Source organism: Cebus imitator, unplaced genomic scaffold, assembly GCF_001604975.1.
Source record: "Cebus imitator isolate Cc_AM_T3 unplaced genomic scaffold, Cebus_imitator-1.0 Scaffold84, whole genome shotgun sequence".
In the NCBI taxonomy this organism is placed as follows: domain Eukaryota; kingdom Metazoa; phylum Chordata; class Mammalia; order Primates; family Cebidae; genus Cebus; species Cebus imitator.
In genome coordinates, this window is record NW_016107399.1 from 4,864,064 (window position 1) to 5,008,242 (window position 144,179).

A 144,179-nucleotide genomic window follows, 5' to 3' on the forward strand; every position below is an offset into this window, starting at 1 on the left:
ATCAAATAGATGCAATAAAAAATGATAAAGGGGTTATCAACACCGATTCCACAGAAATGCAAACTACCACCAGAAATTACTACAGATGACTCCACGCACATAAACCAGTAAATCTGGAAGCAATGGATAAATTCCTGGACACTTGCACCCTACCAAGACTAAACCAGGAAGAAGTTGAAACCCTGAATAGACCAATAATAACGTCTGAAGTTGAGGCAGCAATGAATAGCCTACCGACTAAAAAAAGTCCAGGTCCAGGTGGGTTCACAGCAGAATTCTACCAGACGTACAAAGAGGAGCTGGTACCATCCCTTCTGAAACTATTTCAAACACAACAAAAAGAGGGAATCCAAACTCATTTTACAAGACCAACATCATCCTGATACCAAAAACTGACAGAGAGACTACTAAAAAAGAAAACTTCAGGCCAATATCCATGATGAAGATCAGTGCAAAAATCTTCAATAAAATACTGGCAAACCGAATGCAACAGCACATCAAAAACTTATCCATCACAATCAAGTAGGCCTTATCCCAGGGATGCAAGGCTGGTTCAACACACACAAATCTATAAACGTAATCCATCACATAAATAGAACCAAAGACAAAACCACATGATTATCTCAATAGATGCAAAGAAGGCCTTCGACAAAATTCAGCAGCCTTTTATGCTAAAAACCCTCTATAAACAAGGTATTGATGGAACATATCTCAAAATAATAAAAGCTATTTATGACAAACCCACAGTCAATATCATACTGAATGTTCAAAAACTGGAAGCATTCCCTTTGAAATCTGTCACTCGACAAGGATGCCCTTTCTCTCCACTCCTGTTCAATATAGTGTTGGAAGTTCTAGCCAGAGCAATCAGGCAAGAAAAAGAAAGAGTATTCAATTAGGAAAACAGGAAGTCAAATTGTCTCTATTTGCAGATGACATGATTGCAGAAGACCCCATCATCTCAGCTCAAAATCTCCTTAAGCTGATAAGCAACTTCAGCAAAGTCTCAGGATACAAAATTAATGTGCAGAAATCACAAGCATTCCTACACATCAAAAACAGATAAACAGAGAGCCAAATCATGAGCGAACTCCCATTCACAATTTCTACAAAGAAAATAAAATACCTAGGAATACAACTAAAAAAGGATGTAAAGGACGTCTTCAAGGGGAACTACACACCACTGCTCAAGGAAATAAGAGGGGACAGAAACAGATGGAAAAACACTCCATGCTCATGGTTAGGAAGAATCAATATCGTGAAAATGGCCATACTGTTCAAAGTAATTTATTGATTCAATGCTATCCTTATCAAGCTACCATCGATCTTCACAGAACTGGAAAAAGCACTTTAAACTTCACCTTAAACCAAAAGAGAGCCCGCATAGCCAAGACAATCCTAAGCAAAAAACAAAAACAAAGCTGGAGACATCACGCTACCTGACTTCAAACTATTCTTCAGGGCTACAGTAATCAAAAGAGCATGGTACTGGCACCAAAAGAGAGATATAGACCAATGGAACAGAACAGAGGCATCGGAAGCAATGCCACACATCTACAACCATCTGATTTTTGACAAACCTGACAAAAACGAGCAAGGGGGAAAGGATTCCCTGTTTAATAAATGGTGTTGCGAACACTGGCTAGCCATGTGCAGAAAGCTGAAACTGGACTCCTTCCTTACACTGTACCCTAAAATTAACTCCAGATGGATTAAAGATTTAAACATAAGACCTAACACCATAAAAACTCTAGAAGAAAGCCTAGGCAATACCATTCAGGACATAGGCATAGGCAGGGACTTCATGACTAAAACACCAAAAGCAATGGCAACAAAAGCCAAAATAGACAAATAGGATCTAATTAAACTCCAGAGCTTTTGTACAGCAGAAAAAAAAATCATTACAGTGAACTGGCAACCAACAGAATGGGAAAAAATTTTTGCAATCTACTCATCTGGCAAAGGGCTAATATCCAGAATCTACAAAGAACTAAAGCAGATTTATAAGAAAAAAACAAACAAACCCATTCAAAAGTGGGCGAAGGATATGAACAGACGTTTTTCAAAAGAAGACATTTATGTGGCCAACAAATATATGAAAAAAATGCTCATCATCACTGATTATTAGATAAATGCAAATCAAAACCACATTGAGATACCATGTCTCACCAGTTAGAATGGTGATCATTAAAAAATATGGAGACAACAGATGCTGGAGAGGATGGAACACTTTTACACTGTTGGTGGGAGTGTACATTAGTTCAACCATTGTGGAAGATAGTGTGGTGTTTCCTCAAGGATCTAGAAATACCAATTCCATTTGACCTAGCAATCCCATTACTGGGTATATATCCAAAGGATAATAAATCATTCTATTATAAAGACACATGCACACATATGTTCATTGCGGCACTGTTTGCAGTAGCAAAGTCCTGGAACCAACCCAAATGCCCATCAATTATAGACTGGATAAAGAAAATGTGGCGTATATACACCATGGAATACTATGCAGCCATAAAAAACGATGAGTTCATGTCCTTTGTAGGGACATGGATGAATCTGGAAGCCATCATTCTCAGCAAACTGACACAAGAACAGAAAGCCAAATACCACATGTTCTCACTCATAGGCAGGTACTGAACAATGAGAACACATGGGCACAGGGAGGGGAACATCACACACTGGGGTCTGTTTTGGGGGGCCTAGGAGAGGGACAGCAGGAGGCGGGGAGGTTGGAGAGGGATAACACTGGGAGAAATGCCTGATGTAGGTGACGGGGGGATGGAGACAGCAAACCATCATGGTATGTATGTACCTATGCAACAATCCTGCAAGATCTGCACATGTACCCCAGCTCTTAAAGTACAATAAAAAAATAAGTGGGATTCTAGGTAATTTTTGATAGGAGGAGAAGTAATGGCTAGAAGATGTAGGTGAAGCCTGGCTGCAGGAGTAGAGGTCTGAGTGAAACATCTTGGGAATCCTGGGCAACTAGAGGTTAGCTTGAAGGTGAAACATTGGGAGGGGGATTGGTATTTGTGAGGGAGGAGAGGGTCATCTGTGAGGGAGGTGATGAGGAAGTGTCAAAAATTGTTTTACTTGGATCCAAGTTATCTTGAGAATTTGTCCTGGCACTTAAGGTTCTATTGTTATCATACATGCACATATAATTTTTTAGTGTTTAGAAAGTCCATTCCATGTAGCATTGCTGTTGGGTGACTCTTTAACATTCTTTTCTTCCACTCTTACTTCCTGGCAGACTTGGTTTTGTTAGTCTAAACAATCACCTCTGGAGAGCCATGTGTCTAGGGAAGGCTAGTACCAGGGCCAGCCCAGAAGTGGAGGTTGAGAGAGTTGACATTGATATTCCAAGCCAATCAAAGTGATTCTACCCACTTTAGTTGTCTTTGGTTCAGGGCAAATGATAATCCTGGCCACTAAACCATGAAGAAAAACCTGTTGGGGGCTGCTAGGAAAAGTTAACTTGGGTGTAACAAGGATACAGACGGAAAATAGTTGCTGCTTCTTCTACACGTTTTCATGTCTGGATAATGTCACATCTGGAATTACTGTAGAATCTTGAAACCAAGAGAAAAACTAGTCTGAGGGCAAAATGACCCATCCAAAATGGCAGAACGGAGAGAGAGAGAAAGAAACTGGATTCTAATGCTGTTAAATCAGCTGACTCTGAAGTCATCCTATCTCGAGAGTTCTTGCTTTGTGGCATAATGAACTTTCTTTTTGCCCCAACGTCATTAAGGCACAATGAACATAAAAGTATATCTATATATAAGGTTTATTTATATTTAACTTGATGTTTTGATAAATGTATACATTGTGAAATGATCACCACGTTCAAGTTAAGCTAATTAACATGTCCATCACCCACATAGTTATCTTTCTTTCTCTCTTTCTTTTTTTCTTTCTCTCTTTCTTTCTTTTTCTTTCTTTCTTTTTCTTTCTTTCTCTCTCTCTCTCCCTCCCTCCTTCCTTCCTTTCTTCCCAGAGTATTTAAAATGCACCCTTTCAGCAAATTTCAAGTGTGTAATACAGTATTAGGTATTTTTTAAGTTTATTGAGATAAATTTACATACATGAAAATGCATTCTTTTTTGCAGGAAAGTCTGAGTTTAAACAAAAACATTGGAGTTGTTTATCTGTTGTGCATTCCTTCCTTCCTTCATTTATATAGGGACATGTCAAGGAGCAAATTAAAGTGTCTTTCCTGATTAATTAAGTCATTTTATTCAGAAAATATTTATTTAGAATTAACTGTGCCAACCAGGTTCTATATAGAATTTGCAATGAGACATGACATGGCCCTTTGCTTCAAGAAAACAATTTTTTCTAAAAAAAATATACAAGTGAAAGCTGATTCTATAGTAGCATTATTTTGAAAAGTAAATTTTTAGTTTTATTCATTCAATCATTCACTCTTTTATTAAATATTTGTTGAAAGCTTATAACATCTGTCTCTGCAAAAATATAATAAATAAAAGCCACCCATTCTTCAGAGGGAAAGAGAATTGTAAATTAAGAGTTACAGTACAATAAAATGTGTTTCACTTGAAGCTTGTATAACTTTATCAGCACATTAGTTGTGGCACATATAAAATTTCTTTGTAATCTAGTCAATCTGTGCCTGCTCTTGCTATTCACTTAGTTTATAAGACCCCTGAGGGCTTTAATAACTCATGTCTGACTCATCTTTGGATCCCCAGAACAACTAGCATATTGTCTTGTCTGGTAAATGTTCCAAATAAATATTTGTAGAATACATTAATTATTTGTCAAGTAAATGAGACAAGTTTAGTAGGCCTTAAAGGATGTGTCACATTTGTGTGTAATGCCTAGATCCTCTGACTAATGTACATGATTAAACAAAAGTTTAATCAAAGGCACACTATTTATGATAAAAAAAAAAGATTTTACAAAAGAAAGTTGTCATTACCACTATCTTTATTCTGGCCTTCCTAACCAACATTTAAGATAAATCAAGGGGTCTATCTTTAACTTTTGATAAAGACAAATCAAGTGTTCTCATTAACATTTGACCAAATAATGATGTAATGATGTCCCATTGACCTTTATCTAGGCATAATTTGTCATATCAGCTGAATCTAGCCTTGTCAAACACTGATATATAATTTTCCATCATTCAGCATATTTTTAGAGCTCTTTCATGCTATTCGTAATATCCAACTTTACGCTTTACAAATCTACTTGGTTTTAACATCTGTAGGCCTAAAATGTACTGGAACATACATAATCTGATTTAGTTCTCACAACACTTTATAAAATTTTCAATACCCACAAACACCTATTGCAAATGTTAATAATGTAAACACTATATCCCTTTCTAAATGTTACATGTACTCTTGTGTGGGCTGCATTTTTACATAGATATTTGGAGGGAAACAAAGAGATGCGGTTCAGTTAAATAGGTGGTTAATTTAAACCCCATTGTTCGTACAGTGCCTGTCGTGGTTTGTTTGTATATGAAGAGTGGGACATCACGAAGGCTGGCAGATCCAAGTGAGCACTGCATGAAGGGAGAGGGCAGGTAAACTGGAGATGAAGGAGTTGGTCTTAGTGCTGTGCTACCGACAATTATTTACTCAATTTTTCTCCAAATGTATACGTTCAGAAGCTATATAGAGAAACATGATCTCATGCACAAAAGCATTTGAGAGATGACCTGTATTGTATCATAATGTGAAGGTTCAAAGCACTCCTGCAGCAGAGGACTTTTGCTCAACCAAGCTTTTTCCAAACTTTACCAAAAGTATCGGTAGATATATTTACATGTGGAACATGTATTCATTTGTTTATTCACACAATAGGTATTTTTGAGCACTTACTTTGTGGCAGGTCTAGACACGGGAAGTTCCAGCAGATAAAGCTTTATCCTCAGGGAGCTTGCTGAACAGGGACATATCAAGGAGCAGACTTTGGGAAACACTAGTCAAGGAGTTCTTGTGGCCACTGCTATAAGAAGGAAAAATTCAAGGATATATGATTTTTTTTCTTTAGATGTGTAAATATGCAAGGCAATTACTAGTCATCAGAGCAATGGGCTCTCATCCTGATTTGGCTCTTACAAATATTCTTTAGGGATAAAGTTATAAGAACTACAGGACTTGAGGGCTTAGAGAGATGTTTTTCACATTCTATAAGCTAATTTGATACCCCAACACACAACTAGGAGTACTGTTTGTGGCCAGCTGGCCCTACAGACACCTTCTTCTCTGGAACGTTTGGGGTTTCTTCCCGACCTGTATTTGCTCTCATTCCCACCTTTACTTACATTAGAATATTTGTTTACATATCCCCAACCTCAACCCCACCTTTCACCTATCTAGTCTTTATATTTATACCAATTTTTCTTAGTCATATCCTACAGAATGAGGAAAAATGACTTTTGTAGTTATGTCATACAATCTAGAGAAAAGTTTCAGGATAGTGACAGAATCTAAGGTGAAATTCTTTTCAATTTAAGGACCTGAAAAGGATTGGGTGGTGAGTAGAACTGGAAGTGAAGAAAGTGATGAACTTGACAATTTGGGGTGAAAGGAAGGAAAGATATAGAAAGTTTACTTAGTTTAGCAGAAAAGTTTTAATGAGCATTTACTGCCGTAGGGAACACTTGGGTGTACCTTTAGGGTGAGGTAAAGAATCCTGAGAAAGGAGATTCATTTCCTAGGTGGAGAAGTCAGGTTGGCAGGAAGGATTAACTATGAAAAAAAAAAAAAAGGAGATCATTTTATACTTGATTTAGATGGGAATGAAGAAAGGCTGGATACAGGAACACAGAAGCTTTGAAATGGACATAAGCTCTGATTACCTGTTCCATTCAGAGCCACATGCCTTGTCTACTATTCCTTTATGAAATATGTGACTAGACATTGAGTCAGCTTTTCCTGTAGCTCCTGAGGGGGAGCTAAAGCCCAAAGATGAAGACAAATGTCTGTAAATGTCCAACATTCTAAGTTAAAGGACCTACCAGATCCCTTCCTAAATGCACTTATTAGAAAGGCTCTCCTACCAATCCCTGTTCTCTCCTTTGCCAATATAAGAGGCCCAGAGAAGAGGAGGTCACCTCAGGATGCAAAGTGAATAGAGAGAAACCCTGTCCTTCCTGCCCATGGGAGAGGCTTCCCTTCCTGAAGCCCAGGCAAGTGAAGAAGGCTGTCCAAAGACTGTAAAGATTGGGGATTTTAGTATGAAGGGAAATAATTGGCATTTCATTCTTCAGTTGGTTTCTGCTTTCAAAGCTGATTCTCTGGCCTGTCCTCTACCACACTAATAAGAAAAACAGAATTGGAAAACAAAATGGTATGTGGGACAGTCTGCCCAAGAAGGATGCCAAAATGGGTTCGTCAAGTTCTCAGTTCCAAGAAAGCATGGAGATGTGTACTGAACATGCTCATACTCCTGGCCACCACTGTGGCAGACAGACTGAGGGACCTAAATACGTTGATAGGCTTTGGGGTGTGTATTAGTGCATTTTAATGCTACTGATAAAGATGTACCCAAGTCTGGGAAGAAAAATAGGCTTAATGAACTTACAGTTCCACGTGGCTGGGGAGGCCTCACAGTCATGTTGGAAGGCAAAAGGTACTTCTCACATGGCTGCAGCAAGATAGAACGAGAGAGAACCAAACGTGGAAACCCCTTATAAAACCATCAGATCTCATGAGTCTTACTCACTACCATGAGAACAGTATGGGGGAAACTGCCCCCATGAGTCAGTTACCTCTCACTGGGTCCCTCCTGCAACATGTGGGAATTATGGAAGCTACAAGATGAGATTTGAGCGGGGACACAGAGCCCAGCCATATCAGGGTAAAACTGAAGCAAAGATGTATGCCCATCAGAAGGTTGGGTCATAAAGCTGGTGGTCAGATTGCTAAGAAGGCCAAGTCTCATGGCAGATCGCTAACACTTAGGAGATCTGCGCATGAGTAAGACTTGTCAGTGGGGCCAGCTGCAGTGACTGCACATCATGACGTGCTCTGTGGACAATGAGCTAGCACAGTTAACCCACAAGTGGGCAGCAACCTTATCCTGTTAGGGAAGATGTCTACCCAAACCCACTGGAGCCACAGGCATCTGCAGCCAGCATTGAGGTTTGTGAAGGGAAGAGAGGATCTTTGAATTAAATTCCATGAAAAGATTTATAAATAAAAAGGATTAAGATTTAAGTACTAAACTGAGGCAGTTTTTATAACCATAATATTTAGGAAAGTTAAAAAATTAAGCCATGATGTGGTTAAGGGACCCCCAGCTGAGTTAGAGAAGAACAACACAGCACAGTTGGTGACCCATCACTGGATGAAACAAGTTTCAAGTTTATATTCCCAATAAATTGACACTCCTCAGCCAACCATGGAGAAATAAATCAGGCTTGGATTCAAAGCCCATATGCTGTAATGTGAGCTTCTTGAGAGCAAGGACCACATTTCTATTAATACTTTCTCCACAAGCCCTTACACTTAAATCACTGTGGAATGCCTAATCAATGATAAATACCTATTGATCCAAGTTAATTAATCAAATTGCTTTTCCCCAGAAATTGGTAGAATAAGTTTTACCTCTGCAGGCTTATGTGGAACTGCAGAGAGCCTGATATCCTTGTTGGATTGGTGGATACCATAGAAAGTCGTTAAAACAAGGGAACACCATGGGAATGTGTGATTGAGTCATGTTCAAGACCAATCCTTAGTTTCTGTCCTCAGGACCTCACTGCAGACTTCTATTTTTCCCTGAGTCATATAGTTCACTCCCTTTCCTATTACTACTCAAGGCCTCTTTTGAAAAGAGACTCCTCTTTTAGCAATCTGGTTTCATTCACTTATTAAACAAATACTTTTGAGTGTGTCCTATGTATTAGGCACTATGCCAGGGAATCAGGAGTAAGTAAAGCAGTCTGTTGTTGTGGTATAGTGGCAAACACTGGATTAATGACAGACTCTCACAAACAAGGGCATAAACACAAAGTGAGGCAAGTATTACGGGGGAAAAGAGCGTTACCCCATGAAGCACATGTGGAGGGTGTCACTTAGCCTAGGCTGAGGACATCTTGGGCTGAGAGTTGGTAGATGGAAAGCAGTTAACTGGTAAAGGGAAGTTAGATGGGATTTGTAGAAGAGTATTGCTCCTAACACAGGGAGCCTCATGTGTAAATATCCCTCAGTGGGAGAGAACATAGCATCTTTGAGGAACTTATCACTTAGTTCAGGAATAAATCAGAAGCTAATTAATTCTTGCCTAATTTGACGTAATGGGGAAAGTACTTGTCCTACAAAATGGAAAGTGTTTTTTACCTATCTTCTCTTTGAAAACTGGCACTAGTAAGGGTTCTACAGAGTATCAGAACCAATAGGGCAGATAGATAGACAGACAGACAGACTTATAGATAGATAGATGGACAGGTAGGCAGAGAAGCAGGCAAATAGTTAAGAGGAGAATGCCCATTTATATGGGCATTGGCTTATGCCAATGTGGAGGCTGAGAAGTCCTATCATGTGATCTGGAAGCTGGAGAACTAGGAAAGTTGTTGGTGTGATTTAGCCTGAGTCCAAAGGCCTGAGAACCAGGAAAATGGATGGCATAAATCCCAGTCTGTGGCTGAAGGTCAGAGAATGGGGAGTGAGAGAGGTGCTGGTGGTATACATCCTGAAGTCTGAAAGTCTGAGAACCAGTACATTTGATGTCTGACAGCAGGAAAGAATGGAGGTCCTAGCTCAAGAAGGTGGGAATATTCACTCTTCTTCTACTTTTTTGTTCTTGCTGGGTCCTCAAGAGATTGGACAATGCCCATCCACATTGGTGATGATGGGGCTTCTTTACTCAGTCTGATTCGAATGCTAATCTCTTCTACAAACACCCTTACAGACATCCCCCCAAAATATTTCATCAGCTACCTGGGTATTCCACAGTCTAGTCAAATTGACACATAAAATTAACCATCACAAAACCTCTCACAGGTATCCCAAGACATGTTAAAGGGTCTGAACAATGTCAGCAAAACCGTGCCAATTGACTTCAGCTGGACGAGAGATCAGGGATGGAGGGGGCAAGAAGAATGGAGGAGAAACATCATCCTTGGCCACGTCATGCCCATTTATGGGCTACAAACACATTTGATTTTGTTGCCAGCATCGATACCGTGAGTTTGAGGGAAGTGTTTTGTAGCACAGTATTCAGAAACTAATGTTAAATAGCCTCTTAACCTGGATCCGGGTTCCTGAGATGCATTAAGAACTAAGGCACTAAGAAGGCATAACTGTCTAGGGAGAGCAAGCAGGTGATCTGGTTCTTAACCGAAGTAAGCAAAGTTTCCTTATTAAATACTCATGGAGGAGAAGGAGACGCAGGATGAGAGGAAAATCAATAGAGCACCTACAGGCATTGTCTCCCTGTCAGAATAGCCCAAACTGATTTATCATGTCCTGCTCCATGGAACCTGGCTATTGAAAGTGCTGCCTTTAGAGAGTATAGCTAATTTCCTTGTGAAACAGAGAATGGACTTTGCTCAATAGAAATACTGTAATTAAGGGGCAATGGTGGTTTTGTTGCAAAATAAAATAAAAGATCATATAAAGCTTCAAAAGGGTCATTTACAAGACTGAAATTAAAGCTTGTAGATTTAGCTTTTGTGGGATCCTGAGTTTCTCCCACCACTGAAGCCACGTTAGATGCCGTGGTTTGGGCTTTCCCCACTCGGGGTCTCTTGCCTTTCCCTTGCATTTATCTCACCAAAAGATTCACAGGGCCAGACAGACCTGCAGGCAAACCCTGGACAGTTCTTAACTACTCTGCACCTCAGTTTCTTTGTAAAGTGAAATAATGTGATAGTCCACATCATCGGGCTATGGTGAGCGTAAATTAATCAATATCTCTAAAGTGCCTGGTATCTGATGCTCAAATGTAAGCTCTATGACTATAGGCACCTTTGGTCACTGCTGCCTCCTCAGGACTTGGAACAGTGCCAGGCACAAAGTAGGTGCTCAATGAATACCTGAAAATGAAGGAATGGCACATAGTTCTCAACAAGCATTACCAATTGTTACATCCCCTCTTTAGAGTCCAAGTCCTTTGACAGAAATGTCTTCTCTTTTACCTGTGCCTTTATGAAATATCTAAAGCAGATCATGGCTCCTTATATCCACTCTTGCCCCACTCCAAGTGTAAATCTGATCTTGTCCCTAGAGCCTTTAGATGTTTTCCCTATGTCACTAGAAAATCCAATACCCTTCAGTTGGTTCACATGCACATCATGACTTGGTCCTTGACTACCTCTCATTCTCCATCTATGGCCCCCTTGACAGCAAGTACCCCCTCACCCAACTGCCCATAACAAAGCAGTTCGGTGCTCCAGTTTTGTTGGGCCACATAGTTTTTCCAATGGGCCATATCTTTTGGCTTTTAGGCCTTCAAACATGCTATCACTTTCCCCCAGTATCCCTGTATTCTCCTACATCTGTCTGTCTCTTACTCATTCTTCTGACTTCAAATTAAATGTTTCTTTCATGTTTTCATTGATTCTCCAAGCTAAGTTAGATATCCATGTTATAAGGTTGCATAACACTCCATATACCCCATTTATATTTTTTAGCATATGGATATATTTGTCCTATTGGTATTCCTACTTGATCAAATAATTCATGAAAGCTAGGACTCTGTTTTGCACATCACGGTGTCCCTACAGCCCAGCCAAGTATGTGGTGCTAAATAGGTGTTCACAATATGTTAGTAAATAAATGCAAAATGAAGAACATATAAAGAGAAAAGGCTTTAGCCTCAGGCACACCTGGGTACTGATTCTACCTTCACTACCTGCCAGTCCTATGATCTTGGTCAAAGTGCCTATCTTCACTATCTTTTCTGAGTCCTAATTTTTACCTGTGTACATAGGAGTAATACGACCAATCTCATAAGGTTTTTATAAAGATTAAATTAAATACAGAATGTAGAATACTTCAAACAGTAGCTGGCTCAGAAGACATGCTTAATAAAATTAATGATAATCATTATAATTGTTACTATTGATAATTTGACTAAAGCTGACCTTGAAGATAAGCTACTCATCTACCTATCCAGAACAAGTCATTCTCAACAAATAATTAAGAACATCTATTTTATTTACTGTATCCCTTAGTTAATCCCCAGTGTTAGGGTGGGCTAAAGATATTAGCTTAAGCTTGGAAAATGGAAAAAAGAGGAAAATTATGTACAGAAACAATACAATCATAAGAGAAATGGTGCACAAAGGCAGCAGAAATGTTCCATGGTTGTTTGCAGCCATTCAAAAGTGGGTTTTCAGAAAAAAAGCATTTGAAAGACCTAGAGCTCCATCTTCCTTGCTCTCCCCATCTCCCTTAGCTATAGATGCTTCTAAAATGTCCTTGCCATGTTCTTTTGCAAGGAGGCCCTCACCTTTGACTAGTGCTATTTCCAGACTGGGTGTTCCAGTGCAGTGAATGGCTGAGTATTTCTGTCTTGACATTGCCTGTGATCACACATCAAAACCCAATGTTTATTTTTATTGATCAGCTTTCAGAAAGCCCCAAAGGTGAGCAAACACTTTAAACTGGATAATAGGCACTCAATATTTAACAAGCTTTTGGTTATTACTAGCAACCTGACATTTATTTGAACAACTATTTTTTTTTTTAAGAGAAGTGATTCAGACAAATTGTTCCTTCATGAAGGAATGTGAGTGAATCTGTTGTTGAAAGTTCTCAACATTGAGGCCAGGTGCAGCGGCTCATGTCTGTAATCCCAGCACTTAGAGGCTGAGGCGGGCAGATCACTTGAGGTCAGGAGTTCAAGACCTGCCTGGCTAATATGGTGTAACCTCATCTCTACTGAAAAAATACAAAAATTAGCGGGGTGTGGTGATGTGTGCCTGTAATCCCAGCTACTTGGGAGGCTGAGGTATAAGAATTGCTTGAACTTGGGAGGCAGAGGTTGCAGTGAGACGAGATCATGCCACTGCACTCCCGCCTGCGTGATAGAGCGAGACTTTGACTCAAAAAAAAAAAAAAAGTTCTCAACATTGAGTGGCCTCTGTTGCCACTGTACATGCTGGAAATCACTGTGGCTTAAGTTACTAGATTTTTAAAATCCTGTTTGATACACGTGGAATTAAGGTGGTGGTATTGCATGTTACAATGATTAACACCTTACACTGACAGTGGGCATTTCTTTACTGGCCTCCTTTTTGTACTTCCTTTTTTTGTGGAATCCTTTAAGGTACGTAAGTTTTAGCCATTTTACAGATGAAGAAAATTGTGTCTCAGCAGTGTTAAGAAATTTCCACTGCATTACATCTCTGTAGTTTGATAGAAAACACATGAAAGAGATTGGTGCAGCTCAGCATCAATGAATGGCCATTTTGCTGAAGGCCTGTATATGTCTGCACTGCTCATTGTTAACTAATGTAACATACACACATAGCTCAGGGAGACTTTGGCTAATTCCACATAATTGAAAGAAATGTAGAAAAGTCCATTTGCAACTCATTTTTAGTCCATACAAGGCCAGAAATGATGTATCTTTAAAATGACTAGTATCCACCAGAATATTAACACCATATAGCACCTGAGACACAGGAGAGAAATGTTGACTATAATTTAAAAACAAGAAATAACTTGGGTGCTTTCAATGGGAGAAAATGTAGAAAGAAGGTATAGTGGATGCAGTAGTGTTTCATCCAAATTAATTCCTCCTTGCCCCGCTTAAGGACTGAAGCCCTCGTTTCCCAAACTGTTGGGAGGGTTACAAGCCAGCCACTCTGACTTGAGTCTCTGGGCCTTGTCTCCAGCTGGAGAGACTCCCTTACCCGAGGTAACAGTTCCTTTCCCAGGTCAGCCTACATTCAGTCAATGATAAATGTGGAAGCATAAAAGCTTGACTAAGCAAGCCCCAACTGGGGGCAGCACTGAAGGGTCATCCAGCTCCAGAGCTCTTACAAGTAAAACTGAGTGAGTGTGTCACCCTCACTGTCATGAGAGGGGCCCATGGACCCACCACCAACAATGGTAATGCTGTATGGCCTCTGGGGCCAGTTCAGATTTCATTGCATCCTCCTCCCTGTTATGAACTCATATGAGGTTGGCATAGGCAGCCCTTACTCTGTCTTTGGAAGAGTTATTTTAGGATGTAGCTCATTCGATGCTTTCTATGGCATGCCTGGTGGTTTTTAATTCTATTCAGTATACGTACAATTAGAAATTAATCAGGAGGAACAGTTAAGCTCCTTTTGGAAGAAAGAGCACAGAGAAACAAAGAGAGTGCTCTCAACTAGAAATTAATTCCACCACTCATCAGCAGTCTCCAGCTGAATTAAAACAATCCTCTGAGCAAATCTGGAATACCAGTTCTGGTGCAAAAACATTTAACTTTCCCTGCAGTGCTTATGCCTCAATGAACATTTTCCTACCCCACATATTCAGGGAGGATTCAGCCTGAATGGGGCCTAAAGTTTGATAACCTCCTTTCTTGCTCCAGAGATGGGTGTAAGTCCATGTTTTTAAACATTTATGACTGTCCTTGAGCATCCAGCCCATACCTCTCCTTCCCCACAAACCTCAATCCTCACATCATCATGCAGTGTACTATGGCCCTCAGGCCAGGACACCTTCGACTTTGGGCAATCTTGGCCCTAGCAGGCCCAGGTGATCTTCACCTCCTGCGCCTGCCTCCCTCCTGCCCACCCACAGCAGTGGAAGAATATTCCTTTTCCTACTAAACGTATTGAATTCTGACTCCTTAGGGCCCTTTTTTCATCAATTACAATGAAAACAAAAAAAAGCAATAACTGTCAGACAAAAAAGAAAAAAAGGTACCAACGACACCCTCCATCTCCACATATCCCCTTATCTCCTTTTTATTTCTTGTTCCTTTTTAGCCAAGCTACTTAAAATGGTCATTTAAACACCCTCTCCACTGACATTCATCACCAATGCTGTTCTCAATCTTTGGCAACGTCAGCTACTGGATACTGACAGCTTAGACATCCCTGGCATTACAGAAAGTTTATCACACTTATTATTGTCTTTGAATCCTGACAACATTGTGAAGGAGTTATTATTATCTTCATATTGGAAATAAAGAAACTGAGTCTGAATTTAATTTGCCCATTGTCACTTCTAGCACGTGGAGGAGCTTCACTTCTTCTCAATGGCTTTCATGCCTCCCCTCAGCAAACCAAGGCTCATTTGCTGACATAGTCAAGAAATAGTTTTGAAATTTGTATCCACATTTTCATTTGGCTTTTAATTCTATGAGATTGTTTGCTTGTTTATTTGTTTTTACTATATCAAGCTGCATTTTCCTTATTCTATCTAGAGTGGGTTGCATAGAATTTAGAATTTTGTCTTTTTAAGAAAACAAGTCTTTTGTGGTAGTTCTTTATATTTGTGTAAACCCTCATGCTTTCTCTTAATACTGATCTCTCTTCTGTTTTCCAGCAGAACAGATAGACATATCTGAAATAAAAGATTAATGATTCACACTTCAACCAAGTTCCTCTGGCAAATTAAATTCAGACTCAGTTTCTTTATTTCTAATATAAAGATAATAATAACTCCTTCACAATGTTGTCAGGATTCAAAGACAATAAGTGCGATAAACTTTCTGTAATGCCAGGGATATCTAAGCTGTCAGTATCCAGTAGCTGGCATTGCCAAAGACGTTGCCTGGGAAGTGACAGCTAAATATACACTTATTTATAATGCAGCTTACAAATATCTGCAAAGCAGAGGACACGGTATCAATATTCTCCAGTCACACATATGAGAATACCCAGTCCCTGTTTACCTAATACCTATTGGGCCAGAGAAACATAGTCTGGGGCATGGATGTGTGCATATGTCCAGGTATCTCAGTCCCGATTATGCTAATTACTTGAATGCAGAGTCCCAGACATCAGAGCCAGGAATAACTTTAAAGGCTCTTATTTCACCATTTCACAGGTAGGAAGGTTGAAAAGTTCAAAGTGACCTCTAAACCAGTTTTAGAACAGCCGGGACTTAAGTCAGATACTCTGACAGCAACTGCAGCACTCTTTCATCTTCAGAAAGTCACTTGGTGTAGCTGAGTCCTGTGTCAAGGGACACATGGCAATTTGGGAGTTCAGAGATTCAAGCAGTTCCTTCATTGGCATGCACCATGTTACTCTTGAGCCAAGCTGATGATTTCCTATTTTCTCAGACTCCCCTGGGGATAGGAAGGTCTGAATTCCAATAAAACGCTCCTCTTTGATTCTGAGTTTTTAATGGAATGTATGCTACCATCCTTGTGAATTGGAAAGAACAAGTAACTTTCTGCAGAGTTGATGACTTGATGCAGATTACCTTGATATGGGTGTCCTCAGTGAGCCTTGGATCTACAAACCGTAACTCTTAGCCGCATTCATCATGTTGGTCAATTAATTAAGCTTCAGCTTAAAAGGGCCATTAATATCTATAGATGTTGCTTGCCAAACTCCAGAATCTTTCTTCACTTGAAAAATATGCTGATCCACCTACAAACTTGGAGTAGAAAAAAAAGAAAAGACCTGAAGAGCTGGCTCATCCTGCAGTCTTGGCCAGCAATGCTCACTGCTGTGAGTTGACTCATGTTCTTGGCTGGGGAGGTGGATGCCAGTTCAGCACCCTAGAAATCCTGCTCTCCTACTGTGAAATTGGGGTCCTGAAAGCCACCCAATGTTTATGCCAGAAGGCTAGGAAATACTGGGATAAAATTTTCCAACATGCTCATCTATTATCCCCATTTCTAACTCTGGCCTTGAATATCTAATAAAAATCCCTGCAGTATCAATGTTGTAGTAAAAAGAGGCCTACAAAAAGAAAGGCATTTTAATTTTCTTTCTACTCTCAATTATCTGTGAGTCCTTAGTCACATCACGTAACCTCCTTGGACTTTGTATTCATTTTTTATGGCTACTATAAGAAATCACAAATTTAGTAGCTTACAACACATAAATGCATTCTCTCAGAGTTCTTGAGGACACAGTCTGAAAGTAGCATCACAGTGCTGAAATAAAGATGCTGGCAGGGTTATGCCACCTTTGGAGACTCTAGGGGGAATCTATACTCTGCCTCTTCCAGCTTCTGGTGGCTGCCGGCATTCCTTAGCTGTGGCAGCATCATTCAAATTTTTAAGACCAGTGTCTTCAAGTCTCTCTCTGCTTCATCTTCACATCACATCATTCTTTGTGTATCTGTGTGAAAAATCTCCTTCTGCCTCTCTCTTATAGAAAGACATGTGATTTTATTTGGGGGTCCACTTGGATGACCCAAGGTCATCTTCCTATCTCAAGATTTTGAATTTAATCACACTAACAAAGACTCCTTTAAGGACTCCTCTTTTCCCCCCTTACGAAGGTTGCATTTGCCAATTCCAGGGATTGGAATGTATTAATAGTATTTTTTTGGGGGGAGGCATTTTTTTTTTTAGCATACATAGACTTCAAATGACTCATTAATTGAATAACAATAACACTCTAAGCACTGGAACTATCTCACTTTGAGTTCCCTTCCAGCTATGAGATTGAAGGTGCTATGAATCATATATCAATTGCAAAGTATTCCACATTTCAACATGGCCTAAAAGAAAGCTAATGTGATAGCCTTGGATGTAACCTGTAGCCATAAAGCTATTCCTGGATAAATTGACAATTAGTAAATGTTTGTCCCTGAGACCAATTTTTCACTTTGGGTCCTTACCTTTGCCTCAGTGTTGTCCCATTCATCGTGTTCAAAGCCTGGCCATTATTCTCCTGTATAGATGCTTATAATTAATAGATACAACTAGCTACCTACCAATAATTTGGACTCCCTTCTCCATAGCAAAGAATCTTTGCTGGGAAGCAGCTACCCAACCAGGGGGCTGTATTTCTCAGCCCCTTTAAATCTGGGTGCAGCTATGTGCCTAATGGAATGTGGGTGGAAGCAAAGTCTGTCATTTGTAGGCCTGGCCCACCCAAAGCTTCCATGTAATCCTTCATACTGTCTTTCCTTGATGGTCCATTCCCCGGATGCGTGCTCTTGCAGCAAGCTTAAAAACCATATTTTGAAGATGTAGGAGGTGCCAATAGCACCAGTTCCTCAGTGGGTGTTTTCAGTAAGTCCACAACCCATTCTCCTACGGATGAATGGACTTTGGTGCTTTAGAAATAATTAATGTTATGTCAAACCATGAGTACTTTAGAGTTTATCTATTATAAGCAACTGCCAATCATTTTCAATACCAGGACTGCCAATTTATTCTCATTAGCATTAATAAATGGTTAAGATGGCAGCAGAAAAGAACTTACCACCTTCCTCAAGTCATAATAGCTAGATTACCTGCATAAGAATCCTTTGGGTTTCTGAAAATTCCTATATCTCATTCTAAATAGATGAAATTATGATTGTGGGAGTGGTGGTTGGGTGAGTTTTTGTGGTAGTGGTGATGGTGTAGGCTATATTCCTGCATTTTAAATCATCTTCCTAGGTAATTCTTAAGCATCCTAAATTTTGAGGAAACCAATTTATAGTGCTACCCATCATGTTTTAATAGAGTTCACTTCGTGTTTCAGGGGCCAGCAATCCTGGGGCAGAGAGAAATGACAGAGGTTATCCATATACTTTGCCTGTTTTTAAGAACGGATCTTGTTTTGAGGTTGCATGGGATAACTCATGAGTGGTTTACAAGGAATGTAAATAGACAACCACTTTCACATTAATATTGTCCTGCATGTTTCCAGCCTTCATTGGATATTGGAGGTTTGGTTAAAACAAAGTAAAAATATATGTAAATTGTAGCTATACCAGGACTAGGACTAGGGTGAGGTGGGTGAGACACTTGCCTTGGGTGTAAAAGTTAAGGGAACACCAAAAACCTCAAATAAGAAAATTGTAATGATATATTTTTAAAAATTAAGATTAATGCAAAAATCTATAATGAAAAAAAGTCAAAATTTTAAATAAAGACAGGCACCGCAGTTACCAATTGAAATGGAAAAACTCAAATTAGTGTTTCTATTTTTATAAAGTTGAATTTTGTGCAGTTACTGCGATTCTCTACCCCAAACTACAAGGTTAGTCAAAAGGAGAAACTTGACGAAGAACATGTCAGTAAAGGTCAATGACACTTGGCAAATATCAGTGCAATGAAAGTTTACTAAACACAACTTCTTTTGTTACAGGTGCTGAGGATACAACAATGAATGAAACAGATTAAGCCTCTACTTTCATGGAGTGCCCTACAGTTAAATGACAGATGTCACTTTTGCTCTCACCTAATTGGCCAGAACTATTTAAATGGCTCAATTCAACTAGAAGGGAGAAAAGTAATGAAATCCTGCCATGTGCCGGAAGATTGGGGCACAAGAAATACTTGGTAAACAGCACAAATGCACTCTTTTCACCATCAAACCTTTGGCCATTCTCTCTCTCACAGGTAAGGTACTCTCCCGTGGGAGACAAACCAAACATTCTACTTAGTCATATCAGGAAGCTGAAATTCTAGAGGCTCTGGATGGTGCCAGGCAGTCTCTATATTAGATGGCATTTATATCAAGTTTGGATGTGACTTATCTTCACGCAAAGCTCTATGAAATAAAAAAGTAACTTTTACACCCTGTATAGATTTCCCAGGCCTGACATAACAAATAATCACAAATTTGAAGGTTTGAAACAACAGAAATTTATTTTCTCATGGTTCTGAAGCTCGGATGTCTGATATTGAGGCTGTGCTTCCTCTGAAGGCTCTAAGGGAAAATCCTCTCTTGTAGGTAAGGATACAAGAAAGGTATAGTGTAGGTACCTCTAAGCATTCCTTGACTTATGGCTGCATGACCCCAATACCTGCTTCCACATTCACATATCCTTCTTCCCTCTTATCTGTGTCTGTATCCTTCTGTGTGTCTCTTTTAAGAATACTTATCTTTGGATCAAGGAGCCACACAGGTAATCTGGATGATCTCACTTAAAGATGCATAATTAATTTCACCTGCAAAGGTGTTTTTTCCATAATAAGGTCAAAATCACAGGTTCAGGTTCAGGGATAAAGATGTGCGCTGACTCTGTGCTTATGTGGGGAGTGTGATGACCTAGTTTTGTGGGGAGTGAGATGACCCTGTGCTGATATGGGGGCTGTGCCGACCCTATGCTTATGCGGGGAGTGTGATGACCTAGTGCTGATGTGGGGAGTGAGATGACCCTGTGCTTCTGTGATGACTTCCTCTATACTCATATGAATGAGGTAAGGGCTTTGGAAAGGCAATTCCTGCATAATATCATACTTTGCTCTCTGTTCAGGTGATTTTTGTATTGCTCCATTACTAAGTTTGCTAGTTAGTTTAATGGGTTGTAGAAAAGAAAACATTTCCTTTAAAATACAAGGGCAACAGAATAAACAATTCATGCAAATAAGGTCAAATGTTTTCTAGTTGACTGAATATAGTTTTACAATGTCTTCTATAGTTGATCTACCAGTGGAAAGATTATTAGAGAGTCATTTATTTACTTCTTAGGGCACTAAGTTCCCAAAGCCATCTGTTCCTATAAAGAATCCTGGGGTCTGTAATATTTTATGTCATAGCCAAGGAATAATTTTCCACTCTTCCTCCTGGGTTTATACAATATCACAGCAATCGGTGACATTAAGGCTATTATTTACAGACGAATTGAGTGACTCATAACTTATTATTGATTTCAGAAGCTTTAGCTGACTTCTGCCTTGAGAGTTTGCATTTATCCAATCTATATTTCCAAACAGCAGATGCTAACATCATGAAAAACAATTGCCGTACTTCATAAATGAAGTTAACCATGCTGGTTCACTATGCATTGCACATGCATCATGTGTTATGGGGAAAAACTATGGCCTCCATATTTATTTCTTAAAACTGAGATGACAACACTGACTCAGTATCAAAAGAATATATTCCTTGAATATAGTTTTCTAGTTTGTGAATGATTTTCCTGAACTGAGCTATTTATTATGGCTTATTATCATTTGATACATGCATTTGAGAAAGAGTTGTCTCTAGTGAGGGATAACAAGTGTTTTAAAACAACAGAGTAAAGTCCTCTGACTCTTGGAGGGACCTCAGACATCACATGCTTGAATGGAGAAATTTCAGTGTCTTCTTATCTTTACCATTGTTTATTGCCCTCCACAAAGAAGGACCCAAATCTGAATTTTTAAAAACATATTTTCATAAAAGCATTTTGGCAGTTATGAGATTCAAATATAATAAATATTCTTTAAAAATGTAAGTGAAGGTTATATTTACTCAGAGTAAGGCTTGGTTTCTTGAAGCAAATCACATGTCATGCTCATCAGCAAAATGCAAATAAAAACCACAGTGAGATGTGACCTCACCCAGTTAAAGTCCCTATTATCAAAATGACAAAAAATAACAAATTCTGGCGAGGATGTGGAAAAAGGGGAACTCTTATACACTGGTGTTGGTAATATGAATTAATGCTGCCATTATGGAAAAAAGTGTGACATTTCCTCAAAACATTGAAAATAGAACTGTCATATGATACAGCAGTCCCACCGTGGAGTGTATATCCAAAGAAAAAGAAGTTAGTACAGGCATATTTCATTTTATTGCGCTTCACTCTATTGCACTTCACAAATATTGTGTGTTTTTATTTCATTTATTCATTTTTTGAGATGCAGTCTCTCTGTCTCACCCAGGCTGGAGTGCTGTGGCATGACCTCAGCTCACTGCAAACTCTGCCTCCCAGGTTCAAGTGATTCTTCTGCCTCAGACTCCCCGAGCAGTTAGGATTACAGGCATGTGCCACTATGCCCAGCTAATTTTGTATTTTTAGTAGAGACAGGGTTCCACCATGTTGGCCAGGCTGGTCTTGAACTCCTGACCTCAGGTAATCCACTCGCCTTGGCCTCCCAAAGTTCTGGGATTACAGGCATGAGCCACCATACCCAGCCAGATACTGTATTTTTTACAAATTGAATGAAGGTTTGTGGCAACCCTGCATCAAGCAAGTCTATCAGGGCCATTTTTCCAACAGCATGTACTCACTTTATGTCTCTGAGTCACATTTTCATAATATTTCATAATAATATTTTTAATTTTTTCATTATTATTCTATCTGTTATGGTGATCTGTGATCAGTGGTCTTCGATGTTACTATTGCAATTGTTTTGGGGTGCCATGAACTACCTCCATAGAAGATCGTGAAATTAATCCTTAATTGTTGTGTGTATTCTGACTGCTCCATTGACTAGCTCTTCCCCTGACTGTCCCCTGCTCCTCAGGCCTCATCCCCTAAGACACAACAATATGAGAATTATGTCAATTAATAACCTTACAATGACCTCTAAGTGTTGCAATGAAAGGAGGAGATTCATGTCTTTCGCTTTAAATTGAAGGCTAGAAATGATTAAGCTTAGTGAGGAAGCCATATTGGAAGCTGAGCTAGGCCAAAAGCTAGGCCTCTGGCACCAAAGTTAGCCAAGTTGTGAATAACCAGGTAAAGTTCTTGAAGGAAATTAACAGTGCTACCCCAGTGAACACATGAATAATGAGAAAGCAAAACAGTCTAACTGCTGACATGGAGAAAGTTTTAGAGACCTGGCTAGAAGGTTAAACCAGCCACAACATTCCTTCATGCCAAAGCCTAATCAAGAGCAAGGCCCTAACTTTCTTCAATTCTATGAAGGCTGAGAGAGGTGAGAAAGCCGCAGAAGAAGTTTCAACCTAGCAGAGATTGATTCACGAGGTTGAAGAAAAGCAGCCATCTCTATAGCATAAAAGTGCAAAATGAAGCAGCAAGTGCTGATGTAGAAGCTGCAGCAAGTTATCCAGAAGATCTGGCTAAGATCACTGATGAAGGTGCTCATACTAGACAACACAATTTCAATGTAGATGAAATACTGGATCCTTATTTTACAAGAAGACGCCATCTAAGACTTTCGTAGCTAGAGGAAAGTCAATTCCTGGCTTCAAAGCTTCAAAGGACAGCGGGGCACTCTTGTTAAGGGCTAATGCTACTTGTGACTTTTAAGTTGAAGACAGTACTACTCATTTACCATTCTGAAAATTTCAGGGCCCTTAAGAATTATGCTAAATGTGCTTTGTCTGTGCTCTATCACTGGAACAATAAAGCTTGGATGACAGCATATCATGTATTCAGCATGTTTTACTGAATAGTCAAAGCCCACTGTTGAGACCTACTGCTAAGAAAAAAAGATTTTTTTCAACATATTACTGCTTATAGAAAATGCAACTAGTTGCATTTTGAAAGAAGTTTTACTGTGGGTAAAATGCTATCAAACAGCATCACATGTTACAGAGAAATCTGTTTGAAAGGAAGAGTCAACTGATGAGGCAAATTGTTGTCTTATTTTAAGAAATTACCACAGCCATTTTAACCTTCAGCAATCACCACCCTGATCAGTCAGCAGCCATCAGCATCAAGGCAAGATGCTTTACCAGCAAAAAGATGACAACTTTCTGAAGGCTCAGGTGATTGTTTGCATTTTTTAGCAATAAAGTATTTTTCAATTAGGTATATACATTTTTAAAAGATATAATGCAATTGCACAGTTAGACTGCATTATAGCACAAATATAACTTTTATATGCACTGGGAATTAAAAAATCCATGTGACTCACTTTATTGTGACATTTGCTTTATTGTAGCAGTCGGGAACTGAACTCACATTGTCTCTGAGGTATGCCTGTACGTCAAAGAGATACCTGCACTCCCAGCGCTATTTGCAATAGCCAAGATATGAAATTGAGCTAAGTGTTCATCAATGTATAAATGGAAAAATAAAATGTGATATATTTACACAGTTGAATATTTAGCCATAAAAAAATGAAATCCCATTATTTGCAGCAATATAGATTAGCCTGGAGAATATTATGTTAAGTGAAATAAGCCAGGTGCAAAAAGACAAATACTGCCTAATCTCACTTGCGTGTGGAATCATAAAAAGTTGATCCCACGAAACTTAAAAGTAGACTAGTGGTTACCAGAGGCTAGGGAGAAAGTGGGAGTAGGGAGGATAAAGAGAGGTTGTTGAACAGGTACAGAGCACAGTTAGGTAAAAGGAATTAGTTCTGGCATTCTGTTGCACAGTAGAGTGGCAATATTAACAATAATGTATTGTATATTTTAAAATAGCAAGGAGAGGATTTTGATGTTTTTACCATAAAGAAGTAGAAATGTCTAAGGTGGAAGATACGCTAATTGCCCTAATTTGATCATTACACATGGTGTACATGTATAGAAGCATCACTTTTTACCCCATAAATATTTACAATAATTATGTGTCAATTAAGTTAATAAAAATAAGACAATTGAAGAACAATAGAGAACGAAATGGCCACTCTTTGAATCATTTGTCAACTAACTATATTTTAATGTATATCTCATTTAGGTATCTGCCAGGTATTGACTTTACAAAGATGAGCAAAATTGATAAGATACAGTTCCTATCCTAAAAAGCACAGAATCTTCTTTAAGGATAAATATATCAGGTATTTCTATTTACATCAGGTAGGGGAATGAGTTTAAAGGGAAATAAGGCATAAGAATTATCAAAATAAATTATATATGTTTCAGTTATATTTCCCTTTAATTATTGTTAAACTCCAATCTTAAGATTTTGTGAAAATCTTCTTTTCCTTTCTTTTTCTTTTGTCTTTTTTTTTTTTTTTTNTTTTTTGAGACAGCATCTCCCTATGTTGCCCAAACTGGTCTCGAACTCCTGGGTTCGAGCAATCCACCTGTCTCTGCCTCCCCAAGGCTGAGATTACAGGTGTGAGCCACCACAGTGCTGGGATTACAGGTGTGAGCCACCACGCCTGTCCTCTGAGAATCTTATTTTCTATTTCATTTATTATTTAGACTTTGATATACTGCTTTCATTCTGTTTCTTCTCCCTTTTGACAGTAGGACTTTCTCTGACTTTTTATAAACTCTTATTTCTATGCTATTAAAACCGTCTTCTTAAAAGGCTCATTATGTCACCCCCCACTTCATAATCTTTAATGGTTACCTGTTAGAAGCATTATAAATTAGAAATCTACATGAAATTTGAAAAATGAAATTGGGAAAATGCCAGAGTTAGTTTCAAGTATTCTGAGATATCTGTTAAGTTACTTAGTGCTTCTAATCCTCAAGGCCCTTATTTGTAAAACAGAGAAACTAAACTTACTTTTCTCATAGGATTTTGATGAGGACACATTCCCTGGTTTATAATAAGTACTCAGTAATTGACAGCCATCACAGCAATTAAATACTGTGTATAAGACCTCATTCCTTTAACATGTCTCTTGTCAGGGATACCATGGAACAGATTTCTCTTTGGCTAAGAGACTAATAATTGTAAAGATCACTTGTAAGATTTTCTGGATTCTCAGCCCATTCTAACACTATATGTGTATTACAGTCATGAAACAGCAGCGTTCAGTACATAAATCCCTTGTAAAAGTTTTAAATAACTCTCAACACATCTCTTAAAGCCCACAAGATGGTAATAGGACAAAGGAGGGGATGCTCTTCTTGCATGCTGCTAATATTGGCTAGATGCTAACCAAAGACACCGAGGGGAAGGACTTGGTGACATGGTGGCAACATTCCCAATGCCTTAAGCTGAGTAGTGCTCTCTTCTGCAGTGACTGATTGCTATTTATAGCCTTAATTTTTGGAGCTTCTAAGTAAGTGTCCTCAAAGGAACTTATCAAAGAAAAGCAAGAAGCTAGAAGAAGCAGCCAGTTCCTTTTCTATAATTGTGATTTTGAATACAATCAATCACACTGAAGATTATGCATTGAAGATAATGTATATCTTGATTATATTTATGGACTTAAGAATTTCCAGTCTCTAAAAATGAGATATAATGTGTCTACAGTACCTACAGGTCTCAAGTACTTTATCCAAAATGTCTGCATGTCCTGCCTTTGTATGTTCATGAAGGCTGACTCAATCCCAGCAAGTCAGAGTCTTTGACATGAAAGTTCCTTTCAAAGTGTCTTCCCAATTCCATTTTCTTCCACAAACAGAGACAGAAGAGAACAAAAAGGTGTTGCTGATCTTCCAGTAGAGAAAGAGGAAGGGAAAAAGAGATTCAAGTTATCTTTTTTATCTCCAAGCACATAGGGTTTTCCTTCATAGGAAGCTGAATCTTGATATAATCAGATGTGGGATAGCTTCTGTAATGTTAAAGGGCCTGGGATGATGGACAAGTCTGAGGACTAGAGGGGAAGGAGAACGATGTCATGTATGAAATAGGAAGAACTAATCTAAACCCTTTGTAGAGTTCTGCAACAACAACAACAACAAAAAAAAACAGACAAACAAAACACTCTTGGGTACAATCCCAGCCCATTCTTAGGTCTTTGATAGAAGAATATGATAAATAAAGCTCTGTATGAAATTTTCAAAATATTTAGCAATGATTATTAGATGGAAGTGTTTGAAGTAATGGGTCTTTTGTAGCCATTCAGGGTATATATGCAGAGCTAGGGTTAACTAGGTAAGTATCATTTAGCTTAATAAATATGAAGCTTTATTCTATATGTATAGAATTTGTTTATTTATGACTTCATGGGTCATTGTGTTGGAAATAAGCAACAGTAAAGTGTTTGCCAAAAACTTTGAAAAATTAAATAAATTACTGTGAGACATACGTAAATATCACAAGTAAAATATGTAATGTCATTTTACTAGTTAGGATAGGCAAAGTTTCATTATAGATAAAATCAACTACCAAATCTCCATGGATTACTCATCATGGTTTGTTTCTTGTTTATAGTATGTGTCCTTCACATATTATAGCAAATATCTTATCTGAAGCCCTGTGTTCCATATTTTCTTTCCTTTGGGACCCAGAGCAGACCTCAAGCAACCTCTTGAAAATTCAGTTTCCTAGAGGGTTTTCTACAAAGAGAGAGAGAGGGAGAGAGAGGGAGATAAAGAGAGAGAGAGAGAGAGAGAGAGAGATGGTCAGGAGGATAGCAGCATCTAGTTCACTTAGTATAGTTCTATTTTAAATTAACACATCAATATCTGGTTTTATAAACTGATTTCTTGTAAGCTTAGTTGACTTGAATTAGCTTCCTCATTCAAAGGGGTTTACTATATACTTTTATAAACAAAATCACAAAATGTGCACTTCATGCATGATTCGATGTATTTTTTTCTATTAGATTTGACAGTAAAATAAGTCAATTTTGTGAGTCAATACCTTTACGTTGTCATATAGAGGACTGTACAAGACGTTGCAAAAGAGATTAGCATTTGAATCAGTAGACAAGTGAAGAAGGTTGCCTTCACCAATATGGGTAAACATCACCCTCTTTTTTGAGCATCTGAATAGAACAACAAGGTGAGGGAAGAGTAAATTTGCTCTCTCTGCTTGAGCTGAGATACCCATTTTCTCCTGCCCTTGGACATTGGCCCTCCTAGTTCTTGGGCTTTTGGACTTGGACTGGGGCTTACACATCAGCCCCCTGCCAATTCTCAGGCTTTCAGACTTGGGTTGAATGACACCACTCACTTTCCTAGACAGCAGATTATGGAACTTTTCAGCCTCTGTAACTACATAAGAAAATCCCTGTAATAAATGTTCTCTTACATATCTCTATACATCCTATTAGTTTGGTTTCTCTGGAGAACACTGACATATAGTAATGGTACCAAGTTATTTACCTAAATATTTATGTAAGTGTTTTTATAAAGTCATTTTGAAGCTGTGGTTAATATCTACAATCAATTGACTTTAAGTAAAGATTGTCCTTGGCCAGGGATAGTGGCTCATGCCTGTAATCCAAGCACTTTGGGAGGCCAAGGAAAGTGGAACACTTGAGGCCAGGAGTTTGAGACCAGCCTGGCCAACATGGTGAAATTCAGTTTCCACTAAAAATACAAAAATTAGCTGGGCATGGTGGTGCATGCCTATAATCCCAGCTACTTGGGAGGCTGAAACGCGAGAATCGCTCAAGGCTGGGAGGCAGAGATTGCAGTGAGCTGAAATCACACTACTGTACTCCAGCATAGGTGACAGAGGAAATCTCTGTTTCAAAAAAAAATTAAAGATGTCTTTGATAATCCAGATAGGTCTTATTCAATTAGGTGAAAGGCCTTTAAGAGAAAAACTAAGATTTTCCTGAAGTAGAATGAACTCTTTCTGTGGATTCCTCCCTGCTGGGCTGCCCTACAGATTTTGAACCAGCCAGTCCCTATGACCACATAAGCCAATTTTTTGGTGTAAATCTCTCTCTCTTTCTCTCTCCAATATAATATCTGGGTTTTTGTTGTTGTTGTCATTTGTAGATATCTGATTGGTTTCTACAAAGAAAGCAAACAGCATCTTACTTCCCGGTAAGAAAAGAAATCTATACCCGTCACATACTGGTAAGTGAGGTGCTGCTGTAACAAATATATACAAACAAGGAAGTGACTTTGGAACTGGGTATGGGGTAGAGGCTAGATGAATTTTGATAAGCATGAAAGAAAAAGCCTACATTGCTTTGAAGAGACTATTGGTAGAAATATGAAGGCTTTTCTAAGGAGGTGTCAGAAGGAAACCAGAACGTATTATATGGAACTAAAGGAAAGAATCTTTTTTTACAAACTGGCAGAAAACTTGCCTGAATTGTGTTCTATTATTGAATGGAAAGCAGAACTTGTAAACAATGAAGTTGGATATTTAGCTCGTTTTCTTTTCTGCTTGTATTAAGGGGAAAAATAAAAGATATAAATTGAGGGAAAAAATAAGTAATTGAAAAACATATTCAAAAATGAAAAAAAGAAAATTTTAAGCAAAAATAATAAACATCTGATAGCTTGGGAAGTTCCCAATCTATCAGATTACAAAGAATGCTAAAATTAGAGAATTCACTGTTCAGAAAATGTGCTCTGTAGAGAAGGCCAAGGGTATAGCTGGACAACCTTTTATTGAAGAGATTAGCCCTGCCACTCATGGAGCCACTCAATCATTTCAGAAGAAGCCAGGAATAGAGATGAACTTACTCAAGAAGAATCAGTGGAGAACTCTATTGTTTAATTCAGGGAATACTCTTGACATACATGGGAGACCATGATGGGTTTGGAACTGTTGCCACAGTAGAAACACTTTCAGCTTGGACTGAAAGGGACAAAAGCTAGATAAAATAAAAAACATTGAATAGATTCCCAAAATTCTATAGGCAAACAATGAACTGATATAGCTACTCAGCTTCAAATATGTACTACCCTTCGAGGAAAAGAAAGAATGATGCGGAGGGTGGAACTGTGGACCCAGAAGCTGATGATGGCAGAGCAGCTGTTAAGGAAGTAGGAAGAGGGCTGCTCTAAAAACACAGGTGCAGGAGTGACAAAGCTGTGGGCCCAGAGGGTGAAGCTGTGAGCCACAGAGGACTATTCTTAGGCCTTAAAACCATAAGCCAAGGAGTGTCAAGAGCCACCAGATGCTGGAAAAATCAATGAAAGATGCTCGTTTAGGGTCTTCGGAGTAAAAATGGCCCTGATGACACCTTGAGTTCAGACCTACAGAACTGTGAGAGAGAAATTTCTATTGTTTTAAGCCACTAAGTTTGAGGTAATTTGTTAGGGCAGCCCTAATAAGTCAGTGCATAACCTTATATTACTTATTTGTACACATTTGTATTTAATTTTGTATTCATAAATACAAAAATAAACATTTGTTATGTGCTTGCTCTTTGTGAAAGGCACTGGTCCTAGATGCTGAGAATATAGCAATGAATAAAATACATTCCAAAATGTACCAGGCATGCAAAACAAAATACTTGCCACACTGTGTAATAAGTTCTGTGATAAGGATAAACCAGAAGCTATGGGAATGCAGAGCCATGCACCCAACCCAGTCTAGGTTGCTTAGGGAAGGCCTCTTCAAATGTTAGGAGTTAACTGTGGAAGGGGATAGAGTGAAGAAAAGAGCAGGTACAAAACCCCAGATACAAGAGAAGATGGAGAGTTTGTTCAAGGGACTGTAAATAGCTCCATCTGGCTGGAGTCTTGGGGGTGATAGAGGTATCGGATAGTAAGGAGGTGGACAGGGCTTAGGTTGGTGATCGTCTGAGTGGGCACAGGATGGCAGAAACAGAGAATGACAACAGGCTTCAGACACTGTAAGTGATGGGGCCATTCCTGAGACAAAAACAAGAGAAATATCAGATTTGTGAGGGAGAATGATTCAGTTTTTAATATTTTGAGAGTGAGGTAAATGTAGGACATTCAGTAGAGGATGGACAATAGGCCACTGGAGTTAAGTTTATGGAGTTTGGGCAAGACTAAATTGATTCCTCTCAAATAGAGGTGGTATGGAGTTTGTAATTGGAAGCTGAGGAAATGGAGATAACTATTTTTAAAAATTCAACTTTGAATAGGAAGAGATATAGTAGAGAAGTCACTAGAGGGAAATGTCACTTGAGGATGGGTTTATTATGAGAAAGTTTTGAATAATCTTTCAAGGTTGATATAATAGAAACGAGAGAAAAACACTAATTCAAGACAGAAGGAATAACTAATCGGTAGGGTGAGGTCCCCGAATAGACAGAAGGAGATGGTTCGGGGCACTGGAGGGATGTTTAGTCTCAGACAAGTGGCACATTTATTCTGTGTGGCAAGAGGGAATAGGGAAAGTATAGGCTACAAGTGCCAGCAAGTGTGTGGGTTGTGGCAGGAAGACTTAGAGAAAGACACCCATTGTATTGGTTGTTTACTGCAATGTAACCAATTACCCCAAACTTAGTGGCTTAAAACAATGAACATGTACTACCGCATAATTTCTGTGGGTGGGTTTCTGGCACAATTTAGCTCTTACATTACAAGAGACTCATTCACAGTCCCTTATAATACAGCAGCCAAGTTGTCAGTCAGGGCTGCAGTCATTTCAGAGCTCAACTGAGGGAGGATCCACTTTCAAGCTCACTCACATGGTTGCCGGTACATGCACCTCTTTAGAGTCACCTTGAGAATGAGAGTCCTCAGAACATGGTAACTGGTTTTCTCCAGAGAGGGCAATTCAAGAGGGAGAAAGCCAGACAGAGCACCCAAGATGAGAGCCACACAGCCTTCTTATGACCTAATACTTTCGTGGTTCATCCTGGACTTGTGAGATTCAATCTCCAAGTTAGTGCTTTCATCATAATTCCCTCTTTATCATGCCCATCCCGAGTGCTTTTCTCCAGATTGTGCAGTAGCTCTGTTTTGGTTGCTTACCTCTCTAGTCCAGTTGTAGGTGTCCTTCCTTCTATTGTTAAAGTAGCACAGTCTTCTAGCCTTCTTTTTTGGAAAGGTCCAAATCACGCACCTGTAGGTATTGCAATTATTCTTATTTTCATTATATGAACTCTTAGAAAACATGGTCACAATAGACATAATATTAAAAAACTAAACTAGTAGTATGTCAGTACAAAGCACTGTAGTTAATCCACAGGAAAGTTAAAAATCCACTGTTCACATTTATAATTGCATTGCACTTAAATTGTATACATAAGTCTTATCACTCGAAGCAACACAACCATGTATAATTCATTATGCATTGTGAGCTGCAAATAACGGTTGCCAACCTCAGTAGTCATGGGAAAAAAATCAACAGCAATAGCTACCACAGAAGGTGGATAATCTGTGTCACATTCATTTGACACAAAAAGTAGTGTTACTTTCAGCCCTATTTTCTTTTTTGAGCCACAGTATGGGTTTTGTACTTTTACTCTAAGCTCTCATACCCATTCCACTGGGACTTTTTCTAGAGAGGCAGAGCTTTCAGTGCTAACACTGGGATAATCCCAGGCAAACTGGGATGGTTGGTCTTCTTATGTTATTAAGAGATCCCAAAAAGACAGATGCCACTACCTGGAAGATAAATTCATATTGTGGGATATCCCTTACTTCTAGTTTTACATTTGGCATGACCATCTCTGCTCACCAATATTCTGCAATGGGTTTCTCAAGGAATATCTTTCCCTCTTCGCCTTTTCCCTCCTTCTCCCTCACCATATACCTCTCACAGCACATTTTAAGCTGGCCCTAGGCACTGATAGAACTTTGCAAGAGAGAGGAAGGATGGAGGTAAATATCTGAACAACCTAGACAAAAAGGTTTATTATTATTGCTAATTTGAAAGGAGGCAGAAATGAGCGTGGGCCATGAATAATGACTTGATCCTTGTATGCAAAGGAAAGAGTTTGTCCTTCTGAGTCAGAGCCCTCTATAAAGTGCTCCAATTGAGGCCAACAAGAAGACAGAAAGGTTCTGAAAAACCAGCTTTCTCCCTCTGAAGTGTCACTGAGAGTAAGAAGCTATGGCCAGGTCTCTAAAAATTATCTTTGTTCTTTACTTCCCTGTGTCTTTTAGGAATTCTTTATTTTTCAGGAGTTTGTCTCTAGCAAGAGCTATTCACCACTTGTCTCTAGAAATGAACTTTCTCTTATTTTGTTACTGATGAGTTCCAAATCATCTCCCTCCACTCAGGGGCCAGTGTCAGAATGGAGTTTGGTTTGTGACCACCTGGTCAGCTTTTTTAACTTAGAGCACAGGTGCACATGTTTACTATCTCTTTTCATCTTTTTCTTCTCTGTTTTTGCTTATTTTTACATGTGGCGATTACTCACCCTTGTCCACTCGTCTCTTCCCTTACTGCAGGTACACAATCTACAAAAGGTGTTGGAGCGCTAAATATTTCTATCTAGTTGAATGAGGGGCTAAATTTTTCTTAATAGGCCCATTTTCATAGGGATTCCTTTGACTGAAAGGCCTTGCTTACAGAAAAACAAACAAACAAAAGCCTAAATGAGGACGTGTGAGGAACCTAATTTTCTTTTAGGACTTAAAAAATTTAGTTATCTCCACTGATTTTGTTTTGGGAGAAGACAACTTTGCCTTAGTGACCCGTTGTCTGAATTTCCCCAATTTCCTGTGTTGTTCATTTATAAAGATGCTTTCTAGCAAAATCAAAAAGTTTCTGCAAAGTTTTAAACACTTTTATTAGAAAAACAACAACAAAAAGTTCATGTATTTTTCTGAACAATATTTCAGCCATACTGAATTGTGGCATGGCTTGTGGACACATTCCTGAGTACCTCCAGTGACGAGAAGTGGCTCTGGATCAAAATAGAAAAAAAAGGCTTTGTCTACAAAGCCTCATGTATTCCAGACTCCCTCATCCTATTGTAGAGCTGCTCAAGCTAATGCCACTTGCACACGACTTTCAGGCAGAGGAGGCTGCTGTGGGAGGACTAGACGGTTTTCCTTTGACATGGAAAGATTTTCAGTTTGGTGGTGGGAAAAGAGGGGAAAATATCCAGAGTGACTAGCTGGAACTTAGGGTAATGTTTTTAAAAAGATGGCATTGTTAAAAACATATTTTAACCAGCTGTCTTTAATGGTGACCAGATCTCACAAAGCCCAGCAGTCCTTTGCTTGGCGCTGTCTGGGATCCCAGTCCTTGGCATTGCAAAAATGCTAGAGAGAGTCAATTCATTCACTGCCAGGAGTGTTCTCAGTGCCAGGCAAGCATCTTTGCTTTTGTCTTTTTCGAAATTTTTCATTTGCTTAGCAGTGGTCTTCAAATCAGCCTCCTAGACAGTATATTGTACATTCTACAACTAAAATATTTAGTGTTCCACCACTAATGTAGAATAATGGAGGCTACAGCCCAATTCACAGAAAAAACAGAATTACAGAATGGATAGATACCTGATTTTAGCTGTTACTCCCATAAATATTGGCAACACTTCAATACCTGAGTGAACAATTAGCTCATAACACTAAAACAATAGGAAATATTTATTAAGGTGATTGAATTTAAAATCCTGACCCTGCCATTTAAGTAGGCAAGTTAATCCACTGCTTTCTAGCTTCAGTTTTATCATCTGCAAAATGGGCATATAAAAATACTTAGTTCATTGGGTGGCTGTATTAAACTATACCTTAGCATAGTAACTTACATGTGTTACACACACAAAAAAAATGCTCATCATTTAAAAAAAGGTATGGAATCTGGAAAACATGAAATGTAATCCTTAGGTATTTTTTTCCTGATTTGTCTTATAGCATTACATACATGAGTATTTCACTGTATTTGGAGTCACTACAAGGGCCCACCTCTTCTCTTGATCAAGCTTGTCAATCAGAGCATGTTATAGTTTCTTACTCATCCTTGAGGTCAACTTCAGTGAACGTGTTTCCTTATACATTTGCCAACATTTCCATCTTCTTCTGGGAAGATAGGGATCCTTGTGCTAAGACCTACATTTTGGTTTCTGTCTTTTTGTTCCTCTTCAATTGTGGTGTCATTCCTTTCTGGCCTCAATTCAGGAGTGGCTCAATTATGGGATGAACTTTCCCTTGGCTACGTCTCGCTAAATGCCCACATCATGCCCAAGCTCCTGTGCCTCTTTCACAAAGTCTTGCCCTCCTGCTATGCCAGACCTCAGCACTATCCATCCTTCACCTCTGCTATGTGTGAATCCATACAGCAATGATCTCACCTAATTAGCCTTAAATTGACACTGTCTTGATTTTTTTCAGTATTTGTTTCTTTTGTGTCTGCATTGACTATATTATGAGATATTTAAGGTCAGGACCATCATATGATATACATATTATTATTTATTGTTAACCCTTGTAGCTCCTAGCAGAATGTGGCACTGACATCTGGTGCTCAGCGAGTACTAGCTCTCAAACTCCTTCCTAATTCAAAGCTGAAGACATTTAGGGAGCTGAAAAGAAGTAAATGGCAAGTAAGAATGTAGAATTAATACTAATAATGAATCATATGGTGTTCAGAGTACGTTTTATCCTGTCTCAACTGATGCTCACAAGAATACAGTGTGGTACGGAGGAATTATTATAGCTATCTTCATTTTACAGACAAAAACTCTGCCATATGAGGACTGAGTCACTCGCCCAAAGCTGTGCAGACCAAACATTACAGAGGCAGAATGAGACGCAGTAATCTGACTCTGCGTCCCATACCCCACAACTCTGCTGTGCTGCTGCTTTCCCAACCTCGTTGGTGAAATATTTTCCTGCAAAACTTCCTCTATAACTGTACACACCTGGTCCAAGGCATGAGGTTTCACACTTAGCCCCTAGAAGCAAGAGCTTTCATTGTAATGAAATTTCTTTCCTGATTTTCTTTGATGAATGAAATTTACCTAAGGCTTGTGATCTTGGTTAGAAGCAGACTATCTGCATTTTAAGTTAAAATATTGTCCTTCAGAAAAAAAAATGTGCTTAGAAATTTAGCAATTACACCAGGTGCACAGATGTGGAAGTCAGGTCAATGCAGAAGGCAGCTGGCACATGTGGGGTGGAGCCAGCACACGGTCTGAGGGCAAAGCGGAGGCTAAAGCCCCCGAGCTGCGATTAGGAGGTCTCTCTTGTTGAGATCCTTAAAAGATATTCCCATTGACGGTATTTTGAGGAAGCAAGCCATAGTCCCTGGCGTCTCAGGATTCACCTTGGGGAAAAAGACTGACCATATGGGGGTTGAATGAAAGCTGAAAATTGGCCTCAAACATCTCCAAGGGGGTCTTCAAAGATCTTTTTTTTCTCATTAAAATACCCTTTTTTTTTTTTTTCTTTAAGCTGCAGGATACATCACAGAACATTCAAGTTTGTTACATAGCTATACGTGTGGCATGGTGGGTTGCTGCATCTATCAACTCATCTTCTAGGTTTTAGCTCCATATGCATTAACTATTTGTCCTGATGCTCTCCCTCCTGTCTCCCCCAAGCCCTTGACAGGCCCCAGTGTGTGTTGTTCTCCTCTTTGTGCCCATGTGTTCTCATTTTTCAACTCCCGCTATGATGAGAACATGTGGTGTTTGGTTTTCTGTTCCTGTGTTAAGTTTGCTGGGAATGATGGCTTCCAGCTTTATTCATGTCCCTACAAAGGACATGATCTCATTCTTTTTTATGGCTGCATAGTATTCCATGGTGTATACATACCACATGTTTTTTATCAGTCTATCATTGATGGACATTTCTGTTGGTTTCATGTCTTTGCTATTGTAAATAGTGCTGCAACAAACATACATGTGCATGTGTCTTTATAGTAAAATGATTTATATTCCTTTGGGTATACATTCAGTAATGGGATTGTTGGGTCAAATGGTATTTCTGGTTCAAGATTCTTGAGGAATTTCCACTCTGTCTTCCACAATGGTTGAACTAATTTACATTCCTACCAACAGTGTAAATGCATTCCTATTTCTCCACAGCCTCGCCAGCATCTATTGGTTCTTGACTTTTTAATAATTACTATTCTGACTGGCATGAGACAGTACCTCATTGTGGTTTAGATTTGCATTTCTCTAATAATCAGTGATGTTGAGCTTTTTTCTATATGTTTGTTGTCTACATAAATGTCTTCTTTTGAGAAGTGTCTATTCATATACTTTGCCCACTTTTGGATGGGATTGTTTATTTTTTTCTTGTAAATTTGTTTAAGTCCCTTGTAGATTCTGGATATTAGCCCTTTGTCAGAGAGTAGATTGCAAAAATGATCTCCCATTCTGCAGGTTGCCTGTTCACTTTGATGATAGTTTCTTTTGCTGTGCAGATGCTCTTTGGTTTAATTAGATCCCATTTGTCAATTTTAGCTTTTGTTGCATTGCTTTTGGTATTTTTGTCATGAAATCTTTGCCCATGCCTATGTGCTGAGTGGTATTGCCTAGGTTTTCTTCTAGGGTTTTTAATGATTCTGGGTTTCACACTGAAGTCTTTTAATCCATCTTGAATTAATTTTTGTGTAAGGTGTAAGGAAGGATTCCAGTTTCAGTGTTCTTTATATGGCTAGCCAGTTTTCCCAGCACCATTTATTAAACAGGGAATCCTTTCTCCATTGCTTGTTTTTGTCAGGTTTGTAGAAGGTTAGATGGTTGCAGAGGTGTGGTGTTATTTCTGAGGTCTCTGTTTAGTTCCATTGGTCTATATGTTTGTTTTGGTACAAGTACCATGCTGTTTTGGTCGCTGTATCCTTGTAATATAGTTCGAAGTCAGGTAGCATGATGCCTCAAGCTTTGTTCTTTTTGCTTAGGATTGTCCTCATTATATGGGCTCTGGCTCTTTTTTGATTCCCTATGAAATTTATTTATTTTTTCTAATTCTGTGGGAATAGCATTTAACCTATAAATTACTTTTGGCCGTATGGCCATTTTTATGACATTGATTCTTCCTATCCATGAGGATGAAATATTTCTCCATTTGTTTTTGTCCTCTCTTATTTCCTTGAGTGGTGTTTTGTAGTTTTCCTTGAAGAGGTCCTTCATGTCTCTTGTTTGATGTATTCCTAGGTATTTTATTCTCTTTGTAGCAATTGTGAATGAGAGTGCTTTTCTATTGTTGGAGTACAGGAATGCTTGTGATTTTTGCACACTGATTTTGTATCCTGAGACGGCTGAAGTTGCTTATCAGCTTAAGGAATTTTGGGGTTGAGAAAATGGGGTTTTCTAAATATAGAATCATGTCATCTGCAAACACAGACAATTTGACTTTCTCTATTTCTATTTGAATACCCTTTATTTCTTTCTCTTGCTTGATTTCCTCAGCCAGAACTTCCAATACTATGTTGAATAGGAGTGGTTAGAGAGAGCATCCTTGTCTCGTTCCAGTTTTCAAAGGGAATGCTTCTGGCTTTTGCCCATTCTATGGGTTTGTCATAAATAGCTCTTACTATTTTGCAATATGTTTCATCAATACCTAGTTTATGGAGAGTTTTTAACATGAAGGATGTTGAATTTTATTGAATGCCTTTTCTGTATCTATTGAGGTAATTATGTGTTTTTTGTCATTTGTTCTGTTTATGTGATGGATTACATTTATTGATTTGCTTATGTTGAACCACCCTTGCATCTTAGAGATGAAGCCAACTTGATCACGGTAGAAAAGCTTTCTGATGTGCTGTTGCATTCAATTTGCCAGTATATTATTGAAGATTTTTGCATGGATGTTCATCAGGGATACTGGCCTAAAGTTTTCTTTGTTGTGTCTCTGTCAGGTTTGGTATCAGGATGATGCTGGCCTTATAAAATGAGTTAGGGAGGAGTCTCTCCTTTTCTGTTGTTTGGAATAGTTTCAGAAGGACTTGCATCAGCTCCTCTGTGTATCTCTGGTAGAATTTGGCTATGAATACATCTGGTCCTGGGCTTTTTTTGGTCGGTAGGCTATTAATTACTGCCTCAGCTTCAGAACTTACTTGTCTATTCATGGATTTGACTTCTTCCTGGTTTAGTCTTAGGAGGCTGTATGTGTCCAGGAATTTATCATTTTCTTCTAGATTTTCTAGTTTATTTGCATAGAGGTGTTTATAATATTCTCTGATGGTAGTTCGTATTTTTGTGGGGTCAGTGGTGATATCCCCTTTATCATTTTTTATTGTGTCTATTTGATTCTTCTCTCTTTTCTTCTTTATTAGTCTAGTTAGCGGTCTTTTTTTTTTTTTTTCCCAAAAAACGAACTCCTGGATTCATTGATTTTTTTGAAGTGTTTTTCGTTCTCTATCTCCTTCAGTTCTTCTCCAATCTTAGTTATATTTTGTCTTCTGCTAGCTTTTAGATTTGTTTGCTCTTCCTTCTCTAATTCTCTTAATTGTGATGTCAGATCGGCATTTTGAGATCTTTCTAGCTTTCTGATGTGGGCATTTAGTGCTGTAAATTTCTCTCTTAACACTGCTTTAGCTGTGCCCAGTGATTTTGACATGTTGTCTCTTTATTGTCACTGTTTTCAAATAAATTCTTGATTTCTGCCCTAATTTTATTATTTACCCAGGACTCATTCAGGAGCAGGTTGTTCAATTTCCGTGGAGTTGTGTGGTTTTTAGTGAGTTTCTTAATCCTGAGTTCCAATTTGATTGCACTGTGGTTTGAGAGACTGTTATGATTTCAGCTTTTTAGATTTGCAGAGGAGTGTTCTACTTTCATTTATGTGGTTGATTTTAGAATAAGTGCCATGTGGCACTGAGAAGAATGTATATTTTGTTGATTTGTGGTGGAGAGTTTTGTAGATGTCTATTAGGTCTATTGATCCAGAGCTGACTGCAAGTCGTGAATATGCTTGTTAATTTTCTGCCTGGTTGATCTAATATTGATAGTGGAGCGTTGAAGTCTCCCACTATTATTATGTGAAAATCTAAGTCTCCTTGTAGGTCTCTAAGAACTTGTTTTATGAATCTCAGTGCTCCTGTATTGAGTGTATATATATTTAGGATAGTTAGCTCTTCTTGTTGCAGTGATCCCTTTACCACTATGTAATGCCCTTCTTTGTCTTTTTTGATCTTTGTTGGTTTAAAGTCTTTTGTCAGAAACTAGAATTGCAACCCTTGCTTTTTTTCTTTGCTTTCCATTTGCTTGGTACATTCTCACTCAGTTGGGTGTTACAGGGAGCAGGACCCATTTAAGGAAGCACTTTGGCTATCCCTTGGTGGAGTGGGTGTGCTGTGCTGGGAGGAAACCCACTTTTCTGGGCTGCCCAGATTCCTCAGAACTAGCAGGAGGAAAGGCTATGTCTGCTAGTCCATGGAGACTATGACCACCCCTTCCCCCAGGGGCTCAAGCCCAGGGAGATCAGAGTTCTGTCCCTGAGCCCCTGGCTGGAGTTGTTTGAGTTCCTGCAGGGAGGCCCCACGCAGTGAAGGATGGGTCAAGGTCAGGACTGAAGAGGCACTCCGGCTTTGCCATAGCCGGTGTGTTGGGCTGTGGGGACAGGTCTTGGGACCAAGTGGTCCAGCTTCCCTGGCTGCAGAAGAAGAAAAGCATGGCCTGGAGCTATAGAGATGGCTGTCACCCTTCCCCCGCCCTGGGAGCTTAGTGTGTTAGGCAGCTAGCAGTCCCAGTGTTGGCTGCCACCTCTCCCCCAAGAGCGCAGACAGCTTAGACAACAGGCAACTGCCCCTCCCCCACTACCTCAGCAGCTTTCAGCAGATTCTAGCTGAGTGGTTGTTGAGAATCTACATGGCTTGGTGGTTTGTACCTTAGGCCCCAGTGGCGTGGGCTCACAGTGGGGTCTTCCAATCCGTGGTTTGCACAATTCCATGGAAAAAGCAGTTTCCCAGGCTGGGTAGCGTGCTCACTCATGTCTCCTTTGGCTGAGGGTTGGGGTTTCCCATGCCCATGTGGCTCTCAGATGAGCCACTGTACCACACTGCTCTTCCTTCCTCTCTGTGGGTCATGCCAACTGCCTAATTAGTCCTGATGACAGAAGTTGGATATCTTGATTGCTGGTGCTGGATTTACATGCTGCTTTGGTTTGTTTTTTGTTTTTTGAGACAGTTTGACTCTTGTCACCAGGCTGGAGTGCAATGGTGGTTCTTGGCTCACTGTAACCTCTGCCTCCCGGGCTCAAGTGATTCTCCTGCCTTAGCCTCCCAAGTAGCTGGGACTATAGGTGCACATCACCATGCCCAGCTGATTTTTGTATTTTTAGTAGAGACAGGGTTTCACTGTGTTGGTCAGGATGGTCTTGATCTCTTGACTTCATGATCCGCCCGCATTGGCCTCCCAAAGTGCTGTGATATTACAGGTGTGAGCCACCGCACCCAGCCCTTGTTTTGGTTCTTTTGAAGAGAGCCTCCAATCACACTGTTTCTAGTTGGTCATCTTGGCCCTTCCTACCCCTCTCCGTCCCCAGATTCATAAGAAAGTGGAGAATTCTGCAGACATTTAATGTATGTGATCCCCAAATAATAGCAGTGATAACACACTCAGTAAGTTAATAAAAATTTTAAAAATAAACAATAGGGTATTATGTAAGAGTACAGAGATATGAAGGAAGCCAGAAGAGACTAATAAATGTCATCAAAATAAATTTTATTAAAAGCTCTAATAGCCAAAGTGCAGTTTTAATGAGGGGATAGAGCCATTTATAAATAGGGATTCAGTGTGTTAAATATAATACCACTGAAGGAATGAGGTAATGTTAAGCTTGGCTAAGACTTTGGCTTTTTTCCCACTCTTGAGCAGTTTAACCATTGTGCTTAAATTGTTCAGTTAAATAAATCACTGTTTGTTTCTTCATTGCCCTGATTAGTTGCTTGATAAAACAGTTTGGTCATAATGGCTGAGTTATGGCTGAATTGATGGTGTCCATAAATACAGATTAGAGAGGATTATGTACTTTTCAAATTGGAAGACACATTATAGATTGCCTAGTCCGAGACGTGTAACCAAATCTGCCTCAACAGAGCTAGTCTATAAAATCTCATTTTGGAGGGAACTTGGAAGGACTAAGTATATACTTTTTTGGAAAATCTGACATTTGCCTCTTGCATGGTACTGGAAAGAGCTTGGATCTGGGAGTCAGAAGATTTGAGTTTAAGTCATAGTGCTATTTCATATAGCTATGTATAAACTTGGGCAGGTCACAAACTTTGGATGCTTACTTCCTCAAGTGTAAGATGGGGGCAGTGTTACCACCACACAGGCCTGTAGAAGAAATGTACGGCTGTTTATTGTGTTTGTGTTCATTAGTAATAATCATGTGTAGAGCACATTTCACTGGAGGCAGTTTTGTATTTATAGGTTATCTCTTATTGCTCATGGGTGTCCCTTTATTTTCACTCAATAAGTTGTGAAGTGCTTGAGTGTCAGAAACCAGTTATTTTATTATTCCCTATTACAACAAATATGGTGCTGTCCCCAGCAGATGATTTTAGCTAGCATGGTTGACCAATTGGCTGAATCCTTGCCTAATCATAGGAGACATCAAGTGGTGGCTACCAATGAAAGAGAACAGGTAATGAAATTTCATTAGCTGCTGTGTATTCTACCAATAAATGTACTTGTGTTAATGTTATGTATCGTTAGTTTTGAAAATGTATATTAGAATCTTTTTGCTTTATGAAATTAGCTGCATTTTATGAAGAGAATTTGCATTTTTATTTTCAACATACCTTTTATGATATCTTCAGATTTTGATTTGAACTGAAGAATATTAACAAAATATTGTCCTCCATTGAAGAATTTTAATGAGAAATGTAAGTCCTGTATCATTCTGCGATACATTTAGCTTATTGTTTGCTGAAAGACCTGATCTTTGTACACAAGTTTGCTTTCCTTTGCAACACATTGTGGTACTTTTCTTGCCAACTCATTACTCTGCCGGTTATTAGATACTATTAGTTCAATACCCATAAATCAGCACCTACTATGGGTCAGAAACTGTGCTATCTATCAGAAATTTAGAGATAAATAAAATGCAATCCTTATCCTCAAGGAATTTACTGTCTGGCTATGGGAACATAATTTTCATAAAGTCTTCATAAAGCATTATGGCAAAGGCAGTGATGATGTTCTGTACACAGTATTGTGGGATTCCCATAGAAAGGCTCCTAACCAGCCAGGGAGGGATCAAGGAAGGCAGGAAGTGAGGAGATCAGAGGCAGAGGACACTACTCCATGGAGGACGTTAATGCCTTTTCAAGAAGTTGAGCTTAAGCCCATGTACTATGAGGAACATGGCAAGTATAAGTATTGGAGTCAAAGATTTCCATGTTAGATTACTCTGGCAGCTGTGTATAAGTGGAATTTGAGTGGGGCAGCAAGAACAAACACAGCTATATCAGGTAGAAAGCCACTGCAGTAGTCTGGAATGGAGATGATGAGTTCTACTTGTGGTGATTTTCCATGGAACTATAGACTCCCAGGTGTCAGAAGACACTCCTTTTAGTCTTTAAACATTTATGTAGTTAATAGTTAATGAACATCTACTATATGCTGGGCACTGGGTATGAAGAGACAAAGAGAACATTTAGTTACTCTCAAAAGAGAAAAAAAAGCAGAAGTGTGACAAGTGCTATGACATAGGTATCAGCAGGTTTATGGCAGCACCAATGAGGAACTATTAACCCATCTTGGAAACCAAGAAACACATCACTGAAAGTCCTCCAGGGAAGAAGGTACAGGTACAGAGGCATCCAAGCATGTGAAATAATATGTGAAGGTTGCTATGCCACTGAAAGAAAATGCGTTTTGCTTGGAAAGTATTTAGGAAAAATTTTAAGTGGGGATAGCACCTATTGGATTTATGTTTTGGAAAAAGCTCCCTCCAGCAATTAAATGGACTTCCTAAAGAAAAGCCTAGACCAAAGGAGATAGGAAAGCAAGGATAAGGATCTGAATAAAGGAGGTAGATGGAGAATAGATGAAAGGGTTCAAATCCAAGAATTACTTAGGAGGTCAAAATTATACTAGAGATTCCACAGCACTCAGAGCCTACAGGACTGCATGGCCCTCACTCAAGACGACTGCAGGAAAAGCTGGGGTTCAGTTAAGGTGAGGGGGTCAGGCATGAGTCTATGAAAAAATGGAATACGTGTGGTCATATTTTTTCATTTTTTTAGAGGCATGGGGTAGAAGTTCTAAGGTCCCAGATAGTGTAAAAGTTTGGGGACATGGGGATGAAAGCAACAGTGAAAGAATATGGATTTAAAGATTCTGAATGAAGAGTCTGGGGAATAACAGGTGAATGAAGGGACTGCCACTTAGAACATTATCAAGAATAGTCAACTAAGTCATTCATTCACTCAGAAAAGATTCCCTTAGTGTGTTTATTCTGTTTATGTTTTATATATGTTTATATTTCATTTATTATTTGTTGGGTTTATTTATTTATAAGAAACATATATTTGTGACTCAACAACAACAATGCACTAGTTACTCTGTGAGGCATTGGGGATACAGTCATGAATCATGTGTACCAGGAAAGGACCCAGTAATCCCAATGTTTGAAATGAGCTTTGATGTGGAGTTGGTGTGGAGCTCATATTGGTGGAGCCCTGGGTGGTGAGAGAAAAGATGCCCTGAGCAGTCATTACTTCTGTAGAAGGCAACATGGCATAGTCTATATTGGAGTCTCAGGACAGCACAAAATATCCTGGAATGCTCAGGCTCTGGACTCACCCAGGCCTGAGTCTGAGTTCTGCTTCAATGTGTATGGTTATGTCCCTAAGAAAGCAACTCCAGCACCTGGTCTCAATCTTAACCTTTGTAAAATGAGGATAATGATAGCCATCTTGGAAATTTACTTGAGTATTCAAATGAGGTGCATATAAAGGCTAAGTAAAGACCTTGGCTCAGAGTCAGCACAAAAGTAATTAATTGTTTTCATCATTATTATTTGGTACATATATTTAGAGCCATAGGAGAATCAAAGACCTGGATCTTCAGGAGATATATACTTGCTTTGATTGCACTGAGGCCAGTGTGGACTGAAGCGGCACATAACTTCAGAGACAACTTTGTTGGTGGCCATAGAGACTGGCTTCCTGTGGAAGGACCTTAAGGTTGCAGCTACTGGAAATTTGCTTACCCTTCTACATTTTTTTAAATAAGTAAGAGCTTTACAGTGTCTAATAGAGCTGAGTCACATTATTTCACATCCTTAGATTAAGTGTCCAAATTCCTTTACTGGCAATTAAAGCTAATGAAAAATTATTTATGTATCTAGAATCTGTTATAACTATCAGATTCCAGTGATCAATTTGGTTTATGATGCAGATAACCTGCACAGTCTAAGATAACACTGAAAAGGAGCAACCTGAGGTGAGGTGGGCTAGAACTGTGATATCAGCCTAACACATTTCTGCTGACTGACCGAGTATGCTGGAGTTTAATCAATTGAAGAGAACAGTGGCACATATTCAGTGTGCTAATTCTCTAGGCAGAAAGCTGCCCAGAGCACACACAGCAAAGATAAACAAGGCCATAACTTGGTGTGGAGAGCCTACACAATTGTGGAGGCTGAAGGATCAAACAAAGGCAATGATAATCTCAGTTGTCAGAGCAATTGTGCTTATTTGGGTTAGATTGAGTTTATGGAGGGTTTGTTATTTAGGAGTTATTTTAGAAGGCAGGCAAGAATTATTGTCACTCCAGGAGATGTTGAACCTGTGTCTGATTTTATTATGATGGGTAATGTCTACATTAATATAAAAAAGTCGATTAGCAACATTATTGTTTTCAGAGAACTCATCTGGCTTTCTAGACTTCCAACAACATTCTCCAGACCAACTTACAATGCCATCTCTCCCTTCAGAGGCAATGTTTAAAATACTAGAATAAACATTTGAATCTTTTTTTCATATTGGACATTATTCAACTATTTCATATTGTACGTTATTCAAAAAGCAGGGTTTAAGACAGTTATCTCTCCTTCATCCCAATGGAAACCTTTGACTCCAAGGTGACTTAGCAGAGATGACTGGGCTTTGTAGACAGCTAGACTTCAGTTCAACACCCACTTTCACTAGCTGTGTGACCTTGGGCAAGTCACCTACTATTTTGGGGACCTTTGAGGCTATCTGTAAAATGGCAGTAACTATGCCTGTTTAGGGTATCTGCAGGTAGTCAATGGGAAAGCCTGTTTGAGCATGGAGTACAAGAGCCTGCAATGCATGTTCTCTCCCACTCCCTTCGCCTCACTAAACCACTCACTGGACAGGAACCTGACAGAGGATATCACTGTGCTCAGATCCCAGAGGCTTGAATTCTAAGTGTCTCCAGCATTTACTCATAAGTTGTCCTTGGGCAAGTCATTTACCTCACTGGGCTCCGGTCCGAGAATTGGATTCAGGAGCCCCAGGTTTTTCTTGGCTTCTTGAGGAGGCTCCTCACTTCCACAGGGATGCTCAGGCAGTCTCTGCTGCTGGCATAAATCTTCTTCATCTTCTACCTGTCCTAATGCCTTCTGTTTCTTCAGCCAATAGTGTTCCTTTGCTCTCCACAATAGCATAAGACTTTCTGTGTGTATCACTCACTGGGTGTGTGATTGTATGCAGCCTTCTTTTATTCATTAAACTTTGTAGTTTTTTGTTCTTGTCTCCCACTCTAGAACAAAATATCTCTCTGAGGAAAGGCATGTGTTTTATGCTTCTTGATTTTCTTCAGTTTGTGCCAGGAACAAAGCAGGTGATTAACGGCACCTTGTTGAAGTAGTGGTCAACATTATGTGTACAAAAGCGTAGTCAAGTGATATGATTCATTTAGAACACAACAAAGTGCCATTCTGGAAAGCGCTGAGTATAGCTTCCCTGCCCAACACAATCCACTTCTCTACCTCTTTCCGTTTTTTCTGCTCCTCTGCAGGGACCTGGGAATTTTCTCGAGGCTCACCTATTCATGGAGAGAACTAAGAGCCTACCTTCACTCTGTGAATTTCTGTGGACTGAAGCCCTCCTCCAAGTTGAGCTGTGCCGTTTCATACCATGACACATTTTCCATTCCTTCTTCCCAGAAGCCTATTGGCAGAACCACTCTGCATGCTACACTATCGTGGTAGGCGGCAGACAGACGTGACTCAGAGCATGTTTGATTTCCCAGAACATGTTTCCATGAGAGTAATGGTGAATGAGCTCACCTTTGAGTCTGCCAACCAAAGAGGCCCACAGAGACACCCAGGACAGCTGAAATCTACCAGACACAGAGAAGGAAGATTCCAGACACTAGCAGGGTCTATGAATGCCTGCTGGCCAGCCATATACCTAATTCTGAGAAACTGGCTTCACTGTCTTGGTCCAGCTAATCGCAAGCTAATCCCACAGGTAAACTTTAAGTGGGAGTAACAAGAAAAAGAAAGGGCTTTAAGATCTATGTTCATGAAGTCATAATCTGCATTAGGGTCTGTCTTAGGGCTCTACTTTTATATTTTCATCAAATATTTGTTAAATTCCTACCATGTGTCAATCCCTATTCTAGGTTTAGGGGATATATCAGACAAAAATCCCTGTCCACCCCACCCCTAGAACTCATATGCTTATATAAGACTTAAAAACAGCATCCAAATTTACACAGGCTTACACTATTTTACCAACCTGAGCCCCTTTGCCTTTTGGTACCCCAGTCTCCCAACGAATTATTCAGTGAGTCTTTCTCTCATGTCCGCCAAGTGCCTAGTACTGTGCTAGCTGCTCACATGTTGCTATTGATACAATTCATAGTTCATAAAAATACCAAAATTTTCATGTTACCTAGGATGGTAAAATATACTTTCTGAATGTTTAAGTGATCATTGTGATTGTCTGTTATACTTTCCAACTCACTTATCATTAGTGAATAACGCTTAAAGGGATGAAATTAATGATTACCTAATGATGCTGAATAAAGAGAGTAATGGTGTTAACCCCCATCAGAACCACAGTACCATCATAATACCTTGCCTCTTAACAGAACTTCATAATTATCAAAGTATTTTTTTAGTTATTGATTGCTTAGAGTGTTGATAGATATATTGAAACCCACCAGGCATCCAGATTAGTTTAAGAACACATGTCTTGGATACCCATTATGTGTAAAACACCTAGCTGGGCATGGGAAATCTGTGAATGAACAAAGACAGATAAGACTCCTGTCCTCAGGGAAATGGAGATAAAGATACAGAATGCTGAGGGAGGGAGCGAAGAGCCCCAGCCTAGGAAGGCTCAGGGAAGTTTCGTGGGGAGGCTGAATTTATACTTGATCCTGAATTAGGACCCCTGTGAGTGAAAGACGTGGGGAGATTTCCAGCTACTGCTGTAAATGTTAGTTTCACATTGGCCATATGACGGGCTGCACATCTGTTCCATTGTCTCTGGGGATGGTTGGAGACGTTGGAAAGAGCAGGTAACTCTGCATATTAAATTATAACCCATTAGGCGGCCGGTTAGATGAAAGGGCCTGGATTCATAATCTCTTTCTTTCCATGAAGTAACCATATGGTCATCTTTCAGCTGAAACGTCATCCTAGGACTGAACTGCCTGGCAGCCAGTGACTTTTTTTGTGTATAAGATTAGAATTACTTTTCTTTATTATTATAAATATGATCAATGATATTTGTTTTTGTAAGTTAGGGAAGGCAGAAAATATAAAGAAGAACAAAGGAATAAACAATAATGCTACAATTCAGAGACAATTATAATTTGCATTTTGGAATATTTCTATTGAGCATTTTTCACTGATGCAGGCAGTTATTCATTCACATTTATAACCGGGCTCCTTATGGATAAATAAGCCTGCATTAGTGTGAGAGGAAGAAGAAGGTCACACAATGGTAGATTCGAGTGCTTAGCAAGACACAGTGCCATCTAATGAATAGGTTTAAAAATTAATAAGGACATTCGATTTGTTCCAGTTTTTGGGAATATTTTATTCTATGAAAAATTGTAAGCCCCATGAAAATCTGATATATGCATGAATATGTTACTATTATTTCTTACAATAAATTTTGAGGTAGTTTTTAAAAATTCTTGCTTTATAAAGGAATACATTTAATAACAGAAATTCAATAAGTTAATAGGAAAGGGATGCTACACCCAAGTAGGGTCCAGGCAACATTTTATTAAGGGTTCTCCTTATCCAGCTTCACCAATTCTGGATCCCAGGTTGATAACCAGGTTCAGATACCACTCCTTAATAATGTGGTTCTATTAAACAGAAGTGGTTTAATTAAAACTCATTGAGACTTTAAAAGGGCAGTGGATGCCATTGACTATGTGGTCTCTGTTCTGTTGGCCACCATGATGTGAACAACTGTTTAGCCATGGACTATATTGAGAAACATTTTCTCTGATTGAGAAGAGCCAAGTAGGCTTGGAGCTAGCTGGGGGACCAGCTAGAGAGACATAAATCCTTGATTTTCTGGTGAAAAAGAACATTTTTAAAGACAGAAATGTGTGGAATTTGTTGTCGTTGTTTTTGAGTTTATGGGGACTGAATATCAGATCTGTTTAAGCTTTTGTGAGGACTAACACTTTTGTGAGAATAAATTTTTCTGAAGGAACTTGCAAAAGTGTTGAGTTCCTTGTCTGGGTTAAAGCAGTCAAGCATGAAGACATACGTATAGATGAAGGGCCAGGCTGGACAGAGAACTTCTCCAGGCCATCTGAGGTCCAGGTAGATAAAATAAATTACAAGTAACATGCACAAATAGTAGAATGTCTTATGGTACTGATGTGAGTGACCAATCTCTCTTTAGGGCACTACACTGCATGTTGGACCTCCCAGACCCCCTTGGTAAGGTCGGTATTTCCTGGAGAACCCTTCTCAAACCCATGCCTTATTTTATGCCTTCCATCATATCGTTTCCATTGCCTTAAATGTCGCCATTCCCTTTCCTATCCTGACTTTTCACTGCCTTCTATTGAAATGCCGCGTGCCCTTGACTTGTCAAACTGTACTGTTATGGTTTGTTTGCTTGTCTAACTCTTCTAGTTTATAATTCTCCAGAATGCAGGAACCGTGCCTAGTAAAACAGTTGGTATATAATAAACACTTCATAATATATTGATTCAGTTACTGAAGCAAACTTATGTCCCACTTGTTTAATAAATGTTTCCTATTATTGACCTCGACTAAAATCCAGCTTACCTGAGGAATTTTATTTTTAATATATACTAACACTGTTTTCTTCTCTGACTACATATATTGGGTACTTATTATGTGCAAGACACTATGTGATCCATTTAATTCTTACAGTAACCTTGTGATGTAAGTACTATGATTATGTCTACAGGTAAGGAAACAGAGTCTCAGGAAAGACAGATGACTTGGCCAAGGTCATAAAGCTGGAAAGTGACAGGACCATGATTTTTGCCCAGGAAGTCTGATGTCAGAGCCCACAGTCTTTTCCACTCACCTCAGAAGTCCTGCTTGTCCTTCAGGGCTAAGCATAGACTCAGCTTCCTCAGGAAACTTTCTTGCAGTCATTGTCATTGTCTATCTTCTCATCTCACCATTAGACTGAAGGCCTTGTGAGGCAGGAATAGTGTCTCTCTTCCTTCTGTCATCTCATTGTATGTGGCCAGCATCTTGTAAAGTTGTTTGGAAAGGGATTCCTACCTGTGCTGGGCAGATGAGGGAAAGGAAGCTTGGGGATTTGTCTATCTTACACAGCCACCCTCTGTTGGAGCCAGCAGTAGGCCCCAGGTTATCATCTCTAGTTCCAGGCTCCTTTCCTGGAAGAAAATGCCTTGGAAAATCCCTTTACAAACAATTCAGGAGGTGATAGAGTTTAGAGATGCTTAGAATTGCAAGAAACCACAATGGTTACCTAGGTAAATGTCCTCGTTTGAAACAGCAGGCCTAGAAAGGAGAGGTGATTTATCCACAACTGTGGAGCAAGTTAGTAGAAAGATTAGAGCAATGAAAGAACAGAGAACAAAACTTGCAGTTACCAGATCTGGAATTTAGTCCTCACTCTGACACTTAGTTCTTCCCGAATGACCTATAATATAAAGGATAATTATTCAAATTCAAACCAAGTTGACAATGTCTTTCCTGTCATTGTCCTTAGACTATCTATATGAAAAGAATAGTTTTCTTTTTAGTAAAAACTCCTTTTATTCTGTTTGGCACAGGCACTTCTTATTGAATTGCTTTAAAGTTGTTGTTGTTGTTTTTCTTGACTTACGTTCTCCTGTAGTCTCCCGGCTTCTCCCAGCTGCAGCCTAACCACCCCCAGCCGTGCTCTCTGCACCCGCCCATCTCCCCATCCTCTCACCAGCCTTTTGTTTTCTTCATGGATGCCAAGTCAGCCAATCAACATTGCTTGCCTCCTTTCCTGCTGTGCTCCACACACCCAACTAAGGCCATTTCCTGGTTGCCATCCTGAACCAGGCTGCAATCGCTAAAATATTAATGGCTCCCCTTGTGAAAAATAACACTGGAGCTTCTTATTATAAATTAAAATTGCCAGAGAGGCAGAAACAATGACATGGAGGAAATAAAACTCTAATATGAAAGAGTGTTCTAGAGTTAAGGCAGGAAAAGATATCCTTAGCCCTGCCTTCCCCATCACAATGCTGGGATCCTGCAGTGGGAAACACTATCACCATTGCCTGAGAGACACCATCTTGACCACCTAGATAAGGTGTATGGCAGGGTAGGGGACCCCTGTGGTTTTGCCTGGCTGGTTTATCTTCTCGGTCCACTGGGAGAGAGGATAAGGGAAGAGAAGCGTGGATCAGAAAAAAAAAAAAAAAAGGCAAACTGCTTTGTGGATAAAAAGAGGGGCTTCCTGTGGTTAAAAATTCATGTGACTTCTTGGGATGAGGAAGGTTGAAGGATGCTGAGAAAATATCAGGTTGAACTCAAAGTCCAAGAAATGTGATTCCTTCCTTTGTTTAATCTTAGGTAAAGCATTTAGCACTTTATGTTTTAATTATCTGATTCCCACACTTGTCATTGTCATCATTGTATTCTTGGGGCCTTGCATGGTTCTTGGCACAAACCACAATGCTAACCAGTGTTTTCAGAATGAATGGATAAATAATCAGAAAGGGAGGGAGTAGAGAGCAAAAATTGACCCTGAATATTTTCAGCACAGTGAATGTTAATATTTTTATTTCTTTCGTAATAAAGAGTACAAAGGGTCGGGAGCAGAGACATCGCAGGAGGAGGAAAGACGGCGCCATCTCTGCAGAAGAACTCCTGAGCCAGCACAGAAGGAAAGTGGATCCCCAGGCAGCCTTTCCTACCAAGAACATCAGGCCCAATCCAGGAGAGTTTGCCAGTAGCTCCCCAGCATTCCAGGGTGTCTGCCAGCCTTCCTAGGAACCCTGGGCATGCCTCTAGGTGCCAGTGACTCAAACTCCTTTTTCCACTTCCCAGTTCAACCTGGCCACTCTCATCCTCACAAGTTCCCAATCTGAGTCCCATTCTCTGACCTTTCTCTGCTTTCTTGTTTTTATCTTAGTTGAGATTGATCCTCACAGGTTGCCCTGGCCTCTGCACTCATTTTCATTAGTGGGTATACTAACATTTGTCTTCTAATTCAGGAAATCCTTCCAACCCTGTTTTCAGCTCTGCCGCCAAACCCTTCCACCTTCCCATTTCACTTTCCAGTCTCCCCATTCCTGCAGCAAAGAGCTCTGCACTTGAACTTCTAAGCATGCATGGCTCATATGGAGCAGGGGAATGGGAAGATGTCCCTCAGGGCAGAAAGCCTGCTTTTGGTGAGGACCCTACGTATCATTCAAGCAAGCATAGCAGTAGAGAACTTTCACTGCACCTCTCCTCCAGCTCTGCCTCTGCCCTTCACTATGCTGAATCTGCAGCTCATTCTGCAGTAAAAGTGCTAGCCTGGCTGCAGCAGGTGCTCCAGAAGCCTGGCTGTAAGCATGCATACTGTCTATGTGGTATGCAAGGAAGCCATTGTCAGTCATATAAAGCAGTTGCTATGGAACATGTGAAAAGTGAGAAACATGATTTAATTGTGGGTTTTATTATAAGTGTGATACTAGTCAGAAAGGCCCAGGAAGCTGGCATTGCAGCTACCAGCTCAGGGAGAAGGAAAGAGAGCAGCAGAAACAGCTATAGGAGATCCAACTGATGTTAACGTATGTGGACACCCTCCGGTCTCCTGGCCCCTTTCCTTTCACCCAGACTTGGTATGTGGCAAATCTAAGCATTTGCAAATTCACAGTCGTAATCAGTCATCCGGCACATTATGAACTTCCACTGGCGATCCCTGTGGGAGGGAGAGTCAGAAAATGAACATCAGCGAGAAAGGACATGGCAGGAAGAGTTTCTGCTGGGGAAACAGCAGCAGAGAACATTTGGAGGATCTGGGAACTGAAGGGACACTTAACTTCATTTTCCTCTTAGAAGACATCTTTATGCAGCTGCTCAAGAACCGACAAATCTGTGAGTTCAGTCACCCTTGAAGGTGACTAACTAGGTCACTGGCTATTTGGAGGCCTCTGTTCATCACTGGTGGTCAGCTCACCCCTGCTGCCTCCTAAAAGTACCTCAAGGACCCATGGGTTAACAGCTTGGAATAAAAGCATGTATTTAATATAATCTCCATTTCATTGTAAAGAATCTTATTTTAGGCCAGGCATGGTGGCTTATGCCTGTAATCCAGCACTTTGGGAGGCTGAGGTGGGCAGATTACTTGAGGGTAGGATTTCGATTGAGACCAGTCTGGCCAACATGGGAAATCCCAACTCCACAAAAAAATAGAAAAAATTAGCTGAGTGTGGTGGTGCATGCCTGCCAGTCCCAGCTATTTTGGGGGTTAAGGGGGAAAGATTGCTGGAGCCCGGGAGGTCAAGGCAGCAGTGAACCGAGATGGTGCCGTTGCACTCCAGCCTGGGCAACAGAGTGAGATCCTGTCAAAAAAAAAAAAAAAAGAAAGAAAAGAAAGAAAGAAAAAGGCTGGGCACGGTGGCTCACATCTGTAATCCCAGCACTTTGGGAGGCCAAGGTGGGTGGACCACGAGGTCAGAAGATCAAGATCATCCTAGCTAACATGGTGAAACCCTATCTCCACTAAAAAATACAAAAAAATTAGCCGGGCATGGTGGCACGTGCCTGTAGTCCCAGCTACTCAGAAAGCTGAGACAGGAGGATCGCTTGAGCCCAGGAGCCAGAGGTTGTAGTGAGCTGAGATCTTGCCATTGTACTCCAGCCTGGGCAACAGAACGAGACTTCATCTCAAAAAGAAAAAAAAAAAGGAATCTTGTTTTAAAAAGTCCATCCATTTTTCCACTGACTCTTTCTGAGCACTTACTGAATGCTGAGTGCTCAGCACACACTGGGCTCTGTGCTATGCAGGTGTTTCCTTTCAGAAAACACTGCTACAGAGGAATGAAAGAATCTCCTAAATTAAAAAAGAAAATGGTTGCCATTCTGGCAACACAAGAATTGTTATGAATTGCCTACGTGTTTAAGTGGTTGGGGATGGGAAGAGCGTACATAGCATTACTAAATTTTGAAAAATGTGGTATGGATACATTTCAAGGAATGTTCTTTGCTCAGGGCAAACTTATGTTCTTTATTCATCCATTTGAGAGAAATGTATTGAGTGCCTACATTGCATGACACTCCTGTGGTCTAATATCGCTGAACTGTGATCATGATAATGGTAGCCTCCAATATATCTGGCATTGCACCAGAGGCTTCACGTGTTTTCTCATTGTTTCCTCACAACAATTCATTGTTTAGATGAAGAAGCAGGCTCAGAGAAATAATTAACTTGCTTTACGGTAGAACTAGTAATAGCTGACGATTTCACATTCCAAGTTTATTGGACTCAACTGTTAGTCTTTCTCTTAAACCACACCATCTTCCTAACTAGGTAATCTTAAGCCCAGCAGAACACATGACTGCCATGCTCTTTGCAAAGTCCTGAAAAAGGGAAAAAATAAAGACTTTTTGCATATTTAATTATGCAAATCATTTCAAAGCTCAGTGGGGTCCTTTACAAACTTAGAGTTATCTATCTCCCTTTTCAATCTGCAAGGCCTCTTTCAACAGTTTATCCTAAACACTGTGACTAACAAGGCCTCCATCCAGCTTCTACACTGGAAAATGGGGTTGATTGCTCTCAGTGCTAGGAAGTAGGGCTCACTCCACTCAAACAGCCTAAGGCAGGCTTTCTCGTTCTGAGTCTGTTTCTCCAGGTCGTTTGTTTAGAACAATTGGGTATAAAGTCCCTCAACACAAATCTGGGTGATCAACTTGAGTTTCTGGGTGATACCTGGGCCTGGGTGATATTTTGATTTCTGCAATTGTTAAAAGAGGTCATAGCTTGTTTTAGAAGGAAATTAGAAAATTGGCGGCATGTGGGTTTACTGAATGACTGTAGCCAGGTCTTATTTATCTGTGTACCAACAAACACAGATAACAAGATCTTATGATCAGGCATTCAAACTACTCTTTTAAAAGGCTAATAATTGATGCTGAGCAAAACTTAGACTTGGTCCTATGAAGACCAAATGATTCCACCAGGTTCAGTGGCTGATTTTACTCCAGGATGGCAGGGGCAAATTTGCTCTCCTAGGGAATACTTGACAATGTCTGCAAATACTTTTGGTTGTCACAACTCAGGGTGGGGTGCTAGTGGCATCTAGTGGGTAGGCTAAACAACTGGAAAGCAAAGGACAGACCCTGAAACAATGAAATATCTGGCCCCAGATGTCAATAGCACACAGATGGAAAAACTGCATTCTCCAATCCCTTTTCCTTCTCTTCTCTCTTCTTTCCTAAAACCCAAAGTGTGGATCATACAGAGGCACGGGGTTGAAGGGGGTCCATTTTGACAATAGGCACTCCTCTAACCATATTTGCTTTATCCTCCTGATGTTTCATAAGGAAAAGTGCTCTGTGAAATTGAGTGAGGGGAAAAGCTTTGACCATCAAGGGATACCATGTTTAGGACTCTCTGCTCTTGATCGGGCTGGAATCTACCCTCGTCTCCAAGGTGAGCAGCTCCATGAGGTGAGGTCATGAGGACAGTTAACTTCCCACTGCCTCCCATTGTCCAGCCAAACCTGCAGTTAATCCTTGACCAGTTAGGAAACTAAAATAAGAAAAACTTCAGGTCAAAGTTCTTGCAGAAACATATGTGCATGTACGAAATCTGCACTTGTATTCCATGTATATATTCCATGTATATACATGGATTATAGATTTATATTCCCTAGCCTATGAGGAAGGGGCTATCCTTCTCACCTTTCCACTGCAGAGAAAGTGGTGGTTGCTCCTCGGATATAGTAATCATAATTGTAGGAAATCATGTCCATTTCCTCACCATAGTGACCTGGATATTCTGTTGTCAGCCTATGCAGGGAGAACAAAAGGTTAGAGAAAAATAAAACACATTATTATTGCTGGGAGCAAACAGAAGACATTCTATGAAGAAGAGTTGAAGTTTGAGCATCTTGGCAAATCCAGACTGAAGTTGGACGGCCTCCACTAAACCACTCCAGGCTGTGAAGAAACAGATAGCTCTCCTTCCACTTCTCATCTTCCTTTTCTTGGCCATTAAACTGTACACTGAAAAAGATGTAGATACTTCCCCAGGCTTTGGAATGATCAGAATAACTTTGGAGTTCTTGATATTGACTAATATCAATATTATTCCTATTCAAATCAACGGACAATGTTTTCAAGTTTTAGATTATGACTCATTAGTTGATAACAAAATCAATTTAATTGGCTATGACTAGCTTTAAAACAATAAAATAGAAAAAATATCAAAGCATGCATCACGTGCAATAAGGATAAGTTTATGTATGTAAACATTTTGTTTCAAATATATATATGTGTGCATTTATAAGATGTACATATTGTGATAGTTTAATATATGTTATTTATTGTGAGTTATAATTGACAAAGTGTTAAAAAATTATTTAATTAAAATGTAAGCTCCCCGAAGGTAGAGTTTTTGCCTTGTCCACTATTGTTCATCCAGCACCTAAAATAGGCACATAATAAATATTAGCTGAATAAATATATGGGCTGGGGAGAGTCAATTAATCTGTTTCCTGACATGTAGAAGAATAAAGTCTACCTTATAGGTTTTTGGAACTAATAAAAATGAGTGAAGAGTGTGCTATACTAGTACATGGTAGGTGTTGAATCACTAAGCACTATTTTGTTTCTTCTTCCTCTTCCTTCTTTCCTTTCCTTCTCTCCCAATATTGAGTAAATCCTGGGCCTCCATATGAGTAGGTGCATTGTAGTCCACTCTGGAATAAGTCTAGAATCCCACAGTTCTCATAAGGGCTTTGCCACTGGGACTGTCAGGACCAAAACAGTCCTTTTACCATGAAATAGTTACTCCAAAATTTTTATCCACACCCCAGGACAGCTTGGAAAACAACTAATTTTTGAATGTCAATAATTTAATCTGATTTGGATTTACCAGATCACTATTTATTGATGCTAGGAAGATCTTCCCCTCTGAAGACTGATGGTGATCTTTCTCTGAGATTGTCATGAAATCATGAAAAGATTGATTTATAAACTGTAAGGGCTGCTAGAAAGATCTCAGTACACAGATGGAGCAAGATCAATGGTTAGCCCATTCTCTTGGTTCATAATCATTCCTTTTACCCATTATTCCCTAATCCTTGATCTCTGATTTGACTTTTCCTAAGACATAATTATGTTCTATCAGGATGCCGAGCCCAACCCAAAGTGGGGTACATGTGTTTTTGCTTAATTTGTTCATGAAGGGAAATAAGACCCTGCTAATCCAGAAACCTATTTTGTGCTTCTAAAGAAATCCAGAAGCAGGACTTTATCCTTCTAATAAAAAAAGTCAGGTAAACATCTTTTTTTTTTTTTTGAGATCAAGTCTCACTCTGTCACCCAGGCTGTTGTGCAATGGTGTAATCTCGGCTTACTGCAACTTCTGCCTCCCGGGTTGAAGCAATTCTCCTGCCTCTGTGTAGCTGGGATTATAGGTGTGTGCCACCATGCCCAGCTAATTTTTGTATTGTTTTTATATTTATAGTAAACTCATTTTTGACAAAGGTGCCAAGAACATACATTGGAAAAAGACAATCTCTTCAATAAATTGTGCTAGGAAAACTAGATATCCATATGCAAAAGAATGAAACCAAACCCCTATCTCTCATCATATACAAAAATCAAATAAAAATGTATTAAAGACTTTAAGACTTCAAACTATGAAACTAACTAAAAGAAAACATTGGGGACACTCTCCAAGGCATTGGACGGGCAAAGATTTCTTAATACCCTACAAGCACAGGTAACCAAAGCCAAAATGGACAAATGGGATCACATCAAGTGAAAAAGTTTCTGCACAGCAAAGGAAACAATCAACAAAGTGAAGAGACAACCCACACAATCAGAGGTTGCCTCAAAAAACTAAAAATAGAGCTACCATACAATCCAGCAATCTCACTGCTAGGCATAAACCCAAAGGAAAGGAAATTAATTTTTCTATTTTTAGTAGAGATGGAGTTTCACCATGTTGGCCAGGCTGGTCTGATACTCCTGACCTCAAGTGATCTGGTCACCTCAGGCTCCCAAAGTGCTGTGATTGATTACATGCATGAGTCACCGCATCCAGCATGGTAAATGTCTTATAAGTAGAACTAATAGGGCCTTAGTTGGATCCCACTGATTTATGATCCACTAGAATTCTAACAAGGACTGTACTAAAGTTTACCCAAAGAAAAGGAGGTGTGTTGAAAATGTGAATAATGAAAATTAGAATTATAAGAGGTTGTGTGTGTGTGTGTGTGTGTGTGTGTGTGTGTGTGTGTGTGTTTTCCTTACTTCAGGGAAGAAAAAACATTTTCTAAAACTTTTGAAGCAGTCTTGGATAAATATGTAAAAGTTAATTACCTTTTTTTTAATTTGCTAAGGCAGAATCTACATAGAGCAACACTGCATTAGACTAAATCCAATTGCCAGAGTATTTGGAAATTATGAGGCTAAATTTTCATTTTTCAGTTTTTTACTGACCACTCTGATCTGTCTTCAGAATAGTTGGATAAATACCATGGAATAAAGTGAAAAAGAAAAGCTTACCTTTAAAAAAAATTCAGAAGCTTTAAGCTTCAAAGAAGGAAAATGTTATTTAATACTTTCTTTAACTAAAATTCTCTATTGCTTCATTTTTGGTAATGACCAGACATAAGACCCCTGTCTAACTAGACAGTTTGTCTGAGAAGCCTCTTTGTGGGGGACTGCTGTCCAGTGAATTTCTGGAATCTGCCAAAGAAGGTGAGGTGCATGATCATTGGCACATTTTCACCTTGGTCCCAGACAGGTTTTGTTTTGTTGGATTCTCAGTTGTTGTTATTTTGTCTTGTTTTTATTATAATACCATGGGATTGAGTTTACATGTCTTAGAGAAAGCTGGGTTAAGGAGGACAGGGAAGGAGGCTAGATATTGATGGAAATCTCTCCTACTTTATGAAATAAAAAATACCAAGGGAGAAATGACCCAAATCACTGGTACAAAGTGAACCTCCCAAACACCATCCATAGGAAGAACTGTTATGTCAATGTGACCCAGGATTCTGTAGTCTGTATTTTCAAACCAGATATATGTGGGTGCATTCAATTCTTGATGACATCACATGTGCGTGCAGACACACACACACAGTATCCTAATAAATGAAAGCCTCAGTAATAGTTTCTTAGAGAGAAAAAGTAATTTAAATTTTCAGAACTATACACTGAGACAGGGGATAGGGACTTGTCAGGAAATTAAAAGAGGCTACAAGGAGGCAGAATGATCAGGGTTTTCTAAGCTGTGACATTGAGCTTTGCGAGTGTGGGTGGCAGAAGAGTTCAGGGTGGTTTTAGCTTCCTTGTGAATTACTAGGTCACTTTAAGCAGCTTTTGGGCAAAATACACTTCATACTGAGCATGGACATACATTTCTAGACCAATTAAAACAACCAAACAAACCTTCAGGTTGGCAAGATGAAGAAGAGCACAGGTCAGGAAGATGCCTTTATTGAAATGAGTCTATTTTTCAAACATTTCTATGGGAAGCCTTATTTTCTCCTTTCCCCTAAAGTAGAGTTTGAATAGATTTATTCAATTTTATATTATTCATTTTTTAATAAAAGCTACTGGTGGGTATGTGGTGCGTGTGTGCATGTGTGTATTTCTCCTGTCGCTTTTGGATGAATAACTCTTGTGGTACAATTTCTCACTTTGCAACACTTTTTCTACTGTCAAGATGACAGACAGAGAGTTGTTCCAAAGCTAAGTAAAAACTTGATAACATGAAGCCACTTGTACAACTCTTGTGTCAGCTGAGGCTGATGGGAAAAAATTAAATAATATCTTAGTTATAAGTTGAAGGAATGCATCCAAACTGAAGAAAATTTTAAGTTTGAAAAGGATATTTTTCATCTAAGATTCTCGAAGCACTAAAATTATCAACAGATCCAACTAGACTCAGTGAAAGTTTGCTGGTCAATACAATATCATAGACTGAGCCGCTGCTGATAGATGTCTTGGATCCTTTGCCACGAGAATAGACATGTCGCATAGCTGTGCCCAGATATATGCTCGCACATCCATTTTAGAAAGGGAAATAGAGATACAATCTAGTTATATACAGTGGTCAATTTTATTCATTGTCAGAGGTTTGGTTGAGAACTGATTAGGTTTTTAATAGCTAAAGATTTTCAATCTATTCCCTGACATAAAGTGGTGCAGCATAAGGTTTTATGAAAAACCACCTCTAAGAGACCTTATTCAGAACTAAACACTTTTCTTCTACGAAAGTCAAACCTCATAGTACGGAGGTGTGTTTGTTACAGCCATTTTACTAGGGGGAATTAGGGCAACTGGATTACTTGCTGTTACCAGGAAGTTCCTTTTTCAGGACTTTCCCTCCTATTGATGTGCACATGAACACAGATGCAGCTACATCTCATGGCTCTGATTAGCAACTATCAGATCACAACCTTGGCCCACTTTGTGGGGACACCAGAAAAGCACATGCCACAGACTCCCTACCATAAAAACTGGAAGAAAATCCCAGCATTTACAGATGAACAGCTCAAAATGGGTACATCAGGAAGCCATATTTCAGCTTTTTAAAAAATTAGAATAAAATTAGGATGTCTTCCAAATGATCTTTTATAGCTCGGCTCATGCTCAAACAACATTTTAGAGAAGCTTCTACTGTTCATTCAATATTGAATTTTGTTTTTTTCCTATTTCTCCATCACTCAATTATCACCTTACTTTAAATATCCTATTCTAAAGTCTGGTGACATGTCAGCTGATATGGTTTGGCTGTGTCCTCACCCAAATCTCATTGTGAATTCCCACATGTTGGGAGAGGTACCCACTGGGAGGTAATTGAATCATGGGGCAGGTCTTTTCTGTCCTGTTCTCATAATAGTGAATAAGTCTCATAAAAGCTGATGGTTTTAAAAATGGGAGTTTCTATAAACAAGCTCTCTTTTTGCCTGCTGCCATCCACGTAAGATGTGACTTGCTCTGCCTTACCTTCTGCCATGATTGTGAGGCTTCCCCAGCCACATGGAACTGTGAGTTATCCACTAAACCACTTTCTTTTGTAAATTGCCCTGTCTCAGGCATGTCATTATCAGCAGCATGAAAATGGACTAATACATCAGCACTATATATTTAGCATTTGATTAAAATGATAGAATGCCGTATAACACCATGATGGCCAATATAGTGAGCTCTTTGAGGGATCATTGGTGCATGGCATCAAATATACCTTTATGATCTGGTTCACAGGTGGCTTTGGAAAATAAACTCAACATTTATGGATTTGATGTGTTAAGGTTGGCTTACGTTCTATATTTAGCTAAAAAGATGTCCCTTTCCGACAGGCAACTCATTGAGAAGTTTGTTAAATAAAGCCAGTCTGTTCATCATCAATCCTCTTGTATAATGCTTTTCCAGCAAGATATAAGTAATTAACATATTTCAGATTAGTTTAGTTTGTTTTTATTAGGAGCTACGTCAGACCCTCTTTGAATTAGTTTTGCAAAGACAGAAAAAATAAACCCCAAATGGAGTTATGTATAAAGGAAAACACCCACAAAAAAACAATCCTCTGGTTTCTTTTCACAAGAGCTGGAGGTTGGCCAAATGAGACCTCTGTAGTCACCCAAGTGCCCTTCTCTGCATGGAAAACCTGAACCCTGGGGTTCTGGGGTGTGAGAAATAAAAACAAATGTCCATGTGTATCCTCTTGTGGCATTTTGGGACTTTATATTTCAAATACTCAGACATGTATCACAACACAAGGGAACAACAATTCTAGGGATATCTGTGGCTTAAATTAGTAAAGGAAAGTCCCTGAACACTTTCCAAATTGCTCTCTTGGAACTGAGTTTCTAACTCACGGTCCAAGCCCAGGGTTAGTTAGCAAGCACATTCGCTTTGACTCCTGTTGATTTTCATTAGCCACGTTATGTGGTGGTTCACCCTGGGTCTGCACATCTGTAGGGGCTATTCCACCTTCAACAGCTCCCCTTCAATTAGACTAGCTTTATTCTCTGTTTTCTACCAGATGCCTACTGTGCTATTCCTTGTCTAGAGACAGCTCAGCACTATGCAAGGAGCAAGGGATTTAGAGGCAGATAGACCTGTTTGAGTCAAGTATGAAACTATGAAGGAAGCCACAACTTCTGTGGCTCAGTTCCTCTCATCTGTATGATAGTATCACAATTTTTGTGTATGAGGATTAAATGCACTAACACATGAACACATGGTAAGTGTCAATAAATATTATTATCATCATTACCATTATTAGGATTTGAACCAAAGCCAATGAATTTTTATTATTTCATATCCATTCACATTCATTGACTGATTAAGTGAATTAATTAATAGAAGTAAAAATGATTATCTCTAGAATCTATTATAGTAGAGGGAAGCAGACTAGATAGAATAAAGCATCAGATTTGGTTTGTAACTGAGAAGTTTAGTTTGTTCTAAGTAGCTGGCCTTGGGTTAACCAATACTTAGCCAGACACATCTATGATATTTCTACTTTTGGAGTTTGAACATAGGGAGAGAGGTATCACCTATATGCAGGTAGCAAATACAGTCGATATGGTTTGGCTCTGTGTCCCACCCAAATCTCACCTTGAATTGTGGTTTCCACAATCCCCACCTGTCATGGGAGGGAACCAGTGGGAAAGAATTTAATCACATGGGTAGTTACCCTCATGCTGTTCTCATGATCATGAATGGGTTCTCACAAGATCTGATGGTTTTATAAGGGACTTTTCCCCCTTTTGCTTAGCACTTTTTCCTGCCATTATGTGAAGGACATGTTTGCTTACCCTTCTGCCATGATTATAAGTTTCCTGAGGCCTCTCCAACCCTGTGGAACTGTGAGTCAGTGAAACCTCTTTCCTTTATAAATTATCCAGTCGGGTATGTCTTTATTAGCAGTGTGAGAATGGACTAACACAACAGTCATCAGTAGCATCGGCAGGGGATTGATTCCAGGACCCTCATGGATACCAAAATCTGCAGAAACTCATGTCCCTGATATAAAATGGTTTAGCATTTGCATATAACCTATAAATATCCTCCTGTTTACTTTAAATCATCTCTAAATTACTTATAATACCTAAAGTAATGTAAATGCTATGTGAATAGTTATTATACTGTGTGTTTTTTTATTTGTATCATATTTCTTGTTGTATTTTTATTTTTATTTTTCTGAATATTTTTGATTCAAAGTTGACTGAATCCTTGGATAGGGAACCTCCAGATGTGGAGTGCCAACTGTACATGTCTACATTTTAAATATGGCACAGTAATTATGAAAACCACTCCAGCTGATGAAAGAGATGATTTATTTTGCTCAAGTTCAGAGAGGCTTCTGTCTGCCAGAATGAGTGCTATGTATATCATGCAATGCAAGGCAATGGTTTTAGTAGGGCACAAAGCAACTAAACCCAATACAAGTTCCTTTAAATTGTGACATCTAGTCCAATTTTCTCAAAACATAATTATATCCATCTTTATAATAATAGCTTCCAGCTTGCACAGAGGACATGCATGGAAGTTACTCTTCTTACCAGGCCTCTGGGAGCTGAATTGCAGGAAGCTGTTTGGGCACAGGTGGCATATGACAGGCACAGTAATGCAGGGGCCTGTGAAATTTTTCCTGTCCCTGCAACAGCATTACGGGAGTGGGCATGGAAGCAGTCCCTGTCTTGTATTAACATCTGAACAATAAGGCTAGGAATTAAATTTGACTGGGTGCTTCGGGGTGGAAGGGATAAGAATGTTCTAATCAGCTGATTTTGTTGTTAATGACAGCCATACAGGAATGAAGAAAAAGCGCTCTCTGGCTTATGACATGCACACACAGAGAGGGGAAATAGGCAGTGGAGAATGCAAAGTCTGAGAGACAGAATATCAGGGTTGAAGAAAAAAGGTCGTCTGAATGGATGCATTATTTTGTGGTCAAAAGATATTATCCAATGAACCTAATGAAAGGCCATGAGTCTGGAGAAGAACATTTAGAAAAGAAAATAATTCACAACCATCATTTCCTGGGACACAGAGTCTCCGCCTGGACACTAGCAGTCTGCTGTGCAGCCTGCAGCTGCTGAGCTGCTTGGAGAAGGGAGGTTATAACAAACAACGTCTAAAGGGTTGTGGCAACTTCTGTGACATGTGTTTGTGGTTTTCAGACCACTGGACTAAGAATTAGAATTCTCATATCTAAATAAATATCTGTAAAATTCACATATTCATCCCATCCGGTGAGACCGTTTCATAATGGCATGTCCACATCTATCAGGAATTTGCTTTCTTGCCAGAGTCCAGTGAGGCTACAGTATCCATCAGAAACTGCACAAGCTGAATGAGAGCAGCACCTTGGTTCCCACCAAACAAATAAATCCCACACTCATTTGGGAGTTGGTTGGATGATTTGTTTTTTCCAGCCCAAAGTGATGATATTTTTGAATCCTTAAATGCTCACAAACACAGGCACTAGATGCTCACTTAGCTAGTTCATACAGTGTCAGGCTCCATGCTGCAGAATGGCTTTCAAAGGGGGAAGGGAAAAAATGTGGTTCCCACCCACATGGGTCCAGTTCCCTGCGAGGTAATTCAAGCTAATTAAAGTCATGTAAGGGAAGGTTTCAGATAAGAGGGTTATCAGCATTTCACTGTGGGAAGGTGCAGGGAAAACAGTTCTCACTTCACTCTGTAGAACTGTTAAGAGGATCAAATAAAATAACGTACATGAAAGAAGTCTTTGTCAACTACAAAACATCGTCAAATCAATGTCGGGTTTCACCATTGCTACTGCTCCTAGGGGCTTGCAACATTCTGTTACTCTTATTAAGAATCTATTTTGTGCTAGGCAATGTGCTAAAAATGTTGAAGAAATAAGACCTAATTTATGCCCTGGAGGCATTTAGAAAGACATATAATATAACATCATGACTCAGGCAATTTAAAGATGCCACTAAAATGTCTAGACACACCAGCGGGATGGTGAGTCATACACTGTGTACCATGGTGCATACTTGAATCTCGTTCTGCTGCTTCTCCAATGCTTTCTTTAAAAAAAAAATACCATTTTATTTGGCGACCATGATAGCTCTCAGCTCCAACACCATGCCATCAGAAATAGAACTAGCCAGGTGGAACCATGCCTTAGTGGGACTTGTTTCAAAGTTAACTTATCATGTCTTTCTGAGTAATTCTCTCTGCTTTCCCCTACTTTGGCTCTACAGACCAACAGAAACATGTCTGGATGGTAGGATGGGGTAAGGAAGGGTGAAGGGTGGGCAGGTAGGGGTGGGGTCGGGGTGGGAAAGTCATTGCAGATCAAGGCTTTGGGTAAACTTTTCCAGCAGAGACATGAATATCTCCAGCAGCTCAAAATTGCTCATGTTTATCTGTCAGTCTTTCACGCTGAGACTTTGTTCCTACATATATGTCTACATGATCATTACATTTTTAGCATCTTAGCTGGTGAACTGCATCTAAGCGAGCTTGAGAAGTCATTTCTAAAGTATGTGAGAGGAATTGATACTTAACATTTTTGAAGCAGAAGTATCCTGGAACCAGTCTCCAGGTGACCACTGGAAATCTGGGGCATCATTAAAACAACAGATTTTTTGTTGGAAAACAAAGACTTGTCTTTTTCAGATCTCAGCAATCAATTAAACAGGATAAACTTCAAGAAGCCATGCTCAGTGAGTTAACACAGATCACAGAGATCCATGGAATATGGGAATTCTGGGAAGATTTTGATGTTTACCTCTTTCTCTCACACTTACCTTCATCCACCCCTACCTCTGCTGTTTGACAACTTTTCTAAAACCAGTGAGCCTTGGTTCCTTACCTACCTGATCACCCAAAGCCTTGAGGCCCAAGTTCACTCCCTGTTGTTCTGTTTGGGCAGGGGCCAGCCAGCCATGATGGCATGGCCACAGACACAGCAGGCTTTCCCACTCATCTCTGCAGAGACCTCAGTTCTTGCTGTGATGAGGAATGTTGTTGCCTCAGCTTACTCCTCTCTGCCTGGGGAAGAATGAGTTAGTACCCCCAATAACAGACTGTTCAACTGGTCAAGTATCTTGTTCTTCTGCATAACCATCCCTCTCTCAAGTTCTACTTCCTGCAATGACCTGACACCTGCCAGGTTGTTCCTGGGCAGACTTTGCCTTTGAATGTCCTGTTAGTTGGTGAGGAAGCTGGTCTCTCCTGCATCTGGGAGGGTGAAGGGGACTCTGCTTCAAGACAGGTCAGCTCTGTGTGATCATAGATAGTAGCAAGGCCAGAAATATGTTATCTTATCTGATGCTCATAACTAAAAGTAGGCTGAAGTCATTCCTTCATCCAAACAAATTCTGTGTGCCTGGCATTATTTATAGGGCTCGGCATATGTCAGTACAAAGATCTCTGCTTGTGTAGAGCTTATATTCTAGGCAGAAGTGGAGGGACAGAGGAGATTACAAAAAATTTCATGTAAGAAAATTATACTTTCTGGGCCACCTCACCTTATTATATACACCCTCCAGCGGTATTAATGTGGACATTTGTTCAACAGTTGTTAAGAAGACACTATGTTCCAAGCACTAAGCTGGGCGTTGAAAATATGAAGATCAATAGGTGGCCCCATATCTTCCAGACACTGGCAGTCCAGGTGGAGAGGAGCAGCTGTACGCAGGTCGTAGATGCTGTGGCAGAGGCATCTACGACAGGCAGAGACAGGGCCGCCCACACCCAGGCCTCCAACTGCCCCTAGGCTGCCCATCTTCCCCTTCTTCCCCAGTGCAGCCCAATCAGGGCTGCCCCCGCACCTGCTCACTCCTTCTCCTGCTCCTGAACCCACTCCTCTTGACCACCCAGCATACCCCAGCCCTGATGTGTTCCTTTGGAGTCTGACTCAGGGTAAGTTATGCTAATGTAGTAAATGGATTCGCTGACTGAGTAGTAGTTTTTGCTTGCTCTTTCAGGTACACTATATACATTTTAACTGGCTTTTAATGCCTTGCAACAAAGGGAGGCTGGTTTCCTTCTGAGAAGTGCCATTCTGTTAATAGACCAGGAAGGAGAGACTTGTGGAGGCCAAAATCCTCCCAGTCAAGCTCCTACCACTCTTCCCTTTCACTGGGGCGCACTAGTCTTTGGAACTTCCTTCCTCCTCTCAAAACAGTTCTGGCATCTGGATCATCTTTTGGAAAACTGCCTTTGGAGTTAAGACATTTTTAGCGTTCAAAACAACCTCAAGGATCTTGTAGTCCTGGGAATTTCAACTTATGATCCCGGGGTTCTTGGCAGTGTGTCCATGAATGGCCTTCAGGAAGCTTGAGGACTCTGCTAACTTTTTAATAAACATGCTTCAGTGCATTTCCCCACTGAAGACAAGGTCTACAGTTTTCATCAGAGCCTTAACGATCTTGGAGACTGAAAAAAGGTGGTCATCATTTTAGGTGATGTGCTTGAGCCTACAGAGGAGTTACAGAGGGAGGGAAGAAGAGGAGAAGGGAAGGAGAGGAGGCAGGTGAGGAGAGGCCAGCACAGAGACTAGAACTCAAGTTTCTTTTTGCCCACACTACTGTTCTTTCCACCTCTCCCACCGCAAGAGATTTTTAGGTCTTTGGTTCACTACTATCCTAGTTGCATCATAAGCCTCTGCCAGGCCTGCTCACCTGCTGAGGTGGGGTAAAAACTGATGTATGTAAGCAGTCTTGAAGAACTGGAGGAGGTTTCTGCTTCATCATACAGCAAGAGGTGACTTAGAGCTCTGAATTTACTATTGGTCCTGACTTTAAAAAGAAAAACGTTAAGCTTTTGGGGCTTTGTATCCTTAGAGATACTGTGTGCCACTGGGTATTTATGAAGTAAGCTGTCTGGTTGCAGAGAATAAGCATGACCTGTGAAGCTGTCCTTGAAAGCATTAAACTATAGAGAGATCAATCACTTAAGTGAGCCAACCTTCACATGTTGACACTTCTGGATCCCTTTGCCCAAGGCAGAAATGCCTGTCTTGTTTTCAGACCAAAAAACCTGGGCCCGTTGTGTTACCAATACCCAGTATAAGTCATCTTTTTTTTTTTTTTCTGTCTATAACTGTGTACTAGACTCGGACCCATGACAGGATTGGTTTCTCCCAAAGAGGGTCTGCAGGAGACTAGGCTCCCAAATAAGCCCTGCAGGCTTGGATGTGATGAGAAGTTAGCAGTAGTTAGGGAAAAGGAGAACAGCACTGTGATGGGAGTCAGTAGGCCTATGCTTAAGACTTGGCACCCCCATAGAGCAGGTGGGTGACTTTGGGCCAGTCACTGCCGGCTCTATGATTGTGTTTCCTTTTCTGTCATGTGGGGGGTTGGATAACCTGAAAGATCCCTCTTGGCACAAACATCCTCCTAAGTCATTCATTCATTCTTGTCCACATGCCAGTGCTGCCTTCCAGGTTTGCGTGTGACTCTCAAGCTGGAAACATGGGCCAGAGCACTTCCTAGGTGCCTCTCCCACCCCAGCAGTCACGAGGGTTTGGTCGGCTGCCAGACTCACCAGCAGGAATATGGGCATCTCTTGCTGTAGCGACAACAGTAAAACTGCCACTCCCGATCCAGCACTGACTCGAAGTAGCGGCTCTGGAATCCTGCTACCAGCCCATTGTTGGAGCACGTCTGGTACCTGAAGAGAACACAACAACCCCAGGAACCTAAGGACAGTGACACATACACAGACCCCTTCCCAAGATCCCACTGCCACAGTTCCACACACTTTCTCTGACCTAGGTTCCTAACAATTTATTCCACTTTTATGCAAACAACAGTCTTTGTTATATTTGTAGAAATAATACAGCCTCTTGATTAAAATTTAAGTGACTCAGAATCTTCTAACTGAAGGAAATTTAGGCAACACTGCCCCTTTATACCTCTTTGAATATATATTTAGATGGAAGCACACATAAATGGGTAGATCTAGAATTTTACAAATTCAAGATTGTATTATTCATGTCATGGAAAATAAAAGATATTATAATTAATTTTGCTGGAATTTAAACTGAAAAGAAGACAAAGAGAAGCACAATGTATTGATGGATTTCAAATAAACATTTCTTCTGCTTAAGAGTAGAGCCCTGGAAATCGAACACAAGGATGATCATTCGCTCCGCCCCTACGCAGCATGCAAAGCCCAGATGGGTACAGTGACTTGCCCAGGGCAGCCCAGTGGGAAAGCTGGGATCGCACCTGGGGTTCTTGCTACTTATCCAGGAATCTTTTGACCACCCACAAGACAATAAGCTCTACACAGCCAGGGCATGTTTTACTCATAATTCTGTTCCCAGTGGCCACCAGGAATCCTGGCTGTGGAGGCAGTCCTTACAGAGTTGCAACAGGCCAGTTGAATGCCTCGAACTCCCTCTAAAGATCCCTTTCCTGTCCTAGCTGCTTAGTCCTAATCCTTCAAATATAGTAACCCGTCTGCTCCAATCCACAGACCAGAAAGAATTTTTTCTCTTTCATTCTACCTGTGCTGCTGGTTGTCACAGTGAGAACCTTTCTAATTAACCATTGTCTTAGTTAGAAATGTACCAGGATCCTTGAGGAATCACCACACTGTCTTCCACAATGGTTGAACTAATTTACATTCCCATTAACAGTGCAAAAGCATTGCTATTTCTTCACAGCGTAGCCAGCATCTATTGGTTCTTGACTTTTTAATAACTGCCATTCTGACCAACTCATTGTGATTTTGATTTGCATTTCTCTAATGATCAGTGGTGTTGAGCTTTTTTTTTATGTTTGTTGGCAGCATGAATGTCTTCTTTTGAGAAGTGTCTGGTCATACATTTGCTCCAATTTTCAATGGAACTGTTTTTTTCTTGTAAATTTGTTTAAGTTCCTTGTAGATTCTGGATGTTAGACCTTTGTCAGATGGGTAGTTTGCAAAAATTTTCCCCCATCCTTCAGGTTGTCTGTTCACTCTGATGATAGTTTCTTTTGCTATGCAGATGCTCTTTAGTTTAATTAGATCCCATTTGTCAATTTTAGCTTTTGTTGCAATTGCTTTTGGAGTTTCCATTATGAAGCCTTTGCCCATGCCTGTGTCCTGAATGGTATTGCCTAGGTTTTCTTCTGGGGTTTTTATGGTTTTTGGTTTTGCATCTAAGTCTTTAATCCATCTTGAGTTAATTTTTGTATAAGGTGTAAGGAAGGGGTCCAGCTTCAGCTTTCTGCATATGGCTGATCTAGCCTCCTTTGTTCTACCATTGCTCACATCTCACTAGGAGTATACTAACTACTTTGTAAAGGCCTGGCATATTTCAGCAAGTTATATGAGTAGAAGGGACTAGGCTTATGGTATGGTGGAAAGGTAGTTTTGTGGGCTGATGTACTAGGATGGTCTATTTTATCCTCATTTCTAGTAATGTGGGTGAGAGGTAATTTCAATATGAAGCACTAATAATCATAAGCAAAGCTTATATGTGTCCAAAGAGAGAAGGTTGCTGCAAGCTAGTGCTCTCTGTGACCTATTCTCCTACCATCACTAAAATGCTGCTTTCCTCTAAAACGAAGCCCTTTCAGAACTAAGCCAGGCTGTGGTTTCCATGGAGCTGTTGTTTCATTGTTTTGCCTTGTCTTGTGTACTCAGACCCCTACAAGGGACAAAGCTCTCATTGTGGTAAGTTCGCCTAAGTAAAAATAACTGTAGGAAGATAAGCTGAACTGTTTCAAGGAGTACCAGTTCTGAAGGCAATCCAAGTTTCACGAATTCCCTACTGGCTGTTGGCCAGGCTGCTGGCCCCAGTGCCTGTATGGGAAGTGTGTGTCACTTTCTCACACACCACCTTAGATAACTCTGCCCTGTGAAGATTATTTGGACCCTAAAGGCTCAGAGCCTAAGAACGTATGGTGAAAGTTAGATAACCAAACATAACCCTCCTCCTCTAGCTTTGGTTTGATTGCCTTCACATTTTGGTAGAGTGAGCCTGCTTGGAGTTTGGTATGTGAAAGCTTTCCTTCCAGAGCTGGATCTTTGTAGGGGTACCTTTTCACACTGTGGGGAGCAGATGACAGAGTGGCTAAGAGCATTGACTGTACTGCTAGATGACTTCACTGTTCTTAGCTGTATCATCTGGGTGGGCTTTATGCCCTCAATAGCCTCAGTTTCCTTGTCTGTAAAATAGGCATAATAATAAAACATATGTATTAAAGTTGTTGTGAAGACCAAATAAGACAATGCATGTAAAATTCCTGGGAAAGTCTTTTAATGCCTAATAAGTTGCTTACTATGGCATTATACTTACATTCTGTTTACACAGTAATTATGAGTCTACTTTGTAAAAGCTGACCCTTGGATCCCGATCTCCAATCAGTGAAACACTGATGGATTCATAGCCCCTCCACCCTGAGCTGCTGTTTAACTAAAACAAAGCTCAATGAAGTTGGATGTCTTAGCCACCCACTTTGGAGCACAGGTACTTTAGTATGCCTTGCCACCCCCAGGAAGTGGTATTCCATTCAGTGTCTGACATTGTTGTCTAGCAAATGTTTAATGGAAAAACAAGGGACCAAATGAGTGACCCGGCTATCTCCTGTTATCGGAGGCAGAATTGATTTTTTAAGAGCTTATCACTCAACTCCATGAAGGGCCCTGAAACTCCCTCCAAGTAGTTTCCATGGATCTTGGGTGAGTGATCCCTTTTCTTGCTTTCATCTTCTTCCTGCAGCTCCATGATGAGGGGGCAAAATAAATATAGCTTTGAGCATTCCTCTCACTTTCACTTTTTAACAAAGCTCTTTATTTAACAAGACTCACCTAAATTCAATGAAACTTGGATTGCCTTCAGAACGGGTACTCCATGAACTGAGCTTTGGCTCAATGCTCTGTTCTGCTTGGAGGAAAAGTACTTGAAGGGAGTCTCAGGGTCCCTCATGGATTTGAGTGAAAAGTTCCTAAAAGTCACCAAGACAATGTTGAATTTCCTGGTGCATTGTATGACATGACACCAGCCCTCAGGAAATGAGAACATTTCCTTAGAGCAGGAGGGCACTGGTACCTTGCTTCCGAGATTCTCTTCTTTCTATCTGAGAAGACGTACTTTTGTTCTCACCACCTCTTTGAAGGCTGAGGCTCAACTTTACTTTCAGAAACTGGAGCGTTGGTAGCCCTGCTCCATCTGACACTGGAAACTTTCTAGAAGGAAAGTGACAAGGTCATTACTCTCCTCTGAAAACACATTTGTGAACCTATTCTGAGAAAGTGGCCTTTCTGAAAATGATTTATTTTAGGGCCATCACCCTGAAAGCTAAAATGGAAGACCTTCTCCTGTATCTGAAATAGTAAAACACAAAAACAGTGGGGTGCAGGGGAATGAGGCCTTGTTGAGGAATCAGCAGACATGAGTTCTAGACCTAGCCCTGGCCTTTACATGCTTTGTGGAGCCTCACCTGAGGCACTGTGTGGAGTCAGTGATAATGCCTACAAAACTCCTGGCCAAGGTAGTAACCAGAAAAGCTAGGACCCAAACTCAGAGGTTCATCTGAGGTCAAAGCTCATGTTCAAGAGCTCTCAAGGAATACAAAAAAAATCCCTTCGAGATCATCCCACAGCTCTGATTGGTATGCCGGACAGGACTTCTTTTTGTTTTCTGCATTCTCTACCAAGTCCAAAGCTATCGGAAAGGCAGAATTACAGAGCATCTGCAAGGTGTGTGAGTGTCTGGTTTTGTCGGTGAACCTCTCTATAGAGTTTGAGAAGTTGGACTTGCTACAAGTTTGGACTTTAGGTGGGGTGGGGATGAGTCAAATGAGGAACAGGGTAGTAGGAAGCAGCACCGTCTTGGTCAAGAGCTCTCAAAATTCCATTAAATAGGCAATACATGGGCTGGTTGTGCTGGTCTTTTTCTTCCCAGTTTCACAGAATCATAGGTGTTTCAAGGGCTTTTAGCCAATTTCCAACCCCACTGCAGAGATGAACTATGAGAAGTTTTGCCCATGATCCAGACCAGTGGCTCACTCCATGTGGCATAGCCTCCTTAACACCCTCAAACCTCTCCCTTCCCCAAAGGTGGATAAGGCCTTAAATTGTACCAAAAGAGTTTTATTTGTTTCTTTTAGAGTAAAGCTTTGATTTTTGTTAATTGTTTTCCCCAGAATAACTCTTTGAGTTGCTATTAAGCATTTATAACAGGGTTCACAGAATTTTAGAATGTTCATTAAGTCTTTTGACAAACATTCACTAGAACTTACTCTATACCTGATGCTGCACTTGGTGTGGAATCCTTTCAGAAGACTGGCACCGATAAGTAGACACTGTGATAATACAGATACTGGAAATAAGTAGACTGGTACCAAAGACAGAGGAGCAGACGAACAGGAGAGTGGGTGAGGGCAGTGGAGCAGTGAAGCAGCAAGGGGTGGAGACAAACTCAGGTGGAGGCAAGTTTGCCCAGTAAAAGAAGCCTTTAAAGTTCTGGATCTCTCTGCTAATTCCAAACAGAACTGTTCCATGACCCATCTCTCCCCTTCTGCTGAATTTATACCTACTTCTATAAAATGAGGATGACAGCTCTTAACCTGACAGTATTATGTAAAAAGTAAAGAGATGTTGTATGTAAAGTGTGTAGCACAGAACCTGGCACAACATACATAATTAAAAGGCAGGGGAAGTTGTAGTGATTATTACTATGATGGTAAAAATATCTGTAATTTAATAGAACGACAGGCTACATCCTAGTCTCCAAAAATCACTTTCAGTAAATATTGGAGCCTACATTAGAAATTGTCAGGATTGAACTCCAACTGGGCAGTAAGATGAGCCTCAGAAAGCACACATCAGAGCACAAAAGACAATACCAAGCCTCCCTTCCTTCAAGGAGTCTTCTTCCCTTGACAATTCCAAATTATACTAACTTTCCTTCCTTGTGACATGTGGATATCACCATCGCACATTTCACCTAACACTTGCTATCACTGAGTAGCCTCATGGGGCTACAGTGCCAAGTTTTTGAAGGCAAACACTGTAGCATTTACTGCTCATCCTCCTGCCACCATGGTGGAGGATATGAACAGTCTCTTTGAACAGTGTTAAGTTGCATACATTCTGCTCTCTTCCTGCCTGCATCTGGGTAACAGTTCTGCTGTCTTTTCCATGTCCAGGTTTTAAGTCTGCTAGTCTGTCTACAAGGTTTTAATACTGAAGCAGAAATGACCTGCAAAACAGCATCTGGGGATAGAAAGCCCTAGCACAGGAAAGAGGGAGAACACCTCCAAATATACAAATTCCTCAGTCTTTTTTGGAAAAATACAGGAGAGGCAAGCCCAAAGGCCTCTGAGAAGATCTAGATTATCTTGTGAGATACATTCACGTCCTGAGAGCAATTCTAGGTCATTCAGGGATTGCATGAGCTATGTTAGCATCACAGTAAATTTGATGTGAGTTTATAAATATCAATTATAATACTTTTTAACCAAGAGATCCAATGCTATCTCTATTAAAATGTAATAAATATTCAAGACACTCATAATGTACACATAATAGACTGTGATTAAATTATATGTTTCAAAAGCAAAATGATATATATCAGAGGCTCTGTAATCTAGCAATTTGGTTTTCAACTTAAGCTTTGTAATTTATCAACTGTATGATATTTGTCTCCATGAGTCTCAGTTTCCACAGAGTAGTCATGATAAAGTAATAATAAATAACCTTTATCATGGGCTTACCCTGCGCCAGGCATTGTGCTTAGCACTATACACGCATTAATTATTGTAATTATCAGAACAATCCTATGAAATGGCTCAAATAATGAGCTTCCGACCACAATCACCGTTTTATGTATAAGGAAACTCAGATTTAGAAAAGATAAGTAATTTCCCAAAGGACACACAATAATGCACATATATTATTTAATTCTCACAACAGTTCTAGGGAGATGTGTTTAAACGTGGAAGCTGAGGATTCAAGAGTTGAGATGACTTGAGTAAAGGTAGTAGTGGGGTTGCATTTTGAGAATTGTTCTGTCAACTCTAAACTTCATAAACTTTCCAAAACTTCAAGATACCTCAAAGAAACACACACACACACACACACACACACACACACACACACACATAGTATCTTAACTATGCAGAACTCTCTTATTGATTGGGAAGATTGGGGAAGATCAGTTCCCAGACAGAAGCAAATCCTCTCGGAGGAGGAGGGAGCTTTTGCCATCCTTACAAAAACAGTAAACAGCCATTTTTGCAGAGCTCAAGTTCCCCTAGACAATCGATTTCCTAGCACTTAGGAGAGTGACCTAGATGGAAAGTTGGCAAGAATCCTAGATCTGCCATAACCCTATTCTCCCACACTCAGCCTTCTTGCCCTCAGAAGTCATCCTTACATAGATTTGATATCTTTTTTAGGTCAGCACTCTCTATGGCTTTATTCAGGAACAAAAATAACAGCATTTTGTATCACCCGCAGCACTGTGGAATCAGACGGGCTGGCTGAGGTCCTCCCTCTGCCATCCGCTAGCCATGCAAGGGCAACCGCCTCATGTGCAAAACACCTGGCTCCCAATATTGTTGTGAAGATCAAACAATATTAGATTTTGAGTAACACATGGGCATAGACTGTATGTTTTTCATCTCCATCTTCCTGGGGCCTGGCAAAGTTTGTGCAAATAAGCATTTGGTAGTGAATGAATGAACAAACGAACATGTAAATGAGGAATACTCTATAAATCACCATATAGATCAGGGTTAGGGCCATCGAACCTATACTTATATAAAGTTATGGATTTCTCTCCTCATTCCAAACAGAATTGCTCCATGACCCATCTCTCCCCTTCTGCTGATATTTACATCTACTTCTATAAAATGAGGATGACAGTTCCTAAACCTGACAGTCATGTTTTTATTCATTTTCTAATCGCTTTAGTCTCACGGCCTTTATTCCTGTTCTACAAGGTAAGGAGGTTGCTCTAGATTGCTCCTGAGACCCAATCCCTCCAGTGCTGGGATTCTCGGATTCTGTTGTATCATGTTTGTGACACATCCCTATATTTGTTTTTTTCAACCTTTTTATTTTGAAGTAATTTTAGATTTACAGAACAGTTGTAAAGCTAATACATAAAATTCATGTATACTCTTCATCAGCTTCCTCTAATGTCATTTTTCATAACTCTGGAGTATCTAGGAATGCTAAGAAATGTTAAGAAATTAACCCTGATATAACAGCAAACTCCAGACTTTGGATGTCATCAGCTCTTCCACAAATGTCAAACCAGGGTAGGTTACTGTGAAGCATTTAGTCCTTATGGCTTTTGAAATAAAGAGTTTATTATTCAATTTTTGAAACTGATCGAAACCTTAAGATTATTGAGAGAATGGAAACCTGATGAAAACTTCATTCTGTGGTGGCAAAGTGTATCAGCCATCCTCTGTGCATGTTTTAGTGATCCTTAGGAAATCTTGAAAGACCATCCTGCACGTTAGTAAATGCAACAAATCAGAATGAGATGTGAACAATATAATTGAAACCCCTATTATAGACACGTAATGTTGAGAATCAAAGATGTAAGCAAAATGGTTCCCCCCTGTGGAAAATCTGCAGGCCTCTTTGCTGAGGCTCGTGGGGACACTGGCTGAGGTTTGTACTGCTGATTTAGTCTTTCACTGCATATCTACTGAGGGCCTGTTATGGACCAGCACTCTTCTAGGCACTGGGGATACAGTGGTGAATGAGACAAAGCCCCTGTGTTCATGAAGCTTATATCTTGGTGAGGGAGACAAAACAAGAAACAAACAAGTCAGGCTGTGATAAGGACGTTGCAGGAAACAAAGCAGGCTGAGGGAGTGGAGATGGTGAGACAAGGTGGGAGAGGAGGTGGTCTTGGAAAGCATCCCCGAGGAAGTGGGGGCTGCGAGTACTCAATACTCAGAACCATCACTCAGGACGACTGCCCTGCGCTACGCTGAGCCTTGATCTTGCTTAGATTAGGGAAATAGTCCGTCCGTGGAAACCAGTTCCCACCCAACCTACTCATCTTCAAACGCACCTTGATGCTGCTATAGCCCTGTTGCATAGCTTCCTTTCTCCTCTTCTCCAGTCTGTGGCTCACCACTGGTGAATTCATAAGCTCAGCTCTAACACAAACTGCCACGCCAAAACATCTCCTTGGGATTCTTTGAAGCCCAGGGTAAAAAGTAGATGCCAATAAACGGAACACTCTTCCTCTGAACTCAGGCTCCATGGGAAGCTGGCTTGCCCAGTATGAGCCACAACAATTCCAGGTTCACTAAACTTTTGCTACCTGCCCATGATGTGCCAGGTGTTTGTTTTTGACTTTAATTTGCTTTAGAGTTTTCTTATACCTTCTGCTACAAGTATCACAGCAACACAAGTAACAGCCTGTGAGGTGGGACTCATGCCTTCCTTTCTTCCTTCTTCCTGCCTTCCTGCCTCTTTCTTTCTTTTCTTTTCTTTCTTATCTTTTTCTTTTCTTTTCTCTTTTCCCAGAATGAGGAACTGAATGCCACAGATATGAGCAGGAGCTGTGAATCCAGGTTTGCTGCATCTAAGCCCAAAGTACCTTCCACCACATAGTAGATCAATCTCATTAGAAAATTTCAGCTTCATCTAGTTCCACACAGGACCCAGTGCCCTGTAGCCTATGCCGACCCAAGTTAGAGCAGATTCCCTGAGAACAATCTAGGCATGCCCTAGGATGGAAAAACAGCACTCATGGGGACCCAGGTAAGCCTCTGGGCAGTTGTTAGTGCCAGAGACCAGCATCCACAGTTCAGAAGCTGACACCTTGAAGAGGTGGGTTTTCAACAGAGAAACTGGTCAATGGCAGCACCACAGACCACTCAGCGATAATGGCAGCACCTTTTAAAGATGGCACTTTGATTAGAAAGGTTTTCTTTTTAGCAGATCCTATGTACTATTGTCAAGTCTGTGTTCAAGACTCCTTCCTTCTTTTAAAATAAACCTGAAAGCTAATTTGGTTATACAAGGCATCCAAACTGCACAAAACCATCAACTGTTCCTGGAGAACAGACAAAGCCTGCAGCCAACATGAAGATGTAATTGCTCCCCAGCCCATAAGCAGTTTCTTTCCTTCCAGTTTTTTCCTGAGACTGGAGCCTGAACTCAAAGGCATAATCATCTTTAAAAGTGCCTCCAGAGGAATTGGTGCTAGTCCTAGAAAAGCTGGATCTTATTGTAAAGAAGTTGTTTTACATGTTTGTGAGTTTTCAACCCTGTGATTAGTAGAGGGGAAGAAGGAGGCAACAGAGGGTGGAAGGAGGAAAGGAAACCAAAATCACTAGACCCTGCACACCCAAAAATGTGGAGCAAGAGGAGGTAGAAGAGATTTCTCGTCTGTCAGCTTTTCACTTGACACCATGGGCCAAATAAAATCATGTTATTTCACCTTCTTCCTCTTTTGCTTTTCTTCAAATAGTTTGGGAGTTCATGAAAAACCAATCACAGTTGGCAAGTTTAAAACTAAACATCATTTGGCTTCTCTCTCTAGCAGGGATGAACACAAAGATCAACAGAATGCAAGAAAAAGCCAAGAGCATTTTCAGGGGTGAGCCACAGCTCTGTGGATCCGTCAGAGATCATGCAGACTGACTGCTCATTTTCCAAATGAGGCAGGAGCCTAGAGGGCTGAGTGCCTGGGCCCAGGTCACACCACAAGTCATTAGAACCAGGATCCAGACCCAGGCCTCCTGACTCAGCACCACGGCCCTTTCTCTAGGGCTTGGGGAAGTGTGGCTCAGTGCTGCTTAACTGTGGCTCTGAAAGGGGCTGTTAGAAAGCAGTTCTGCCCATGTGACGGTGCCCCTGAGAGGTGAGGACTGGAGGGACGGTTGTAGCTAGGTCATTGCTATGCTCCACATTAGGCAGTGCGCCTGGCTGTGAGGAGTCATGGAGACTACCCTCAAGATGAGCCTAGTCTCTGAATCAGCATATGTCAGAAGGGGTTTGGAATAACTAAATCTGCTCATCAGAGGCCATGCGGTAGATGAGGACAGCCCATAAAGGCTGCCCAAGCAGCCTCCACAGCCCCAGTGTCCCAGCCTACTGCTGCCTGTGTGAGCCCACATCCCACCCCTTCTGCAGGCCAGCTGAGCCCCTCCACAGTCCTGGTAACCAAGCAGGGCTCATCCCTCCAGGGCTGGGCTTCTGCTGCGGTCTTGCAGGTCCCCACCCTCTCCAGGATGAAGAACTGCCCTGAGTCTGGTGGCCCTAGCTCTGCTTACAAAGTCAGCTGTCGGGTGGGAGCTCACGCTGGGTGGAGGCAGCAGGCTCTCAGGAACCTATCAGTGTGGCAAAGCACAAACTCTTTGGAGCAAAGACTCTCTGGTCCAAAACCCAGCTTTCTAGCAGAGGAAATACCTGATCTCTAGACTGTAATTTGTCTGCTTATAAATGGCATATACATTTGTTTTGAGCTTTATATGAGATGAACCACATAGCGTGGAGCCTGCTCAGGGTAAGCACCCAATGAATGGCAGCTGTTGTTGTTACTTAGAGGCCTGCACCCTTGCCTGGCTCCTTCATCCATCAGTGTTTCTTCCTCTTGGATTTCCCATCATCATCTCTCTACTGGTTGCGTCCCCCAGCGTTCTTTGCTTTTTCTTTCTTTCTTTCTTTTTTTTTTTTTTTTTGAGACAGAGTCTTGCTTTGCCACAGTGGCGTGAGCATGGCTCTCTATAGCCTCAACTCCCTGGGCTCAAGCGATCCTTCTGCCTTAGCCTCCTGAGTAGCTGGGACCACAGGCTACGTGCAACTACATCCGGCTAACTTTTTTTTTCTGTAGAGACAGCGTCTGGCTATGTTGACTAGGCTGGTCTCAAACTCCTGATCTCAAGTGATGCTCCCTCCCCAGCCTCCCAAAGGGTTTGGGATTACAGGCGTGAGCCCTCATACCTGGCCAGGTTTAATGCTTGACCCCTCCCGTCCCCACTACACTAAGTACTTGTTGGCATGCATCTGGCTTGCTCTACAGATAGCACATGCAGCAGCCCTCCAGGTGGGCTTCCTCCTTTCTGGACCACCTCCCCCATTCTCTCCTCCAAACCTCCTGGCTCCATCTAGGCTGTTGTAAATAATCATCCTAGCGGTCAAACTAGGATGAGCTTCTGACCAAGCCCCTGGGCTGAGACCCAGCGGAGACAATCACATCCCACAAAAAAGTACATGTTCCATGACACTGCCTAGGGCAGAGTGCAGTCAGGGGGAGATAGCACCTCTCTCTAAAAGCCTTCAGTAAACTATTTTCCAGCCATAAAACTCACTTTAAATTCAGACAGAGAGAAGGGCCTCAGTACTCAAAATTGAGAAAGCACATTTAATCTGGGCAGTAGACAGCTATTTAATTTCACTCCCCTTTACCTAAATTTCCTTGCCCCCTCTTTTCCATTCACTTGCTCTACATCAATATTTCTCAGCTCTCTATGCTGAGAGATCAATTGTTTATTTTTATTGTTCCCAAACTACTGTGGGCTAATACTTTTGTAAAATGGTAAAAATAAATTGCTACAAAAGAAAAATGCCATTCCAATGGCACAGCCAGTTTAAATTGCCATAAAGTTTCTTACTTTCAGTTTCTATACATATCTTTTTGTAGTCTGGTAAGAAAGCTTCTTGCAGACCTACCTCAGACCCTGGCCCAAACCAAGAGTAGGTAGAGCTGCTTCTGGAAGGAACAGAACCACAGAGGAATCTATCTCCCATAGACCCTCCCCATCCCGGGTTTTTGCCCTATAATGTAGTCTGCTCAGCAGCAGCCCTGCTCCACCCAGAGCATGCAATGGTGAGGTTTGGGGTGAGATTTGCCCAGGCTTTGGGTACTGATATTCCTTGAGAGTCTAGCCGCCCCCAGGAGGAGGGATATGCAGAGATGTTCCCAGCCCAAATGCAGTGCAGCGACTGGCCCTTACCATTCCATGCCAGCCCTGTTGATCTCTTCCCACCAGCACTCCGTGGGTTCCCCGAGGCTCTGTGGCGTGGGCATGCAGGCGTAGTTCCATTGTCTGTCAGAACCTTCCTTCTTGCTGAAGATGCTCCTCACGGCCACTATCACCTGCCCCTGGGGACACTGGTAGCTGAAGCCCTGACGATTCAGATTCACCCACCCATCATCGCTGTAGTCATGATACTGCTGGTATGGGTACCCATAATCACCGTACTGGCCCCAGGCTATGGTGACCAGTGGCAGAAGCACCCAGAGAAGACTGAGGTCCATGCTGCCTGGGATTCTGGCAAGCAATATCACTCTAAGATTGCTGGTCTGACTGTTTTATATAGCTGCCGCTAACATGTGGCTTCCAGATGTGGATGAGAAGGATCCAAATGCAGTGTGTCATTGCTTAAGCAAAACTTTTCCATGCTGAGATGTTAGCCATAAGCACATTCAGTTTGTTTTAAGGTGGAATTCTAGGAATATGCCAGCAGCATGTAAGTCTAAGAAACTCCCTGGAGAAAGAACAACTTTGCAGGTACATTATAAAAGCCAACTGCTGCAACCGTCTGTAGATACATTCACTTGAAAAACACTGATTAGCAGCATATTTGTCCCTCACCTTTCAGCACCTCACCCCTTTCTGTCCTACCCTCCCTGCCACTAGCAAACACCTATATTTGTTCTCCAAACTAGGCTTCGGGACCGCACAAATACCCAGAGAGTAATTTTAAAACACCGAAATCAGAGACTGAAGGCACAGAATCATCTAGATTTCTGTAAGCCTGAATGCATAAAGTTCTCAGTCCAATATCTTTTAACCCTTGAGTATAAGCATGGGTGTTCCAGTTTGCAAGGCTACTCTGAAAATTCATATATTGCATAAGGAAGTACTATAGGCCCATGGGGAGATAAGTTGGATATGATTTCTAAACTTAAACATTCTACTATGCTGGTGAAATTTGACCCAGTCAAGTCTCAAAGCTGTGCTCTGCTCTCAAAATGTAATGGGTTTAATCTAAATAAACCTACTTTTCATCCTTTGGTATTTTTGCCCACACATTGAATTTTCTTTTCATTGAGTTGTAATTTATATATAAATTAATTCACCTTTTAAAATACTTAGTGTGCAGTCATATAGTACCTTAATCAAGATGTAGAACAGTTCCATCAATCTAAAACATCCTCTTGTAACCTTTGTAGTCAAATCTTCCCAAACACCCAGACCCTGGTAACCACCAATTTACTTTCCGTCTCTATGGTTTTGCCTTTTCCAGAATGTCAAATAAATTGAATCATACCACACGCAGGCTTCCATGTCCGTCTTTCACTTAGCATAATGCTTTTAAGATTCATCCATTTTAAAATTCAATATCTTGTTGCATGTGTTAGCATTTTGTGTCTTGTTATTGTAGAGTAATATTCCATAGCATGGATGTACCACAGATTCTTTATATATTTACCAGTTGAAAGACATTTGGGTTGTTTCCAGTTTTTGAAAATGCATTATATATAATTAATACATAAAAGTAATTATAAATAAAGTTGATATAAACATCTATGAATAGGTTTTCATGTGAACAAATTTTAACTCCATTTGGGACAATACCTAGGAGTGGGATTGCTGGATCAGAAGGTAATGTATGTTTAACTTGAAAAGAAACTCTCTAACTGATTTCAAAAGGGGTGATACCATTGTCCACCCCTACCAGAAAATTGCCTTTAAAAAATTTAGCTATTCAGACAGGTTCGTAGTGATATTTCAGTGTGGTTTTGATTTTCATTTCCCTAATCACCCATGATTTTGGCATCTTTTCATGTGTTCTTTACCCATTCTATGCATTCCTTGAAGATTTGGCTTTTTAAATCTTTTGAAACCTTTGGGCATCTCTTAAGCACATAGTATTTCCCATTTCTCATCAGTGCTGTTCTTAAAGTTTCTTAAAATTGTGATCATAGACCAATTCTATCTAAAGCCTCTGTGAAGCTTGTTAAAATGTAGACTCCAGCTTATCCCCAGGCCTGCTAAATCATAACCTCACAAGGGGTGCTCAGGTATCTACATTTTAAAAAGAGCTTTCCAGGTGATTCTTATTCACATCAATGGCTAACAGTTACTTTCCTAAAGGAATATGGTAACAGAGAAAAATCACACTATTAATCCCACCTCTGCCTAACTTATAGTACATTTACCAGATGATAGTGAGTCTAGATCAAACATCAAGATAGCCTTGAAAGGGAAAGAAAGTCATACATGAGAATAAAGCAACAAGTAACTCTCTGTCTCTCTGTCTCTCTCTGTTTCTGTCTCTGTGTGTGTGTGTGTGTGTGTTGGGCACGCAGTTTTCTCTGATGATGATGCTTACTGAAGCAAGGCGGAGAGGCTCTGGGCTGAACAGCTGTGTGAGTCTCAGTTGTGTTTTTAGCGCCATCTTCTCCCACCATTTCCACCCCTAAGTTACTGCCCAGTGCTGGCAGTTGAATTCTTCCTAGCTTAGAATGATCTCTCTGATTCATGATATGCTAGAGCAATCATTCTCAACCTTATCAGCATTTAAGGATTATCTGGAAAGCTTTTGGAAACCTTCAGTGTCTGAGCAATTTCTAGACCAATCAGCTCAGAAGCTTCTGAGGAGGACCCCGGCAATAGTGTTCATTGAAACCTCCCAATGGGCTTCTCACAGGCAGCCAGGGTTGAGGAACTCTTTGCTAGAGGATTCTTTTTTTCAGTTTATCATCCTGATGCTCATGGGTTGTATCTTGCACTCTGGGCATGACATGAGCTATTTTAAATTGTAAAGAGCTCTAAGAGACAAAGCAAATTATTGTAAGCACTCATCTTTATTATATATTTATTTTCCAACAATTCCAGGGCCTGCCTGATCTCCATCCTCTGCATACCTCTTTCAATTACAGCTAGAACTACCTCAGCTGGATTCCCTGTAATGTGCAAAAGTAAACATCTTCACGCTATAGTCCAGTTTGAATGTAGATTTCTGTTATTGAAAGGTGAAGCAACCTAACTCATCCAGTGTCTCAGAAGATTCCATAAACTGCTGAGGCCTTTGAGAGGGATTCTGGTAGCCGCACAGAGAATGTTTTCCATATGCAGACATTAAGGACATAAGAATAATGCATTTACAGTTGACCATGTGTTTTCAACTAGTTTACTATATTATCTTCCTCATAACTGTATATGTTAGTGAGGCATTACTGGAGTTAGTTTTTCACAGATGAAGAAACTGTGGTGAGACAGCATTTTGGGCCAAATTTCTAGAACTGGAAGAATATGACTCCATGTCTTCTGATTCCCATTCTGCAATTCCTTCCATCATTTCATCAAAGTTACAGGTACTAATTATTGTATTTAGAAATAATTGTCAAATAATGCACTTATAAAGTTATGTATATTAACACACACATAAAACTAATTTTCACTATGGATTTCTGCTGTGATTTGGAAAGCCTGCTCAAGAGACCCTGGGGACTTCGAAGAACTAAGTATTCGATCAGTAGTTTTCAGGGTGTTGCTCTAAAACCAGCAGCATCAGTGTCACCTGGGAACTTGCCAGAAATGCAAATCCTTCAGCCCCACTCAGACCTCTGAATCAGACAGTCTGGGAGCAGCGCCCAGCAATGTGTGTTTTAACAAGCCCTTTAGGTAACCTGATACTCACTAAAGTGAGAATCACTGTATATAAGATAATGCAGAACACTCTACCCAAATTCCAGGAGTCACTTCTCAGGAAGTTACATAGTGATGCTGAAGCCTGTATGACTCAGTTCACTAATTTCGATTCTCGTGTCCACACAATTAACCACTGGGCTATCTTACCTCCTAGTAGATAATGGACTTAAGATATTTTGGAGATTCTGACGAAGAGCATTTAAGTCTGCATAGTTCTTCTTTCTCTTATTCTTCTTTTCTGTCGCCTTATCCTCCTCCTTCTTCAGCTTTATTGAGATATAATTAACGTACCATATAATTCACCACTTAAGGTATATAATTCAATATATCCCCTAAATCAGTATGTTTACAGAGTTGATTCAACCACCACCACAAGCAATTTTAGAATATTTTAACCACGCAGCAAGAAGTCCTGAACACATCAGTAGTCACTCTCCATTTCTCTTCATCCTTTAGCCCTAGGCAACAATTAATCTACTTTCTGTCTCTATGGATTTGTCTATTCTGGACATTCCATATGAATAGAATCATTCAATATGTGGTCTTTCATGAATGGCTTCTTTCACTTAGCATAATGTTTTATGCTCATGGTTTATAAAGTTCATCCATTTTGCAGCAAGTATCACTCGTTCATTTTTTATAATGCCAGATGATATTCTACAGAATAAGTCTACCATATTTTATTTATCCATTTATAAGTTGATGGACATTTGGGTTGTTTCCACCTTTTGGTTATCATGAACAGAGTTGCTATGAACATGTACGTAGAAGTATATGCGTGGACATGTGTTTTCATTTCTCTCGGGTATGTACTCAGGAGTGAAATTGCTGGGTCATATGGTAATTTTATGTTTAAACTTTTAATGACCTGCCAAACTGTTTTCCAAAGCAACTGTGCCATTTTACACTCTTACCAGCAGTGTGTGAGGGCTCCAACTTCTTCTCCACATCCTCACCAATGCTTATTAAGTCTGGGTTCTTCTGAAAGGTATAGAAACTCATAACCACTCTAGTAAGGCTTTTTGGGACCTGGATCCACTCCTATCTGGCAACTTTCTCAAACATATAATCCCTTTTTGGAGATTCTTAATATAATACTCTGCCCAATCTTAATCAGGAGCCCCCAGAATGGCCGTAGAAACAACTCATTCCTCAAGAGTTAACTTTTACACTTTCTGGATCGGGGTAGCTGCTATTGTATGTTGGGAGGGAATGATATAGACTTACAAAGGTCACCCTGGAGCAGACCTGATCCACTGGCACATTCTGGGTGTGACCTTCTGGCCCTGAGGAGGGCTGATCAGACAGGAGAAGGCAAGGCTCACCCTAGTGCCTGAGCAAAGCTGGTAGCCCCAGATGAAGGGATGCTTAACTTGAAATATTGACTGTGAGTTATTGGAGGATACCATTTTGCCTGCTGTCTTTTTTCCCTTTTAACTCCTGTGTCTAATCAGGACTTGACTGCAGCTCTAGGTGGCCAAAGTACTATTATGAACTTCCCAGCAAGTGTATGCTGAGCTATCTGTGGCCTCCAAAAAGAGTCTTTGCCAGTTTCACAGTTTAGCTGAGGAAGGCATTTGATAGCCTCGGCGCACCCAGGCTGTCCTCCCCTTCATCAAACTTGCCACCCTTGCCTAACCCATTGCTTTTTTTTTTTTTTTTTGAGATGGAGTTTCGCTCTTGTTACCCAGGCTGGAGTGCAATGGTGCGATCTCGGCTCACCGCAACCTCTGCCTTCTGGGTTCAGGCAATTCTCCTGCCTCAGCCTCCTGAGTAGCTGGGATTACAGGCACGCGCCACCATGCCCAGCTATTTTTTTGTATTTTTAGTAGAGACGGGGTTTCACCATGTTGACCAGGATGGTCTCGATCTCTTGACCTCGTGATCCACCCGCCTCGGCCTCCCAAAGTGCTGGGATTACAGGCGTGAGCCACCGCGCCCGGCCTGCTTTTTAAGATATTTTGTGGAACCCACTGTCATATCCTTTGGGGTTAGCCCTGAGGGCTACAAGTGAGGTTTAAAATGTTCATATTGGAAGAAGCAGGAGAAAGACTGACAATCCAAGTTCAGGAAATAGAGAAGATAAGATTGGGAGGAGTAGTATAAGGTGTACCTACTGTGTGCTAAATACTCTACTATGTGCTTTACATATTATAGACCAATTGATCTTCCAGTAGTTCTAGGAAAATTAGGTTCAGCGATTACTGCTAGCTAACCCCAATTGTCATAGCTAGTACAGAAAGGGAACTTAATTTGTTAGTAACTACACTACCCCAAGGGCCAAATGGTCACAGCAGGGCCTCAGAGCAGTGGCAGATGGTTCTGAGAAGAGCAAACACTCCTAAAATCCAAATTCTAAGTTAAAATCCTGGTTCTGCAAGTAATCAAAATGACCTTCTGATTTGGGTCAGATAGTTCTTTGCTGCGGAGGCTGGCTGCCCTGTGTATTACAGGATGTTGGACAGCATCCCTGGCCTCTATCCACTAGATGCCAGTAGCATCTTCTCTTCCTCTACTGCGACAACCAAAAATATTCCAGATGTTGCTAAATGTCCCCTGGAGGGAAAACTCATCTCTGATTGGGAACCACCGAATTAGACAAAACCCATAACCTCTGTTTTATCATCTGTAAAATGGGGGATAATCACAGCACCAGCCACTCACCACAAGATTATTAAGACAGTCATATCAAATAGTGGTTTTGCAAAGACTTTGCCAATTGCAAAGCTTAAAGCAAATATAGGTTGTTATTCTGACCTAAGGATAACACTAGAAACTGGAGTTGAGGAGACCATCATGCACGTTAGTGTAACGAACAACCCCAGGCCTAAGCAGGGCAGAAGAGCGTTTTTGTGCAGATGATGACTGGAGGGGTTTGGGAATGAGCAAAGCTAGGGGAATGTGGTTTCACCAGTCTCTGGAGTTCCATTAACATGTGGATGAATGTCAATGGCAGAGGTTCCTGAAAGTGAGTTTTCAGGGAGAGGTGTCAGGTTAACAGGGCTGAGCACTACAGGCAAAGAGTGAGAGTTGAGAATTCAGGAGGCTTGGGAACAGCAGGCAGATGGAGAAGCTATTGCGGTGGAGAAAAAGCTTGGGAGCTTGTGAGCTTGGGAACCAGGACTGTGTCTTGGGGTGAGAGTAGGGATGGGGATGGGGTGGTGCTAAGCCAAGTTAGCTCTGAGACACTCACAGAAGGAAGCTTGAGGGCCCAAATGCCTAATTAGTGTTCTGGGATCTGTGAGGATGAATGAAGTACAGAGATGTATGTGTAGGTCCTGGAAATATTGCTTTAGTAAATATATGGTTATAGGTGGAGCAACAGAGACCAGGATATCTGTTACAGCCTCTGAGCTCATGACCTGCTACAGACCATGGTAAAAAAAGCGGGGGCAGGAGGTTCCATTGGAGAGATTTGGTTATAAAAGAGGGAAAAGAAAGAAAACAATTTAATCAGAAAGTACTTAAGTGATGTCATTAAAAGCCAAATTTTCTAATTTGAAATTGGCTTCTTAAGTGAGTAAACCTAAGGTTTAAAAAATAAATAACAGCCCCTTTCATTTGTGTAGCATTTTGCATAATGTATATAAACCGCATACTCCAGCACTCAGTAAACATTTATTCTTTTCCATTTGCAGGGCTTTAACAGATCTCAGTTCATCTTTGTACTGATGAAGGAGTAAAGTCGGCTTTCTTATTTCCATTTTATCAGTTTGGAAATAGAGACTTTGAGAGGTACAGTGATATCCAAAGTTACAGAAATATTGGGTGACAAGGCTTGGGCATAAGCCCATGTTCCCCAGTTTGAGCCCTGACAGTTCTCTGAAAACTTGGCATTGAGGGACCTGGTGACACATCCTTTAGGGAAGCAAGGTGGCCAGTTCTAGAGCACTTTGCCCGTTCATACAGTTTGTCCAAGCCCTTCCCTCCTACCATCCTAAAGGCAGGTGGTGAGGGCAGGGCTTTAGCAGGAGAAGCCTCCTTGAAAGTGACATCCTCCCATATAGGACATCTCTGCTGGTGCCGTCCTCCAGCATGGTTTCTGTATGCTGCTTCCTCTGATCAAGCTTGGCTCACTCTAAAATTCACATTCTTGCTCACATTCCTTAAGCTATAGATTGGCATCTCTCTTCAGCATTGTGCAATCACTGTTAATCAATTTCAGATGACGGACTTGGTTACCTAAGAAGCATACTGTCTCTCCTAGCTCTAAAAACACACACCCACCCCAAAGTACTGTTAGATACACGAGGTCCACAGGCCACCTGCATCACGGCCATGGAGGTGTGTGCTAAGGACAGATTCCTGAGTTTTTGAATTTTTGGCAGACTTGCTTCAGTGGAATCCTGGATGGAGGTGAGACCCTGGAATTTGCCTTTTTTTTTTTTGAGATGTAGTCTCACTCTGTCACCAGGCTGGAGTGAAGTGGTGTGATCTTGGCTTACTGTAACCTCCGCTGCCTGGGTTCAAGTGATTCTCCTGTCTCAGCCTCCAGAGTAGCTGGGACTACAGATGCATGCCACCACGCCCAGCTAATTTTTGTATTTTTAGTAGAGACAGGGTTTCATCACGTTGGCCAGGATGGTCTCGATCTCTTGACCTCGTGATCCACCTGCCTTGGCCTCCCAAAGTGCTAGAATTACAGGCATGAGCCACCACACCTGGCCAGGATCTATCTTTTTAACAAGCTTTCCCAAGTGACTTTTATGCATCCCGAAGTCTAAAACCACAGTCTAAGGTGCGTATTTATTTCCTGAGAATGTTTCTGATTTTTGTAAGCTTCCCCAAGTATAAGGCAGAGCCAGGCAGGGCTCCTCTGCCAACCACCCCACTGTGGGTTGCAGTAGAAATACTCCCCTGGCTCTGTGGCCTGTGGGCTCTGCTGAGGGCTTTGCACCCTAATCCTGCTTTCAGGGAGCCCACCACCTGCCTCCTGCCACACACCGCCCACACCGGCAGTGACAGAGCAGAACTGAGAACTGCAGCAAAGGCAGCAGCTCAGCCTTCCTCTCATGCCTGTCAACAGCCTGGAGCTGAGCACGCTGCACACTAATGAGTACTATTTTCAACCCCAGCTTTTTAAAATGCTGCAATATTAACAACTATCAAAATAATTCAACTCTCTACATCAGTGGGCTGGCTTCACCGAAAAAGCCACTAACAGGGGCTACAGCATTTCTGCTGTGTGGCTAAAGCCCTGCAGAGTATGTGCACACACACATGCACTCAGACAGACATGCACATACTTTATCATGAAAACGAAACGAGACGATACATGTAAATGTACTGTGCTTGGAACAGATGCTGCTACGGCTGGTATTAAAAACAGTGAGATATCATTTTGCAAGGAGATGTGCTGAATATTGTCTATTTACTTTTCAGATCTTTCCCTTCCCTGCACTGTGTTCTGGGAGGCTTTATGTGCTGCCTTAATGTGCTCTCCTGCCCTTTGGTTCCTGCTTGGGCTTGGCCAAGGAGAGGCACAAGCAGAATATGGGAGGATGAGAGGAGAGGGGTCACAATATGAATTCCCCTGGCTCCCTGCCACCAAGGCCTGGTTGGCAGTAACCAGGGTTCTCTCCACATAGCCTTAGCTTGTACTGGCTGGCCCTGTTTCCAAGGTGAATGCTTCTGCTGGGTTCCAGTAACTTCACTCCCTCACCCTGCAACTTTAGAACTATAGGGATGGTGTCACTGTGGTTTATAGCTGTAGCGAGCCCTGGGGTGTTCACAATTCACCCTGCTCATGCCTCTGTACGTACTTCTTTCATGAATTCTCTCCAGTCACCACTGTTGAATATGCACCTGTTTCCTGCCAGTACCTGACTGATACAAGCAACAACTGTCTGGATTTGATCCGAGGAAGATCCTGAAACAATGTGACTGTCTCCTGCACTGGGCATCTGTCTCCAGTGTCGTGGTCCTTAGCTGCTCATGAGGAGAAGAAAGCCCTCCCCCACTGTGTGATGTTGGGAAGCATCCACGTGCTTCCTTCTTCAATGCAAAGCCAGCACCATTTCCACCCACTATTTTCCCATTGTTAATTCTCATATCATTCCATCCAAACCACTTTGTAATCTTTTCCCTTCAGGAAGTCAAAGGTAAATATTCTGAAAATCCACTGGGAATCCCTCCGATTTGCCCTTACATATGTGCCAGGCTTCCCACTAGGCCATGTCATCCCTGGGCCTGGAGCTCTTCCTAGCCAAGGGAAAGTGAGATCTCGCCAACCTGCATGCTTACATCAGCAGGTGTAACTGTGGTACACACTTTGGTATCCATTATGATGAATAACATCTCCATACTCTTTGAAATACACATCCTCCCAATTTTACAAGTAAGGGCACTGATGCTTAGAGAGAAACTTGTTCAGGGTTACCCAGCCGGTGGAGAAGATCTATTTTGAAGCCTGTTATAACACAAAGCTTGTGCTCCCAAAATGAAGAGTCTCTCAGGGTTGCACCAGACTTACTCAGAGATCTTGCAAAAAATAAAATACAGCCTCCTGGCCCCCATTCACAGACTGGTACAGGTCTGGAGAGAAGACCTGGAAAACGGGAGCCCACAGTGAACTTGCCTGGAGGGCTCTTCCCTGCTCCCTGCCCCTGAAAACTTTCTCCTCAGTTAGATCCCAGCTTTAGTCTCCATTCCTGGGGAAGTCTTCCTGATCTCCCTGACTCAGAAAATTCCCCACACTCTCACAGGGCTGCATAAATCCCCTTCAGAGCCCTTATTCCAATCACAATTTTACATTTATTTGTATAATTATTTGATAAAATCTGATTCCCCATACTAGACTGTAAGTTCCAAGAGAGCCAGCCCTGTGCCTGATTTTACATACTGTTGTTTCTTCAGGGTATTAGTACTGTGTCTGCTGCATTGTGGGCATTCAATAAATATTTGTCAAATATCTGTTCACTGAAATCAGGAGACTCGACCAAATGATCTGTGAAGTCACATGCAGTCTTTAGACCTCATAAGGATTTACCTTAAGGATCAAGAGGTGAATTCTGTCTATCTGATGCCTCCCAAGACAGAAATTTAGATCAGAAAGTAGCTCAGAAAGTACAGTTTTTGGTCAAGCATTGTGGCTTATGTCTATAATCCCAGCACTTTGGGAAACTGAGGCAGGAGTATCTCTTGAGGTCAGGAGTTCAAGAGGAGACTGGATAACACAGAAAGATCCTGTCTCTAAAAATTTTTTATTAAAAATTAGCTGAGCATGGTGTGTGCCTTTTGTCCTAGCTACTTGGGAGGCTGAGGGAGGGATCTCTTGGACCCAGGAGTCCAAGACTGGAGCAAGCTATCATTGCACCACTGCGTTCCAATCTAGGTGACAGAGCAAGACCCAGTCTCTAAAAACAAAAACAACAAAAAAGAAAGTACAATTTTTCTGACTTTCCATTGATTGAAAGATGACCCCAGTATATCTGAGCAGCTGCTGTTTGATAAACTAGACAAGCTATCTGAAAGCAGGAAAGACGCCCTTGCATTCACCACTGTGTCCCCAGAGCCCAACTCGGGGACTGGTGCATTGATTACGGATACTGAATCAGTGTTTTCTTGCATGGATGAGTTGAAATAGACACACACCAATGAAGTAAAGGCGCTCTCCACTCCTCCTTTCTCAATTTGTACCCTTTACCCTAAAAAATGCTTTCGGGAGTCACTGAAGCAAGATTTGAAATAATGTGGCCTTCTAGCTAGTAATATTGCAGAGAAAATAATAATGAAAAGCACATCATGTGGCTATATCCAAAATGAGATGGCTTTAGAGAAAAAAATATAATTCATAGAATGAAGAGGAAAAACTGTAAAAAGTGTCATGTTTTGCATAGCAAAGTAACCCATAGCTTCAACTAGAAGAAAAGTTTCCAAATGCATAAAAATGCAAAGAACTTCTGGTCTTTTTAGCGATATGAACATAATGATATATCGTGTCATGTAAAACTTATTCTCTCCTTTTCTCTATTTACCTATGTGTGTATGTGTGTATACAGATGTGTCTATTCCTACTTAAATGGCTTCTGCACCAATGTATCCATTTTTTTGTGACTGCATGGCTAGATCAGACATCTCATCTCAGTTGACCATCCCAAAGAAAATGCATTACAGCCCACAATCCTTAGTAGCTATCAAGTGACTTTATCAATTATCAATACTTCCTGAGACATTTTAAGAATTTTGACCTGATGCCTTACAAAGGCACTAAATGGTCGTTGTTCTCTCTCAGGCAAGGTCATACTTGCTCTGTTTATTTTACCACAGCCAACAGCACTTATGGCTTCTTAAGACCTGGTGTAGTGGGTTACACAGTGTTCTCCCACAATGTTTGCCTACCCTGAAACTCAGAATGTGACTTGGTTTGGAACATAGATCTTTGCAGATGTAATTAGTTAAAAACTCAAGATGAAATCACCCTGCATTTAGAGGGTGGCTGTGGGCCAATGATGGGTGTCCTTATAAGATGAGAGGACGGAGAGGGACACAGAGGAGGGGGTGATACAAAGATGGAGGCAGAGATTGGAGAGGTACAGTACAAGCCAAGGGACTCCACAGATTGCTGGGAGCCACCAGGAGCTAGGATGAGGCAAAGAAGGATTCTTGCTTAGAGTTTTCGGAGAGAGCATGGCCTTGATGACATCTTGAGTTTTGACTACTAACCTCCAGAATGGTGAGAGTAAACTTCTATTGTTTTAAACTATCAGCTTTGTGGTATTTGTGATGGTATCCCTAGGAAATTCAATCATCTGAGCTCAAGGGGGTTTCATCATTGGGGTGATAGAGTCATCCTTCTAGTTACACCTGAGTGAATATCACACAATCCTGACAGGCCTTCTCAGTTTCTCTAAACCACCTTCCTCCTCTCTCTGACAGGCTCCACCTGCACCAGGTTGTCCCTCCACATTTTGACTTGGATGGAACATCACAATGTTTGCTTCCTGAGCAGCCATAAGCTGAGGGACTGCATGACAAACCCTGGCAGTGAGGGGCAGGGAGCTCTTGGGGAGGAGAAGGGGGCACCTGGAGCAAAGGGGAATGAGAGACGGAGGGAAATGCATGGAAAAACATCTCTCCTTCCTTTCTTCCATCCACAGTCTGCTCTGAGGCACACTTTCTCCTTGCAAATATTGTAGAGAAGTCCAGGTATCCAGTGACCACGTCTGCTGAATATCACTTCACACGTCCCCTCTTCCCTTACCTCACCCTCACTGGGATTTTCAGATCACAAATACAGCCTTCACATTTAGTCCTTGTCACAGACTCCGGGAAGACAAGGTGGTATAACTTCAGCAAATTAATTAATGTCTCTGTGCTTTTGTTTTTCCCTCTGAAAAATGGGAAAATTAGCAGTTTCTATCTCATACAATTGTGAGAAATTAAATAAATCAACACATGTAAAATAGTTGAAGGATGTCAGGCATCAAGTAAGTGGTAAATGATATGTACTGTTACCTGGCTTACGTAGGTTTAGGTTTTGATACCAAATGTTAATAAGAATTATTCATCAAACCCTAATCCTCTAGGAACAATCTGATAATCCTGTAAGTATCTTACTTTAATGAGATCAGAAGAACAAAAAGAAATACAAAAGCAACATGTAGGGGAAGGATTATTAGGTGGAAAACGGCCCGAGAGAGTAAATATTGTTTTTCCCAGATCTCAGTTCATAAGTTAAAAACAATACTGAGAAAACAGGGAAAAAATTCATTCTTTTTTACAAAGGCAAAGAAGTGCTTGGCTTAACTCGATAAGCAAGTGCGGCAGCGGCAAGCACTGTGTGGCATAAGAGCCACCATCTGCATGGGACATGCTGGACGCCACGCTAAGCTCTGTATGTTCATTGTCACATTTAATCCCACAACAATCTTTTGAGATGGGATTATGCACATTTAGGCATGAGAAAACCATTTGATAGGAAAAGGTTAACTCATTGCCAAGGTCACACTGCCAAACAGTGGAGCACCTGGGATTTGAACCCAAGAATTCTGACTTGCAGTTTCCCCATCTCATCCTTCCCTAGAGTGTGAGGCAGTCTGAGTCTAGCTCTAAAGCTAGTCCCTTATTACAATGCTGGAAGAGTCCTAAATGAGTAGAATATAAAATGCTAATTTTCCCATTGAAGCAATCATTGTCTCTAACTACTTGGACACACTACAAGTGACATTGGGTAGTACCGAATGAGGTGTCCCAGACTCTACAATTTTTGTCCCCTGACTTGTCCTGTTAATTAGGAGCTACACACACACACACACACACACACACACACACACACACACCTTAGCATCGAAATAGACTCATGAAACATCAAAAAGTGGGTTACAGGCTGTTCATACCTTCAAATTATGGTACTTAAAGTACTCTGCAGCAAGCCAGAGACAGGAGCCTGATAGGTGAGGCTCCTGGAACATGCAGCACTTCCGCAGCACCAACTGCCCCAGAGTCAGAGCCTCCTGAAACACTGCCATGTGAGTAACAGAAATGCTAGGTCCCTGACAAAGTCCCTCCCCTGTTTAGCTTTCAGTTTCCCCTCTGACACAGGCACTTCCCTCTGCTGGCCTGAGGTTGATGAATTAGAACGTGCGTGGTGCCTTAAATTGGAAAGGGCAGTAATTTTCCTGAGCAACGAGCACTGACATTTTCCCATGGCTAATCAGAGAGGAACCAACACTATAATGCTAGTCAATCCCTTAAAGCTCCCTGGATAAAAGACATTATAGGAGCATTAATTACCATCGCAGCTGGAAGGAAGAAGAGCTAACATATGAAGTGCTTTTACGGGATGGAATGCAAGGCTCTGAGTCAGGGATAACTGACAGTGCCTTTGCAGGTTTCCTTTCATTGTGGTGTCACAGGCTTACCTTTAAGTTAGCTTACTGGCCATCAGTCAGACTGATGAACAGTATTAAGGACAAGAATATTTCCTCAGAAATTGTCTTCTTAAAATGTACTCATACTCATGAGAAGTAAGCTATAACCTATGAAAGCACCTTATGTATTAGGAGAAATGGTTGACCCCTCTTCCACTCTGCCTTTCTGTTTAGAATGCACTGTGAAATAGACAGTTACCCTGAATGACTTGAAAACTTAAGTGTCACTGATTTCTGGAATGATTGGGTGAATTGTTTATAACTAATCCTTTTGCCACTGTAATTAGAGTTATGTGAATGCTATACCTGGATCTAAAAAAGCACTCTCTTTGACAATGCACACTCTTCCCTTCTGGGAATGTAATACACTTGTGTTCTGATTAAACTAAAAGCATTTATTAAAAGCTTGCAGGAGACCTTGGATAAGTCACCAAACCTCTCTGAGCTTCAGTCTCCACATTTGTTAAACGAATGGATTGGATTAGATTAGAGGCCTTTTCCAACTCTAACACTGATTATATGTTTAAAATATGTTCTTGTGAAGATAAATACCGGTTTGTAGCATTGGCGATGCTTCTGTCTCTGAAACTTCAATGTCACCATTAAATTATTAGTTATGGGACAGAATCGGTTACTGAGAAAGATGAGGAGCTGTCCTCTCACAGTCTGCCCCCGCTTCTTCCCTGGAATCGTATGATTCAGTCACATGAATTACTTCTAGGTACCTGAAAATGCCATGATCACTCTTACTTCTGGCTTTTGTCTGGTCTTCACATGGCATGGAATGCTCTATGTCCTCTTCTCCATTCACCCCAATTCACCCTGCAGACTTCAGATTAGGTGCACCGCCCTCCGTCCGCGGAAGCCTCACCAGGCCCTCCCAGCTGCACAGTGCCCCTCTGGAGCATTCCTGTTTCGAGTGTTTCTATTATACCACTTCCCAAACTTTACTGTGCTTGCCTGTTTGCTTTCTAGAAGTGTCTTCTATTAGGTTGGTGAAAAAGTAATTGCAGTTTTTGCCTTTGAAAGTAATGACAAAAACCGCAATTACATTTGCACCAACCTAACAGATTGTAAGATCCCTGGTGGTGGAAACGTTATATTATTCACTCTTAAATCCCATTTCTAGCAGAGTATCTAGCCACAGATGCTCAATAAATATTCATTGTTGCAATTATATAATTTTAAACCCTGAGCAGCATTAGGACATCCACATAGTTTCGTGACAACACTTCACCTCCAAGCAGCACTTTGACATGCATGACTGTCAGTTGGTTCTTCTGAATGCTTCTGAGTGTTATGGAGAGCTGCTCCATCAATTAATAGAGCAGTTAACCACTCAACAGATATTTGGGCATTTACCTTATGGCCAGGCAAGAAACACTCCATTTCACTTTTCTGGGATGGAGAAGGAAGTACATTTCACAGTTTCCCCAGGGCACTGGACTCATGGGACTCTCCTCTACATTCTTGGTAGAGATAATGCAGATCTGTGAGAGTGGCCTCCGATAGGGTTGTAATGCTAGTCAATCCCTTAGGCCTCCCTGGATAAAAGACATTATAGGAGCATTAATTATCATTGCAGCTGGAAGGAATAAGGAGTAAGGTGATACATATTGTGGTTTTCACTTCCAAGGATATTTCATGAAAGAATGGTAAAGAAGCATTTGTGATTTATGGCAAGTCCAACACAAAGCTCCAAAAACTTCACAAAGAATAGAAAACCCCAAACTGAAACTTTAAAGAAGGAGACTTGTCTATAAATTTTGACTGGAAGCCTAGAAAAATTGCTTTGGAAAATACCTTTTTGGGTAAATATGTGAATGTAGTGTGTCTTATATATTGGTAAGCTCCATAAATATCCAATGACACATTAATCACTTCTGCCTCTAAATTGCTGATTTTTAGCTAAGGTTATTAACTTTCTTTGTGTGAGTTCCTTGGTTTGCAAAAATGGAAATGTAGAAAGGACTACTCATCTTAAGGGGTCATGATGAGATTTTCTCTACTCCCATTTCTTCCTAATTGCTGGTTTACCATCCAACTACTGATATTCCAGCTGACAAAAGGAAGGCAATTTGATGGCAGGGACCTAGAACTTTTTTATGGTTATAATTATTATTTGTTTTGTTTTGGTCAGTGAACAGATTTTTATTTATTTATTTTTTATTTTAATAGTTTTTGGAGAAGAGGTGGTGTTTGGTTACATGGATATGTTTTTTAGTGGCGATTTCTGAGATTTTGGTGCACCCATCACCCATCGCCAGAGCAGTGTACACTGTATTCAATGTGTCTTCTCCTGACTCCCCAAAGTCCATTGTATCTTTTTTTTTTTTTTTTGAGACTGGGTCTCACTCTGCTGCCCAGGTTGGAGTGCAGTGGCATGATCTCGGCCTCCCATTCTCCTGCCTCAGCCTCATGAGCAGCTTGGACTACAGGCACAGTTGGCTAATTGTTGTATTTTTAGTAGAGATGTCGTTTTCCATTCCCAAGTTACTTCACTTAGAATAGTGGTCTCCAACTCCATCAAGATTGGTGCAAATGTCATTATTTCATTCCTTTTTACGGCTGAGTAGTATTCCATAGTATACATACGTCACATTTTCTGTATTCATTCATTGATTGATGGGCATTTGGGCTAATTCCATATTTTTTGCAATTGCAAATTGTGCTTATATAAATATGTGTGTGCAAGTGCCTTTTTTATGTAATGACTTCTTTTCCTCTGGGTAGATACCCAGCAGCGGGATTGCTGGATGATAGTTCTGCTTTTAGTTCTTTAAGAAATCTCCCTACTGTTTTTCATAGTGGTTGTACTAGTTTACATGCCTGTCACCAGCAGTGTAAAAGTGTTCCCTTGTCACCACACTCACACCAACATCTATTTTTAAAACACTTTTTTGATTATGACCATTCTTGCAGGAGTAAGGTGGTATCATACTTAAGTGGTTTTCACTTGCATTCCTCTGATCATCACTGATGTTGAACATTTTTTTCATGTTTGTTGGCCATTTGTATATCTTCTTTTGAGAATTCTCTATTCATGTCCTTAACCCATTTTTAATGAGATTATTTTTTTTTCTTGCTGATTTGTTTGAGTACCTTGTAGATTCTGGAAATTAGTCCTCTTGTTGATAGGCAAAATTTTTCTCCCACTCTGTGGGTTGTCTGTTTACTCTGCTGATTATTTCTTTTGCTGCATATAAGGTTTTTAGTTTAGTTAGGTCCCGTTTATTTATTTTTGTTTTCACTGCATTTGCTTTTGGGTTCTTAGTTATGAAGTTTTGCCCAAGTCAATGTCTAGAAGGTTTTTCCAATGTTATCTTCTAGAATGTTTATGGTTTCAGGTCTTAGATGTAAGTCTTTGATCCATCTTGAGTTGATTTTTGTGTAAGGTGAGAGATAAGGATCCAGTTTCATTCTTCTACATGTGGCCTGCCAATTATCCAGCACCAGCTGTTGAACAGAATGTCCTCTCCTCATCTTATGTTTTTGTTTGCTTTGCCAAATACTAGTTGGCTGTAAGTATTCGGCTTTATTTCTGGGTTCTCCATTCTGTTCCATTGATCTATGTGCCTCTGCTGTTTCAGTGACTATAGCCTTCTAATATAGTTTGAAATTGGGTAATGTGATGCCTCCAGATTTGCCTTTTTGCTTAGTCTTGCTTTGGCTATGAAGGTACTTTTTTGGTTCTATATGAATTTTAGGGTTGCTTTTTCTTATTCTGTGAAGGATGATGACATTTTGATGGGAACTGCATTGAATATTTAATTTGCTTTCAGGTCCTGGGCTGAAGAAAGAAAGGAAGTAAAGGTATAGTAATGGTTAAAGACCCAGGAGGTTTTTGACCAGGGTTGTGAAAGCGCCTTTCCCTGTAATGGATTAGAGAGGTCCTAAAGATCCCAGCCAGACTAAAGATCAAATCCTTGCTCTTCAACATTCTTTGATGTCTCAAGCAAGTATACTTAAACTCTCTAAGTCTCTACAACTGTAAAAATTGAGATTATAATATCCAGTTCTCATGATTATTATAAGGATTAAATAATAATTGTGTCTGTGAATACTCAGGCACTTCCTGGCAAATAGTAACCTCTTAGTAGTTGAGAATCATTCTACTTTTTTTCTAGCCTGTCAGTCCTGACACCAGACTTCATATGAAGGAACATTCCTTCCTTATCCAGTAAACATAGAAGTGCAGCCTGGAATGCTTTCCATCTCCTGCCTGTTAAAAAAACCTACTCAAATTAGCATGTGTGTGGTGAAGTGGTGAGGGGAGGGGCTGTGGAGTCAGTAAGAACTCTTTTGGCAGTTGAAGTTATTTGAACTCAAAGACTGTGTTCACCCAATTGTAAAGTAGGAATAATAACATTGTCTCCCTCATAGGATTCTTGTATGACATGAGAAAATGCATGGGAAAGACTGAGCACAATGGTTGGTAGCAAGCAGTCAATAAAGGACACCTGTTAACTCTGTTAGGCAATAAAAGCTCAACTCAGTAGCTTCCTCCTCTCTGAGGATTTTTCTGTAATTGCTCTCTGTGCTGCCATAACACATTGTCTATAGTGCATTTCTTTTCAACATGAAATTGTCATATTGCCATGTGTTAAAATTAGCAGTGTATATAAAATGTCTGTACAAGCTCATGTGCTCCTTGAGAACAAAGACTGTTTCAGTCATGAGGTCCTTACAATCAGTGGGGGTTACATAGTAAAGGCTCAGAAGACATTATTGATCTTAACTAAAGTGATAAATTAAAACAGAAAGGTTTTCTACTAAGGTGATAACTAAGACAGTTATCACATCCTCTAAACAACAATAAAACCAGCAAGAGGCATACAATGTGTAATAGTCACTCTAACATAGATGATCAGGAAATTGGTGTGAGTGAGAAAAAGAGATTGAAATAATTGAGAAAAATATTTACGTGTCAGAAAGAAGAGTATGAATCAATTACTAGAGTTAATAATATTAAACAAGTTGCTGCTTGAAAAGCATTGATATATGGATGAATTGGACAATTTTTCCCAAGCTTTCCAGAAAAAGGAATCAAGATCACTCAGCTGCTGACAAGTGATTTTAACCTTTCAGATTCAACATTATTTACTGTCACCCAGCTAAAGACAAAGGAGTTTACATGCTGTGTACATAGAATAAATATTAACTGGGTGATTACTCACAATTCATTTTTATGGACCCTCTCTAATTTGTAGTTACACATGCAGACAAGCATCCCACTGAGATACTGGCAGAGGGATGAGGAAGAGGTGTGGGAGAAGGGGAAGGGAATTAAACCTCTGCAAGTTTCCACTCACACCACTTCCTCCTTATCTGTGAAATTCTATCTTCTCTGTTATTGTCTAAGACACTGTTGTGCAAACCCTTCATACCTGAAAGTCCTGGGAATAGAACTGTGGTCTGAGGTTTCAGGTATCACGGCTAGATATGGGAGTACTTTTCCATTATACAAAAGCAGATAACAGCCCTCACTCCCCAACTCCAGGGCTTCATCAGAGGAGATCGAACCCTTGCTATGGGCATCAAGTTTGTGTATAGGATGAAGTATGGGAGACAAGGAGCGAGGGAGTGTTTATTCAAACACATATGTAGCCCCTGTCCTAAATCAGTGCCAAATTGGGTGATGGCAAACCTAAGAAATGCAGTGTCTCACTTATACAATCCCAGCTTCTCCTCAATGTTAAAGGGTCATTTATAAGTTAACATGAAAATAATATTTTTAAAAACTAAATTGAGTATCTATTGTTTGCCCGAAAGGTCCAGGGGATATTGGTATTGGTGGGAATGGTTCTAATTCTTATGTTCTAGAAGTCCACAGATTTCTGTTCATGCCTAGGATCTGCTACACTCATGGAGGACATCAGACAAGTTGCTTAACCATATAAGTTTGGGAGCGGGTGGGCAGTTTCCCAATTGGTACAATGAGATGGTTGATTAGCTTATCTCCAAGACAACTGGGCTTAATATTTTAAAGATCATAGATAACTTGGAGAATCTAATGAAAACTGTAAACTTTCTTTCCAGAAGAAAGTACTTCTAACATTTGAATTTTAACATTTATTTTCAGAAACTTTATGAGCACCTTGAATTTACTGACAGACTGCAGGTCCCTGTTCTAAAGGATTGTTGCATAGTGTTTTGGATAGTTTGAATACTAAGAATGAGTACCAAGAGGGTGTAAAACACAAGGCCACTGCTTTTGCCTTCAAATACACCAAGTTAAAATTTAATATTCCTGAGAATATCAAGTTAAAAATGAAAGATCTGATATCTTCTGACTTTTAATCCATACATCAAATGACTTTAAATCATAAGCCTCGGTTTCTTTTGTATATTTTTAAATAAACTGAATTTTCCTAGTGAATTAAACTTTCTACTTGCACTGTAATTTCAAAGATATTTCCTTAGGGAAAAATTTTTGGCTCCAACTGTGAATATACACAAACAAAATTATCACATTTTGGTAAGAACTAATATTTACCTGTGAAACCTCATTGGCCTATTTTAGCTTAAGAAACTCCCCCGCCACCACCTTCATGTGACCACTGTTTCAGAATATTAGGAAAGCAGACTAAAGGACTGATGACTTAACAGAAGCACTGTGTTGATGCACTCATAGACTCCCTTTTAAAAATCTACTTACTGAACTGGAACATTTTAAAAATTGCTGCAACAGGTCAAACAGGAAACAAGTCAGGTGGGAAGAGAGAGCAAACATAGGCAATTTCAACACATGCAGAAAATGTCAAGATCATGTCATAATTATAACATGGCTAAAATCTCCATTTGGGATGAAAAGTACTGGGTTATCTTAACACCCTCCAAATTACCTACATTTTTTTAAACCTAAAAACTGACTTAGACCATCTTTTTATTTATGTAATTCCCAAGTCCAGATCAGTATTTGGCACACTGTTCTTACTGCACCATCTTCTCTTATTTCTTCCCATTTTTTGGAAAATGTCAGAGTAGTATGAAACAGAAAGATTTGTATGCTTTTCATCTTCCTGTTGTAGAGCTAGAAATCCTGTTAGATTCAGTTTCTTGAGCAAAGGTGTTGAGTCCTCAGCTATCTTCCTTTCTAGTGTAAATATTTCTGGAATGTATAACACTTGAACGAGATGTTAACTCATTAATGTAACATAAAATATGGTCTCCCAGTTTAATTTCACACAGATACCTGAATCTGGGGCATTGAGGAAACCAAAAACACAATGGGCAAGGACAGATGGATTTTGATTGCATTGAGAAGAGGGAAGAGCCTAGGAAACAACTAACGACATGAGCTGAGATGAGATGTGGGGGGAGGTGGGAGGAGGATGGAGGTACCTGGTACGGAATGTTAGAAGAACGAACAGAAAATACAAAGGCAAACTTGGCCTTCTTCACTTGCCCTTCGAATAATTCCAATCCAGTTGACAAGAAATTATATGTACCACACTACTCTGAATGTGTCAGTTATTTTATTTTGAAAATTTTGCACATGGTAGGCAGTAAAAATATTTGTGGAATGAATGAAATTATCACCAACACCCCTATGCCATATGATAACTAAGTTAAGAATCCTTCTTATTAAAATGCAGTTCTAAAGCTGAGGCCCCCTTAGAGCGGACTGACTTTTATCAGAAACAGTATGGCCATCTGTCCTGAATAAATGCCTTTAAGGTCATTTTTCAAAATTCTGCATCCCATATTTCTTCTAAGTCATGGAATCTGTGCATTTTGTTCTACTATATTTCCTTTGCTTTTCCTTGTGGCCATGTTGATAATACAACTCTTACTACCACAGGATTGACTGCTTAACAGAAACACCGTGTTATACTAGTGACATGTACTGAACATCTAACAGGTATAAGGCATTAGAGTAGCACCTTACAGTGCATTAGCTTATTTGCATCTGGTGTGTATTAACGTTATTCCCATTTTACCAATTGAAAGTCTAGGAGTTAAAAGTCATACATTTAGTAAGCAATGGAGCAGATTTCTATCCCTTATTGAGTGAAGTCATGGCTCTCAAGCCCTGTGCTGTGCAGCTTGTGCTTTGCAGTGAAAGGGTACCTAGTCAAGGTTGCTGACAAGTGAAAAACAGTTCACCATATTAATTCAACGTTAAAGTAGAGCTAAAGGATCCAAAAGAATAATAAATGTTGAGGTCCTGGTGCCAGGTAGGCTCCATTTTTTATCTGGAATATGAAGTTCCCACTCTTCTAAATCTCTGCCCACGAGAGCCTGCTGCTCATTAGGCAAAATACAAGGAGTTGATTTGGCAGAGGGTGGTGCTGCCTTCAAGCTCTGTTCAAAGGTGTGGGTGACATACAGCCTGCAAGTGACCTTGAAAAGTAGGCCGTTTCTCTCCCACCCCTTCCCAGGACCTAAGAGACTCTACGAAACCTTCCTACTTGCTATAGCTTTCTGAGAGGCATAGGGCTCCCGGGGGAAATGGCACTGGGGAGGTAATCTTGCTTCTAGCAGTTCCTGTACTCACTGCCTCATTCTTCTAAGCTAGCCTGGTGGAAACTGCCTGTCCCCAGCCAGTGAACCAGAACCATGTCTCTGTTCCTTTCTGTAGAGCAATAAAAGCAAAGTCTGGTTTGTGTCAGCTGTGGCTAACCTGGGTCACAAGTCACCCTCAGGGAATCAGACTGGTTTTCTGAACACTTTCTGAGTTCCAGCCTCTTTGGAGCAAGAAGACCAAAAGTGGGAGCTCAAACCTTGCTAAGAGGTAGGGCTACTTATTATCCAGGGCCTGCTCTACTATTGGCATTTTAACATATATTCTTATTTAATTGTCACCATATTGCTGTGAAGATGATCAGAATATCCCTGGTTCCCCAACTGGGAAGCTGTGGCTCAGCGAGGTGAAGTAATGCACCCAAGGCAAACCCTAGAGAATGTCAAGACTGAGCTTTAGACCCAATATGACTGGCAGTGAAGTTGATGCTTTCCCCTATTCTATACTACTTTATAGCCCCTCCCTCATGATCTCCTCGGCAGGATGCTTAGACATGAGATATCAGTGTCCACTCCCCATGAGAGGCTCATCTTTCTGGCTGAGGGCTAGATTCTTGCACCATTCATTCTTCTGAACCAGAAAAGGGCTCTTAAACTCTTCCCTCTCTTGTCCACTTCCTATTGCAACTTCATTACATTTGGTAAGCTAGGACACCTGGTTTTGTAGTGGCCTTCACCTGAGATTAAATGCATCTTTGACTGTGTCCCATGCACTATTCTCTAAAACCCAGAAAATTTACTTGCAAATTGTTTGAAAGCCAATGCTGTTTCTGATTGCGACACAGAATGCTCAATAGAAGACAGAGAAACACAAAAATTCACTTTAGCCCCACCTTTACCATGTGCTCTTCCAGGCCATGTATCAAACGTCTGGGTATGGGGTAATAAAAGTGTAAGGAAAGACCAGATAGGCTCATCCCAAACTCTGACACTTAATGGCCGTGACCACAGGCAAATAAGGTTCTTTGGGCCTCAGTTTGTTCATGTTTACCTTACAGGTAGGTATTACCTGTAGGAGCCCACTCAAATTAAGGAGGGTAAATGAAGCCAGAACCCTAAAGAGCTATTCATCCTCCAAAGAAGAATAAACTAAATTAAAAGAAAAAAAAAAGGAACAAACAAAACCAAAAAACATCTCCACAAAGAAAGTCAACAAGACAAATTGTCTGGTAATGTTTTCAAGAGGCCTGAGAGTGAGAGGATTCTTGATAACCTATAGCTATTTTTACCAATTCCACCCTTTTGTTGGAATATGGCTTAGGAAGTCTCTGCCTATGCAATGCCTTAGTTTTCCTCTCTGTAGAATGGAAATATTCTGAGTCTCCTGCCTGTCTTATGCATTCTCACAGAAGCTTTACAAGATATACCTGATAGCTGTGAAACATTGAGTTCCCTAAGGACAGTCTACAGGAGCAGATCTCAGCAACCCAATCACCCATAGCCAATATGTAATTTTACAACTTTTCTTTTTTTCACTGTGACTATCCACTAGACTGTGAACGCCATGAATCAGAAAATTGTGTTAGATTTTGCTCACTGATGTATCCCTGGGCTAGGAGAGGCTGCAGTGCATTGCTCAGGGCCTGCCTTCAGGATAGAGGCATGCTTGCCCCTAACTGCTGGGAGCATCAGCTGCCAGTGGTTCACAGCTGATTGCCTTCCTAGAAACTGTCCTTGGTGAAAAAATGTTCTTTGCCAATGTTCTCTTCCCTCTCCAGTTGCAGCCCAGTGACTGGTCAATAATGTGGTACAAAGGCCTGGGCCCCTTGCCTTAATTCAGGAGAACTCTGAAAGGCTACCCCCAGCTCCAGAACTCTCTGAAGGGCCAGCTAAGGCCTGGATCAAAACTGCTGCACAGTTTAACTTCTTCTGCCAAGTCCAATTTCCCTCTCTCAGAGATGAGGTACCCACCAGCACTTCTCAATAAACCTGCAAGCAAGTCTGTAATTCACGATCTATTTCCCAGGAACCCAACCAAAGACACTCGCTGTAGGGTTCAATAATATTTGATGAAGGCTGGATGAACATTGGAAGGGATAAAGTTGCCAACAAAATCAATTCAATTTGACATAAACATCCTTCGAGAAATGAGAAGGAATATAAACCATGGATTCTTTCCATAGTTTTATAGACAAAAATTCCATAAGATATAGGAGAGCCTTTAGTTAATGATGCTGTCGTAATTTATTATTTCTTTGGAAGACTTTTAAATGATTGATACAGGGCATAATAAATGAAAAAGTCCAAAGTGACCAAAGTCACATAACCATCAGTCAACAAACTCTTAAAATCCTTTAAAAATAAAGACAGTTTGTGACATGTAAAATTCAATAGACTTAATTATTTTCAAATGAACATTAAGTTCTCATTAATTTTCATCTGGCCAAATTAACCAAAAGGAGAGAGGACAGTCTGTGTATCAGTCAGTGTCTATCAGGTCAAGTTTAAATTACATTAGTGTAAGTGGATCAGGAACATGTGAATTAGATTTAACCTTTGGATGCTATGAATGTAATAATTAAGGCCATCACCCCGGCAGATGGAGATTCTGCCCAAATACCACTGAGCTCATATTCCTCATTACTCTTCAAGATTCTGTACAACAGCACTTAATAATGCAAGTCAACTCTCAGTTGACATTCTCCCCACCCAGTTTATTTTTTCCCCTGAACATCAGAGATATGTCATTTATGACACTGGATCATTGTTGACTGGGACACAAACAACACAACAGAAGATGGGGAAACAGATCCCATTGACTTCACTACCTTCACTCATGCTATAACAGCCTAGCTGCCTCCAAACCCCGTCTCTTCTCTGTTACTAACACTCGGGGTTGAGTTGGCAGAAGGCCTGCATGGAAAATGACCAAGTTTGTTTTTAAAGATTTCAGGACATTTATGCTGAGAGAGTCTATGAACAAAACTTGCAAAAACTGCCTCTGAATAAGTGCCAGGCAAGTTTCCTTCTTTGTTTTAAGCAATTTATATTCATTATCTTGAGTCTTCCTGAGAGCCAGATCTGTGGATAAGTATTATTATTCATGTTTTACAAGTGATCAAACAAATTCAAAAAAGCAAACAGATTGCCCAAGACTGCACAATAATTAAAATAGCAGAACTGGGATTGAAATCAAGGGCTAGACTAATAGACACTGCCAGGACATTTTGCTCCTTTATTTTTTATAAGTGATTTCAACTTGTGAAATGAGGTAAAGGCAGGAATCCAAAACCACCGGCCATCCTGGAGAAATCAGTTAATTTCTGGTGACTTTAGTGACTAACCCAGTTATAAGAGCCCATTCAAATTAGGGAGGGTAAACAAAGTCAGAATGCTAAAGAACCATTTATCCATCACAAAATATTACATTAAAACAAAAACAAAAACACCACCACAAAGAAGGTGAACAAGGAAAACTGTTTACTTAAATGTAGCCATAGATAGAGAAAAATAATATTCCCAGAGAGTTTTTTCAATAAAATTTAGCCCTTTTGGGGATTTTCTGATTTTCATAAAAATTCAGATTGCAAATTTAATTCAAAAAAGTACAAGTTGAAATTTTATTTTTAGGTGACATTAGATTGCTGGCCTCCTATCATCTGGCTAAAACAAACACAAATTCTTTACAGAAGAATGCACCATCACTAGGGACCTATTCCACACAAAATTAAATCAAACAAGAGTTCCCTGAAAAAGCATGAAAGAAACAAAGCATTGTGATTGAGAGCAGAAAGAAATAGCTTGGAGAACCAGACCCACAGGATTTCAGACATTGGAATTATCAGACACAGTATACAAAGTGAGTATGTTTAATATGTTTAAAGGTATAAAAGGTGGCAAAAACATGAGCAAAGAGAAGACAATATAAAATGATAGGGCAGTTTTAAAGATCAAGTAGAACTTCTATTTTTAAAAAAAGCATATTTGCAATTTAAAAACTCATTGAGTAGACTAAGCAGAAGATTAGACCCAGCTGAAAGGATACATAAAATGGAAGATGCATTTCAAGAAATTAACCAGAATGCAGCATAGAGAACAATCAGAGGTTTAGAATTCAAATGAAGAAAAGGCCACAATATTTTTAAGAATTGTGAGCTGACAAAAACCCTCAGTTTTAGAAAGTCCAAATGAAATCCAGGCAGGATTCTTAAGTGCAACACCAGCTTCAGATTCCTCTAGCATTACCTTTGATGAGGGCTTGCTGCCTCAAAGTCTTCCTTAATGTCCCTATGCCACCCATACCTCTTGCCTTCCTGTGTACTTGAACTTCTGAGAGGCTCTCTCCTCGCCCCTTCCCTGTTTCTCTCATTAAATTGCTGTTGCTAGTTACCTGGTGCCACTAGGCTGGTTTTAGGCATGCCCTGTGCATCCTGTTGTTAGGATGAAACTTTCTCTTGGATCCTGCCCCACTTTCAACAGTGGAAGACATCTAATAATCTGCTCCAGGGCGATTTCCTTCCCCTTCCTCTAGGGTTAGTTTTCATTTGCTTGTATGTTTTTTGTTTTATCTCCAGCCCACCTGGGTCTTCTTTTTTTTTTTTTTTTTATCTTGGGTGACAGGGTTAGCTGTGCTTCTACAAGTGACTTCTTTTCCTTAGGGAAGAGGGTGTGGATGATGTTTCAGGCCTTACCTGCAGCTGGCCTGCTCATCCCAAGGGATGTTCTTTCTGGTCCCTGGCCCTGCCTCTAGTTCTTCATCCAAGCACCTAATGGATGCGCATAATGAAGAACCCTCAGAGTGGGTGAAAATTCTCTTTGTGTCTGTGGCTCCCAGAGGTTCACTTGACTTTTAGAGTTGTTTTAAAAAGGAAAAAGCTGGGCGCGGTAGCTGATGCCTGTAATCCCAGCACTTTGGGAGGCTGAGGCGGGTGGATCACCTGACGTCAGGAGTTTGAGACCAGCTTGATCAACATGGTGAAACCCTGTCTCTACTAAAAACACAAAAAATTAGCTGGGCATGGTGGCGAGCACCTGTAATCCCAGCTACTTGGGAGGCTGAGGCAGGAGAATCGATTAAACTTGGGAGGTGGAGGTTTCAGTGAGCCAAGATTGCGCCATTGCACTGGGCAAAAAGAGTGAAACTCTGTCTCAAAAATAAAAACAAAAACAACAAACAAACAAACAAACTTGCCTACTTACATACAAGTTAGGCAGCCCGTATTCCTTCTGTGCTCTGCCCAGGTGGTTCAGGGCTCTTGTCCCAAATCAAGTTGGGGGAGGCCCCCACTTGAAAAAATGAGCCAGCCTCTCCCTCAAAAAGCCTTCTCAAATCCTCTTACCTTTGTTAAGCAAGGTGGAGAAAAACCTCTCTATGGAGAAAAACTTGTGGGGGATGGTGCTTAAGAAAGAACTTACTTTGAAGAATAGGGAAATGTTATTTCTTTTTTAAACCCAAGTTCTGGGCATAAAGCAGTGAGATTTAGAAATTTGCCTGTGAGTTAAATGGATAAATCAAGAGGAGACTGCTGTTGCTTATCTAAGCATTTGAAAGATAGAATGTATATTAGTCTGTTCTCATGCTGCTAATAAAGACACGCCTGAGACTGGGTAATTTATTAAGGAAAGAGGTTTAATTGACTCGCAATTTCACATGGCTGGGGAGGCCTCACAATCATGATGGAAGATGAAGGAAGAGTAAAGGGAGAGTTACGTGGTGTCAGGCAAGAGACTGTGTGCAGGGAAAATTCCCTTGATAAAAACATCAGATCTCATGAGACTTATTCACTATCATGAGAACAGCACAGGAAAGACCCACCTCATGTTTCATTTACCTCCTACCAGGTTTCTCTCACAACATGTGGGAATTATGGGAGTGATAATTCAAGATGAGATCTGGGTGGGGACACAGGCAAACCATATCAGAATGGTTAAGAATTTCCATCTCTGGAGCTAAAAACAATAAGAGGAAAACAAAAACTTGGACTGGAATATCAGGTTGTCATTACCTGACTGCATAACCTTGGACAAGTTGCTTTACTTCTCTAAGCCTCAGTTTCTTCTGTTGTGGGAGAGTCTATAGTAGCTACTTTGCAAAGTCAAAGATTAAAAGAGATATAAAGTGCTGAGAACAGTGACCAGCACATAGTAAGCACTCGCTCAATGTAGCTATTATGATTATTAACTCTCCTGATATCAACATCTCGTTGTATGTTTGTATTGGGTATATACCATAGCTGTGTTTCATGGACTGGAGGACTCACAGTTAGCTGAGTAGGAAGTAGCAAATCACTGGTCAGTGAAGGCCTTGGGAACTTAAAACAAATTATACTACCTTAAAACTGCACTAGATTTGATGTCCATTCATTTTGTTTGCCTATTACTCCCTTATGGAATGCGGAACAGGCATACGCATGGATGACGTTGGTTGCAGAAGCTGGAAGGTTAATAATCAATCAATAATCCAGTATTCTCTAAGCCTGTGCCTATTTCATCACTGAGCATGGCTCCAGGGCTAAATTAGCTAAACTACTTATGGAAAAGAGATTCAGGGGAATAAATAGAGGCAAGATATGTCAGGGAAAGAAAGAAAATATAGGGAAACAAGGGAAAGTAAAGAAAAATTTCTTGGACATGGTTGATCAATCAGTGTGTCCTGGTTTTCTGGAAAGACCCTAGAGAAAATCAAATGATGAATTTACTAACACGTGGATGATCACAGATGTTTAGGATAAACCAGTTTCAAAACTATTTCATGTAAACCAATTTAATATTCTTCTGTGGCAGATTGATGGGCTGCTCTACAGATAAAATAAGTAATAAATATTGCCTATCTTATCATCATTAAGACATATGACTGTACTGCAGCAAACTTGCTAGTAAGCTAGGAAAACAGCCCCAGAGGCCATTGTACTGTGAGGTGGATGCACCATGAATCATGCTCAGGGAGTAGTCCTGACCACCCAGCTTACAGGTATCTGCAGTCAAATGGTTTGAAACTTGTCACTCTCTGATTGATCCTTCATATAAGAAATGACTAACACCTTGCAGAATAAAATTAGAATTCTGAATAATCTTGACAAGTTGGAGAAGTAATTAGTCATAAACTGATGAAGTCACAGTCAAATAAGATACCAATAGTTTATTTAGAGAGAACACCACAAATATGTGAATGGTGGATGAACGCATGAAATAATACATTAAGAAAGAACTGTGTGCCCTTTTATGGGGAGCTATAGAAGGAACTTTCATTATAAGCTATTTAAATATCACAGTCTTGGAAAGCAGACAGACTTGAGTTGAAACATGGTTCTTTCACATCTGAGATGTGCCTTCTTGAACAGGTTCTTACCTATGCTTCCTCTGGTTTTCTCATCTGTAAAAAAAGGAGGTAATAATCTCTACCTTGCACAACTGTTGCAAGGATATACCTGAAGAAAATCATTTGTAGCAGATACTATTTGTTGCCTGTCCCACATCCATTTCCTCCTTTCTACTGGTTAGGAAAAACTTAAAATTTTTATAGTTGTCTGGATATCCTTCTGGATGGCGATCCTAGGCCAGCTCAGGAGTAAATCTGAATCGGCCCTAATATACTATCGTGGGAGTCCTTTCTCCACAGACCTCTTGATATATGAAACAATAGAAGTTCTTATGATTAATATCAGAATTTTTCTTGTATTTATTGCCCACATGGTTCATTGAAAAAGTTTTGAAGTTCTTGATACCTAACTGCTACTCAAAAAAGGGATTCTCCATAAATCTCCATTATTCTTTACTTTTCTGTAGTATTTGGATCTGCTGATCACCTCCTTTTAATGAAAGTTTCTCCACTTTTACATTAGAGACCACTGCCTTCTGCCTTTCTTCTCAAATCTTAGGTTGCTGTTTCTCTGTTTTGGAGGGCAGCTTCCCTTTCTCTACCTGCCCTTTGAATATGATTCTCTATCAGAGGTCCATCCTTTGTTTTCTTCTCTCTTATTGATCTCAGCTACTCCCTGGGCTTAGTGACTCTTAAATAATTATCTCCAGCTCACACCTCTCTTTTCAGCTTCTAGCTGTCATTCCAGTGTCCTATTGGATACGTCCACATGGGTGTCCTGTCCAACTCAACTCTTATTTGTATCATTTCCTCACTCATTCCCACTGCTCTTCCTGCATTCCATTTCTTGCGGAATCCATACCACATCTCCCCATTGTGTCAAGCCAGAAACCTCCAGTCACCAATTGTTCTTCCTTCTGCCCACACCCTGCATGCAATTAACTTATTGCCTTAATATTTTCAATTAATATTCATCTGTCCTGATTCCTGAATCTTCACTGATATGGCTTTGGTTTACCATTGCTAATTTTCATCTCTAATCTGGATTACTGCAGTAACCTCTTTGCCTGAATCTTGCTTTCAGGTTTCTTCTTTTCTATTCCATCTTCCAGACTATATGAGTAGAATGATAGTTCTAAAATACAAATTTCATCAAGTCACTTCCCTACTTTAAACCGCCTTGATTTTTTGTAAATGCAAACTTCGTAGCACAGTCTACAAGGCCCTTGCATAATTGAGTCCGACAGTTTTCATGCTGACAACACCTTGGAGTCACCTAGAGTGATGAAAAAATATGCCAATGCCCAGGCCCTACCTCCAGAGATTTTGATTTCATTAATTTAAGGTATAGTTATTTCTAAAAGCTCTCTAGGTGGTACAATGTGATGGAGGCTAATAACTGCACACAGCTCAATTTTTGAAGAACTTGCCTGGAATCACACAAGAAAACCTGACAAGAACCCAGGTGTCAGTACAAACCTCCTGAATGACCAGCCAACATGGCAGGGCCCTAAGTCTCAGTCAATATTTGGACAGACACCAATTGCTGAGTTTTCTGTCCATGAAGCCATGCTTCTCTTGGAATCATGAAGACATAAGCTAACCAAAGAGAAAAACTTAACTGCACATGCATTGGTCTGAGCAAGGTGTATGGGAAGGAGTTTCTCAGGAATGGTCTCAGGCTTAGGACCCTATTGCTCTGCAGAGATAGGCACAGTTATCTTCTCTGCACCTCAACTCCTGTTTATAAGAAAATTTACTTCTTTTACATGACTTAGAGCAGGAATTCTCAAACCTTTTTACGGCAAAGTCCATGGACTTTCCTCAGTAGCTTTGTCAAATACGTCAATGGCATAAAGTTGCAACAGAGAAAACTTACATTGAAATGCAGTTATCAAATACTAAGATATTTGTGATATAGGAATATTTGTCTTTATTAAAGTACTAGATAAAAATATGTAGCAGTATATCTAATAACAGTTATAGTTTACAAGGAGAGATGAACATAAATGATATTTCACGATTCTATAATAGCTGCAAAACAATACTTTAAAATACATAATTTTTAGTGACAAAGTTGTAGATATTCCTAACGACTATAGTAGTGTATTGTCAATATCTGTAATTGAAAAACATAACACATTTCAATTAGATGTTAGTGAAATAAAAATATCAGTTTTTTTCCAAACCAACTCCCTGCACATCACCCCTTCCCTACCCCAATTTTTATCTCTGAACCCTGTGGGGCGTCAGATTAAAAAAATTTTGGTTTAGCAGAAACTGAAGAAGGCTTTTGAAAGGAAAGCAATAAGCTGTGTAGGATATAATAATACTTATGATTACACTTGATATTTATTTTTGTTGTTTATTATTAATATGTTTACCATGTTCAGTTATACTTTACTGCAGATATTAATGTTAGCAATGAATAGAATGCAGCATTAATTATTCCTCATCATAAATATTAGCGGAATATTTGAATTAGATAATACATGAATGAAATTTATGTTTTTAAATCACAAGTCTACCCCATCTGCTCCAAACTGTTACCTTAATGAATCAACACCTTGTGCCTCAGTTTCCCTAGATCATAGATGATCAGGGTATTAGTAACAAAGTGTGCAATATAAAGGTCAAGAACATGGTATTTGGAGTCTGACGTAAACTGGCTCTAGTTCCACCAGGCATTAGCTAGGTGGTCAATGGGAAATTACTTGGCTGGTTTTGGGGGATTTTGTTTGTTTTTTGAGACAGGATCTCACTCTGTCACCCTGGCTGGAGTGTGGCGGCACGATTTCGGCTCACTGCAGCCTCTGCCTCCTGGGCTCAGGCAATCCTACCACCTCAGTCTCCTGAGAAGCTGGGACTATAGGCGTGTGCCACCAAGCCCCGCTAATTTTTATATTTTTTTTAGAGACAGTTTCACCTTATTGTCCAGGTTGGTCTCGAGCTCTTGGGCTCAAGCAATCTGCCTGACTCGGCCTCCCAATCTGCTAGGATTACAGGCATGAGCTACCACATCTGGCCTTTGTTTTTAATTATGCAAAGTAGAAGCAATGATTTCAACTTTTGAGGGCTGTTGAGAGGATCATGTGAGATGATGTTTGTATATAAAGCACTTTGCACAGCATTCCACACATACTAAGTATTTACTTAATGGTTGCTATTACTGCAACTATAATTATTGCTACCTGTTATCACAAGGCATTTTGCCTATCAAATAAAAGTTGATATGTTTAACCCATAACAACAACAAATTATAGGCTCCTTCTCAGCAGAATCCTTAGGTAAGCTTTGAAGTGATGAGAAAGAATCAAAAGCTGTGCTATGCCTAGGGATTGTCAGCCTTAGCTAGAAAATGACACAGAAAACAGCCCTTGTGTGAACAGAGTAAGGACTGATCTTCGGAAAGAATGGAAAAATAGGTTACATTTGCCATGGAAGATCTCCTAGGACATTTTCAGAGTGCTTTCAGTTTTTGTGTCCCCTTCCCTGGATTCCAAGGTTTCTGGTATCCAGTCTTCTGCTCCTAACATGCTACTGTGCACTTCATGCTAGGCAGGAGGGGAAGGGAATTTGTATTGATGGGGTCTCTCCTATTTGCAGGGCACTATTTTGCTTTCTAGGTGATGAGTAATCCAGAGCTTGAAGGCTTTTAAATTTTTCTGTGTTTCATTTTTTCAAGGATCTGGTTTTGAGGTCATACCTGCCTCGTTTGAACCAATCAGTAATACTGAGGTATTACTGAAAATTGGGGATGGATGCCCAATTTTCCATAATGTGATTACTACATGTTGCATGCCTGCATCAAAGTACCTCATGTACCCCATAAATATGTACATCTACTATGTGCCCACAAAAAATTTAAAAAATATATTAGTACAGAAGCTTTGGGAATGCCTTAGTTTTCAAGCTGCTGCATAAAATATATGTGTTATCTTAGCAAAAGCTTTTAATACCAACTAATAATCTATAAAGCTGTACACATACATCCATGTAGACCTGGCTTGCATCCTGACTCTGCTATATCCTAGCTGTGTCATCTTGAGCAAGGCAGGTAACCTCTTTCTCTAAGACCATTCTTTACTTATAAAATGGAAATAATAGCTACTAAGCAATTTGGCTAAAATCATAAAATTTTGTTCATCAATAACTAATAAATATAAATACTTAACATGAAAATGTTTACTATCAATAAGAATAATGAGACTTTCAGTGTGTTGGAAGACATTTCATGTGATATTGGAAGGAATTTCAGATGCTTTTGATCACTCATCATGAGTAACTGCTTCTCTGTCAATGGGTGGTGTTTCTTCCATGCTAAGAAGATGAACACATTTCAGTCTTTTGGTAAACACAGAGCTCATGAAATTCTAGCCAACATCTCAGAGTGAGTGCACACTACATGGTAAGGAATAGTAATGGGTTGAGAAAATCCTACCCAATTAATCTTCATATTCAATTTGGAGGTGGACAACATCTAAAACACAGATATATAATCTCCCCTCTCTACTCTGGCCCCTCAAGAGGATGATTCTTGACCCATTGCTCTTAAAACACTTTTAAGCATTTAGGCATCCTGTCCCAGAACAAAAATCAAAGTAAGGCCACACACAGCTTTGAGAAAGACCAAGGGCTTTCAGCCTTTCTCCCTCCTCAACTTGTAAAGGCTTGAAGAGGCAGTCCCCATAGTCTCTGGGCTCTCCTTAAACTTTGGGGCTCTTCAGCCATGGAATCCAAATCACTTTTCTGGATGTATGCCCGGAGCTGAGCTCTGGCTTCAAATTCTCTGGACGACAGCCACGATAAAGACATTTGCTACTGCCAGCACATAGAGAGAAACATGGAAAATACAAGAACACAATCAGGGTTTCTAAAATACCTCAGCCAGGGGGAATCTTTGTCACCGGCTTCTCAGGAAAGAGGAATTATGCCCTCCCCTCCCCACTTGGCTAATTATCGCCAGTATTGCAGAATTGAAAAGAGCTTCAAGGGATTGAAGGAGAACAGTCTAAAGAGACTCATAGTTCATGAATTTAAGAACAGGGTCTTAATTTGCGCTTTATAGCTTGTGAGGCTCATGTGTTTCCATGTGCTTAGGAGAAACTTCTACAGGGACCAAGTGTGCCTTCTTACAGCACCCTGTTCCATATTATGTGTGTCTTTTTTTTTTTTTTTTTAACTTTTTGGATTTTTAGATTCAGAGATTCAGTTTATTCATACTCTTATTTCAATTCCTGGCACACTCTTATGTTTGATCCCATAAAGCCCCTTTCTTAGTTTTCCCCTTCATCTATGATTTCCTATTCCCATTCCTTACCACTTAGTATACATTTGCTTTAAGATGTTTAATGGATATCTCTTGATACTTTTAATACATGTATATTTGTGAAAGATATCTAGTAGTATTTTGTGTATATGCTTTTATTTTCTTTTTGGAGATGGAGCCTTGTTCTGTCACCCAGGCTGGAGGGCAGTGGTGTGATCTCGGCTTACTGCAACCTCTGCCTCCCAGGTTTAAGTGATTCTCCTGCTTTAGCCTCCCTAGTAGCTAGGACTGCAGGCACCCGCCACCACGCCCGTCTAATTTGTGTATTTTTAGTAGAGACAGAGTTTCACCATATTGGCCAGGCTGGTCTCAAACTCCTGACCTCAGGTGATCCACCCACCTCAGCCTCTCAAAGTGCTGGGATTACAGGCGTGAGCCACCAAGCCTGGCCGTGTTTATGCTTTTAGTCTACATCATACATAGCATCTCATTATATTTTTCTAATCTCTTTATTCAATGCTATGTTGATGTATATTCACTTGTTTATCACATCAGACAGCTGAATTCTATTCCATCTGCTGATGGACAACTATTGCTGTTACAAATAATGCTGCTGTGTTCACTTTTCCATGTGGTGCCTTACAGGCCTGTGTGAAAATCTCTCAGGCACATTCCCAGGAGAGAGACTGCTATATTGTAGGGTACACAGAAACTAATTACTAAAAGCTGCCAGATTACTTTTCGGAAAGATTGTGCCAGTTCCCACTCCTACCAGCTATGTATGTAGGTTCCTGTTTCCCCCAACTTGTTGAAAACTTGGAGTCTTCTAACTTTTTAACTTTTGCCAATTGAATGAGTATTAAATGGCGTATTATTGTTGCTTTAATTTTTATGTCTCTTATTACTGGTGAGGTTGAGAATCTCTCGGTCTAACTGTAGTCCTTCAGGTTTCTCCTTTTGTTCATTTCTTATTCATATCCTTCATCCATTTTCCTATTTTTTTCTCTCATTGTTAGAAGTTTCTTTTATAATCTAAGTATTAATCTCATTTATTTTAAACTTTGAAAATATTTTCCCTGGTATGGTACACATCTGTTAACACTGTCGATTGTGCCTGTGTTGAACAAAAATCTTTAATGCTATTTAGTCAGATCAACAATTTTTGCCTTATAGTCTGTGCTTTTAGAGTCTTATTTAAAAAATCCTTTTTCATCCTAAGGTCATATTTTCTCTTGCTAGCTTTAAAGTTTTACTTTTAAGATTTAGGTCTTTAAGCCATCTGGAATTTAAGGTCTATATGACGTGAAGTAGACATCTAAATTTTTATTTCTTAATATAGTGAGGCAGATTTCCACAAACCATCCCTTAAATAGTTTACCTATTCTTTACCTCTATCATGTATCATTTCCTTACATATATGCTGTATTTCTGGTCATTTTTTTTTTCTATTCTGTGTTTTATTTATCTGCTGCTATGCTGGCATATACTATTCTCTGATAATCAAAAGATAATTGCCCTCTTTGCCCTGTGTGTATAAAATTGACTTAACTAATTGTGAATCTTAATTCTTCATGTGCATTTTTGAATTGGTTTGTCAAGTTTCTCAAAAGCTTCTGCATGAGTTTTATTGCAACATATTGAATATATAAAGTTAGAGAAGAACTGACAAATTGATAATGTTAAGTAATTTCATTTATCATACCTTTTTCTGTCTTGACAGAATTTGAAACATTCATCCATAAAAGTTTGTACATTCCATTATGCCTCTTTCTAGAAACTTTAGAGATTCTTGATATTATACATAGCATCACATTTTAAAATTGTCATTTCTTATTAGTTATTGATAGTGTAAATTGAATTATTGATACTGTAATTGAATCCGGCAGCCTTGCTAAAGTCAATGTATATCTGATTCCTTTTATTTGATGGTACACTACAGCCAGATACACACCTGCTCTTTGTATTTCCCACCACTGCATTGCTTTAAACCTTTCCCATCCTGACTGACCTCATAATATAACTGCTATCATTTTTTAACATTTACTACACCAGATACTACTATAACCACTTCACGTGCATTGTCTTACCTGAATCTCACAGCAATGAATTTGACTTAATTGTTATCCTTACTTTACAAATTAAAAAAGGGGATGCTTTAAAGTAAATTGTCACAAAGTCACACAGGTAGTAAGAGACTGAGAAAAGACCAGGTATCTTCTATGCTAAAGCTTTGGCCAGGACTTCCACACGGGTGGCACTCAAAGTGTGGGCCTCACCAGGGGCTAGGTAAAAATCTATATTATTTATGTATACACAAGCTTTCAATAAAAAAAGAAAAATGTGACTGTTTCAATAAAAAAGTGACAGTTTTAATATTTTTACTTATGCTGTTTGTTCTAATTATGTTTATTTAATGCTAATGTAACAGCCACCAGAAGTATATAATAAACATAAAATAAATGCATTTATATTAATTATAGAAATTTCGAAATGGTCTCTAGTTATAAATATGAAATTGGGGCTGGTATCTTGCAGGTCTGTGTTTTATTTATTTTTTGATAATAATTTTTATTGTATTTTATGAAAGTAGTGGTGGGTGACATTTTGGAAATCTAAAAAAAAAATAAAGATTCTTTACCAGTGGTAATTGAGAAGCACAGATCTAGACTACATGTCCTTTCTTTATAAAGGTATCTCTTGCTGACTTAGGTGCCTGAAGATCTGAAGATGCAAACAGATGAAAAAAGAGTTATGAATCAGCATATTAGGGTGCCCAACTGTCTCAATCATTTTAAGTGGGTGATTTGGTAAGAGGCATCTGAGCAAAGCCATTTCTTGCCAGGAAAAAAAAAAAAAAGCCTCAGAATGGTTTCTTGCAATGTCCCCACCCAGATCTCTCATCTACTTTATATCTCAATGGCCCAGAGGCCTAAAGGGGAAGAATCTACTGCTGGCTCTGGAAGTACCAAACAATACCTGAACTCTGAGCTAAGGAAAAGTCGCTACCAATCTTTAAATTCAACTCTCTCTCATTGGGAAAAAGAAATGACTGAACTTGAGCATGACAGTATCTGGAGGTTAATTATGAGGTTGTTGGCAATGTTAATGAAACTCTCTGATTTAGATGCTAAAGTATGGTATTTGTACATAGACTGAAGTATTTGAGCCATCAGCACAGCTGATTTGTATAGTAATACTGAGATATATCATCAAATCTGAGGAGAAATGTGATATTTGTAGGAAATTACAGAATATTAAAACAAATTTAAGATCAAATCCCATATCTAAGTAGAAGTATAGGATAGTGGTCTGACAGATCATGTGATGTTGTGATAGAGCAATCCAATGAATACACAACTTAAAAAAATAATTATCTGGCTACGTTTTTGAGTATGTAATGTTACCAAGTTTCAAACACAATTATTAGTAGAGCTAGCAGCTAGCTAGCTTTTAAATTTTGATTTTAACCTTCTTGTATGTCACTTGTACAAAGATATTTATAGTGGCCCTATATAGCTCATGGGAAAAAAAATGGGAAAAATCCAAATATTTAACTGTAGGAGAATATGTAGCAAGACAGCTTTATAAATGTAATGACATACTGCAAAATCTTTTATAATAAGGAAGCAGAATATATCAATATATAACAATGGCTCTATAAAGAATATTGAGTATAAATCACAAAATTTAAAAAATAGAATACATGTAAACAAATTACAGCTACATAAAAATATGTTCATGTGTTCAGAAAAATAATTAGAATGTAGTCGGGTAGAAATTATTGGGTATTTTTTTAATCTATAAAGGTATGATAAAAAAATTGAAAAGCACACGTTTATATTGCAATTTTGAGAAAATCATACCAATGCATAGGCAGCTTATGTAAATTTAGAAACTTTCAGAACTCTCAGATAGTGGTAATAGGTAGCACAGAAAAATGAAAGAAAGTGGGTGTTCTAAAGGGCCCTCTAGAGCAGGGCTCAGCAAACCATGGCCTGGGAAAATTCTGCCTGTTGCCTGCTTTCGTAAATAAAGGCTTTTTAGAATATAGGCACACCCATTTGTTGACGCACTCTCTGTGACTGCTTTCAAGGTACAAGGGCAAAGTTGAGTACTTGCAGCAGAGACCATTTGGCCTGCAAAACCTAAAATATTTACTGTGTGGCTCATTACAGAAAAAGTGCCAATTTCCAATCTAAATTATGACTTGAGAAGAGATAAATTAGAATCTATTCTCATTTGTGGGATTTCCATTTCAATAACATATATGGGGGAAGACCCACACTCCTTCAAATTATGTCAGTCTAAGCCTGCAAACAAGTACAACTGATGGATTATAGGCTCAAGAGGTTTTGGGAAACAACCGTGTCACTGTTTTCAGAGTTAAGAAATTTCAGAGCACAGGTTTTTATTTCTAAGCAAAACAGTTATCCATAAGGATATCAGAGCTATGTGACTTGAACGTGGAGTAGAAGTGAACACAGACTGGGTCACCTAGGTCCCTCAAGGCTTCCTTTGGACCTCTCTTTTTTGCAAGGATATTATGTAGGAGGCTGTTTGTCCCTGCATAGTACCATACAGTGCTTTTACAGCAGCATCGGAAAAAAAAAAAAAAAAAAAAAAAAGATTGATCCATGAGTTTCCTGAAGGTGTCAGAGCAAGAATGAATCCTGGGGGAAACTAAGAAGCAATCAGCAGGGAGAAGTGCGTGTTTCACTTCTGGTGGCTATGGAATGCCCCTGCCCATACTCACAGGCTTTCTGTTTCTTCTGTTGTTTCACCCAAGTTCTCTGCACCTTCTCCCTTCATTCCCCATGGAAAGGTTATTTTCTGTCTGTAGCTGCAGGCAAGTGGATTATTCCCAAATGGATTTATATTTTGTATTTTGGAATAGCCCAGGAGAAGCTTCATACTTGACTTTGTCCTACAATTTTAAAAAAAGTATCAGCCTGCTTCCAGAAAACAATTAACTCAGTTTTCAGGCTGCCTCTTTGGATACAATTTTAATCTTTTCTGGGAGAAACAAAATTTATCAGTTCGATACCTGGAGAAGAAAATTAGTAGTTTTCAGTAGTTTCTGGACTGAGATGAAAGGTACTTTTTAAACTCTTTTTCTCTGATCAGCCCTCCACAGGATCACAGGTAAAATCATATTTGAAACGACAGATTTCTAGCATACTTACTACAAGCTTACTACCTATTAGAATACAGAATGCTTACTAAACAGACATTCATGCACCCACTTACTGAGATTGAATGGCCCCAGAACATGTACCACTGAAGATGAGAGGAAGAGATCTTTGTAGCGTGGCTTTGGAGTGGGGCTAGAGGTACCACTAAGTCAGTGAAATTGTCTTGACATCCCTTTCTGCCTTTTCTGTGCTCTCCTTTTCTTCTTATCCTCCTTCATCAGTTTCTTCCCAAAAGCATCTCAATCTAGTAGCTACAGTGATCATCTAAATTCTCCTGGGACTGAAGAATGTTTTCTGATTATGTATGCTAAAGTATCAGTGACTCTGGTATGATCCTTCCTAAGGATATTCACATTGATACGGAAAGAAAAGAATCAAGGGGAGAAAGCAATACTTTACTGAACCGAGTGTATTTCTAATAGTTGTATTTTTAACATCATGGTGCCTGTTGGGAAAGATACTTTTATATGTGTGAGGAGAGAGCTGTTAACTGTCCTTCAAATCACACTAAATCCTCTTAACTCCCCTTCTTCCCCTCCCTTTCTGTGTCCACCTTCCCTAGCTGCTAAAGGCACTTACTCAAGAGTGAGTCCACAGGGAGACTGTGCTGCAAGATCCAGCTCTCCGCACCCCAAGCATGCAGCTTCCAACTCCACAAATGCTGGAATAGCAAATGCTAGCCAAGACCGCTCAGCCAGCTGGTGTGAGGTCAGGGCTCTGCTTTGCTTTGTCCACCCACACCTTCTCTCTGCAGAGAGACAGAAAGAGTCTGGGAGAACTAATGACAGGATGAATCAGAGGTCATCACTGGGCAGATAAAGCTCAAGAGAGAAACTAGGGTAAGGGGCTGGGAGCAGAGGGCTGCAGAGTGAGAGCATGCTAGAGAAAAGGTGAGGAGAGTCAGAGCTGGTCTTGGGCCAGACCCTGCAGTGAAATTTATTTGGGGTACCCTTCTCATTAAGCTTTACTGTTCACCCAAACTGGCAATTCCTTCTTAGTGTCACCACTTAGCTGCCCCGCCCTGGGCCACACCTTTCTTATCCTCTGCCTTCCAAAAATTCCTGCTCTTGATAGCTTTCTACTCTCTCTTTTTACTTTCTCTTTCTCAGGTCCTGCCATCCTTTTTTCTGTGAAAAAGTAATCCGTAGAAAAGCTTTCATGAGTAATAACAAATTAATTCATTGACTTTCTAAAAGGAGATAAAGGTAGAATTTCAAAGGAAGATCCCTTAACTCTCCACCAGTGCGTGCCTAACATAAGCCCTGACCCTAAGCCAATTTTGCTTTGAGTATCCCTCTGTCTTCCTCTTCAGGATCATTTTAGGGATTAAAACAATTTAATGCTAGAGGAACTATAAATTGCTTTTGTGTATGTTTATATGGCATTTGCAAATGCCTACAGACACTGAATTTTAAATTTACAAATAACATTTGGCCTAAATATATTATTAGTAACCTTAAGCTGATATATATATATATATATATATATATATATATATATATATATTTACATATATATCAGCTTAAATATATGTTTTTATAGCTATATATATTTTAAACATATATTTAAGCTGATATATATGTAAATATATATAAGTATACATATTTAAGCTGATATATTAGTAACCTTAAGCTGATACATATATATATATATATATAACATATATCTAAGCTGATATAAATGTAAATATATATAAGTATACACATTTAAGCTGATATATATGTGGTGTATATAATATATAATATATTAATTCACATTTTGGGGGGTTCTGGATCCTGATCCAGGGTCTCTTAAGTATGCAGGTATGTAGGTTAGTTTGGAACAGGAGTAGGGAAATATGCAAGAAGAAAGACTCAGTGGATTGGCTGTGTTTTACTAAAAAGGTCTCCTGACCCAAGTTTGAGGGAATCAATTGTATCATTTGCTGTTACATAACAGAGATGGATTTCTGGACAAGCTCCATAATAAATATTTCTTTTCTCTTAGTTATCATTGTTCTCATGGTGGTAACTACCATAATTGTGGGGGGTTTTCCCATGAAGAAGAGAACCTAGTAATTGAGAAGACATTGACTGAAAATCTGTTTTTCTCTTCCAAAAATGAGAAGAGCTTTCATGTGGGTTAAAATTAACCATGAATCTTGTCCTATACAAAATATTCACAATCGTACCCATTGAGGGGGATGTTGTAAACTCTTTTTAGATTTGTTTGGGCCAGGAGTGGACCCAAAAGTTATTTCAAGGAGAAGAAAAAGCTAGACAATAACTTATTGAGCTTGTTTTATAGTAATTATTGTAAGAGTTATATAAATCTGCATGAATATAAACATATAAACTCTCAAAAAATTATAGAATCAGTAGGCGGCTAAGAAGGGCCTTACATAACTTCTAACCCTTTCTACTGTATTCTATCGTGAGGAATGGTTTGTGGGCCATTTTTCCTCAGCCTCTGGGCTGACCCACACCAGGCCTCCTGGTTGACAGCACAGCCAGATAACTAGTTCCACACAGAGCAGCGGGAAGCAAGGGGGATGTTAGCAAGTTAGTATGCTTAGCATAATTGGAAAATATCACTAGAATAAAAGCAACCTTTGTTGATTTTTCCACATGACCTACAATTTCTGATTGTTATTCTTCCTCTTCTCCCATTTCAGCCTACAGAACTGTCCTCTTGCTGTGACATCCAGTCAACATTGACCTTCATTCTACGCCTGCTGCCCTGATGACGGCACATTAATGAAGCACAAAGAGGAGTTATTATTGTCCATTTATTTTCCAGCCCCAAAGACAGTAATAGAACCAGCCCGCCCTTCTCTGAGGAGGAGAAAACAAAAGCTTATTAAATGTCAAAAATATTTTGAGTACTTCCTGGACACCTTCAGGAGTCGAACCACCTGCAAAGGGTCACCAGGCCTGCCTCCATTGAAAGCTTTCTATTGGGAAGGGGCTCTGTCACCCATTTGTGGAACTCCTTGAGTTCTGTTATATGGCTTCTTCATCAAAAACATGCCTTATGATTTCTCATTAGCACAGCTTCTCTTTCTAAAGCTATTTCCTTTGATGTAGCCACCCCTACTATCTACATCTCATTTCAATTTTACAGCCTCTATTCTCTGTCCTTGTTTGCATAGCAGCAAAGGAAATCTTAGTTGCTTTGTATTTATAGTCAGTGTCTAGACTGTTGGATTAATTCATGTATCAATTCTGAAATTCATTCAATAAATATGAATTAAAAGAACACTTGTGATATGCACTGTTATAAGGATACAACAATTGAATAAGACACTTTGGAAATAGGTAATGGTGATGAAGGCACAATCTTGTGAATTTAATTAATGCCACTGAATTGTATATTTTAAAGTGGGTACTATGGAGAACAAGATGAAGTTTCTTCAAAAAACTACAACTGGAATGGCCATTTTATTCAACAATCTCACTACTTGGAATTTATCCAAAGAAAAGCAAATTATTATATCAAAGGAACATCTCCACTCTCATGTTTATTGAAGCACTATTCACAATAGCCAAGATACGGAACAAGCCTAGTTGTCCAACAACAGATGAATGGATGAAGAAAATGTGGTATATACACACAGTGGAATACCATTCTTCCACAAAAAGGAATAAAATCCTGTCATTCGTGGCAGCGTGGATATAACTGGAGGACATTATGTTAAGTGAAATAAGGCAGGAATAGAAAGTTAAACTCAGCATGTTCTTTCATTCGTGAAAGCTAAAATAAGTTAATCATGGAAATGAAAACTAGAACGCAGGATACTAGCCTCTGGGAAGGGTAGGCGGAAGAGGGAGTTAGGGAGAGATGTGTTAAAAGATACAAAGTTACAGCTACATGGGAGGAATAGGTTCAAGTGTCCTATAGCACTCTAGGATGACTATAGTTAACAACAATATATTATGTACTTTCAAATAGCAAAAAGGAAGATATTGAATGCTCCCAACACAGAGAAATGACAAATGTTTGAGATGATGGGCATGCTAATTACCCTGATCTTATCACTATATTATGCACATCAAAACATCACTATATGCCACATGAATATGTTCAACTATTATTTTTTCAATTAAAAAATGAAAAAGTTTATGTTCCATACATTTTACTGCAATAAGAAAAATGCTTAAAAAAAAAAACAAAAAGCAACAAATCAGGCAGTCGTGGTCTTCACATACAGTGCCCCTAGTCTAGTAAGAAAGACAGACCCATGCAATAAAGTATTGTTGGTGAGAATATAGAAAGATGTAAAGGACACAGTGAATGCAAAGGAGAAGTTGTAAACTAAATTCACCTTTTTATTTGTCTTTGTTTTGTTTTTTTGGTTAGTGGCATTGGTTAGATACAGTCTCTAGAAGTGAGGATTCAAAGATGAGCAATTCTCAAGAAACTAGCAGCCCAGGCTCCCTCAAACACTGGGTGCTGTGATGCAGGCAGTAACATTTGAATGACAGTAGAAACCTTGGGTAGTTTAGTCTTTAGTCCTAAATCCAGTACTTCTACCTTCATTAATTTGTCCTACCTAGGACAGAGACTAGGGTGAGTCAAAAGAGGCACCTAGGCCGGACACAGTGGCATGCACCTGTAGTTCCAGCTACTCAGGAGGTTGAGGTGGGAGGATCACTTGAGCTCAGGAGTTTGAGGCCAACCTGGGCAATACAGTGAGACCCCATTTCACAAATAAATAAATAAGTAAAATTTATTTAAAGAGAGACAGAGAGAGTGATCTAGGGTGCAAGATGTAAGGAGTCATTCCCTTTCAGGGACAGGCTAACTTGCATGACCTTGAAAGTGAGCACCCCCTTAAATGTCCTTATGTTCAACATGACCCATAGTATCCTTTCTATAGCTGCTTATTTTCTTGCCTGCCTCCCTATATGAACTATAAATTGTGCCATGTGCATTTTTGCATCTACTGGGGATAGAACAAAGTTTGCACATAGAAAACTCGCAAGGAATATTAGTTTGCTTTGGAACATATTTTTTAAATAAATAAATGCATGGCCACAATCCAGCATTGGTTCCCCTAGGAACCAGGCTCTTCAGACTCTCTTATCCTTGGCTTCCATCTCTGTCTTGTCAAGCTGAAGTTTGTTCAGGATTCACATTCCCTGAAGGCTTCCAAGTAGGTAACGTGTAAGTGCCTCTGGAACTCTTCTCCTTTTTTCAGTTTTTTTTTTTCCTCCTTGTGATTGATTTTGAATAGTTGCTCTATCTTCAAGTCCACTGTCAAATCCACCATAAATCCCATGCAGATAAGTTCTCATTTTGAATATTGTATTTTTTATTTCTAGAAGCTCCATTGGTTCTTGTTTGTATCTTCTATCTATTTCCTCACTATGTTCACATTTTGCTTTACATTGTTGGGCATATAAAATATATGTATAGAAACATTTTCAATGTCTTTGTTCATTAAGTTCATTATCTGTGATTTCTGAGTATCTTTTAACTAATCGATGTTTCTCCTAGCCGTGGGTCACATTTTCTTACTTCCTATGGCTGAAAGTGGAAGTCAGTCCTCAGTATGTTTTTCATACACGTTTTCAGCCTTGTTCTATTAAATTAAACATGACTTTCTCCTGATGACAGAGCTTGACAGAACTTCCCTCTCATCTCCACCCAGTGGATCCTTTTCTCAATATCTTCCTCTCCCAGGACCAGGAGGAGGTGTTAGAAGTCACTTTATCACACTGTTGTTTCTTGGTCATTGCTCACCTGAATTTTTTTGCTTTGACACAACTGGAATATACAGTACTTCCAATACACAGTCCTTTTCTCTATGATGTATCTCTACACCTCCAGGAGTCTCTATCTTCCATTTTGGAAGTTTTTAGCATTGGGTTTAGTTTCCTTGTCCTATGTCCTATTTCCTTTTCTATTTCCTCAAACTATCTTGCCTATGACTTCAAGCAGAAAGTCAAAGCCAAGTATAAGTTCCCTCAACTCTGTTCATATCCAAATTTCATTTCTCTGTAACTTTGCTAATATTTTCTTCTCTCCTCTGTCTCCTTGGGGAACGTGACCACTCTTAGGAATAACCTTATTCTTTCCTTCTATGCACTTGAGTATATCCCCATGGATTCTCCTAAGCATTGCTCCTACAAACATGCTCCCTTCTTCTTTTTCCTTTGCTACTCACCCATGGATAATGAATCCCTCAAATAGAGGTATGCCTTGTTCTTGGTATATTAATAATAGCCATCATAAAGTGTGCCCTGATTCATGCCTTATCTTTTTTTAGGTGCTTTTCCTTTTTTCTCTCTTGTACTGGGTTTATCTTTGATTCCAGAAAGTCAACTTTGATACTTTCATTTCCAGCTGTGGTATACTAGCTTATTGGGCCAAGCTTCCCATCAAGTACTAGTAGAAAATCTGGACAAAATACATTTAAACAAAAGTCTGTTTAAAGGCTTTGAAGAACAATAAAGGACTCGATAGGCCAAGATGCTGGAAATAAAAGATCCCCGAGAGGTGGGTCCAATATCAAATGCTTCTTTTCTCTGCTGGCATCTGCCAATTCTAAAACAATAGCTGAGAGACTAAGAAGCAACTAGAGTTCAGAGCCCACCTAGAAGGAGGTGCTCTGATAAATATACTCCAGAATTTTAGATGGACTTCTGCAGGGCAGATCAGATCAGATCACTCAAAGACTGAAATCTACCTTCAAGTCACCTCAATTCAGGATTAAATTTAGGTGATCTATTTCTTGTTTACTTGCTTGGCAGAAGTAAATATGGACCCTTTCTGGGAAGTAATAGCATCATCTAAAGTCTAGCCACTTGTCACTATTCTCACTGCCACTCCCTAGTGGGTCCATATCTCCTGTCCCCTGGGTTGACGCAAGAGCCTAAAAACTGATCTCCACACTTACCATCCTGTCATCCTGACGTTCTCCTGTTCCCTTGATATAGCATCTAGTGTATTCTTTCTAAAACACACACACAAAAAGCCTTTCTCAAATACTTCCCTAAATTTAATTAGCTTTTACGAACCAACATAGAACCTAATAGAAGAGAGCCTCCATTTTTTATAAATGGTTGACAGTGGTATCCATGATCAGACTCCTGCCCATCTTTCTACCCCATCTCTTTGGTTCTCTCTTATGCAAACATAGTGAGCTTGAAAGAAAAGGCTGTCTCGAACCTCTGAATGTTCCCACTTGCTCTCCTTCTGCAGGGAACATCCTCACTTTCCCCTTTCCTTATTAACACCTACTAACTCTTCACGTATCCACCTGGAGTTGACCTTCTCATTTTTATACCAGGTTAGGGTTTCCTGCTGCGTGTCTCACAGATCTCTGTACCTCCTCACTTGTAACACTCACTTTATTGTTTTTGCTTGTTTATTCATTTTTCTTTTTAAAATCCACTGAACATCACGGTTTTCACTCTTTATTTTATTAATATCTGTCTTTCCTACCAGATACAGCTTCTGTGGTGGCAAGAGGACTAGCTACATAATTTGCAGTATCCAATATGAGACAAAAATGTGGGGCCACATGCTCTAAAATGATTAGGAATTGCAAGAAAGTGAGAACAGGTATTAAGCCAACCATATTCCACCTATTTCAAGCAGAGGTTCCTGTGTGAATGTACAATTTTTTTTTTTTTTTGAGACGGACTGTTGCTCTGTTGCCCAAGCTGGAGTGTGGTGGCACAATCTCGGCTCACTGCAACCTACACCTCCTAGATTCAAGCGATTTTTTGTGCCATGTAGCTGGGTTACAGGCTCATGCCACCACTCTCAGATAGTTTTGTTTTTTGTTTGTTTGTTTTTTGTATTTTTAGTAGAGATGGGACTTCCCCATGTTGGCCAGGCTGGTCTTGAACTCCTGACCTTGTGATCCACCCGCCTCAGCCTCCCAAAGTGCTGGGATTACAGGCATGAGCCACCACACCCAGCTGAATGCACATTTTATACCCATGAAACTGACCTGTGGTGCAAGCAGAAATGACAAGGAGGTGGTAGGTGCAGATTTTAAGAAAAGGTTGAAGTTTTTCAGAGTTGCTGAGAGCAATTCCTTCTTTCTCTTATTCACTCAATAGATCTTTATTTTGAGTTAATATGTGTCAGGCTCAGTACTAGCTGCTGGGGTCCCAGATCTATTTGACATTTCTGCCTACACCCTTTAGTGAGAAAACTGAGGCAATAAGCTCACAATCCCATACATGTGCTCATTGCTTTCTTTGTTCCTTCCCATCCTATGAAAGGGGTTTCACGCCTAACATGCCAGACCGCTTCCCTGTGATTTGGGTCCCTTGCTTTCCTATCTCCTGACCTTTCCTTCTTCTATGTTCTCAGACTATTCAATGGGTGTTTTTCTTTTGGCATTAAAAACATTTCATATCTTTCCAATCTTAAGGAATAAAAACAAAGAAAACCTTCCTTGACCACCATGTCTTTCTATAGCTACCATGCTATGACTCCACACTCCTTCACAAACAAGTGTCCCAATAATAATCTACCCTACTTTCCCCAGCAATGCCTGTCACTACATACAAGCTTTAACATACTACAATCAAGCTCCTACCCCTCCTGCTTTCATTCCATGATGCATTTTGGCAGAAGTCAGTGAGTTTTGTTAAACTCAGCATATAATTTGGGGTTCTTATCTTACTTCATTGAGGTAGAATCACTTGCTTTCTCCTGCCTGAGGTTCTGTCTTTCTTGACTTCTGAGAATGTCATTTCATTGTGCTATTCCTTCCTTCCTTTCAAGTCTGATTTTCTCTGACTGCCTCCTTTCACTTTAACTATTATTTCCACATTAGTAAGTCCCCTTCTTTTCCCCTCCTCTTTCCTTTTCTTCCCTTTTTTTCCCCCTTCCTTTTCCTTCTCTTTTCTTAGCTTCCTTTCCAATTCACAGGTGTTAATTCCAGGAGCACTCCCTCATAAACCTCCTATAAACTAATCTATGCCTCAGAGTCTATTTCCTGGGGAAACCAATCTGCAATAGTCATCCTAAATATCTCAATTTCATATGTTCCCCTCATCCAGTTAAATACAAAGCTATAGATACCAAGCTTTATAGTATCTATAAATCTATTTTTTCCTTAATTAATCTGTTTTCTTCTGTTACGCTCTCTGACACTACTTGACTTAGAGTCTTAATAATTCTCAATGGCACTATTTGCACTTGTTCTCCTTGCCTCTGGTCTGACTTTCTCCCGATTTATCACTTAAGGCTACTCTCAGCAGGATTTTTCCAGAATGTAGATGTAACCTAGCAAATAATTTACTTCATAAGGACTTTCAATGGCTCCCATGTCTGGCATTTATTTTTACATTCAGTCAGCATTTGGTAAATATTCACCATGTTCCAGGCACTGTAATAAGTTCTGGGGATGCAAAGTTAATGAAACAGAGTCTCTGTCCTCATGGAGCTTATAGCAAAGGGGATGTTATCAACTAAGACGTGTAAGGTGAAGAAGCAAGAGCACAGAGGACTCACAATATGGTGAAGAAAGGCACGAATCAAGTAATCACTTATTTAGGTAAACACCGATAACATCTGTGATAAGTTCCACAAAAAACAGGTTCATTGTGCAATAAGCACTTACAAGAAGGTTTGACATAATTGCAGGAGCCAGAGAGGAATTCCAAATGAAATGGCTTGGGAATAAAATTTAAATGCTTCTTCATATTCTGATCCCAATCTCCCTTTATAGCTTTATCTTCCAAAAATTCATCCTAGCCCACCTATGACATCCACTTACCCTTCAGAAAAGTTTTATAGAGACTTCCGCACATTCAGTCATCAGCCTTGTTTCTAATGCTCCCTGTGATGTAATTTCCTCTCTTACCTTCTTCATGAAGCCGTCTCCTACCCATTTGATAAAAATCAGGATAATGAATAAAAATCTCTAGGAGACATTTCCTAATCCCTCAATATGATTTTGATGTTTCTCTGTTGTTCCTTAGCAATATAATTTCTTAATAGTCACATCTGTAGCAATTTTAACATGACACTTAATGCTACGCATCACAACCTTCAACTTATTTTAAGTTTCTTGAGAGATGCGATCATGTTTGTTTGTCTTTACCATTGCCATGCCTAACATGGACATGGGACATGGCATATCATAGCATAAAATTTATGACAAATGAAATGAATGAATGAATGGAGTTTGCATACATATAAGACCTCACATGTCTCTTTATAAGCATAATCTGAAACTTAACACTAAATTAGTTCTACATCAAGCACAATAAATAAAAACCTTTAAATAAGCAGGTTTCAGGCACCCTTTAAGCTTTTAACTGAGAAGTGACTGTGTAGTATTAGATTCAGTTTAGTCATTTAGATGAGCTAGTCGTTTTCCAGTCTTATTGTCTTGGTCACCTTATCTGATGGTTATTTGATGATTCTCTTCATTTCCAGGTAGCCTATTAGTCATCAGTTAATCCAAGGACTTACTGCAGTAAAGTCAAGGTTTAAATACTGTATTCATGTTTCCATGTTCTATGGAGCACAGCTTAATGGGATGCCAGCTGTTACATTCCATCTACAAAATGATGTTTATTCCAAGTGAAAAGGAAAGATATAACACTTGGTTTTTAGTTAGAAAGGAATTCAAAATAAACAGAATTTTCTAAATCAAATTGTCAAACTAATGTAAATAAAATAACTCACTCTGAACGAAATTCACCCAAGAATTTTGAAGGATATCAAAGGCAAAACTGTAAAACTATGGCTATTCTCCAAAATTCATCACCAGTGGCTACTAGAGCAGAAGATCATCAACACAGCTCCCATCGATGGGGCATTTTCCAGCAAGAGGCTGAATGTTGTCTCACTTTCATACTGAGCAAGGACATGGAATCTTTGATAAATGAGGAAGACTTTGAACACTTAAACAAGCATAACCTCCTGAGAGAGTAAGTCTGTTTTCTGCCTGGGAAAATCTTGGCTAATTTACTAGAACTTTTTTTGGCCGATAAATTCAAAAACAGAAAAAGAATAACCAAAGGGGCTATTATGTTTAAACTTTATAAACAAAGTGCTTTTACAGTTTTAAATTTTAAATTCTGAATCATTGATTGATCAAATTAATTGTAAGTTATTTAATTAAATAATTTCTTGAATTATTATTTGATCATTCAAAATGAAAACAATTGGTATCGTTGGAGGAGCTTGGGGAAAGTGGACAATGGCACAATGTTTAAGGGTTGTACTCCTTTTCTCTGGTCCAATGGTAAGCAAAGATCTCCGCCTTGATGTTCCAAAAACACCTTAACTCCACATGTCCTGACATAGCTCATTATCTTCCTCTTCAAACCTGTTCTTTCTTCTTCCTACAGAATGTTGGTGAGTACTGCCACTATTTTACCCACCAACATAAAAAAAAGCCACCCCAAATCTTTATTTTGGAGAGAAATACCTTGCTAATCCGCAAGTCTAGTCATATCTCTTCCCTAATTAATCCTTTTAGTAGTTGTTAATTGTTGATAGAATAAAGCACAAATTCCTTAGTGTGGCATAAAAGGTTCTTCAACATTTGAGCTCTCTCTTTCCAGCCACAGCTGCTGCCAGGCTTCTCCAGCATTAAAATCTTGCTTTTAAAATAAACTTGGTATGTTCTTTCTTCCTTCCAAAACTTTATACACGTGGCTTCCTCTGCCCAGCATGTCCTTTATCTCATTCTCTAAGACAGTCTCGTCATCTTTCAAAATCCAGTTTAGATGTTAACTCTTCCATTAAGCCTTCTCTGCCTCAATATTAGCTTCAATAATCCTTAAGCAAAACTTTTCTTCTCTAGCTAAATACTCAAACATTGTTCTAAAATTAAAATGAGACTTAAAAGTGACAGAATTGACAAGGCCTCATGACCTTTGAATAGGTACAATCAATATCATTCTAACATATTCACCAAAAGATGGACAGCTTTCCTACAATCTCAATAAGAGATGACTCAAGATGAAAATCCTTTGTAGCAGATTCTATTAGCTTCAGGTATCAGGCAATTATGTGCTTCAAGAGAGAGCACCTCTTCAGGCAGTGAACCTGATTGGTACATCAACTGGGGTAATTCATCTTTCCAGGGATTAATTTAAGAATGGGAATGTAAGATTAACCAAAGAGACAAGAGGGGAAGTCTGCTTAGAAGGAGATAATAGTCCAGAAAATGATTTTGGTTTGCTTTTTAAAAAGGAAGCAGGAGAAGAAAGTATTCTGTTTTGTCTTTAGATTTACCATGAGCGTGTGATGCTTAGCCCTAAGGCAGCCATCGTGATACCCTGAGAAGAGTCACCACAAGAGAATATGCCAGCATTCTAAGAAAAACAGGGTGGGGATGGAGAAAAAAATACAGGGTCTGGATGACATTGTTGAGCTGCACAATTAACCTAGAACTATCCTAACTCAAGATTTCTCTTTATAAGATAATATATTTTCTTATATTTAGATCATTTCCAATTTGATTTTTGAAATGTGGTGACTGATTAGGCTCTTCGATTTCATGTTTCTTGATAAAGGTTTCTTTTTCCTGACATAATATATGCATATATGTGTGTGTGCATGGATGTGCTTAAGGCGCAAATGAAAGAGAAAGCTGTCTCTATTCATTAAGAAGTTAGCATCCTGTTGAAATCCTTAGAAAGTTAGAAGTTTAGTGAAATTTTTCAAAGTATAGAGGAAAACTGCAGATTAATTTTAAAGATAAGAAATTAAGAACAGGGAAAAGACAAGTGCTGTGCTGTAGAATGAAATATGCTCAGGACAGGTGTGTGTGTGTCTGTGTGTGTGTGCATGTGTGAGTGTGCATGTGAGAGTGTTCATATGTGCGTTCCCTCTTTCTCCACGTTTTATTTTCATTAACTGTTCAAATGACCAAAAAACCTTACGCTGAAGTTATTGTGTAGTTTTCTGTGAGGTTCATGGTTAAGGCAAAATCCAAAGGCAACAGGGACTTTCAAGCACAAAGACTTTGAAACGGTGTCCCCCATCATGCTTAAAGCCTGCTTGCTTCTCCCTTGGGACCAAAAAAGCAAGTAGAAGATGCCAGAATTGAGGAAATCCCAGAGTAGACATTTGTTGGTTATCTGCTCAGAAGTCCCCTTACCTTCTTTCTAGCTGTCTTTTATTTCCTCTTAAAGATCGTGTATTTTCAGGAAAACTGAATGTTCTCTCTGCTCCCTATTTAGAGCACATACAGCCAAGGTTAAGTTGATAACCACACTTTATCCTCCAGCTATGATGATTGTTAAGGGGTGAGTTTGTTACCAAAGCTGGTCCAATCAGACTAACTTTCAGAATGATTGTTGGGAATCCAGTGCACACCCTCCTGCTGCATGAGGTGCCATGTAGCCCTGAGATTCTGGCAGCCATCTTGGCATCAGCCTCAAGATGAAGTTGATATCAAAACTGGGTCCTTGGGCGACATTGTTGAAGTGCTAAAGGAAACTTTGCCTGAAGCCAGCCCCAGTTCTGGAATTTTTAATTTCATGATCCAGTACATATCATATATTTTTAAGCCAATTTGAAATTTTTAGGGTTTTTTTTTTTTTTTTTTGGTCATTTGCAGCCCAAAGCCACCTTTGTGATGCAATCTGTTGGCATCATCTAGTGCTTTCCCCCCATTTTACAAATAAGAAAATGAAGCCCTAGAGGGAACTTACTTGCCCAAGGTCAAACAGTATGTAGTTAGGATCTGCTACAGGAAGACAAGTTTCCTGACTCTAGTCTGTTCTTTTCTCATAAATTTTCACTCTACATGTGTACAGAGAATGATGTTATTTTCCAGCCAGGCAGAAACTAGCAGAATGCCAGGCAATCTTTTACTTACAAACTAGAAAAAAAAAAGTATGTATTTATGTGGCTATTGGGATTCCTGGGATGTGTTGCATTAAGTAATTTGGGGGTATACGGAATGAAATCATATTCGGCCATTCTGCTTTTCTAACCTCTCTTTAAGACTATATGTATTTGCACTGCAGAATCTCTCTCTTGCAGGGCTACCACAGGCATGTGGAGAATTTCTCAGAGTATTTCCACAGCAACCAACAGGCATGAAGAATTGCCAAAACATGGGGTTCAGAAGCAGGTATAGAGCTCCAAATCTGACTCTTCCCCACCAATTGCATGTTTGCTTTACTTGTATACATCTCTGTGTGTGTTTATGTATGTGTGTGCATGTGTAAGTGGTACGTATACCACAATATAGTTTGGGAAGCTTTGTAACTAATCCAACTTTACTTACCTTTTTCTTTTTTTTCATTGAGGAGAGTCTTAGCACCTCTTTCTCACATACGCTGTATTTCCTCTCTCTTTCCCTCTCTTCCTTCATCCCTCCCTAACTCACCTCCTCTCTACCTCTCATGCATCCACTCCACTATAGAAATGTTTTCAGGTTCCACCTTCTTGACCATTATTTGAAAGGAGAAAAATCCTCTGTTTCAGCTAAGTGTGTGCCATGCATAGTGGTTACTATGGAAATGCTCAAAGGAGATATCTGAAAAGAGATGTCAAACTGAAAAATAGTATTTTTTTCAACCAAGGTATATGGAAACAAAATGGGTTACTCTATGAAGCAATATATTAGAAGTCACTGGAAGTGTACAGCATAAAGTTTAGACTATGTAATATTTTATAACCACACCAGCAAAATGCCTACACATAGGCATCCTGGGTCCCAAAGTCCTTTTCATCATAAGGCATTCTCCCTAGGCTTTTTTCCCCCATCTTATTCTCAGAAAATTAATAACCTTCCCTATTTCTTCAAAGCACTGAAATATAAACTATTTTTTCATTAACTGGTATAGTCAACAATATGTGTTGAATACCTGCTATGTGCCAGGCATTGTGCTTGGCCCTGAGGCCACAAACAGGGAAAATAAATATTAAATTCCTGATAAATGCCTGCCCCCTGGAGAGAGAAGGAAGGAACGGGAATTGTGACCTTAAGAAGGTAATGTTTTGTTTTTTGAAAAAAATAGCTCTGAAGCAAATGTGAAAAATGTTAGCATTTTAAAATTTTGGTTATTGATTACATGGGTGTTTATTATATTATTCTTGGTTCTCTTTTGCATTTTTCAATTAAAAAATAAAAGGGATATTGTGACATTTATGTAAGAGGAAAACTGAAACATGTTTGAAGAATTTAGAAATATAGAGGTCTTTGGAGAGCCTAAGAAGAGCTGGATCTGGAAAATGATGGGAGGGGGCATGAACCTAGAGTGTGCTGAGGAGTGAGGAGTAGATACTGTCTTAACCTAGGAGATGTCATCCACATGGATAGCCACCCATATGGTAATGACTTACAAATGCGTATTTTCAGTCCACAGCTCTCTTTTAGACCTCTGAAGTCACACCCAGTGGTCTCATCAACATTTCCTCTTGAAGGGATTATAGAGATTTCCAGCTTAACGCCGTGTGAGTAATTCAGTCTCTATGTTCAAAGCCTTATAAGAAAGAATGACTGGTTGACCTGACATGGACCAAGTGACCACTCTTGTTCCCAGCGTGCTATGGACTAAGCAGAGATGGGTACAGAACGATGGGAATGTAGAGAGAAAGGGCCCAACCCCACCAGGAGGGGTAGATAAGAACTCCTAAAGAAATAATGTGAAAACAGAATATTTATAACAGAATTCTCAACTTCATTTTTCCCTGTTTGAGTCCAGGAAGTCAGCAGTTGGTCACTTAAGAGCACTACCTGCTCCTTGGTTTGAAGATGTTCCTGATTTTGAATACGAACATCTGATATTCCAGCTTATACTCCTCCGCAAGAACTAGACTGTCGTCCTATTTTGGCTTCCAGCTCAATCCCTCTGCTACAAGTCCTGACTCCAGAGCTCTGTGGGATAATAAAATACAAGATCATAGCTTGAAAATAGAGTGTGCATCTGGTGTGGATTGTTGTTTTGGCTTAATTAGGACTTGCTGTTTCCTGAATTCCTATAATCTCATTTGATGAATTGTGTTGGTGACTTGCTCTGCAGGCTTTGAGTATGTGGCACATTTCAGAGGAAATGATTTCCCCTTTCTTCTTTGAAAATCCATCTTCTGGTGCATTAAAAAAAGAAACCAAATGTGTTTGGATTTCTTTAGCTGTCCCAGAATTACCAATGCTGTGGTAGACATTTGCTTCTCTGAAAGTGCTTGGGTCCAGTGCATTCAGTAACACATTCTATTCAACAGGTTCTAATGTGCATCTACATGTGTAAGGCAGTGGAAGTTACAGAGATGAGTAAAGCATTCTTACTCTCCCAGGATTTTTCAAGCCAATTCAGGAGACAGATCCACTGACAAGTAACTACAATGCAAGGCAGACTAGGTAAAAGCTATAATACAGATAATCATCTCTTTCATTTACTTATCTCAGTTTAGTTTACAAAGAACTTCCATTACCTCATTTGATCCTCACAATGGCCCTGTGAGATAGATGTTATTATCTTCATTTTAGAGTTATGGAAAACCAAGGTTCAGAGAGAGTAAATATCTTGCCTATGTTCTCACAGCTAGTAATTGGTACATAGATCTTTTGAATCCCAGTTCAGTACCATGGAAGTTCATAGGAGGGAGAGAATAACTTCAGCAGAAGCAATGAGAGCAAATCTCATACAGGAGGTGGGGTCTGGGTTGGGCCTCTTCCTTCTGGAATCAAAGTGAAAAGGAAAGGAATTCCAAAGAGATAATAAATATATGAGTAAAGTACAGCTAGTACTCGACTTACTACCACGATTGGTTCCGACAGACCGGTTGTAACACGATTTGGTCGTAAGTTGAGTAGGCTATATGCACGCGGAGATGGTAGTGCTGCTGGAAGCTGGTCCGCACTATCATATGCCCAGATGGGCAACGTTTGCGCTGCCAGATGCGGAGCAGTCGTGGCCAGCGATTGTGGTCATAAAGTCGAATGGTCGTTAAGTTGCATAGGTCGTAAGTCGATCAATATCTGTAATCTTATTGATGTGGAGGTGGGAGAAGAAAATTAAGTAATTTGGGTGTCTATGACTTGCCAGTTGATACCATCAAAATCCATGGAACAAATACAAATTGAGCACTATATTATGTACTTGATTTGATTTTAGAAAACTGTTTTCATTCTCAGAGATTACTTAGCCAGGGGAAAAACATACACACAAAACAAATGAGTCCCATACAAGAGAATATCTAAGTAGTTAGCCCTATTGCAAAGTACAGATAAATGCCATAGAAGTAGGGTTTTATTTTTATTTGTTCATATTTTATCAATAGATGGATTAACTGCAGGGAAGGTAGTTCTATTATAAGTGTGGAAATATTAAATTGCTCTAAAGAGATCAATGTTTTAGGCATTGAGTTGGGGCTGAGAATGAGAAAATGTTGAACAGCTCTAAGTGAGTCAGGGCTCCCATGCTCCATGGCCAGTGAGTGTTCTCAGGGTGAGTGTGGATGAATGATGCTGCCTAGCAATGCTTATTGGGATTGAAGAGGGATTGGCAGGTTTAAGGAAGATGGGGTGAGCCTCAGCTTCAGGTGCTGAGGTGCTGAAGCCGTGCAGACTCATCCCATGCCGAAAGAAGCAACCCCACTGGAAGAAAGGGGAAGAGAGAAAGTAGAGGAAGATTGAACTTCTGGAGCCTAGGCAGGCAGAAATGCAGCAGTTGTCTATTGACTGAGTCTAATGTCTTCCTGGCAAGATGCCAACACACAGAACAACATGATTTCACTTAATTCTCACACGAAGTCTTGAAATACATCAAATAGGTATCAGAAATGCATCTACAAGTAGCAAATACTCTTAAAGGAATTAAATAACCTACTCTGAGTCACACTTAGTACCGTGACTGCTGAATTCTGGCAGAACCAACATTTAAAACTAGATCTATTTGATCTATTTGTTAATATACATCAATTGTGTGTTAACAGAGTAACCACTTTGTATTCGCTTTTATCACAATTTGTTAGTGTAATAAATACTGTGGCAGACATGCTATCCAAATTCACAAAGTTTGGAGAAATTACAAAAAGTGTTGTAATCAGATTTGGGAAACTCAGTATGTGCGTGTGTGTGTGTATATTTGTTGAGGGTGTGTGTACAGTGAGCAGGACCTCGAGGAGTATGTTTAGATAAAGAAGAGTTTTATTCTGATTTTAAAATGCAAGTTAACAGGCCAGGTGTGGTCGCTTATGCCTGTAGTCCCAGCACTTTGGTAAGCTGAGGCAGGTGGATCACCTGAGCCCAGGAGTTCAAGACCAGCCTTGACAACATGGTGCAACCTTGTCTCTACAAAAAATACACAAAGTAGCAGGGTGTGGTGGCATGCACCTATTGCCCCAGCTCCTTGGGATCAGGAGCTGAGGTGAGAGGATTGCTTGAGCCAAGGAGGTCAAGGCTGCAGTAAGCCATGATCCACCATGCCACTGAACTCCAGCCTGGGTGACAGAGAAAGACTCTGAAAAAAAAAAAAAGAAAGAATGAAATCAACAGGACATTTGTGTCCCCATGCTAATAAGCAAAAGGGGGTAAAATAATGGAGGAGGGTATGCCTAAAGGTCAAAGTTTCAAAGAAGGTCAAAGGGATGGGACCCAGAGCATAGGAGGGAAGAAGAGACCCTTCCTCCACCACAGGGGAGAGAAGCAGGAGACAAGAGGAGAGATGCAGGTGCCTTTTGTGGCACTTCCAATGTCTGCCTTTATAAAGCAAGGTTTGTTGTTGTTATATGGTCTTTTTGGCCCATTTGCCATCACACAGACTTTTTTTTTACAGCTTTATTGAGGCATACTCAACATAAAATATACTGTACATATTTAAAATGTACAATTTGATCAATTTTTACTTACACGTATACCCCTGAAACCATTGCAACCATCGAGGTCATGAACATAACCACCGGAGTTTTCTCATGTCCCTTTGCCACGCCTTCTTCCAAGACTTCCCCAGCCCCACCCCTCCCAGGCTAACAGTGATCTACTCTCTGTCACTATAGATGCACTTGCATTTTCTAGACTTTTCTATAAATGGAATCATACCACATATACTATATTTCATCTGGCTCCTTGCACTTAGCATAATTCTTCTGAGATTCCTCCATGTTGTCATGTGCATCAATCGTTCATTCTTTCCGTATTGCTAAAAAGTATTCCAATGTATGGATAAGCCACAACTTGTTTATTCACTCATCTGCTGAAAAACAGCTGGATCATTTTCAGTTTGTTAAATAAAAACTGCTATGGACATATTCATGTACAAGTTTTTGTACAGATATATGTTTTCATTTCTCTTGGCTAAGTACCTGAAAATGAAAGGACTGGAACATATGGTAGGTATATGTTTAACTTTGAGTAAAACTGCCAATTTTCTTCCAAAGTGGCTGCACCCTTTTAAGCTTCCACCAACCACATTCTAGTTCTTCCATGTCCTTGCAAACACATGATATGAACAGTTTTTTTAAATATTGTAACCATTCTGATAGATGTGCAATCTTATCTCACTGTTGTATTAACTTGTAATTCCCAACTAATGAATAATGTTGAATATATTTCATGTGCTTATTTACCATCCATATAACTTTTGTGGTAAAATTTTGCTCATCTGTTTACCATCATTTTTTTAATAAATTGAGTTTTGAGAGTTCCTTACATGCTCTTAATACAAGACTATTATCAGATATTTTACTTGCAAATATTTTTCTCTCAGACTATGGCTTGTCTTTTCATTCTCTTAGGGGTGTTTCATTTTTATCAAGTTCAAATCATCAACTTTTTATGAATTGTGCCTTTAGTGTAATATCTAAGAAATATTTGCCTAACCCAAGGGCACAATCATTTTTCTCTTTTTCTTCTTATAGGGAATTTATAGTTTTAGTTTTACGTTTAGGTATGGAATCCACTTTGAGTTAATTTTTGTATATGCCATAGGATGTGAATCTAAGTTCACTTTTTTGCATATGAACAACCAGCTATTCCAGCAGAATTTATGGGAAAAACTACCCTTTCTCTATTGAATTACCTTTTCACTATTCTCAAAAATCAATTGACGGCCAGGCACAGTGACTCACTCCTGTAATCCCAGTACTTTGGAAGGCTGAGGCAGGTGGATCACTGGAAGTCAGGAGTTCAAGACCAGCCTAACCAGCATGGTGAAACCCCGTCTTGTCTAAAAAATGTAAAAATTAGCTGGGCATGGTGGCAGTCATCTAATTGCTTGAACCCGGGAGGTGGAGGTGGCAGTGAGTCGAGATTTTGGACTGCACTCCAGCTTGGGCGACAGTGCAAGACATCATCAAAGAACAAACAAACAAAAACCACAATCAATTGACCATATATATGTGGCTTTACTTCTGGATGCTGTTTCGTTGATCTATTTGCCTATCTTTTCAGCAACACTATTTTGTCTTGATTATTACAGCTTCAAGATGAGTTTTNGAAGGAAGGAAGGAAGGAAGGAAGGAAGGAAGGAAGGAGGGAAGGAAAAGAAAGGAAGAGAGAAAGAGAAAGAAAGGAAGGAAGGAAGGAAGGAAGAAAGAAAAGAGAGAGAGAGAAAGAAAGAAAGAAAGAAAGAAAGAACGAAAGAAGTTTCACTGTGTTGCCCAGGTTAGAGTGCAGTTGCAGCCTCTGGCTCCCGGGTTCAAGCATTTCTCCTGCCTCAGCCTCCTGAGTAGCTGGGACTACAGGCACCCACCACCATGCCCAGCTAATTCTTGTATTTTTAATAGAGATGGAGTTTCACCATGTTGACCAGGCTGGTCTCAAACTCCTAACCTCAGGTGATCTGCCCACCTCCCAAAGTGCTGGAATTACAGGTGTGAGCCACTGTGCGGGGACGTTCACAATATTTCCTACCTTAAGCCATGGTAGACGAGCCAGTGGAAGTGATAATAGCCTCATAATTGAGAATGGGAATTCATGTGGGTATTATCTATATGTAACAGGAGTTCTTTCTTTTTTTCTTTTTAATAGTCAAGTCCTCCCTCTGTTGCCCAGGCTGGAGGACAATGGTGCAATCATAGCTCTGTGCAGCCTCAAGCTCCTGGCTCAAGCGATCTTCCCGACTTAGCCTCCTGAGTAGGTGGGACTACAGGCATGTGCCAGTACGGCCGGCTACTTTTAAAATTTTTTGTAGAGACAGGGTCTCACTAGGTTGCCCAGGTTGGTCTCGAACACCTGGCCTCAAGTGAGCCTCCTGCCTCCACTTCCCAAAGTGCTGGGATTACTGGCATGAGCCATTGCACCTGGCTTTAACAGGATTTCTTAACTTGTGTGTATGTGCCATGGATCTCTTTGGCAGTCTAGTGAAGCCTCTGCCTAGCAGGTACCAAAATCCCAGACTCCCAGAGGAAAACAGGCACTCAGCATAAACCACACTATACAAACAGTTTCATCATGCAGAGCAGAGCCGCCCTTTCCAGGGAATGCTGGGAATCTTCCCCAGATCCACGTTTCCAGGTGGTACCAGGCAGGGGCCAACCTTGAATCCAGGCCTCTTTCAGAACTGTGATATTTTCTGCACAGTCTATCCTTTTGTGCTTGGCCAAGACATCTTTCCAGCAAAATTACTGGTAGCAGGATGCCATGCAGCAGGTGGGACCATGGCATTCTTACATATGCCCTTCCTCGATCCTGGACTTAGCCAGTTAAAACGAATCCCATTAATCAAAAGGGTTTATCTTAGAAAGGATGGTGGCATTTTTCCATCAGTGTTTCTGTTTTTTTGTTTGGTTTGCTTTTTTTGAGACAAAGTGTCACTCTGTTGCTTAGGCTAGAGTGCAGTGGCGCGATCTTGGCTCACTGCAACCTCCGCCTCCATGATTCAAGCAATTATTCTGCCTCAGCCTCCTGCCTCTTGCTCTATGGCCCAGGCTGGAGTGCAGTGGCACGATCTCGGCTCACTGCAACCTCCACCTCCCGGGTTCAAGTGATTTTTCTGCCTCAGCCTCATGAGTAGCTGGGATTATAGGTATGCTCCACTATGCCCAGCTAATTTTTTTTTTGTTTGTATGTTTAGTATAAACAGGGTTTTGCCATGTTGGACAGGCTGGTCTCAAACTCCTGATCTCAAGTGATCTGCCTGCCTCGTCCTCCCAAAGTGCTGGCATGAGCCACCACACCCAGCCAAGAGGGACAAAAACTTTTTCACAGAAAAACTTTTTTTTTTTTTTTTTTAAAGATGGGGTTTCACCATATTGGTCAGGCTGGTCTCGAACTTCTGACATCAGGTGATCCGCCTGCCTCAGCCTCCCAAAGTGCTGGGATTACAGGTGTGAGCCACCACGCCCAGCAGAAAAACATTTTTATACAACTTAACCAGAATTCTTCATTTCAGGTTCAGGAAGTGGAAACGGCAAAATCCTGGATTTTCACAAATTTCCAAAATGGGTTTATATAACTCTCCACTCTTTTTCTTTTCTTTTTTTTTTTCTTTTAGAGACAGGGTCTCACTCTGTTGCCTCGCTGAAGTGCAGTGGTACAATTACAGCTCACAGTAACCTTGAACTCCTGGGCTCAAGGGATCCTCCCACCTCAGCCTCTTAAACTGCTGGGATTACAGGCGTAAGCTACTGCTCCTGGCTCTCCACCAACCCTTTACATCCTGATCATTTCTCTAGTGAGCAGCATAGAAAAAAATGCCTTCTGAGGGACAGTTGCATTTAACAGACAGCTTTACTAAGGTGAGTACACCAGGACAAAGATGCAGGAAGGAGAATCAGGCTATTAGTCCCTTGTTGCAAATTGCAATGAATCGAGAAAGTCAGACACAACCATCAACTGCAGTGCA

General features: G+C 40.0%; 1 protein-coding gene and 2 long non-coding RNA genes across 3 annotated transcripts; 1 reads left to right on the top strand and 2 right to left on the bottom strand.

The window, feature by feature from the left end:
- Nucleotides 1-28,791: 28,791 nt before the first annotated feature.
- On the bottom strand, nucleotides 28,792-49,826 carry LOC108308329. The gene is made up of 3 exons (XR_001826878.2): nucleotides 49,623-49,826; nucleotides 31,232-31,322; nucleotides 28,792-29,135 (listed from the first exon to the last, which is right to left on the bottom strand). It is a non-coding gene; the product is annotated as an uncharacterized LOC108308329 (long non-coding RNA).
- Nucleotides 49,827-51,299: 1,473 nt separating this feature from the next.
- On the bottom strand, nucleotides 51,300-80,993 carry DPT (dermatopontin). Its single transcript, XM_017534094.2, has 4 exons — nucleotides 80,647-80,993; nucleotides 68,261-68,386; nucleotides 55,442-55,549; nucleotides 51,300-52,454 (listed from the first exon to the last, which is right to left on the bottom strand). The coding sequence occupies exons 1-4, from the start codon at nucleotides 80,949-80,951 to the stop codon at nucleotides 52,388-52,390; spliced, it is 606 nt and encodes a 201-aa protein (XP_017389583.1). The 5' UTR covers nucleotides 80,952-80,993; the 3' UTR covers nucleotides 51,300-52,387.
- Nucleotides 80,994-122,027: 41,034 nt separating this feature from the next.
- Nucleotides 122,028-124,467, top strand: LOC108308331. Its single transcript, XR_001826882.2, has 2 exons — nucleotides 122,028-122,309; nucleotides 124,124-124,467. It is a non-coding gene; the product is annotated as an uncharacterized LOC108308331 (long non-coding RNA).
- The last annotated feature ends 19,712 nt before the right edge of the window (nucleotides 124,468-144,179 follow it).

Bases quoted from the DNA above. Each gene is read 5' to 3' on its own strand.
- DPT (XM_017534094.2), bottom strand. From the start codon at position 80,951: ATGGACCTCAGTCTTCTCTGGGTGCTTCTGCCACTGGTCACCATAGCC. The intron at 68,387-80,646 runs GTAAGGGCCAGT...TGTTCTCTTCAG, and splicing joins AACAGGGCTGGCATGGAATG to GTACCAGACGTGCTCCAACA. The intron at 55,550-68,260 runs GTGAGTCTGGCA...CTCCCTGCATAG, and splicing joins AGATGCCCATATTCCTGCTG to GCTGACAACAGAATATCCAG.